Below are 144,179 nucleotides of genomic sequence, written 5' to 3'. Positions count from 1 at the left end.
TTTGTAACAAAAGATCTACAAATATATGTGTTGACTGGACTCACAACTCTCCCCTCTTAAAATGGAATTAATTATGTGAAAATGTGGCCTCACTTGAAAGTAATGCTAATGTCTTTTTAGCAAGGTAAGGGTACTTTTAATATCTGATTCAGAAAGTGAAGGACCATAATCTGTTTACAACATGTAGCTCCAAATCCAGAATAATTTTCCAGTTTTAATAAGAAAACTCTCTTTTGTACAAAGGAGGAGAGGCTGTACTAAGAGTTACCCCTAAAGGATCCTCTTTAGTGCTGCCTTGCAGCCCTAGAAAGAGAGCCTTGAGGAAAACTGACACTTGAGCCCCAGTGCTGACCCAGCTGACATTTGTTTTGATACTAGCCTTGCCAGTGCTAGAAATATTTCAGGTTTTAGTTTATGCTTTGACATATCTGAGACACATGCACCATGGCTCTTTGGGATCAGCAAGTTTGCAGGCCTCACATATTTTATGATACCTTCATAAAGTCTTCTTTATAAGAGCCATAGGCTATACATTTTTTTTCCCCAGGACTGCCCATCTTTAGATGACTTGTATGCATGTTCAACCTTGGCAGCTCCTACTACAACTTCACAAGAGCCTCCACAAGTTTCTGCTATGGAGTTTTCATACTTTTTCTGCTGAAGTACCAGGTAAGCTGTATAAATATTGAATTTGTAACTCATTATCTAAGGTGTTCCTACAAAGACTGTACCACAACCTTGGTTATAAAGTGCCTGAAATACTGTAAGCCAGTGCCCAAAAGAAAATGTGCTCTACTTTTATGTAGCTAAATGAGAATTTTGAGAATATTGGCTTTGAGAGTGCAGTTGCCCAAAACCTTCTGTGTTGGTTCTACTTAACAAACTAATGAAAAGGCTCAGAGAAGCATTACTATGTCCCTTTGCAGTACCTTTCCAGTGTTACACCTTCCTCTTCCTCAAACACAAAGGGCTTTTGTGTACTACATTTACAGGCAATTTTGATTTTAGACTAAATAGGATTCACTCACATTCTCATAGCCATGGATTCATAAGCAAGAACATGCATATGCTAGGTAGTCTGACCAGGATTCACTGTGGTGACATGGTGGACAAAGTGATGTTGTCACCACATCTGGGCTATAAGTCAGGTTAAAGGCAATGGGACACAAGCACAGCAGTGATGCATTTAGTCGCATAACCACTACTTACAACATCAAGAACACTTCTGTTTGAATTCATGGTTTATTGAAAACCTCTTGAGTGCCCCAGAATTATGCTTTGAATGTAGAATTTATGGTTAGGGAGACCTTCTAGTTAGCTTACTTAACAGGTGTTGGCATCTCAATTCCTCCAATCTGAATTCCACCTGTAGCCAGTGAAAGTCACAAGACAAAAAGTGCAAGTATTTGGTGTTCAGAAGGAAGATGTCAGGACTTAGAGGAAGAAGTTGGGAGCTTCAAGAGACAATTTCCAAGGTTACTTAAAGCTATGTCTGTAAACAACAGCTTATGGATATCAGATATCAAGTCAGACTGGAAATGTAAGAGAATGTGTATCCCATTGAACATTATTTTGAGAGTCGACTCCTCAGTAATTTTCTCATGACAGTACTAAAGATTTAAAGCATTTAAATATTCTAGTTCAGGTAACCTAAGAATTAATCTCCTCTTATTTCAATGACCTTTTTCAAAAGTCCCTAAATTTCATTCCTGTATATGAAGAATGTGTTTATAATACAACAGTATGCAGAAAACCACTTTCCTCACAATATAGGAAAGATACATTCAAGTTGAGATCATTATTGATACTAGAAATGTCCTTTGTAACTGAGAAATCAGATGCAACACCTGAAAGGTCACTAAATATGAATGGCGATGCTGTCCAGGTAGAAGTAGAACAGCAGAAAACAGGATAAGACAGAATCAGCTAGTCAGCTGACCCAGAAATAAGCATATTTGGCAGACAGACATACTTAGTATTTTAATAGGAATGTGACAGAAGTACTTAAGGTGCTCACTAGAATAGCTAAGTGTCTCAGCATCAGATTCCTGTCAATATAATGAAATTATAAGATTGTTCAAGGTGAAGTTTAAGGCTGAAGGTCCAGATCACTGACTTTTAAACCCACATTGAAAATCAGAACTGACTATAAATCAGGATTATAAACCTCATACTAAAGAGGGACTATCAGTAACATATCAAAGCAGGTTAACACCTTAGGTATAGAGTCAAAGTGGGTCAGATTCCAGCCTCAGAGTTAAACTACTCTTTTACAAAACCTATTACTTGCAGTACTTGGCTAGACTCAGAGTTAAATTATTCTTTTTCTGAAATCTAATTCCTGTAATGCATGGCACATCAAGTAAAAAAATCCCAAAACCCCCAAACTCCAGGAATCCTTGTGGGATACCATAGGCAACACAGGAAAGGGACTGCAGCTATTGTGGCTAGCAGATATAGCACCCAGAGCCCTGCAACTAATCTGACATCAGCAGTTTAAGTTGCCAAGAAGCCATGAAGGAAAACAGAATGAAGTGGAATAGCCAGCATTATACTCCATTTATACTGTGGATTAAGTTTTTTAATAAACACATTGAAAGTGCCTGTGCCTTTTGGAAAACTGACTTCAGAAAGGAAGAATGTAATTTTATGAGAAAAATAATGGAAAAATATGATGCTCAGATACCTTGATGGGTAGGATTTTTCTCTAGTCACTCAAGTTTTAGGAAATGCAACAGGAGACCGCAGCTGCACAGTGGAAAAGTCCAAGTATACAAAAGAAAGACAAGACTCAGCAATAAGAATGAGGCTTGTAGCTAGATTACTAGCTGTTGCTAGACAAGCTCTACCTTACTCTTGGTTTGCTCACAGACCCAAAGACAGCTAGTTTATTGCTAATCCCAGTAAACTGCAATGAAGGGAGCACAGGTTTTCTCACTCCTGAGGATGTTGCCATCATTGTTATTGGCTCAGTCTTCCTTCTAGGATTTGTCTTTCTCTCTGACACATGCCCAGGCAGAACCCTGCCTAGATATCCCCAAAACACCCATGTACTGTACTTACTAGCCAATATTTATGCTAGCTATTCTAGCATCTGCATCTCCCACCAGACACATTCGGCAATTGGTCACTCACTTTGTTTTCCTCTGTCTGTATTTTAAGTAGCATCAAATGTAATTCTGCACTTCTGTTAATTAAGCCCAGACAAGGAAATCACACCAGTAACTCCAGTCCCAGTGGCTGGGTTTCTCTCAGTGTGGGTACCCCTCCACCCATGCACAGAGATGGTGCATTCATTCTGTGCTCCGGTGCCCATCAGGCACTGCGGCTCCTTAATTGCCTCACACACACAGACAGTGTGCACTCACACTCCAAATGCTACCAGCCTCATTAGTTCCTTTCACACTTCATTTCTCCATGTGAGGCATTCAAAGGTTTCACAATCTGCATATCTTCCTTTTAAGATGTCACAGAGCTCTTCTGCAGACCTTTGAGGGATTAACGAGCAAGATGTCTCTATTTTATTAATTAGCTGCTTCTCAACCATACTCCACAGCTCTCTACTAGTTCAGCTGCTCAGCTACAGTAATTAGACAACCCACTTTTCAGTCTTCCATAACACTGCCTTAGAGAGAAAGTCTGACTGTTCCTAAGACTGTGGTATTTTCTGGCAATTATTAGACATCTCCTGAATGACTAATAGAGAAATCCTGCTTTCTGTATTATTCACTGCAGCATTACAGCTCCCATTCTAGGCTTTGTCTCATGCATTCTGCTGTCAATATGTACCATCACTGGCACTCGAGCGTCCAGATGTTATCTGAAAGATTCTTTATTTGCATCATTCAGACATAACAGTCATAAAGAATGACTCCCTTGGAATCAGAGTTGCAAGTAAAGTGAGTAGTGTTACTTCTTATGCTGCAACACTTCTCAAACAGGAACAAAATCAAGCCAACAAACATATGCTGTCTCTGCTTCATGCAATGGAAGGCTTGCTTGTATGTCTGAGCTCAAAATTTTTTTTAGCTACCAGTAGCTCATGTACTCACAGTACCTGGCATGTAGAAATCTAAAGAATACAAAATGGCCTTTTTTTAAACATGCCAGTCAATCATAATTAATATTGTGCAGTGAGTACAACTACAAGGGAAAAAACAAATCTCTTAAATCGCACTTAGTTACTTTACTTGCTAAAATATTTCCTTGAAATACCAAACAGTGTCCATGGTGAATAGCTCTCCAGATGCCACAGCAATCTTACTGCTTGCTAGACTCTTGTCTATTTATCTGCATTACCAAGATACTCATTTAGGCCAAGCTGTGCTCCTTTCATCTCACCAAGACCAAGCACACAGATTTAAGAGGACATGCTGTTTCTAAGTGGAACAAACACACCTTCAACTTAACACTTGAAAGCAGTAAAACAAAATGGTTTTCCCTTCCCAAGAGGCAATGAGAAGCAATGCTAGGGTCTGACAGACTGTTATGAGCTGTATGAGCTGTGTATACATTGTTAAGTCCACCACAGAGTGTGCTGGCAGCATAGATATCTACAGACACAGCTGGCCAGACCTGAAGCTCCTGTTGCCTGTCTCCAAATATGCTTCCAAAGGCTGTAGATCAAGAAGGGCCTGGGATGTGCACTTACCAGGGCCCTTGGTCTTGTCTGGATGAATGAGGTGCCCAGGACTAACGTCTACCACAGACAACACCTATTCCTGTAGCAGCCATGGTTTGTATCAGTCCCTGCCCTGTATCCTAGAAAAAAAGTGGGCTAACCCTTTAAGACAGGATGACTTCTTCCTTCCATGTGATCAGTAAGTCACTGCAGAATGACGATTATATTATGTCCTCCCTAGTAGAGAAGAAACAACAAATCTACTTATCTATCAGCGCAAAAGAACCTGAACTGTTTGTTCAAGAAGAGTCAGAACACTTCAACATTATCTTGGTTTTCTAACATGCAGCTTGCAGAATTGCTCCTCATGTTGCCTAACACGCGCAGACACACGCATGCAAACAGTGGGTTCTGTGCAGCTTATGCATTTAATTAGACAGCTGTGAACATGAAGTTTGGATTTTTTTCAGTGTGGATGTAAGATGGAAATGAACATGAAACATCAGTTATCCACAGAAGTTCCATAATTCAGAGAGGTAAGACATGTCAGTCAGAAAGTGCAAGTGTGCCAAATATCTGTTCAAAGTATTTTATATGAATTAAACTTCCTCAAGAAGCAGTGACTTCACTTGTCTTTACTTCTTAGTTTGGTAGAGTGATGGACTTTGAACTATCCTAAAACCCCACTTCAATCCCTCATGCACTCCTGTGTTTGCTTAGACAATGATGAATAAATTTTCTACTACCAGCTGTCCAAGCTGTTAGTTAGCACTTAGCTCACTAAGGTTAACACACCTCTGAAGACGTAGTGCAAGAAACAAACCTCAACAGATATAAAACATCTTGCAATTGCTTCAGTAATATCTGTCTCTTATTTTGTTTCAGCTGTAGAATTCTCCACCTGGGAATTCTCCCCAGCCCTTAGTCCCTGGGCCCAATTATTATCAGGGCAAATGGTACATGTTCATATCCTGAGCACTCAGGTCTATGAAAATATGTAACAGTCTTATCCCAAGTAATTGAATGGTTTAACATGAAAAACTAGGATTCTGCCAGCTACTGTCAGCAGATACTATGACAGCAAGAGACAGAGCTCCCTTGGAAAGCAGCTCCATAAAATGGAATGAACTGTGTTGAAAACTTAAGACCACTGTAAACCTCCCTGCATTTCCTCTTGAGATGCCAAGTGCATTGCTCTGACTGCCTGCAGTATAAACAGATAGCTATTTAGAAACTTGTATAAAATAAAATTCCAAAGCAAAACACTCCAGCAATTCTCTGTGAGTTGTTCGTCATCTGGTGGGAGGCTGCAAGACTACAGATGACAGGTGTCAGACGCGCTGAGTAACGCCTGGCTGAGGAGCGCTCGGGTGCTCCGGCAGTGAAAAGCCCCGTGAAGTGGTGCAGAAAGCAGGAAGGCTCAGATCCAGAAGGATCTCTTTGTGTATTTCAGTCTTTTCTCAGATATCCAAAAAGATAAAAGCATGAGGCAAGCATATAGAGAAACATAAACCTACAGTTGGCACTCTTCATTTAGGAATATACGTATATTGGCAGTTTTCCTTCTCCTCACTTAGGGTCCAGATTCAGCCAATCTGTTAAACACTTTACTAGCCTTGATGGACAGCAACCTTCAGGACAGATTGAAAGTTAAGCCTGTACTTTATTGCCCTTTGGAAATGTACCTAGTCATGAACCAAGGCCTGACAATGAACTTACAATGAAGCCCATAAACTTCATGCAATAAAAAAAGGTAGTGAAATGCTCTGAAATTGAATTAAAAATCCAGCCAGCTCAAGCTCACATCTCATCAAGCACAAAGCCAGTCATTTTTCAGGCTAAGTACTTCTGGTACTGGAGTTCAAATCTCAGGTGAATAAAGGTCCTGGTTATGGCAAGCATTTAAAAAAAAACCCCAAAAAATCCAAACTAAAGTTTTTTATTTATTATTATTCAGAATTACAATCTTGGTTGTCAAGCACTCAGTTCTGTCATGCTGGCTAATTCCACAGTAATGAAAGCATGTTGTGCCTTGATAACACAGCTCTTCCCCTGTCCATTTTATCAAGCAGTGAAGAGAAAATAATTGAAAAAGAGAAGGCCTCTGGCCTTCTGGGTGCGTTTCATATTGTGCGTGTCAATTCAAGGCTGAAGCCCCATGCCCCCAGGCATGCACAGGCACTCACCCTGCTGCCAGGGCTCTCAGGACATTGATAAACTCTTGATATTGTTTAAATCAGAAACCAAACATTCCTCTTCACAATACACATTAAAAAACCATGCACATTAAAAAACCATGCACTTTACACTGCTGATCAGAAACTCCTAAGACAATCAGGCACAGCATATACTTCAGATTCTTTCTAGATCCTCAAACATATAAATGCTACCATGAGCCCTTCATCACTGAGATTATCATTGTGGTATGCCATGAAAAAATCAAACCTCAGGAGACTGTACAGAGCTTCAGTCTAAGGTCAGGAGCCAGAATCAGGTGTAAGAAGGTGAGATTCAGGATTAAACATCCCAGCTGTTCTCCTGAAGGATGATAGGATGATCTCTGCAAATGTTAAATCAAACATAGTTCTTACCTGAGTACCTGAGCTTCAGAAAACGTTTGCTAGTGGTCCTGCAGCTCCTTTGCCTTTTATGCTTCATTATGCCCAACTCAGAATGCTTCATGCACCGCAGAACAGCTGACCTTTGTTCCCCCTCTGAATATACTGAAGTTACTAATATGCAGCAGTTCTTTCTTACTAAGATGTAAACGCATTCATGACTGACCAGAGCACACAGAAGGAGGAGTCAAGAGGACTTGGGGTTTTCCTAAACTCAGATTTCAACAAAAGAAAGGAATTTCAGAAATGAACTTTCCCGGTATCTTACGATGAGTTTAATATTGTGTTCTGGAAGGCCTATACTCCTGAATCTGATCAAAAGCAGCACTGGGAGGTGGCGGTGGTGATGGTACCCTTTTGAACACACAGCACAACAAAGGAATCCAGATGAGAACTTCTAATCTTTGTGGTGTTCCAGTGTCATTCTGTAATACTTACTAGAGTGTCAGAACTCTATTCCTGACAGATCTCATTTGCAGGCAAAACTCTTACTGTTGCTACAGAAAACACGCAAGCTGGTGAAAGGAGAAAAACCATTGGCAATTGTTCACCAAGTTAGCTGAAACATTTGCCTTCCAATTAGGATTCAAACATGCTGACAAATTCAGTAACATCCCGGAGACAGATAAGGGAGGGTTTCATGAAGTGACCCTTTCCAGCCTGAATGCAGCTTCCTATGTAGCAACTGTTACTGGGGAAGGGCTCGTTATCAGGGAACTAACTTTCCCTGATAATAGTTAAGCAGCATCACAGTAGGCTTTGGCCCTTTAATTGTTTAATTGCTTTTTGTTGCTGAATGCCCACAAGTCCCATTCACACCACAGTCTAAGGAGATCTTAGGAACAGTACAACAGATACAGTTTTGGATATTTTAATCATAGCATTTTGTTGCTGTTCTTGGTATAAGATGTGAAAGTCAGCACAGACAATAAGGAACTGGCAAAAAGAGCCTCTGCCCAGGAAATAATTTTGACTCATAGTTTTTGTCAAGCCAGTTATCATCCCTTATAGATAGTTATCTCTATACTGAAGACTGAAATTGAAAAACACAGAACAAAAGAAACTACACTGGTGCTGTGTGTTTGTCCTCCAGATGCATAAGGGGTGTCACGCTTTCAGAGCTGAGCAAACAAATTTTGGTATCAAAGCAGTTTTGTTTGGGTGTTTGGGTTTTTTTCCCTTTAATCCCTACACACACATTGTTCTTATGATAAAAATCAGGAACTTAAAACAGCAAATGCCTGTGTTGATACTGTAACATTCATTAACCTACCACATACCTCTCTGTATTTGCACTGCTTTATCTCTTTTTTATATATAAATTGTGTATCATTAAGAGTTATCTGTACAGCAGATGCCAAAGAAATAACAGGACAAATTTAAATATCCATTCTTCCTTCAACCTCACAGTTCTAAAGTAACCTGGTCAACAGGACTTAAGTCCAGCCATTCAAGAGGCCCTATCTCAGACAGCTTTTGTAAGAAGTGTCACATGTCATGTACATGCCTACACCCTGTCCAGGTCAGTCTATTATCTTTTATGCATCCAGTCCTGCTTTCTTTTTCCTAGTAACTACCAGATCCATATTCACTTTACAAAACATATCTGAAAATACTGAGAAAACAAATCTTGCATTATTCTCAAATATGTGAAAGTAAAAAAATGGGCTTTCAATTCATCTGCAGATATCTGCAGAGGATCAAAGCATGTATTCTTAAAGCCTATAGAAAAACAGCTAAAAATACTTACTTGTAGCATTGATTTGGAAATAATTTAGTTAAATTCATGCAAACATACAAGACCTGTGCATTTTAATGAACTGAAAAGAGCTAAAATCCTATGCGACCATTTTTAAAAGAACATTCATTCTGAAAATCCGACACAAACACCAGACAAAGTATTTTTTGCAGGATATGCACATGTGAGAGTTCTGAATATCTGATCATTTCACCCAGAAATTCCTTCATCAATCAAAAGGCAACTAGTTTCCTCACTTGCAAACTTAGATTTGCCCAGGAACCTTGCTGTTGTAGGGCAGCAGGCTCACAGAGGGGAATCTGCTTTTAAAGGCTGCAAAAACACCCCTTTTTTAAAAAGAAAAAAAGCTTTATTATAGGTAGAGCTCACTTCCCTTTTCAGGAAGGAGGTAGTTTAACCAAAGCCCTGCTGAATTTAAGATACAGTCAACTATAAAACAAGAACAAGAGTAAACTCACAGATTCAAAGTGGAGGAATTAGAGGGAGATACAAAGAAATCCCATGGTGCAACTGCTGTCCCTCAAGGCAGCCAGTCACCTTTTTTATCTTCAGTATAATAAATCTTTGGATAAAACCCAAAGCAACTCTCAGAATGGTAAAGCAGGAGTTCCTGCAGGTTCCTTCTCTGGCCTGACAGAAGCCACCTTGGTTGGAAGAGGGTTGACAAAGAGGTCTCTCAGCTCCCTGGGAGCCCTTGTTGGGTCAGTAAATACAAGAAACTGAATGGAAAATTGCAACATAACATCAGTTAGGGTCCATGGCAGAAACAGGTCGCAGCCTGGTAGGTGTCCTCCCACCACATGTTCTGGAGTTTGGTGAATGGGACACTGTCAGGCACCCAGAAGCAGCTGGGGAGCTCATGGGAGAAGGACTCGGTGCTGGAACAGGAAGACACCTGCCTGTACAGTTTGCTCAACAGCTCACAAGGGACCACTATGTGTGCTAGGGCAATGCCACAATGCCCACCCACCCTCCAGCCACACTCACAGAAGTACCTGGGGACTTTAGACTTTGCATTCCTTATTTTGAGTTCAGTAACCTGCAATAAATTAACATCATATAATGTACTTTGCAATATAGAGAAATTAAATTTTTGAATGCAGTTGAAATAAAACAGTCCTGCTGACTAGTCAAGAATATTACACAAACTCTGGCCAAGATGGAGCTAAAGCTATCAACTGGCAGGCTGAAGCCAGTATGCTCACTGATCTGTCATATGGTGCCAAACAGGAAAGATAATGGCCGAGTTCTTCTTACCTTTCTCATAACAGAAGCACCTGTTTCACTTTTTCTCTATTTGGCTACTGATTTACCTTTTTTTATTTGTATGGAAGAGTATATTAAGCATCCAAGGATAATTTTGGCCAGTATCTTAGTTTCCTTTATGAAATAAAGCCCTTCACCAGTTGCTTTATCAGACCTTCCTTGCCTTAAAATTAGTTTACTTGCACCACTGTCATCAACAAATCAAGATATCTACTTTTCTTTTCACAGACAATACATTATTCATTCTCTTTAAAAAAAAACCAAAAACACTAAAAAACCAACCAAAACCCTGACTTCATTTAATCAAAGAGAAAGCTGAACGATCATGTCAGTTTCTAAGGCATTTTATCAATACTGATTGAAGGTCCAAAGTGATTTCATGTCTTCTGACAAAGATCTCTGTGGAGATCATAGAGGCCAATTCTTAAAATCACTTTTATTTTCAGATGTATCTTAACTGCAGTTTATTTGTACAGGCACAGCATTTTATAAAGGAACTTGAATTGAATTAAATAGCAAGTGAGACATTTATCCATTATTTCAAGGGAAAGAGAAAAAAACAGTAGTTGCCTGGAAAAGTTCTGTGAGTGATTTACTGGTTTCCTTTCTTACATTCTCAGTCCCACTTGGAAGTTTTCCTCCTCATGTATCTGGACCCCTCACTGTCGACTGCTTCATAGAGGTCCTTTTTATTCTCTGTTGTTGCATGCAAATAACCAAGGTAGGCCACACAGAGGCTAATTGCTATCAGTCCAAATGCCATCACAGGTTTGTTCTGACAAGAAAAAAATGTGGTAAATATTTTTAGTCAAAACATTTTTCATTAAACTCAAACATTACATTCATCTATCTCAGCTTAGAAACTGAACAGTAAACTATTGTGACATCTGCAAAAAATCATCACTGCCTTCTTGCAGACCAAATTTTCTGACAGCAAAAGGAATTCCCTTTGAAAAAGAAGATTCTTTCTGGAGAGAGAACAGCACATTGCCCAGTATTCTCTGTCTTGCTGGTTGGAGATGCTTGAGTATGAATGAACCAGACAAAACCAATTACTGAAGATCTCCACTACAAACTTTTAACACTACTGGGACAATGCACTCTGGTCCTGCTTGATTACAATCCTCTAAACTACACTTTGTATTCTTATCACAAAATCTACTTAAATCCATACTTTTACATGCACAAAACTTCACCCATTTCTGGGTTCTGCAAATGCAAATAAAACCTGAGTATCATCAACTTAATTATAAAAGCAAGAAAAATGAAAATCCAAAATACTGAAAAGCTACCAAAAATCAATTCACTTCATACCAAGAAAGTTTGCATTCTACGATTTGTTCTCTTTTAAATATTAAAAACAATTCCTGTTGTTTTTATTACTTAATAATAATATTATTTAACCTGTCAAATTACATGGGTAATATACCTCTAAACAGGACTTTCTGAAAGCAACTTGGCTAGGTACAAAAGAATCAGACAATAAAGCAATGAAATAAAAGCCGCAATAAGCAATGTACAGTTCTGCGCTCTCCACAATCAAGAGTGGAAAAAAGTAAAAATATTTTTAGCTACATTTCTGAGTGGTTTGCATAACAAGAGATGGTTATACAATGCCCAAAGAATTGTAATGATCACTTTAAAGCAACTGTATCTCTTCAAGCATATTTAGTTTCTCTCAAAACAACTGTCTTACAGGTTTAATGAAAAGCTCTGGGTTCACAGCTCGGAAAAGCATAGTTGTCTGAACACTCCTCAGTCCTGGTTTTCTCTCTTTGGGGGTTTCATTTTCATTTGGAGGTTTGGTGGAAGACATGTTGCTTAGTGTTGAATACTTCCTAGAAGTAGAATGAAAAACAGGTGTAATTTCCGTAAAAAACCTGGAAGAGCTGCATTCACTGAATGCAAATTCACACTCAGTTTGTCTTACAGCATCAGTTTTAGCTGGTGTAAATATTACTGATCACCTCCATTGTCACCTAACATTCCCAGGTTTTGCACATTGATTTTCGATCTTGTTAATTTTGTGCATCCTAAAATTAACCTTAGGAGATTCACATCTTCATACAGCAAATCTAAATCTCCTGATAATGGGCTTAGGGTTTTTCACTTGCCTTTGGCTAATGCTTTAGCTGCCTGTGGACCAAATAGCCTCAGTCTTCAGACCACTGGCTAAAAAGACAATCCTAGGAAAAAATCTACATGACAGCCCAGCCCAAGCACCACTGTATTACAGTCTCTTTAGCCACCCATCCCAGCAGGCCCAGCACCCAGGTCTCACTTTTGCACTCACAGGGTAAATGCCTTGAGTTCAAAGTGAAAGAGGGGAAATTTAAGCTACTTAGCATATGCAAGAAATTCTTTATTCTGGTGGTGGTGAGGCACTGGAACAGGTTGCCCAGAGAGGCTGTGGATGTCCCATCCCTGCAAGTATTCAAGGTCAGGCTGGATGGGGCTCATGAGCACCCTGGTCTTGTGGAAGGTGTCCGTGGCCCTGACAGGGGCGTTGGAACAGATGATTTCTGAGGCCCTTTCCAACCCAAACCATTGTATGACCACCTGAGCAAAGGCGGAAAAACACGCCCTTGGCCACCCTTGATTACTGAGGGGCAGAGGAGACACGGTGCTGAGGATCCCCCGGGAAGGGAAGGGCAGCGCAAGGGCAACCGCACAACCCCACTCCGGGCGGCGAGGGGCTCCTGGCGCCGCCGACGGGACGAAGGGGGCAGTTTGGCCCCAGTTTGGAAGAGCCCAGTGGGAACTCCCGGGACACCGGGGACCCTCCCCGTGCCACCGCCTCACGGAACAGCGCAGCCGGGGGGAGAGGGGGGGGAGGAAACACAAACGCCGCGCGCGCCACCCCGCCCCTCCCGCTACTCACCGCTCGCAGCCAGCGGCGCCTCCCCGCGGGGCGGGGCTGCGCCTGCGCCCTGGCGCCCCCTCTCGGGCGGAGGCCAGCGGCGCGGGGCGCGGGTCCCGCCCCTCCGCTCCCCACATCCGTGTGGCGGAGGGGGGAAGCGGGTTCTCCTCGGTGGGAGCTGCGGAGCTGTTTGCGCAAGTCATACAGCCATCGAGGCTGGAAGAGACCTTTAAGGTCATGCAGTGCAAGCGTCCACCCGACACTGCAGCCCATAAGCACTAAATCACCCAGCTCTAGATCCAGAGGTTCTTGAACGCCTGCGGGATGGTGACTCCACCACTTACCGTGAAATACTTCAACGCCTGACCACCTTCACAGTGAAAAATATTTTTCTAATGTCTAATCTCAACGTCCCCTCTCTCAGTTCAAGGCCGTTCCTTCTAGTCCAGTCACTGCAGGCACGGTAAAAAAGAGACCGGCCCCAGAAACCTTCCAGGGAGTTGTGGAGAGGGATAAAGGCCCCCTCAGCCTCCTCTTCTTGAGAATAAACAACCCCAGCTCCCTCAGCTGTTCCTAATAAGACGTGTTTTCTAGACCTTTCAAAAGCCTTCTTGCCATTTGCTGGCCACACTCCAGCACCTCAATGTGCTTTTTAAAGTGAAGGGCAGAGAAGGCAACACAGGTTTCCAAAATAATAAGCGGGAGATGGGGGAAGGAGCTGGCTGGATCAGATGGACCCTTCACTGCTGAGCCCGCTCCTAGCACCTGGCCATGGTTGCAGCCTGTCCTGCCTTCATCCTCTCCTCAGCCTCCCTGCAGGTACTGACAGGTGCTGCTGAGACCCCCTTTTAGTTATTGTCTGGAGGCTGAACAGGCCCTGCTCCCTCAGCCTTTCCTTGTAAGAGAGATGCTCAAGTCCCTTAGTCACCTTTGTTTCTTTCCACTGGACTCGCTCCAGGAGCTTCATGTTTGTTGTAATTGAGGAGCTCAGAACAGGTTGATCCCAAGTGCTGGAATGAGGAAGATTCATGTGGAGACAGTCCCTGGGAGTACAGTTGGCTGAGCAGGAAATTATGCTACAATTCAAGTGTCTGACTTCTGTTGTGTAGATCCAAACCCAAGATTTTGGGTGTCTAGAAACTCCTGGTTACGTAAATGCTGCTGTGTTGTGATGTTTTGTTTCCTTTTATTTGTAAACAGTAAAATTAATAAAATTGTTTGAAGTCCAGAGGAAACAAAGCCCATGTGGTTGCCTCTGACTGCTTGTGTTCCCTTTCTACCTTCAATGCCACCAGCCACATTATAAAGTAAGGGAGAAAATTGAAATTTTGGAAAACACAATACCTGTAGGGTAGGGAGGGACACGGATCCGTGCTTCCTTAGGTAACTGGCCGGCAGAACTGAGATGTGATGGACAGTATTACAGTTTTAGCAGCAGTGAGCTGCTGGATTAGCACATGTAGCTCTGGACTCACCAGTCCTGGCTCATACTTCTCTGTGCCTGCAGGGTGAGTGGGAGGACTTTGGTGGAGTGTCTGCTTATTGCAGCCAGGGAGGCAGGAGGAAACAAACAGAAGTCTTGGCCAGCAGTGCCTGAACACAAGCTGGTAGTGTGCCCAAGTGGCCAAGAAAGCCAGTGGCATCATGGCTTGGATCAGCAATAGCGTGACCAGCAGGACCAGGGCAGTGATTGTTCCCCTGTGCTCAGCGCTGGTGAGGCTCCATCTTGAGTGCTGTGTCCTGTTATGGGCCCCTCATTACAAGAAGGACATTGAGGTGCTGGAGCATGTCCAGAGAAGGGCAGCAAAGCTGCTGAAGGGTTTGGAGCGCAAGTCCCATGAGGAGACACTGAGGGAGCTGGGGTTTTCAGCCTGGAGAAGAGGTGGCTCAGGGTGGAGCTTACCATCCTGTACAACGACCTGGAAGGAGGCTGTAGTCAGGTGAGGGTTGATCACTTCTCCTAAGTAACAACTGACAAGACAAGAGGAAATGGTCTCACATTGCACTGGGGAGGTTTGGATTGGGAAAAATTTCTCCACTGAAAGGGTAGTCTGGCATTGGAACAAGCTGCCCAGGAATGGCTCAAAAGGAGTGTGGATGTGGCAGTGTGTTGTGGATATGGTTTAGTGGTGAAAACAGTGACCCTAGGTCTACAGTGGGACTTCATAATCTTAGAAGTAATTTCCAACCTTAATGATTCTCCTGTTCCATGTTTTTATTCTGCACTAATCAAACTGCCTTTTTTTTTATTTTGGAAAGATGGCAGAGTAATGATAAATTGCAAGTTAACTTTTCATGTCTAAATCCAGATGGAGTATCTAATTTTTTTTTCTTGTTGTGAGAAAATACAATGAGGTGAGAAAAATAATAGGGAAATAAGTTTAGGTGTCAGGAGAGGATTGAGTGGTATGTCTGGGGTTTGTGTCAACAATTAATTCACAACATACCATCTGCTAATCTGGTAGCTATTGTTTTGGTGGCATATGCCACGCAGCTGATTTTGTTTGGAAACTATTGAGTAGAAAATCTGAGCGAAGCTGCTTTTGTTTGTTTTCATATTTGTCTAATTGAAAGAAGCCAAGGTGAGCTTTTTGCAAGAGCTTGGTTTTTAGGAAGGTAGCTTGGTTTTCTTGAGGGGAAGGGGGATGTTTTACTGTAATATAGGAGATGTTCTGCATGCAGTTCCCAAGCAATTTTTTCCCCCACATTTTGGAAGCCAAAAGAATGACATCAACAGAGAGAAAGCACACTCGTGGCCCTTCCCAGCAGTTACACCACCCATGCAGATAAAACTTCTGATCCAAAGTCAGCCAGGGTCATGTTTTTTTCCAGATTTTGGTAGGATGGGTTTGTGCCAGAACACATTTGCAATATATTGGTGGCAAGGATTGTTAGGTTGCTGCTGGTTCTCTAGCACTTTCCATCTTATAAAGGACAGGCAGGTCCCAGGCATCACTGACAGGGGAAGATCCTGCACTGTACAGAAAACACCACCGACTGAAGAGAGTTTATTCTCCATATGAAGAGCTGCAGGATAAGGCTTTGTGTGTAAAGGGAGAAGCAGAAACAGGCTTAGGCTTTGATGTGAATGCTGCTACTTGGCCTATGTTAAGCATGTGCCAGCTAACCAGATTAACTCTGCAGTGATGAAAAGCTTGGACTGCTTACTGTTTCTAGTTTTGCTTTATGACTGTGGGAAAGTGTTGTACGTTATCTTTAATGTGACTATTATGTTGCTATCATCTGACCCAAAAGGATGTTGAAACATTCAATCCATTAAGTCTTATGAAGTTGTTTGGTATGTTTTATAGGAGAGGCTTTATATAAGTGTAGAATAGTAAACATCTGTGGCATTTCTGAGTCACCCATCCTCTTAATATCAGAGTATCTCTCCTGAAAAGAAATCACACAAAAACCCCTTCCTTTTCTAAACCTGAGCCTGTTACCGAGATTTATTTTCCTTTCAACTAAATTCCTTTGGGATTTTGCATTCAGTATTGTGCTTTGTGCCACAGCCATTCACAACCTAACAGCAATTATTGCTTTTCTTGAGACTCGCATGCCCTTATCATTTGAGCTGCAGAAGAGCCTCTGCAGAGAACAGAGCAAAGCCAGTGCTGTGCCCCGCAGAAATGCTTAGCATGCGACAGCCAGCCTGGGGCGGTCCGGGGAGCAGCACCGCGCCTCCTGCCCTGGCTGATTGACCTCACAGCTCCTGCTTATTTCAAGTACTGCACAAGAACAGAGCTTCGCATTGTCTTCAGAATAAAGATAGGGTGCCTCAAGGTACTGATAAGCTTATCCTTGCTTTAGAGACACAGTTACAGAGTTATTGTGGGCAGAAAAAATTCTTTTTGCATCTACACTGGGACTTCAGCACTGGTATGACTTGTAGCGAGAGGGGCAACTACCATCACGTATTTGTTAGTTTTGATATGTGAATGTGAAATTCACCTTTTAAAATTATTTTTAAATGTTTTAGGCACCATGAGTTTCACAGTATTTTTATTGGAGTTGACAACTATGACTAGTTTTTTGTTTTGTGCTGAACAAATCTGGGGGAGAAGGGAAAGCAAAAATTAGTAATTAGAAGTACTTTTTTCTCTTTGCTCAAAGCTAATGATGAGAGTAAGCACTGTTGCATTGAGGCGTGTGAAACAGTATGTCTATATTAAGGACATAAATGCATAAGAAACAAACAGACCAGCTAGACAGGGGTGGCATTGAGGGTGTTGAGGGTTTTCTGTGTGGCTGTTGCTCTGCTCATGTCAGTCTCAAGAGTCCTTATGCTGATTTTCAGCAGCTTTTGCTCCTTTGTGTTGTTCCCATTGAAAGAAAGCTGTTTTCAGACAGCAGCATGCACTGTTTGGAACCCTACCACTGACAATCCAAAACAGTTTTAAGGCAATATGCATTTTAAAACCAAGACTCTTCTGTGTTTCATAACGTTATTTGTCTTCCATAATACTTGTTAGCCAGCCGTGTCTCTGTGAGACAAAACAAATCACTCAGCCGTGCTTTCCAGCAAAGATTAAAGCAATTGTTATTCTTCAAGCACCGATCAAGCTTATAAATCTTTTTCAGCTGAATTCAGTATGGAAGGAAAAAGGCACTTTGTTTGGTTCTACTTTCGTTTTTGAGTGGGTAAATTGGTTCTAACTGGGAACAGAATATCAAAACTCAAAGCATCCCCTCTAGAAAGAAAAAGGTGGTTTCTGCTACAAAAGAAGAGCAGAGAAACATGTGTAGCACTGAATTTTCTCACTACAACAATGTACAGCCAGATACATTACAGTGGGGTTTAAAGACAAATTTGAGTTAAGACTGCATCTCCAAAAAGGAAGGGCAAGGGGAGACCTCTTTTCACTTGTAATTGCTCTGGACTTCTTTGCATGCAATGTCATAATTGCTCAGCTTTGGAGTATGCCAATTTTATTCCCTGGTCCATTGCCAGAAAAGAAAAAATAATGAAGTTTATTTTTCAGTCTAATCTAAGCAGGGCAATGCAGTTGGGAAGGCAGTTGGAAGTGGAGGCACAGACCAGGACTAACCTCTGCCTCTGACACTAGGACTTCCAATTAGTTTAATCTGTGAGAATTTAAAATCCTTTCTAATGTATGCACCCTTTCTAATCTCAGGCAGGGAACACAGCTCCTAAGAAGACTACAGAGGGTAGAGATTTCACTGTTTCAACAGAACAAACTCTGTTTTAAGGGAATCTGACACACAGCATTCTGGAGCTCCTCAGATTTTCTGCACCTTACAGTTGTCTTTCAGTATATAAATAGCACCACACAGAATAATAGAATCATTAAGGTTAGAAAATACCTCCAGATCATTGACCCTGAGAGGAGCTCAGCTGGTTAGAGCGTGGTGCTAATAACACTGAAGTTGGGGCTTCATTCCCTGTATTGGCCATTTACTTAAGAGCTGGACTTGATGATCCTTGTGGTCCCTTCTGGTTTCTGTGATCTGTGAATCCAGTGTTTGACTGAACACTGCCATGCCAATTAAACCATAGCACTAAGTGCCATGTCCAGTCATTTCTTTAACACTTCCAGGGATGGAAGTGTTGATTGTTGAACCTTATAAAATTGGCTTCAGCCCATTGATCCAGTGTGTCCAGATCCCTCTGCAGATCCTTCCTGCCCTCAAGTAGAGGACCTCAACACTCCCACTCAATTTAGTGTAATCCACGGCCTTTCTGAGGGTGCGTTCTATCCCCCTGTTCAAATCATTAATGAAAGTGTTAAACAGGGCTGGCCCTGATACTGATTCCTGTGGGACACCATTAGTGACTGGATGCCAAATGGATGCAGCGCTGTTCACCACCATTCTCTGAACCTGGCCACTCAGCCAGTTTTAAACCAGGACAGGAGTGTGCTTGTCCAGGCCATGGGCTGCCCGCTTTTCCAGGAGAATGCCCTGGGATATGGTTTCAAAGGCTCTGCTGAAAGTCAGGTCACAGCCTTTCCCTCGTCCACTGGGTGGGTCAACTGGTCATAAAAGGAGATTGGTCAGATAGGACCTGTCTTCCCTACCCCCAGGCTGGCTGGTTCTGATCCCCTGGTTGTCCTGTATGTGCTGCATGATGGCACTCGAGATGTTCTGTTCCATAACCTTCTCCAGCACTGAGATCAAGCTGACTGGCCTGTAGTTTCCAAACCTTCTTGTAGATGAGTCCCTCTGGCCAACCTCCATCCCACTAAGACCTCCCTAATTAGCCAGGGCTCATGATAAATGATGGAGGGGCTTGGCAAGCTCTTCAGTTCCCTCGCTACCCTCAGATGAATTCCATTTGGTCCCACAGACTTGTGAGGGTCCAAATGGCTCAGCAGTCCACCAACTACTTCCTCTTGGAGTGCAGGGAGTCTACTCTGTGCCCTGTCCCTGCCTACTACCTCGGGGGACTGGTTGCCCTGAGGATCACTGGTCCTTCTGTTGAAGACTGAAGCGAAGAAGGTATCAGGTATTGGAGCCTTCTCCTCATCTTTGGTTACAATGTTCCTCTCCACAGCCAGTAAGAGATGGATATTTTCCTTGGCCCTTTTTATGCTGCTAATGTATTTATAAAACCACTTTTTATTATCTTTCACAGCAGTGGCCAAATCAAATTCTAGTTGAGCTTTTGCCTTTCTTATTTTCACTCTTCATAACCTAATGACATCCTTGTACACTACCTGAGTTTCATTCTCCTTCTTCCAAAGGTCACAAACTCTTTTTTCCCTGAGTTTCAGTAAAAGCTCCCTATTCAGTCAGGCTGGTTTTCTTCCACACCAGCTCATCTTCCAGCACATGGCAATGGCCTACTTCTGTACCTTTAAGATTTCCTTCTTAAAGTATGTCCAACCTTCCTGGATCCCTTTGTTTTTAAGGGCTGTTTCTCAAGGGACTCTGTGAACCAGTGTCCTGAGCAGACCGAAGTCCATGCTCTGGAAGTCAAGGTAGAGGCTTTGCTGATCCCCCTTCCTTACTTCAGCAAGGACCAGAAATTATTATTTTGTGGTTGCTGTGCCCTGGATGGCCACCAACCACCACATCTCCCACCAGCCCTTCTCTGTCAGCAAGCAGAGGGTCTAGCAGAGCACTGCCCTGACAAACTCTCTTACCAGCTGAGTCAGGGAGCTACCTTCCACTCACTCCAGGAACTTCCCAGACTGCCTGCTCTCCGCCGTGATGAGCTGTCAGCAGATATCTGGGAAGCTTTGCATTACCTGCAGTCCAGCTCCAAGCTCTGACAACTTTAGTCACCCTCTGAAGGGCATCAGCTTCTCTGGGGACAGTACCAAGGTGCAGGTTCAGGCACATGTGTAAGGTTGTGTAATAGTTTCCTCTCTGTAGAACTACCAAACGTTCACATGTAATTCCCACATAAAAGCCACAGTAAGTTATTCATAGTATATTTAAATTATACTATGAATAAATTAGAGTGTGAATAATTCAGTTAAGAGGTAAGGAGTTCATTTAAGAGGCAAAGAGTTCAGTCTTTCTGCATATTTTGTCATGTTACTCAGAAGAGCAGCCACATCCCAAGGTAAAATTGGGCACCAAAGCCCTGACATGAGATGCATGAGGCAAGGCATAAACAGTTATTCCATTGCTTAGTTATTGAGAGTAAAGTTCTAGGTTTCCTGGTGGGGAGTGGTTCAGCTGTGTAGGCCAGTGTGAGTACTGATTAGTACAGTAAACAAAACACATTTCAGTAAAAAAACCCAGGATTCATTTGTTTGGGAAAGCCACTGTATGTTAAAATTCTAAGAGAAAGACTTTTCTGAGCATTCGTGTAATGTATTGTTGGGAGTCACGTGTGCCTAAAAGAATATGTGTGTTTTGTGGACAGCTGACTTGCCCAGGAGAACACAAAATGCAAATCTGATGTAAAATGTCAAAGAGCAAACGGTGTGAGTTAAGGCTTACAGCATCCGTGTCTTCAGGCTGTGCTACTGTGAAAACACAGAGTGTAGTATCTGAGCTGATGCCAATGAGTGCTCAGAAGAGATGCAGATAAATCCTACAACTTCAAATAAATGCCAGTTTCCTCATATCTTTCTGATGATACAAGCTGCTTTATGGTTCTGGTTTGAGCTGTCTGCCAGCAGAGATATCAGGTTGCACTCGTTTAGTTTGTATTACCTAGGAGATAAGCAGTTCCTATTTTCCAGGCATAAAATAGTGACTCCCTTTCTCAGACATGAGCTGTTGATTGTTAATTCCACTAGAGAGCCGGGATCCAGCTGTAATCATTCACTGGACACAGGTAAGTTAGATTTTCTTGTTATAAAATTCAGTTTCACTGAATGAAAAGTTGATTTTCTAATATTAAATAGGATTGATAGTAGCCTCATGCAAGTGTCCCATCAGCCAACATAAACCATGGACATAATCCTCTTTTTGTTACACTATTGCAGTACTTCATAATATTACAGAGTTAAAATCTCTGTAATGTGGCCAGTGACAATTTATTGTCCAAGTGGAAATCTTTTGACTTTGTCAATTCTTTTTGTTATTTTACAAGTTGACCAAAGTGTGACAATAGCCTGAATGGAACAATAATATTTATTAATGTTGAAGATCATTTGCTGTGGAGAGAGATTTTTGTTTACATCAGGAGAGCATGGTAGAAATGGGTTGTCTATTTGGCACGAAGGTGATGAGAAATGAAGTTGTAGTCATGTAGGTGAGATGGGAATATCATGGCTTTAAAAAATTAATTAATTTTAGCTACTTCTGAGCTTAATTTTTTAAAAATACATCTTTTACCAAGTAACAAAGAAAACCATGAACTGTTTCTGCCCTCTCAAAACCCATTCATTGCTGCAGAGAAGAGACCACAGCAGTTAGCAACTGGCAAAGCATTACACTCAGCAGCTGCTGGTTTTTTAAGTGATGTTTGTGGTTTCCCTAAATACAAACCAAGATAGGATTTTGCCATAGTTTAGAAATTGTATTTTCAGGAAAGTGACTGTTTGGCAACTAAGATCTTGAAGCACAGGAAAAAAAAGGAATTTTGTCCCAAGCCACTGCAGAAACCAATGTGAAAGTCAGATGTAAAAGCCAAATCAACCAGCTCTAGTATTGTGCTAAATGACCAGCTGATCACTCTTCCATCTAGTGTTTCCTTTTCCTTCCTGTAGCTGGTTGGCAAATAAGTATCTAGGGTAATGTCTTTACATACCACATGTCTATTTTAAGCCCTATTTATTTCTGCTTTTAATATCACAGTAGTTAGAGGTTTATCTCCCAGTTGACCAAAGAGCTTATTTCTTCCTCCAAGGAGTTAAAAGTTAATAATAGGCATGGAACAGTGAGAGGTTAGAATCAGCAGGCTAAGGCAGGTGAAAGCAAGGGACTGGGCTATGAGAGACCATGTTTCTTTTCTTAGTTCTTCCTCTGATGTGCTGAGTGATGCTGGATAAACCACATCTGCCCCTTTGACAGCACATGTTTTCTCTGTCTAGATCAACAGTGTTTGTAGGAGAAGATGCCCTTTCTCATTACATGTTAATGAGGGGTTCTACAGGGTCTACTTTTTGTCTGTGCACAAGAGAAGAGCAAGCTATTGCCAGTATTTTTTCCTCTGCCATTTGGGTGCCTCCCCTTCCCCTGGAAGCACCTGAAGGATGAAATAGGTGGGAAAATTTTGGCTCACATCAGCTGTAGAACCATGGGCTTTGCTGCACTACAAATGACTAACAGTGGTCATGGCAGAAGTGAACAGCTTGGCCAGGACACAGACCCAGGAGGGCTGTGTTTGTTCAGGGGTTGTCAGGTTCTACCTGGTTTGTTTTTGAAGAGCCTTAAAAAACGAGTGTCAGTACTAAATTAATGTTATAGCTTTACTTATTTAATAAAAAGAGGTGAGTTGTCTGAAGAAGGCAAAGTTAATTTTTATGTCTTCTGTTTTCTCTTGCTGACTCTCTTATAAGGACCCGGAGATCACTGTGGCACTCTCACCATTGAACAAGAAGCAAAGTCATTGCAAGGTTAGTGACTTGTAGCAAGAGTTTTTCAGCTCCTATTGCAGATGTGCAATAGTTTGCATAGCTGGTGCATGTGCAGCTTGGTAATGTGACTTTGAATCAAGTGATACAGTTCCTTGGTGTTCCCAGGAGGATTCCTGATCCCTCCTCTTCTGTAGCAGAGCACTGAGCACTGAGTAATGAGTGATGACTAATGAGTAATAAGAGCAGCATGCTGAGGGGACTAGTGGAGCTTCCATCAACTTAAGAATAGACTGAACTGCCAGGAACAATTTCTGCACAACTAAGCCTTTTTAGGGCCAGAGAACAAAGTAAATCAGTGTTTCTCAGCCTGTGGACCTCACACCTCTGGTAGTCAGTAAGGAAGCAGTAGGCAGTCCATGAAACAGACTTAGCAATCATAAAATGGATGCATGCGTCCTTATATCAACAAACAGAAAAGATAAGAGCAAAATGCTGTTACTAAATGAACACCTGAAGATAAGCTTCATTATTTGTTTGGTTGTTTATGGAAAGCATTGTGCCAGTACTTGTTTTTTCTTTTCCTCATAACACTGGGAGGATCCTCGGTGTTTGGGGAAAAAAAGTGCTGTGATGATGTTTTGATTGAAGTGTGAAAAATAAAGGAGATAATGGACTCTAAAGATTGTTACCAGCTCTGCTTTTTTATGGTCCTATATCCTCTGTGGTTTCTACTTCTGCTTTCTTCTTTATCATGTTTTGTCACTATTTATGGTTCTCTTTCTTCTTCCTGTTATAAATAAATAAATAAATAAATAAATAAATAAATAAATGTTGTAGGTGCAGCAAATACTCCCCAGCAATGTTTATATCAGAAGAGAACTCTTCCATCTCTCAAACTGTGAGGATAATTTCGCTTGCTTGTACAGAATTGATAGATCCACTGTTCAGAGGCTTGTGTTCTCTCTCTTATTTCTCACTGTTCCATCTCTATTTCCCAAAATACTGTGCCTTCTTCCTGTAATTTTCCAGCTCTTTGAGCTCCAAGTTGCCTGCCCTTTGTGCCTCTAACACTTAGGATGCTTCCCCACTTCCTCTCCTGTTATTCAGTTTGTTCTTGCATTTTCTTATTTTCCTGTCACTGCCTTCTGCCTGCCATTTTCCTCCACACAAAAATACCTTTTCTGCTTTTAAAGTAATTAAATTAGCAGAGCTGATTGAAATCTAGGTGAAGTAATACTCTGAGCACTGTGCTTTTCAATGGATGCATTACTCAATGCACATTAGCCAACCTCCTGTAGGCATCAGTGAATGACAGAAATTAATATTTGATGAATATATTCAACAACAATAGCATTATTCAAACACTTTACTCAGTAAAGTACACTCAGCACACTCAGAAGTTAATGGTGCATTCAGGTTACTCTGTTTGCTCAGCAGAACACGTGCCCAACCCCAAGGGGGAAAATCAAGTCACTGATACGTGTGAGGGAAACGGGGTGGGAAGGTCATTTGTGCCTCTGGTCATTTGTGCCTCTCGTGAGCAGGATGTGTATGTGTTTGTTGGTGGGGGTGTTTAAATCCCATATAGGGAATAAAGGATGTATGTGATGAGGGATGCATGTGATGAGGAAGAGAGATTATTTGCTCTATTTCCTGACTGGCAGATTTTGTTTTCATGCTTATCACTCACACTTCAGCTAGAAATGAGAAAAAAAACCAACATATTTCTAATCTTCAGCTTTTCTTCAAACTAGGGTGTGCATGTGTGTATTGAGCAGAGGGTTGAAATAAGTCTAACTACAAACCCCTGCTTTTCACTTCTTGCTCCATTTAATGTTTTCTTGAGTACTTGATACAAATAACCTATCTTCTACTGTTTAACTCTCTCTAATGCCTCCTTGGTAGAGGATGTCTTCCAGTAGAGGCCAAGTCTCTTTTGTGGTGTTTATGTCCACAGTGCCAAGGAGATCCCCTTTTAATGCTTTTGTAACTTAAAACTTTGAGTAATTTCATTTTTAGCTTCAGCATTGGACATTACCCCAACACAAATTGATGTCATCTACATTTCCCACAATCTACTCAATTTCTTTAGCTAGCTTCCCTTCTTGAGTCCCTTTGTTTCTTTCTGCACAAAATAAACCTTCTCCAGATTCTAAGGCTAAAATCTCTCCTTGATTGCAAGGATTTGGATCACGCTTTTCCTTTCTTGTCCTTACATTAGCCAGAATATAATTTTGCTAAAGCATCATGCCCCAACACTACTCAGCATCTGCTGCCATGTGTACTGCCGCTTCTTGAAGTGTTACGAAATACTACTGCCATATTTTTCCTACTGCCCAGCTATGTGCTCACTAGATGATTTTTCTTTTTTAGTTGTCTGAATCCTCACCTTGCTGTGAATTTCATGCAGCCCACTTAATGTGTCTTCTCTAGCCTGAGCTAACTTGACCCTTCATCAGTCTTGTGCCTGTGCTGTTCCATAAATCAATTTTCTCTTGTTTACCTGTCGAGTAACTCCTTGTCTTTGAAGTCCATTTTCTTTTTTTTTCCATTCCATGTGTTCTTTGCAATGCTTCAGTGAATTGATTATATTTTCAAAGGATGCAAAAGCATCAGTTAACATCCACATCTATAGCAACAGTGGTCATAAAGCAAACATAACCTTTACAAAGCACATTTGCAGCTCCTTTGAACAGGGGAGCTGTGCTAGTTACAAACAATACTACAAAAGAGGCTCTGTGGCCCTTTAGGTTTGAAGTTGAAGGTTGTTCTCTACAGCCATTTCTCATTATCAAGTTAAGGCCACAGCTGGAAAAAATATAACCAAAGTTCTGCAGACCTCTGGCTGCAGAAGCACTGTGGGCCACAAGACCTGCCCTGCAGTCCTTCAATAAATTTTAGTTTCTCTTCAACAGAGCCCACTGACCAGGAGCCACTTTCAGTTCTGTGGAATCTCTGATGCCTCATTACTAAGCATCTAGGTAACAGCATCTGTTGCTCTCTTTAAAATTAGCTTTGCAGGAATTTCACCCATCCAGTCTTCTGTCTGGTTAGAATTTGTCCCTTGCTCAGGATCTGTTGACTTTAGTCAAATTCCTGATCCCTGTTTTTTTTTTGTTGGGACTTCTTATTCTCCTTTATGTTGTTCTTCTCAGTGTGGGATTGGCAAAGAAAGTGTAAAGTTGTTCTTTTCTAATCCCTCCTGCTGCTCAGTTAAGGAAGTAGCAGCTCAGCTTTGGGAGACCTCGAGGTAAATTTCTCAATTTATATTTAGGTATAATCATGGCCTGATTTCCACCAGTATTGGTTCCCGCTGATTTTTGTGCCTTGCTGGTGACCCAGCATATCTTTCATTTCTGTTCACCTGGAAGCTCAGAACTGGTGTAACTCCAACCATGGATGGACAGGTGAAATCAGTCTTTTTACATTAGAAGGGGATGGAGCACTAATAGTGGCCATCAGCAAAAGTCCCCTTGCAGCCACACTTGTTTTCCATGGAATTACAAAATCCAGAATTCCCTCCAACAGTGCTTGTGCACGTCTTAAAGCCTTAGAAGAGGCCTCTTGAGGTTTTCCTTCAAATCTCCAGAGGACTACTCATACACAGATGCACATGCACACATTGCTCAGTGAATGCTTTGTTTCCTTGCCTGTTATTTATTACATAGTGGTGTGTTCATGTTTGCTGTTCAGCTCCTTTGAGACTGTTGTGACTGTGTATTGCTTAGTTAGAAAGCATTAAAGCCTTAAAGCTCGTGTCTTCAAAAGTTTCATTTAAACTTCTGCTTGAACTCTGTTTGTGGAATACAGGAATAGCTCTTTAATGAAAAAGTAACCACAGTGCCAAACACATTTAAAAGCATAGGAGCATATGTCTGAAGGGATATAAGCTGGTATTTCCCTGTTATCTTTTTTATCTACAGAATAAAGGAATAGCTTGGTAGCCATTCGTGGCAGTATAAATCAGGAATGTATTAATTTCTGCAGCTGTCCCTTAGCTCCTCAAGCTAGTGCTGAGCTTTAATGGTAGCAATGCAGGAATATCCAAATAACCTTGCTTCCCTGCAGAAGCCTGATCATAGGCAGAGGTCATGAAGGGCTGCAGAACTGAGGGACAGCAAAAGAAGCACTGAGCCTAACAGAATCACAGAATCATTTAAGTCAAAAAAGACCTCCAAGACTGAGTCTAACCTTTGACCAATGCCCACCTCATCAACTAGACCATGGCACTAAATGCCTCGTCCAGTCGTTTCTAGAACACCTTGAAGGGATGGTGACCCCACCACCTCCCTGGGCAGCCCATTCCAATGCCTGAATACCTTTTCCATTAAGCTTTGTGATGCTGTGGCCTGATTACTACTCAAACTTGCCCACAGATGAACTTGTTCATTCCAACAGCAGTACCTGCAGCTACAGCAGGGTCAGTGGGATTTGTATGTGCCACTGCAGCCACAGAGGGGGACATTTTCTCCCCTGCTAGGCAGAGCTTGCAGAAGCAGAAGATGGGATGAGGATATTAAATACCACATGAAAACTTCTGATTTCCCTCCTCACCTCATGTCTCCCAGCTACTCTGTGTGCCGGGAATACATCCCCTTTTTGCTCTTACAAACAAAGGAGCTTGATACCCCCAAGGATCCAGTCAGACCTGGAGATGGGGCCAGGTGCAAAGGTGACTGTATATTCTTGGTGGATACCTCAGGTCTTCTTTTTACTCTGATGAGTCTCCCTGCCAGTGGCTCCTTAGGCAGTATTCTAGAATTAGGAAAGACTTGTGCAGATAAGAAACTGTAACACACACACACAAAATACGCAACATATTTTGGAGTAATGATAAGAGATACAACAAATAAAATCCAGTGAAACAGGAAAATATTTAAAATATTGCACAAATTTACCCAAAAGTTAGACCACAGACAAAAAGCAATCAATTTGCATTTTTGTAGTCAACTTAGTATGGGGCACTTGGTTTCTATGCATAAATTTGAAAGTGAAATCTGATTTGACTGTGTGTAGTATTTGCATAACTGACAGGGCTAAGTTGAGTGCAATTCAGTGGTAGAGTGAGCCTGAACTTGCCAGAGAAAGCCCTACCTGACAGTCAGGAGACCTTCAGGGAGAACAGGCACATTTCTTACAGAGAACAGCTTAACAGAATTATTAGACTTCAGCCTAATTGGAAAATGTATTTAAACAGCAAGTAAATTTTGTTCAATAGCCTCAGAATGTATCAGAATTATTAAATTATCAGAAATAGGGACAGCTTTTTGTTCTTATTTAAATGCTTAATGATATTAAATTACTTCTAAATGCTTAATAATTTTAAATTGTTTCAGCTACTGGTTATATTTCATGTTGAATGAATGTCTCATTTGTCTTCACCCAAGAGGATGCATCTCTCTGATCTTGTGTTTCTTTGATATAGCATTTCCATCTTTCCTTGATGAGAAAAATGAGCTGGGTGTTCCTACGTGATCTGCTGAGTGGAGTAAATAAATACTCAACAGGAATTGGAAGAATTTGGGTAGCTGTTGTGTTCCTGTTCCGCTTACTGGTTTATGTTGCTGCCGCAGAAAACATCTGGAAACATGAACATGATGAATTTGAGTGCAATATAAAGCAGCCTGGTTGTGAAAATGTCTGCTTTGACCATTTCTTCCCTGTCTCTCACATTAGATTTTGGGCTTTGCAATTAATCATGGTCTCCACTCCTTCACTCTTGGTTGTCTTTCATGTTGCTTACAGAGAGAACAGAGAGAAACACCACAACCAGAAACTATACAAAAATCCAGGAAAGATAGATGGTGGATTGCTGTGCACTTACCTAATCAGCCTCATTTTAAAAACAGGACTTGAAATATTTTTTCTTGTTCTGTTCTATAAATTGTACAACGGATTCAAAATACCACATCTTGTGAAATGTGACATAAAACCATGTCCCAATACTGTAGACTGTTATATTTCCAAACCCACAGAGAAGATGATTTTCCTCTATTTTCTGGTGGCAACTTCATGCCTGTGCATTGTATTAAATCTAAGTGAACTGAGTTATCTGATGTTCAAATACTCCATAAAATGTTATCTGAAGAGACACATGAAGAACCAGCAAGGCTCAAAAAGCAATTGCTGCAAATTCAGCAGCAATTCAATTGTGCGAACTCATCAGGCACAACAGAGCAGCAGCTGCAGGACGACTTCACAACAGCTCATCGTCTTTGCCTCTGAATATGCAAGATGAACATGAAAAACATTCCCCGCTGACTTGAAAGAAGGCTGGAGACCACCCTCCCATTACACAAGCTGTTTTTGACAAATTGCTTTTCCAATCAGTGCTTTGCAGAACTATCCTTTGAAAGGATAGTTACATAGGAAATGCTGTTTCTCTGTTAGTTCCCCATTACTTGAGCTGATAAATTCGCTTACATTATGTATGTTGAACATAGAATCATTGAGACCTTTTCATGTTGAAAAAGTAAATGTAGAAGTTCTGAGAATTCCATGAAACTTTAATATAAACACAGATGCTTATGATAAATCATGCTGAAACAATTGCCCAAACAGTTGTGTACTGAATATTACACAGAATTGCTTTGGTACAAGAAAAAATAGGCTTTTTATATGCAGAGATAAGAAGAACCTGGGATTGATTAAGATGAACAGCAAGGGGTGTACAGGATTTGTCAGGTGGGTGGATCAGACATGGTAGCTGCTGAAATAGCCATGGGAAAGTGCTGGCATAGAGTGATTGCTGTGCCTCGGAGTGAGCTGGATAGTCACGCGTCCATTCCATTGTACTATAAAACCTCTCAAAAAAAGGAAGAACCAAGAAGAGGTAGACACATCTAGTTTAGCCCATGTGATAAATATAGATTTGGTTATTTAGCTGTTTGTGGAGCACCTCCTTCTAGAATTCAGCCTTTACAGATATTAGGATGTCAATCATCAAAGAGTATCCTTTAAGAAAGGCACTTGCTCAAACTTGTGCAAGCAGCATGTACCAGGGTACAGAGTTAACTCCTGGTCACCTGCACCAAACAGCTCCCATGTCATTAGACTTGTCTTCTGCTCTGTGGTAGTAGCATTTAAGTGAACAGATCATTCCTACTTCCCTAGGATCTGAATAGAGAAATGCAGACCACACAATACAGCAGAACAGTAGCCAGCAGTCCCTAGTATTAAGTAGCCTAGAATCTGGTTCCTTTAGTAAGGCTGAAAATATGCTACTCCTTCAGTAGATTTCTCTGCTGCAGAAGAACACATAAAATCTAAAAATGTGAAAAGGCTCCAGTAGAAACAAAGGAAAAAAGAATCACCTGTTCCCTCCCCCAAATTTCAAAGTATCTCATAAACACCACATACCTCTGCTCTTTGTTATCTGTGTTTGGGCTAACAGAAAAGGGACAGAAATAATTTAAGACAAGTCTTCTGTTGAACCTAGGCTTCTAAGACAATGCAAAGTAGTGCCTTAAAAACTTCCTTCGGGGTAGTGTTCTCTTTCTGTTGCTGGAATGAAAGACCTTTGGACATACATCTGGTACTGAGCCTGATCAAAATGCACTGTTTAGAGAAAAACACAGACTGAAGTGGAGCTGCCTGAATGCTGAACTAATTTTATTGTTTGTGCCAGGATAAGGAGGAAGAAACAGTGACAAAAGCAGGTTAACTTTTTTTTTTCTCTGAGGCTCCCTCCGGCCCGTGGCTTTGGTTACAAAGCATGACATTTAATGAGTAGCAGTTACAGAGCAAAACTTAGCAACTAATGAACAAGCTATGCACTTTTGATGGTGATTTTCAAGGTAGGGATTGTTATTTGTTTGCTTCCCTAAAATAAACCTGCTTTTATAAAATATGGGAAGACATTTGCTGCTGCTGAAATTAGCAGCAACAGCAGTACCTCAGATACCAGCTTGCGGCCAGTCAGTTTTAAATCTTGATTGATGCTGAAATCAGTTCTTATACAGAGACAGGGCACTTTATACAATTCAGAACATTTTCTGTTAAACCTCTATATACACAGAAGGTGGCTCATGACAAAAATGCAGTTAGAAAGTCTTTTGCACCCACCAAAGACTGTCTGAAGCAAAACCACCCATGAACCCTGTGAAACTGCAACTGCCGCAGCTTAAGTAACTGAGAACAAACCCCAGAATTATCTTGGCCCATCTGGACCCTCATGCATCATTTTATTAAGACAAGGGCAACACTATAAAATAAAAAAAATGTTTCTGGGTTTTAATATATGGGTTTTAATAACTGCGGACAGATTTTTAAGAGCACATTAATGAAAAAATATTTATTCATTGTTTTTAAGGTTTATTTGATAGAAAACAAAGAGAAGCAAACACAGTCTAGCAACACAGGTTTCTGATAAAATTAGTGCATTAGCAGCTCTCTAATAAAAAAAGAATATTAAGTCAGGGCTTGAAGGGTTTTAGAGACCCCTAAAGCACTGTGGCTGGTCAGAGATTACCACTTGGACCAAAAATTTTCCCATCAAACAAGAACTCAATTCTTTGGAAAGGATATTCAAAGTTTTATTTTTAATTCTATCTTCCAACAGCCAAGAAATTATAAATAAATTCCAAAACCAACGTTTCAAGTCTTGGAGGATACTTCAGATTTGACAAAGCCAGTACCTTACATGAGAAATATTCTGAGAAATTATTATGGACCAACTCCACATAACCCGACTCACTCACAGCAAATTGCCAAGTAGCCTTCACATCATGTGCTGCAAAATTTGAGTGTTTGACATGGCTACTAATGAAAAGGAAATGAGCATCACTTGACCTGAGAGAACAGAAACCAATTCATCTGCTGTCTGAACCCCTGCTCTTGGCAACCATTTGGTCTTTTACTGGCTCCTTCCCTTTCCCTGCTTTTATATGCCTTTGTTCTCCAGTTTAAGTTTTGCTCATCCATGCACCCCTGAAGGCATTTGCTGCTACATTTTTGGTTCAAATGAGTTTACAGGTTTGGTCCCTAAAGTTCTGAATCACTCAGACTAACATTTTAAAAAATTGAACTCAAGTGCTATGTTCTGCAAGGATATAAGCAATTGATAGGAAGCTGATCTGAGCCCATTATGCAATGGAGAAATAACATAATCACTGCATGCACATTCATACAAAAATATTTACCTCATTAGTATTTCAAAACATCCCTGCAAACATCAAAAGATTCATGTCCTACACACTCTCATTTTCCTTAAAATCCAAGTAAGCTTCTTGCCTTGGGACAGAAGAGGTTTGGGAAAAAAAAAAAGACACAGACAAAATATTTCCCTATTTGCTGATAGTTTCTTTCCTCTACTCCCTTCTCCAATACCAGTGGCCCCATTTCCTATCACTTTAATTGTATAATCTCCATACCAAATCTCCAAGCAGGGCTGAGCAGTGCATGAGCAGAAGCTTCTATAACTTGGGGACCTAAACCCCAGTGTAGCCTGTCCCTGCTCCTGTCCCTCTCTCCCTGCACAGAGGTGGGAGCCCCAACCAATTCTTTGGCACAGAAACTAATTGCAACAATTAGCCAACTACTTGCCCCTCACTTGACCCAACAACTGATTCCAGTGTTGTTTGTACAAGCATTGCTCACTTACTATCCAGCATCCTAAACCAAATGTTCCAGCATAAAGCTTTAGAAGCCACAGTCCCCCCACCCTGCTGAGAAGGTACACCCTGAAGTATGTGGGGACAAACCCACTACTCTTATTTACACTGAATTAGGGCTCAGGTAATAGCAGATTTCTTTATAAACATAGCTGAGCACCAGAGAGGCTGACTGTCAGTTTAAAGGTATCTTTTGATCACAAAATAGTCCATGCTCTGCATTCAGACAGACCCCTCAATTTGGTTGCTTCCCAATCAGCAACACCTGCAGCTGTAGTCAGCACCTTCCTGATGGCAACATGGGGCTTCAAAGAAAGGGACCTTGCTTGAATACTCCACAGTTAACAGGTGACAATTCTGGAAGGCAGAGACACAGAGGAAGGAGAAAGAAAAGGCAGAAGACAGAGGACTGGTCAGTGGGGCCAACAGCACCTCTGGGGCACCCCAAAGCAGGCTGAAGTGCTGCTGATACATCTGGCTCGGCCACCTCAGAGCCCCATCCCACCCTGCAGCCCCAAGGGCAGGGTGTGGCTGCAGGCCCCAGAGAAGCCGCCCATCCAGGTGTGCTACAACTGCTAGGGTGGGAGGTTTTCTCTATCACCCAAGGTAAAACATCTGAATGCAAACACCAAATTTATTTCCTTGGGAGTTTCTGTAGGTGGCTTTACAAACCAGAGTGCCCTCTGCAGTCTGTGACATTTTAAATCAGACCCTTCCTTTGGTACATTTTAAGCTCAAAATGCTCCTGTTTGTTTTTAAAAAGGAAACAACAAACCCCATACTAGCTTACCTGTTGGACAGGCTGTCAGTAACCACCTAAAAGGGAGTGTGCCATGGAATGTACTAACTATATGGGTACAACATCTGCTTTAGCTGGATTGATTGGGATGAGACAATATTAAATATTTTATTCTTAAAAATTCAGATCCAAATCAGAAATTGCTTCCGAAATATTTACGGCATTGGATATTTTTTATCCTTTTTTTAAAAAATAGCATCCTAGTATAACACTGTGTAGCTAAATAGTTGTGTATGCTATTCTCAGTCCAAAAACTGCAAATGATACAGTATCAATCATTGGGAATGTTGAAATGATTCAACTTACACAACACAAACATTCTTCTAAAGACTAACAGTTGCGAGGCGTGTTGACAGTGACTGAAGTGGATAGGTACAGCTGAAAACAAGAGAATTCAGGTGAGCTTTGAGGATCCTCTCCCGAGGATCTCTGTCCTCTTCTCCCCTGCAGAAGTTCCCTGTACAATCACCATGGATGGTGTCCAACGGCAGCTCCATTCAGGGGGACCAGCGGCCTCTGGCAGGTAGAAAATGGCACTGTGTACTTGTAACGAATATAACGATTGCTCTTAGAGTCAAAATGCAAGGGTTTGTTTTGGTTTTATCATTCTCAGACTGCACCTCTGAATTACTAACGTGGCGTAATAAGAGTTTGGTCACTTGGGAGGGATGGAAAGTGAGAGGAGCTGATGGGCTCTGTTCAAATGGAAGCACGGGCTTTCTGCAAAGGTAAGCAATTTAGCACCATGTAGCAAACCAAGGGCTGTGCCCCAGGTGAAATGCCGTTGCTGTTCACACATAATCCTCACTCTCGCAATAAGTCACTTCATTTGGTTGTAGGAAGGTGCCCTCTGCACTGATATTCAGGAAAACTGTCAGAGATTCCAGGTGAATAGCTTACGAGCAGTCAAATCTAGCATTTAATGCAAAAGATTTACACAGCAAGACAAGTTTATAGGGGAAAAAAAAAAATCAAGCCAATCTCACCCCAGATAAAGACTGTTTTATATTACTGAAGGTAGGTCACATCCAGTAATGATAATAATCCAAGAAAAGTTTTTGGTACCACACAATCCAGCTGGCTGAGTCAAACATAACCACACATGAAAACCAACGCTGAAGATTCCTGGGTACTGACAGCTCCCACCAATGCATTCACACTTTTGGTTACTCAACAAACGGGATACCTGTCATTTCAGTTAGCAGCATACAGAGGAATTGCTCCAATCCCGGGCACTACAAGCAGCACCGCTTCTGAGGCTCGTTCCAGTGTGGAAAAGAGAGGTTGTGACTGGTGCCACATCCAGTCAGCGAGAGGCAGAGGAGCGCAAAGGGAGCCTATGCCACCAACAGAGCACAACCACCGAGTTTATCTGTAAGATCACCATCTCACTTCCCTTTCAGAAAGTGCCTTGTTTATTTAGTTTTTAATGGTATGGCATAAGGACTCGTGTATTTTATAGATAGATACCAAACTGGTATTATCAAAATAAACCCATCTGTTTTATAAACCCACTATTTACAAAAACGGTTTCTGAAGTTTTTTTGTTTTGTTTTGTTTTTTTAACAAAAATTAAACTATACACCAATCTAAGTTACAGAAACAAAAATAACCTTTATAAGATCACATGTATAAAACAAGAAATGAAATGTGTTTTTATTTAAGGCAATACTGGGCTACTTCACAAATCACCACCTCAAATATATACACTGCTCCACACTACTAATTTTCTATCACATTCACAACGGATTCTTTAATACCAAATATTGTTTTAAATCTTCAATGTAGCAAACTATTTTTATTCACATTTCCATTTTTATTATGGAATCATAAATGCTTTGTAACCAATTAAAAGCAATGAAAAATGTAGCTATAAGAAAACTATTATATTTATGTGTTAACTACGTATGAATATCATCCATAGATACTGGATGTTAAAATTTACAAAAATGAGAGTGTGTCAGTATGTTTAACCTATGAAATGTGATCTTATCCAGCTTTTCTTCTGTAAATAAATGCTTTATGCAAAATAAACTGGATATGGCAGACTTAGCTAGCTTTAGTTCAAAAGTTCTTAATTTAAAATGATTAAAGGACAGTTTTAAAAACTTGCTCACTTAGTTACAAATTAAAATTCCGAATATAAATGTGTCATTTAATAGTTTAGACTTACAGACTGCTGGTGGCAGCAAATGATTTACAATAATAAATATATACAAAAAAATGTATCTACAAATAAAGAAAACTGTTATACATGAGAAGTAACCTGGTGAAAGATACCAATCACAGACAACTCACAAAGATTTAGTTTATGGAAAGGACAATCTGATAGAAAGTTGAGGTCTTGATCAAGTATTTACAAAACTGAAGCAATTACTTTCTTTAAGTCCCATAGGGATGAAAACAAATAAGACATTTACATGACTCATGTCATGTTTTTTGCTAGATTAAATCACTTCAAAATAAAAGAGCTCCACAGTTACTAGCATGCTTGATGGCTTCCTATTCAAAATAAATTCTATCACAGGTCATGGTTCAATACATTAGGTTTTCAGTATTTTGATTCCCCTTCCTCAGTACCCAAAACAATTACTTTTGCAGCTATAACCTCTGGATTATCCTCCCAACGTCCTTCGAGCTTTCTCAAACTGACCACAGGTTTCATTTCCTGAAGCTGCTTCAACACACGCTCCGTGCAGTCTTTAAGAGTCTTGTCTAACACTATCTTTACATTATCACCACATGGAAGCCGTGATGGGTTGGCAAACGGTACAAGGGTTTCAGTTTCAGAACACGGCCAAGAGACGCTATCGCTTGCTACGGGGGCCTTCTCGCTGGCTTTCCGAGAGTTTGAATGGGATCCTTTTTTGGTTCCGCCGCTATGGTATTCTCTTTCAGAGTTTTTCTTTTGCTTCACAGCAGATTCTTCAAGGAACTTGAGGAATGACACTTCAAAACCCATTGGCTTGAACGAGCTCCAGTCAAAAGCTGCAGGTTGCTCCTCAGCCGTTTGAATGGCAACAGCAGTCTCTTCCTCCTTGTGCAGGCTACTCACACCACTGGGCAGTGCCTCCTCTGTTTTCTCAGCTCTCTTTCTCTTACTCTGAGATACATTTTTTTCTTTATTTGCTCTTTTTAGGTTGTTTGATTTTTGCTTCTCTGAGGGGCAAGAGCTGGTCTCCTGCAAGTCACTATTTACACTGGAAGAGATTTTTGCTTGATTTTCAGCAGTTGAAGAATCCTCATTAATAAGTTTAGTAATGAATAGTTCTGTCAGTTCATCCACTTCATCCTTCTCACCTTTTTCAGTTTCCTTTTGTGATAAGGTAGTTGTGCTTGAATCATTATTGCTCGTTGTCAAACTCGGTTCAGGGTCTTTCATGTCAGTTTTTTTATCAGTTTCCTCCTGCTCACAAGAGGCTTCTTTTAGTTGGGAGACAGAGTGCTTTTTAGATACAATAAGAAGATTCCTGTGTTGGGAAGTAAAAGCTTTGGACAGTTTGTGACATTTATAATGCCTTATTATGTTACTTTCGCTTGTGACTACGGACGAGCATCCCTTTATCATACACGGATACTGAGTTATGAACCTGCTTGTACATTCCGATAAGGCATCGTTTCTGGCCTTTATTAAATACACGTACTTGCCGCGCTTCAGTGAATAAGCCTTATTTTCCTGAACCTGTATTCCTTTTGAGTTTTTGTTTTCCAAGTTCATGTTTTTCTTTCGTTTTGTTTTCACTGAGAGCCTGTTACCCTCTTTTCCTGATCTGTTTTTGAGTCCTCTCTGTTTAGACTTCAACGGTTTCTCCTGATTTGCTTTGCTCGAAATGTTTTCCTGGCCTGGTGTCAGCCTCCTGGGTCTTATTAGATGATCTTTATGCCTGTCATTATGTTTGTTAAAAATATGCCTCAAGAGGTTAGACCTAGTAGCGTAAATACGGTCACAGCCTTCACAGTCACACTTGAACATGCCATCATCTTCTACTTTGTTTGGCTTTATCTCAACACTGTGCTCCGTCTCAAGATGCACAACATAATTAAGATACGCTGTAAACGAAGACTTACACTGAGACTGGTCACAAAAAAATCTTCCCACCTCTGGAGCTGATTTCATGTTTCCAATTTGCTCTGGGGTCATGTCATGAAGCTTCATATAATGCTGTATCAAGCTGGTAACTTCCTGGAAGATACGGGAGCAGTCATTCACCTCACACCTGAACTCTCTGACAGCAGGTTTGGTTTCCACCTCCTCATGTTCCTCTCTGCCTTGCTCATTCTCCTCCTCCACTTCAGCAGAGAAAGCAGGGAGGTCTGATTTGTGCACAGCCTGGTAATGAAGAATGAGGTTTTGTTGTATTGTGAAAGCTGCAAAGCAGCCCTGATGGACGCAGCGGTAGGGTCTGTAAGGGCTGTACCTAGTGGGAAACTCCAGAGACTTTGTTACGGGCTTCCTACCATTCCTCTCCTCCTTCTCCTTCCTGTGCTTCCTAGCCTTGCGTACTTTGGCTTGCTCCTGCGTACTATCAAAAGATGCTGCATTGTGCTGCTCCACTGGAACAGAAGCCACCTGGGGAGGTTTCTCCAGTCTTTCAGGAATATTATTTTCTGGTAGAAGTTTTTCCAATACTTTTACAGGCTCTATGGCTTCCTTTATCTGAGTTTCTTTGACCAATGGAGCTACAGTTTTGTTTTCTATTACTAGTGGCTGCACAGTTTTTATTTCAACAGGTTGTGGGGCTGTGTTTACACTTTCATTTTGAGATCTTCTGCCATAAGGCCTCTTAATTTTTAATTTTACCATCTCCTCTGTTGTAAAATGATGTACAAGCTGACAGTGTGCTCGGAGATTAGAGTTTCTTGTGAATGTTTTTGGACAGGTGGCTACAACACATTTGAATGGAGCATACTTCAGTTGATGTTTCTTTATTTCTAGTATCATTTCTGCAGTGTACTGATGGATCTTGCCATAGTGTTTAAATAATGCATCTTTTGTCATAGCACTGTAACTGCAGCCAGGATTCTGACATACAAAAGGTTTATTAACTCTATCACTAAATTGAATGTTAGTTGCCTCTGGAGATAGCTGGATGAGGGGTTTATTTTCAAGTGATACAACAGGAACTGCTGGTGCTAGCTTATCTGCTGGAGGACACTGAGAAACAGTCTCAGAGACTGGAATGGGAGAATCATCTTCTAGCTTCAGTTTTTGCAAGCCTTCCAAAATTTCTGACATTTGAGTATCATCCTTTTGAGGTATCTCAGCCTGAGCAGAGCTACCCTTTGCAGCAGTAACATTCCCTGTGTGCAGAGCAAACTGTGTAGAAGTGGGTAGTTTTACACTGTGTGCAGAATTATCTGAAGCAGCCTGGGTGTTATTTACTTGCAAGTTCTGTCCTGAAGCAGAAACAGTATCCTGAATTTCAGTTTTCACCTCAAGCATCTGTGAATTCATAGCAGTTTTAATTATTTCCAGGGTTTTCTCAAAGTTCTGCATAACACTGTCCTGTGAAATCTGTTCTTCTGAATTTGCCTGCACACAAGAATTTGCAGCCATCATTTGGGAATCCCCATTTTCAGTTTTAACTGTTAAAGGGGGCAGAACTGTATGAGCCTCAAGGTTTGTTTTGAAATTATCTTTGATACTGGCCATGAATAACTGATTGTCAGCATTACTGAGTTTCTGTGCAAGGTTTTCCACCACCGTTTGAGAGCCACAATTTGCCAGCAAGTTGGACTGAAAACTTTCTCCCTGTATTTGCATGTTTCCTTCAGTGCTTTTGGTTAGAAGTCCCATTACTGTTGCATTGTTTACTGCTAATTTCTGTGATGTATTGGGTACAAGCAGGGGTGTAGGTGTTTTTCTCTTCCTCTTTGAGGAGCTGGTTCCCTTCTTATTCAAGTTGCTTGATCCCGAATTCTTGGGACTACTTATAACTGAAACTCGTGAACTGTTCCCTGCAAAGTTTTGTGCTGCTGCAACAGTGTTAGAATATGAGCTAGGACACAAGCCATTTTCAATGGTCTTTAGCATTAAGTCCTCTGTTGCAAAAACAGGCAAAGCCTTGCATTCGTTCAGTGGAGGAATTTTGGCATTGAGGGTCCTGTTTTGGTCTGTCAGCAGGGTACTGGGGTTACCGACTGTCTGCAGCAGAGAGGGCGTGGCTGAGCTGGGGAGAACGGCTGCATTTATCTGAGTTGTACCAGAGACACAACTTGTCGTAACCACACGTGGAAGTACTTCTGTGTTATCAAAGCTACTCGGGATGCCTGCAGTTTCCAAGGCTTGCTTTATAATTCGATTACCTTCCTCATTCCCACTGGTATTAAAGTTAGTCACATTGGCCCGTGGAAACATACTCTGCAGTGCAGAACGATTTTCAGCTGCAAGTAACTGGAGGAATGATGGATCTTTAAAACACGTTTCTGGATTGAAGGCAGACTCCTGAGGTTGCTGCAAGCTTAATGAATTTGAAGAAAGAATCATACTGGCAAGCAAAGATTGTCCATTAGCCTGCAGAGCTTCTGGAGAAATTTCTGATCCTTCAAGAGGCTTACAATAAGACCTCTTAGATAAGTGACCACCAAGTGATCTAGGATTAGTAAAAACTCTGAAACACCTGCTACAGATAAATTTGCCATCTCTAATTATTGCTGGCCACTTTGCTCGCTTGTTATGCTTTGGCTTCTTTTCTTTCCCATTTGAGACCCTGCCACGATCTTTTTTCACCTTTTCTGAAGCTGGGTGCTGAGAACTGGTTTCACTGAAGTTATTTTCATTACTCAATTGTGAGGGAAATATTTGATCAACACTCTCCTCTTTTGGGAAGGTAGAACTAGTGTTTCCTTCTAGTTGCAAAGAAAAGCTATTTGTGTTATTTTCCAGTTGTGAGAAGACTGAATTTGGAGGATTCTCTGCTGATGAAGGAAATAGAGACATTGGACCATTTTCCGCAGGCAAAGGAAGAAAAGGATCTGAACCACCATCAATATTCAGAGGCATAACTGTTTTTGCCAGATCATCCAACTGGGAAGGTAAGGTTGCAGCAGACAAATTTTCCATTTGCGAACACAAAACACTCTCAGGTTCACTTTTAATACGAGCAGACAAATTTGGATTTATGACACTTTCCACTATAGGCAACATAGGGTTTGCCAGATTTTCTAGGTGGGCTGGGAAAAGAGTACTTGAGACATGCTGCACTTGACTGGAACAGGTGGGATTCAAATTTGATTTGTTCTGCGCAGTAAAAGCAGCACCACTGGGATTGCCCACCTGGGATGGCATAAGATATACAATCTTCCCATCATTCGGCACATTTTGCAGATTGCTGGATTTCCGTGGTTTCTTATTTCTACGCTGCATTTTAAAAGCAGCATATTCATCAGGGTGGGCTGCCTTCATGTGTTTGCCAATGCTCTGTGACGAATTGTACGTTCGAGTACACCCCTCAACCTGACAATTAAATTTCTGAATTGGGGCTGCTGGTGATACAGGTGGAACTAAAGAGTTATTAATGTTAGGCTGTGATGGAATAAATGTAATACTTTCTAAAGTTTTTAAAGGCAGGTTATATAGATTAGCTGCAGCTTTAATACTGTCTCCAATTTCAAGTTTGGAAATGGGTACACCGTTTCGATATCCTGTCTGATTCTGCATGCTGAATGGATTTACAATGCTCACTTGTCTTTCTAAGCTTTTTGATTCAAGGGCTTCTGGTTTTAATGTGTCTGAGGTCACAGAAACAGTTTGAATATTCTGAGTCTGACTGAGACAGCTTTCCTCCTTTCTCTCTTGGAAAACTGGAAGACAGGAGTCAACTGATGGGCACAACTGCTGGACTCCAGGTTTAGTAGTATCTACTTTACTGGCAGTAGCAGCCAATTTACCTCTTTTTACGAAGTTATCTCGGATCTTCTGGTTAACAACAGACAGCTTAATGCTGCCTGCTGGAACTGTTTCTTCTGTTTTTATTGAACCCATAGGAGACTGCTCTGAACCAGCATTAGGCAAGGAATTGCTTTGCTGGAGTACACTCACCGACACATTTACACTTTCATTCCCTATGGGTTCTGCTTTGATTTGGTTCCAGACATTTTCTCCTTCAATGAAACTGCTTCGGTTTTCAGCTGGAGGAGATGTCAATTCCTCTTTAACTTCAACTCCATCAGTACTTTCATTAGCTTTAGAAGGCTGACTAAGATCAGGCTGATCAGTTTGGCTTTCAGGCTGCTCTTCTTTTTCAGGCTGCTTGTTGTGATCCTCAATATGCTTCTCCAGTTCGTTCTGTGAGCGGTACACCTTCCCACAGCCTGTGACTCTGCAGGTATATGTATTATAGTGTTGTGCTTCGTGATCATAGAGTAAATAGGCTTCAGAAAACACTCTGCCACATTTGGGAAACATACACTTAGCTCTGAAGACCTGGTGCTCTCTCCTATGGGTCAGCAGCTCAGCATAACTGTTAAAGCCAGCCTTACATTTCATCTGTATGCAGATATAAGGCTTGCTGCCACAGTGCATTTGTAAATGATCATTCAGGTGAGTAACACTTACAAAATGTCGTCTACAGTACTGGCAAATCACTTTTTTGCTCTGCATTTCAAGAAAACGTTTAGCTTCTTCATTATCTTTATGGCCCTTTGCATGTGCTATTAGATTTTTAAAATATTTAAAGCCTTTTTTACAAAGTGTAACAGGGCAGGTGAATTCATTAACAGGGGGTGGCTTTTGAACTGGCACTATCTCTGGTATGTAAGGTTTATCTTTGTCATCATTTTCATCATCTGAGCCATCATTATCATTAAACACAATGAAGTCTGTTGAATAGAGGCTGTTCTTCTTAATGGGTCGCTGCTCCTGTTTGGATACAGAATTAGTTTTCTGATTCTCATTGGCAGTTGCTATTTTAGGAGGTCTTCCCAGTCGCCTCAGTGGTTTCATAGCAGCCAATCTCTCTTTGCTAGATTTTTTCACATGCAAAGTTACATGGGGAACAAAGTTTTCTTTAGAATTAAAATTTTGGGCACAAATAGGGCAACTGTAAATTCCATCTTTATAATGTTTCTGTGCATGTCTAACTATTCTATGACCTAGGAATTCCTTGTCACATAACACACAATACTGCATGTAAGCTTGCCAGTTCCTAAATCTAGCTGATATGAATCCTCTCTCTCTGAGTTTTTTGATTTCTCTCTTTTTCTGCTTTTCATCTCTGATACCCCTAAGAAGGCTGGTAGCCTCATCAATGCCAGCAAGCCCATTCAGAGAAGTTTCTTTACTGTCTTCTTGGTCATCCTCAACCTTCTCATAAACTTCACTGTCATTTAGTTCATCTATGGATGACACAATGGATGCCTCCTCTCCCATAAGTGCCAGACACTGACGCTTTAGAGTTTTCCAGTCCCAGAACTCTGGATCAAAAGGCCACTGAGTTTTCAGTACAAGTAAGAGCTCACAGCGCAAAGAATTTGGTATTGGAAGATTCTCTTCATCATATTTCTGGTCAGGCTGATTATACAGCATTTCAACAGCATAATACGCATCCACAGTGGGTTCCAGAAGAAATTCGCTCAGCTGACAAGCACGTTTCACCTCCAAATCATCTGGAAGTAAGCAGGAGATCGTCTTGCAAATAGATATTTTGACATCTGCATTTTCACTGGATTCCAAGCGCAATGCTTTCACACACAGTTCAATGCATGTTGCAAGTCCAGCACCATCAATCTGTAAAGCAAGATTAATTTTAATAAGTCATTTTATCTAACTCTTTCTATACTTTTAAGATGTCATTATTGAATCATATATGTCAGAAAAAAATGCACCTGGGGTTCACAGTAATACTTTTTACCTCATGAAACAGAATGGATTGTATTCAGATGCTATTCCTTAAGTTGCATTATCTGTCTTCATGCTACTAAAAAAATGTTGAAGTTTGCCTACAACTTAAAGACCAATTAATTGTATGTTTTGTATGTATGTATGTATATAGGATAGTATTATGCTTTCTAGTCCTAGTTTGAGGACTTTTGGACTGTATGTTTGAGGTGTTTGGTTTATATTAGAGCAATATTGAGCCTTTTCCTTGGAATAAAGCCTGGCAGTTGTGTCACAGGTATTTGAGATGAGATTCTATGAAACATCAACTTAACACTGGGCAGAAATCAAATGGTAAAAATTGCTACAGTTGAAGAAAAACATGTTATCTTCAGAAAGATCTATAATTTAGAGAATACTTAAAGTAAAAGCTTTACTTCTTTTATTTTTAAAAATTATGTCACTTCAAAGTCAACTGACCTCAACTGAACACACGGCTTCAGTCCAGCTGAAAGCAGTAAGTGTAGTTACATTTTGTTAAATGTTCCATCATTTCAATGTTCTAAAGATCATGTGGTCTTTACTCATTCATACCCTAAGGCAACACCATTTACATTTACATTGACTTTACAAGCTCTTTATGCTGCCAGAGATGCACAAGAGAGACTGTGGCATACATGAGAATAAAGTTCAGCAAATTTATGAATGTACAAGTCTACTACCTACGTGGCCTCCAATTTCTGCCAACAAATAAATGCTCAAATGCTCACTGGAGAAAAATCAATATGGCACAGATCAGGCAGAGATCTTAATATCACCAGACTCTTTGAAAGTTATTTTCCTCCCCCTCTCTAACTCCAATTTATTTCACATCTTACGGGGGGGGGGGGGGGGGATCTTTAAATTTAGAAGCCCACTATTAGCCATACCAGAACAATGGAAAACAAAACCAGGAATTTTTATGTTTAGAATTAATTTCCCAACTTACAGAAATCTTCATAAGAGCTCAATTTAGCTATCAATATTAAATATTGCAACTACTAAAGAAACTAAGAAAACTAGATGACAAGGTTAGCTGGGAAAGATGAGTAAGGTTTTAATACATTGGATGTAAGCCCACAAGTGACAAGTATTTAATTTATCAAAATAAACTGCATTCATAAGTGGCAATTCAAAAGGTTTTGAGTTGTAGTTTTGTGGGGTTTTTTTGGGTAGTTTCTTCTTTTCTAATTTCCTGTAATTTTCCTTTTCTTAATATATAAACATACACCCTTCATTTCCTTTCCTCATAAGCTGGTCTTCTCAATTTTCTGTAATTTTTGAAATATGGAAAATAATGGTGAGGAATGTTAGGGACTCCTTACAGAAAATACCTCATTTAGAGGACACAGGCAAACCTAGAGGCCATAACCTCACCTTTAGTTCTTTCTTCATCTCAGTTGTGGCATCCAGCTTTTCTGTTTAATCCCACTCTTTTTGCAAAGGAACCAAAGTTTTAATGATTCCAAATGAATCAATTTATAATTTACCTACAGAAGGAAATGGCTATGGCCATTCCTAAAACCAATCAGGACTGCCCTGAAATTGATACTATACAGAAAGACAGGATGTCAAAGAAGTTTAAAGAAGTTTTCATAAATTTTCCTGATTACAGTTCCATTGGAAGTGCCAAAAATATTCTTTCAGGAGTATCCTTACCTCTGAATTAATTACTTTAATCAGGAAGAAAATGTGATAAACAGTCTTAGTTAACACAGAAAGTTGACGACATCTCTCTAGATACACTTGAATAGAAGGCTCTACCCTTTGCTGCAGTTTACTCCAGAAAAGAGTCAGTTCCCTAGAACAAGAGAACAATATTTCAGGGCCATCAATGCAACCACTAGTCTTATAACAAGAAATACAAGGCTAAGAACAGTTTCCATTTTGTCTTTGGGAAAGGAAAAAGACTGAAATTTATTTATCTATTTACACCTTATCTTTTATGAAAATACCCACACTATTAAGTATCAAAATTTAAAAATTATGACAATGGCTCAATTCCAGAAGGACAGTTCAGAATAAAACCTGTATTACCACAATTTATGCTACATAATTTACTCATTATGTGGCCTAGGAAAAAAGAAGTCTTGCACAGTAGTTTACTATTCAAAGACTGGAACTGTATACTTCTGAACTCTTAATAATTACTAAGACCTACAAAAGATCGGCTTTTCTCTCTTTTTTCTCACTTCTTTCTAAAGCTACTCTGCTTTAAGAGCTGAATGCGACTGTGATTTAGCAAGAAATTAGCCCCCAAAGCAAAACAGTATTACAGTATCTACATTATCTTATTTGTTGATTCCTCCTCAGGTGAAAGAGCCAAGAGTATCTAGTACCTTGTGGAATGCTGTAACACCCAAAACTTTAGCAGAATCTCTTAAAGCAAAATCCTGCATTAGCAGTTTTCTCCTGCTGCTGCACATAAAACAGAGATGCACAGACAAAGCAAATTCTTCACAAATTATACAGGTTTGCTAGTGAGCAGAGGGAAATTAAAATCCTAACAGCTCAAATATCTGCCAACAAAGACCAGTTACTTGTTCCCACATTAATGAAAGCAAGCCCTAAACAATAAGTATCTTCATCTAGCTTATTATTGTGGTTATAGCAGTAGTAAAGAGCTTCTTCCTCTTTAGGTTTGTTAGAAAAAGAAACACTGTGTTATTACAGGACAGAAAGAACAGTACTTACTCATTAAATGCTGACATAATGCTGACCAGTTGCCTGCAGTTATTAAATTTCTTATTTCTATGGAAAAATTATTAACCAGCTATTGGTATTTGCCTCATCATACAGACACCCTTCAAATTCCTGTAATGAATGCTTATCTTGCACAATACATTTCTTTTCTTTTTTAGCTTTCCAAGAGTCTTATCTCCTTTCTGTTTAGCTCACAGATTTTATATCAAGCTAAAGAAAGTTAACTTACGGCTTATGTATCTTCCCCAGACTAAGTTTTTGTTCTTAGATACAAAACAAGATTCAAACTCACCAGGCACAGTACATCTCCCCTTGCTGCAGCTGGCGAGATAGAAATGCTGCACATAGAATTAGAGCACTTTTTTCATCTCCATCAGATTCCAGGTTACAGATCATTTCTAGTGCATCTTTGCAATCTACTTCTGCAATCTAGAAGAGAAGAAAGAGAAGAACAAGACTCAGAAAGTGGTTGCATTTTCAAACACACAGTCACATTAGCCTTTGCAAGACAATAATTCAGAACTTTAATTTAACAGTCAGGTAGAGATGAGCTTGAAAGCAAATCAGTGTATTTCTAGACAGTATCAAAACTCATTAAGCCACCAGAAAAACTGTCTTATTAGAGTGGACATAAACCTTTTTCTTAGACATGACTTATTTGTATCTAGTGTCCCAGTCACCTATGAATTTTAAAGTATATTAATTATTCATATATATCACATACATATGGTACTAGTGATATGAAGACATAACTTTAAATTGCAGCTTAACACAAAAAAAGAAATTACTTGTAATTCTAATCCAGTTTACTTGTCACTGATATCACTACTGCTTTAATACAATGAGCTGGATGGTTAATGAATCTGAGGTTTAACATGACTGTTCTAGTACTTTTTAAAAAATCAAAGATACAAAGAAAAGGAAAGCTGTACAGTAAGAAGCAGGTCATCTGAATGCTGCTCTAGAAGAACGCTACAGTCTGTACAATATGAATTATTTGTCGAGTACCAATGGAAGTACTTAGGTTTATGGCAAATCAAAGGAAAAATCACAGTTGCCGAGCACTACTAGACAGCTATATCAGTACTGAATCAGTGCACTTGCTGTAACAACTACTGTCTAATTTGATTCTCAGCAGACTGGTTTGATTACATCAATTAGTGCATCTGGCAGGACATGCTGGTATTTATTCTTTGACACCAGCAGCTGAAGAATAGCTTGACTATGACAACAGCACTGTTGGAAGTCTCTCTTGAGAAATCACAAGACCACCCAAAGCAAGAAACAGAAGTGCTCACCCAAACACCCAGCTGGTCCGGCACTCTGGGTAAGGCGGCAGCACAGCTGGATTGGGCACCACGGTATCCAGCAATCAAACTACAATTTTGAATAGTACAACTACTTATTTTCATACCTCTAAATTGACACTTCGTAAATATACTCATAGCCCGTCACTGAATGTCACTGGAGGTTTAATAACCTCAAAGTAATCTTCTAGAGAAAACTGCATTTCTTAACATGGAACAGTATTAATGTAATAGCAATTTAGAAGGTCTGCTTTGCTCAGTGCCCCATCTCAGACAGGGTCTGTCAATTAAAAGCTTAGAGAAGAATACAGCAAACTGAACTTATAATAAGGGAACTTTCATCGTTAAAAGCTTTTCCAGCCTGTCACACTTCCTAAGCGATCCTGTTTCTAACAAAGGTTTGTACATCAAGTTTGTCAGTCTAGCATTTCACATACTGCAGATCTGAATTCTTCACATTATTGAAGGAAACTATTAGGAAACCATGCTGAAAGCTTGCTTAAATGTTACTTTCCTACCTAGTCTGAATGGATATAAAAATTTCCACACTGATAATATACTTTTTTGCACTTTTGTTTTACTATTTTCTTGCTGTTCTCACACTACAAAAATGACAGTCCTTCTCAGTTTGTAAGTTCACCCTAACATGTTAAAGCTTACCTGCTTTCTCATGGTAAGACATGATTCTTCCAAAATGGTTAGCAATACTGCAAACAGTTAGCTGAAGCTGCTAATCTAAGCAATCCAAAACTCAGAAATACTCAATTAGGTTCTCTCTGATAACCCACTATGAACTTATCTGTACATCGTGGCATCCAAAGAACCAAGGCTAACCCATTCCTTTTGTCCAGGGGATTCACAGTTCATTCACTGAACCAGCTCTCTGTTGGGGCTGAGTAAAGAAGGAAGCCTGTTTACAGGGTCATAAATTCTAAGTTCCATTGCATGTCTCCAGCAAACGAAGGTAAGATTGCACAGCCCAGCTACAGCCCCTCCGAAGCCTGTTCTGACAGGGTCTGCAGCAGCCAGAGCTGGGAGAGAGCAAGACTGATCCAATTCTACTGAGTATCTGAAGAACATGCTCAGTGAGAAGCTGTCATCTTAGAATTTCATCTGTATGTAGGGCAGGAAAGTTTTCCAGCTCTAATCAGTGCACAACTCTTATCCCTTTAGGTTCAATTGCAATATGCTTAATATTTAACATAAAAAGATGACAGCAACAAAAAGACAACAGAGACATTTGGCAGACAAGAAAAGTGACATTTGCAGATTATTTTCCTTCAAAAAGGAAAAAGGCTCAGCTAAAACTTTGGAGTGGGATGAGAAATGAAGATGCCACCTGAAAGAAGGCAAAAGAGCAAAGCTGTCATCTCCTCTCTGATTTCTGTATTTAAATTAGAAGGATTTTATATTACAAACCAGATCAAAGATCTGATTTCACCTTCAATTGCATCCAGGAATTTGGGTGAAGTTACATTTATCCTCTGAACTGCAAGCAGCATCTAAAGGGCCCCATTCTATGTACTAGGTATACACAAAAAGCAATATAGTTCAAGTAATAAGAGTAGGAAAATTATTAACTTCACTTTAATAAGGAGGTCTGAGGCAGAGTTTTAACATCAAGCAAAATCAAGCACAGAGTTATGGCACAGCCAGAAAATGCCCATTAATGACCTAATAATACACTTCCATGAGTGTTTTGAGTCATTACTACTCAGCTTAAACGTGACCTGAATGAAAAGAGAAAAATACCAAAAATATTTTAGATCGTATTTTAAAAGAAAAACCTATTCTACAAAACACCAGCTTATGATTAGTGACTTTACTACCATTAAAGAAGTAAGTCTAGGAAAAAATTCTTCATTATTTACTTACTTCTTCCATCAGCCTTTCATTTGGTGATCCTGAACAAAGACAGACCAGGTAGGTTTGCTTGAAATTGCCTTTCGCACTGATTTCTGGATGGTCAGAGCAGAGTTTTGCCAGGGCAGTAGCTTGTGTTAATTGCTTTGTTTTCATTAGATGCTTAATACGCATATCCAGCAGGACAGGGCCTTCTGACACCAAAAATTCATTCACTTAAAAAAAAAAAACCAAAATATTATACGCATGTTACAGAGTTAACAGACTGCATTTACTCATCATGGTTGACCCCTAAAATTTACACCAATCAAAACAGATACAAAAGATACAAAGCAAAGATGAGGGAAAAGCTTCTCAGTGAACTGCACTTCTTTATCATAAAGATTCCCTGTCACAGACCATTTATATACTTGCAGGTTTTAATTCATTCTAATTTCTTGGCTAAAGAGCTGCACACAAAACAGACTGAGAGACCATATAAATATTAAAATATTTAGATACTACTTAATTATAGTTCTACAGAAAGACAACACTCTCATATCCTTTGTATGCTTCTGCTATGCCTTTGCTCATGTTGCCTTTTAAAGATCTTGCTATTGAAGAATATATGTTACAAGTACAAAAGTTTCTGAACCTGTTTTTATTGGTGTGAAATGATTTGTATTATACATCCACAGAATACAGTCAAACACTTTATGGTTCTTCAACCAAAGAAGTTTTCTTATTTGAAAAAAGAGGCATATCTTGTGTACATTTGACTATGCATTGTCTAAAACTCAAAAGACGCTGGTACTGAACTGGATTTTTCAAACATGCTCCCACCAGAACTAAACTCTGTAGTCTACACTAACAACCCAACTCTAGGTGCCTCAATGGAAGGCATAAGAATTCTACAAAAAGGGGGAACATAGGTTAATGTTCCAAATCTTAAATATTCATCTCAGGTCTCATCCAGATCTTCCTAGATGAAAATTGTTTCAGCTTTGAAGCATGAGGTTTAGTACTACCTCCAGAACACTTTAAGTCAATTCTTAAAACTAGACACATAGACAACCAATTCTCTCTAATCCTTTTGACATCATCCCCTCCCCTGTTTTCACAAGGTAGGTATATACTGCATAAAAAAATCCCTTGGTTTTCAATTGCCCTCACTTCAATTTCATAACCATTCTCACATTTTTAAAAGCAGCAGACTTTTTCTACTGATTTTTGTTTCTTTTGTGAAAACTACCACATTCATGATATGCTTTCAGTATTAGGAGTAAAATCTTGATAATTGCTGGATGAAATTTTTTCCAGCCTTTGAGTAGTCCCAAAACCTTCTGGTCATCTGCAGTGCTCACTTTCTGACACATTTTGATAGGAACTTTCATCGTATACCTTTTAATTTACTCATCCTAAATTTCACCTAAATCATGTTGCCATTCTCTTTTTTTGTATTTTTTGACTTTTCAAATATTTGATGAAATAAGTACTTTCAACATGTAAAAAATTAATTCTCTCTGTAATAATTGAACTAGTAGAATATGAAACACGGTTTACTTTAAAAAAAAAAAGCTCATCTAATTCTTTGCTTCTTCCCATACTGTTTAGTTTGATTCACTACTGTCATCATTTCATGATTTCTCCTTCTTCTAGCAGCTTATATGGAACATTACTAGAAGTCCATCTTGAAATCAGAATCAGGTCAACGGTTTTCTTTACCACTTTAATGCACAAGACTTTCAGGCAGAAAATGTTGCCTTTTGCAGAAATTTGGCCTGTTAAAACCCATCATTATCTTTCAAGCATTTTCAGATTTATGGTTGAATAATCACTTCAACCAACTTCTCAGTTATTTGTCCATACCCTCGTACCCTGAAACAAATGATCAGCAATAGCTAACTGATGTATAAGAATATTCAAATCATATTAACTCCTTCTTCCTTTCCCCATGGCAATGAAGCTATGACCAGATTTGTGTTTATGCAGGAACAAAGGAAAACCAGAGCACACTAACAGACAATGGCTAGACAGTAAACATTTTTTGTATTTATTAGGGGACATTCTAAGCAGCAGATAAATGTTCCTTTAATGTCATTACCTATGCATTATAAAAGACGTTCACACTACTGCCAACCCACAAATGACCCTGTGACTAACCACATTCAGTAGCCTAGCCTTGCTCTTCCTCTACCAGGTACCAATAATCCCTTCGCCCACAACGCTTAGTCCTGGATAGTCCGCCTGGAATAACATTGGAACATTTTACCTTATTTCTGTAACAAGATACAGGAAGACCTTAGACTTTAAGATATATTGGTAATCCAAGATGTTTCACTCTGATTTATTACTATAATTGCTGCATTTAATATTGTAAACACTACATTCTATCTGCTAGTTCTCAGTAATCCCCTTCCTTTAGCATATACTGCTTCAGCCAGCCTAGCCTGCATAAGCATCAGCACATTTTCTGTTATCTTCTCAAAAAGACACAGGAAGACCTCAGGGTTACCAGTTACATATTAGCTCTTAAGCCGTTATTCTAATCCCAGTGATTATAACCATGATGTTTAACATCTGAAAGCTCATTCAAAACATGAATTTTAATACATTTGTTTTGTAACTGAACTAAAGCTGACATTTTAAGACCAAAACCAGTGCTGGGGTTACAGGACTAAGTTTATGGTGGGGAACAGTCTTAAGGATAAGATTTTGAGGTTACTGAGGAAGGTTTTGTTTATATTTTAAATATTTGATAAATATATTTTATCATACAATGCCAATTTTAAAAGTTATTGTGGACAAATTGCTAGCCTACCATAACAATAGTAATTTATAAAAATGCTTTGAGACACAAGTGCTTTCCCTATGGAACTTTCTTTATCTCAGCTTACGAGATTTCTACCTTTGCCCTTCCTATTCCCTCCCCAATGCTGCTGGTGGGAGAATGAGAGAGTGGCTGAGTGGGGCTTGGCTGCTGGCTGGGGTTGAGTCACAACACCTCCTTAGTCGTCTTCAAGTGTTAGTCCACATGTGTATTCACACTATGGGTGACTCTGAACTGACTTGCTTTCCATATCTACCAGGAGCTGGGACTCAGAATCCTTCATGCAAACATCTCAGTACAATTCTGCTGAATGCAGCATCAATCCTGGATGATTCTGTAGTGGCACAATGTCTAGAGAAAGGGTAAAAGAAGTTCCAGATGGCTGCTTTGAATATACCCAGGATGAAAACACGTTTTTCTCCTCTCAAAACTAAGGCTGCTGGTATCATTCCACTTCTGGTGACAGGTGCTCTAATTACTGAGAATAGATCCACGTTGGCTGTTACATTCTGCCTGCTATCTACCTTGACAATCTCTGGATAGTGATGGTTGTATCCAGATCCTCTTTTCAGTGAGATATTCTTTAGATGCCTCCCTACTACATTTAAACTTATGAAAAATTCAAGAACCTAACTCTTGGCATCCAGGTTTAAATCTCTAAGGATAATTAGAATTAGATACCAAAAAAGCAGCAGCACCCTAGCTTTTCATAAGGTTATCAAAGATCCTTTTCCTCTAGACACTTCCTCCACTCACCCTCAGTATCAGCTGAGGAGATACCAATGACAGTTTTGAAGGACTACACCATCATTACAAGAAAATGATAACCTTGAGGATGGAAAAGCAGGTTCATGCTAAGGAGCACAAGCCACACTGACAGAAATTGAGGATGGAAGTGCAGTGGTTTAATATTGCATAGACTATGGCATAACCTTAAACACTCTGGCATACTTCAGCTTTCAGTCTTTGGCACAGTGAGCAATAAGGCTGCACAGACAGCCATATGACTTCAGAAAACCTAATTTTTAATTGCTATTAATTCAGACCAGTTTCAATTCTAGATTTATATCAGTCCTGATCTCACATTAAGCTATCTGGTAGTTCAGGAGGAGGCCAGTATGACAAACAACCCACTATGACGTGAGAAAATTAAGACAATGTTACTAAGGTTTCTTTCCGTGACCAATTAATGAAGTGGAGGAATGTAGAAAATTCCTCTCTCCAAATACAAATGCTTCTTGTCTATCATCTGCAACCCTGAGAAAAAAAGAAGTCATGCAGGTGAAACCTGAAGTAATACCAGGTCCAGTCACCATGCAAATGCAATGCAATGCAATGTCTGATAGCAGTGCAGGACCGGTTCCCATGGGACTCTTACAAGACATTCCTTAAAAATGTTAAAGCTAGCTCTCCTGAAATCCATGGTCACAATCTTACTTACTGCCCTGCATCCTCCTCGTCCAATATTGAACTCATGAGCAAGTTCTTAAAAAGACTCAAAAACAAGGCAATTAAATATGAATTAAACCTCTCTCTTACAAGTACCTTAAAAGTTACAATGGATGCAGTGTGGTTGAGGGGAAGCAAGTGAAGGAGTACTCTGTGGGACTCTGAGGACTACATAGAAATCCAAAGTCTATATACGGTGTAGAATAAGTAGTTAAAAGAAGTAACAAAATGCAAAACTTGTGGAAGAGTATGGCCAACTTCTGAAAAAACCTGAAAATCACATTATACATTTACTGGACTTATCCAAGGGAGCTGTGGTAATATGAATAAAAGGAGTTCCAACTTTTTTTCTAAAAGCACTTAAAGAAGCCCATCAAATCCCTAAAATACCAAGCTCTCTTGGCAGTAAAAAGAAGAGCCTTGTACAGATAAATTATCAGTTAATGGAAAAAGAAAAAAAAACCCAAACAAACTCTCAGTGGGTTTCTGTAGGATCTGTATCAGGGACAGCATATGTCCAGCACTTTTATAAACATTTGGAAAAGGGCAGAGAACCATGACAAAATATGCTGACAAAAGCAGGGTAGTAAAAACATGCCGACAGTCCATAACACAGCATAACAAATAAAATTAAAATGTTGATAAAATCCCCAAACTTATTTGCATGCAGAAAAAAAATACAAGTCTAACTGTACATAGAGGCATGATAGAGGAAAATCCTAACTCTGAAATAGGTACTAGTCCTCAAGAAAATGTCTTGTTTAGTTCTGATATAAGAAAACATTGGTTCAATGCTCAGTCAATAAGGAAGGCTAATGTTATGAAAGGAATATTATTATTATTATTATTATTATTATTATTATTATTATTATTATTATTATTATTATTATTATTATTATTAAATATTATAAACCTTTCATTCCCCATACAAGGAATGGGACAGTTATGTTGGAAGACATGTAAGACACTAAAGAAGACAGAAAATGAGATATGATAGTCTATCGAATCAGGTCTTGTGATGCATTCATTAAAAGATGTGAGAATAGTTAACTTGTTAATAGATAGAAAATATCATATGAAATAAGCAGGCACCAGGCTAAAAGGAGACAGACACTAAGAGGAACTACTTCACTTGATGTAAGAACTGTGCAACTTTGCCACAGATGCTTGCTTATGTGTGACGCTTTATACAGATTCTAAAACCATTTAGGCAAATCATCAAAAAAACAACTAAGAATCACACAAGGATACCACTTCTGAATTGCAATGACCAAAACAAAAATAACATATCAGGGCATTATCCTTGTAAGCCTCTGCTTATCATATACTCATCCCTATGCAACTACTGTTAGCCATTCTCAGCACTGAGGTCTAAATGAATCTTCAGTAAAGGTCCTCTTGGCATTTCATAACTGAGTAAATGACATTCGCATTTAAAAAAATATATGCAGTTTTTATTTTTTGGGTTTATGTCAAATAAATTTTGCATATTAGTATTGAACTTACCCCATCGTAAATTAGCCTGTACATAAACTCCCTTCACATGGCTTATAAAGAAAATGGCAAGAAAATTTGAGGTATGATTATGTTTTATGCAAAATACCAACATTAAATTATTTGTATGTTACCAATAACATACTATCTTAATAATTCAGAAAATGCTACATGCATATTTATTTATATAGCTTATAAATTACCACAATCTATACTGAACAAAAAACTTCCATCAATCATAATATTTCAATGTTCCATAAAATTGAAGTAAATAACTTTAAATTTTACCTTTATCTGGGTCCAACTGTTCCTGGGACAGAATACCACACAATACTGGGTTCTTCCACACTCCCTTCTCTTGTGTAAGTGTTGTTAAAATGTGCAGTTCCTGGCTGCCATTTTCCATCAAGTTTTTATGAGCCACCTGAATAATATATTTTACAAAACCAGGTATTGTTTTAAAAAGACATAAATAATGTGTCTTTCATACTCCTTTATACCTTATGTTATCATATTAACACCTTACCAGATAGAGAGTTAAATGTATAACAAAGCAGTCTTTAACATTCAACCTATATAGGTGTTATTTCTGCCTCTGTTGCCTAAGATATAAGCTGAGAAACCAAAACAACTGAGTGCTTCAAACTCACCTTGAGATTTATTAACAGGGCTACTTCTGAAATTTCTGAAACTAAATTTTGAAATAGGCCTCTCTTTTAAAAATGGATGAGCAATTTCTCTAGTCCACATATTGTTCTGGTACCAGGTGCCTAAACTTTATCTTCTCAAACTCTTCAGCAGCTCAATTTCTATGTACTGGAGACAGTGAAAAAAATATTTTTATAATGTCAAAGGATTTCAGCTGTTAAGATCCCACTGCATAGTTCTATGCAAATATGATGAAACAGGCTGGAGTCTTAAAATCAATAAAATATCTTCCACGGCACTTATATACTAGAATAAATTCTGTGAGCAGATGTACACTTGGGAGCAAAACAAATACCTGCAAAAATCTGTGGCTTAAGTAGCAACATACAATTTACACTGGTCCTTTAAAAGAAAGCCAGCCAAGAAATGATTTTTCTTTTACTTTTCCACCTGCTCTCAAGGCTGTGGAACCCCTCAGCACCAGAATTGATTTCAGAATTGATTTATATAAGGCAATTGCTAGGCAAAATTCACTCTAAAATAATCAGCCTTCCATCTTCCCATGTTATCTATGCTCAGAATCCTGAGGTAACTGTATCTGGTCTTTTCATTATTATTCTTTTCTCCCCCCCCCCCTTCTTTTTTTTTAAAAACTGTAAGCCGGACCTCCCACTACATATTTCTGATAAATACTGAGAAGCAGAACTTGTTCCAACACTCTCCTTTAATGCAGTGCTCAAACCTTAACCAGCCAGTGCCCTGTGAGAGATTTAAAACCCTTCAGTATCAGCTGGCCTTTCATTCATAAATTTCAAACATACAACCATATATAGCAAAGAATTACTTATATGACAATATTTCATTTCTAAGAGTGTTAATAGTCAACTATACTTTAAAACATGAATTTTATTTCAATAATCTGTAGCTATTTTTTCAACAGCTGCTGCATGCAGACAAATGATATTACCTTCAGCAATTACTGCAGAGTATGAAGGATTTCCAGCTGAAGGCCTTGCTCCTTACAGACAGGCTACATACTTAATATACCTAGGTTTCCAAACCATTCTGAAAAGCTATTCAGTCTTTATTTTATGAACTAAACTCACCTGTACAAAAGCCTGAAATTCTTCCCATTTATTTTCAGGTAAGTCCAGAGGCAGACACAGCAGAAGTTCAATACAGCTTCTGGAAGTCAAAAAGGAATATTATTTGAGGAAATTTTTGATGTTGAAATTGTATAATCAACAATTCTTTATTCTAATGTCAAAACAGTTGTTTGAAACACCAGCCCCAAAACAGTTTGCTTCCCTGAACACATAAAGAAGAAGAGGCCATGAACACTCTTGCAGGAACTGTAAAAGCAAGCTCTCTAAAAGACCATTAAAAAAATAAATCATTGAATCCAGCTCTGTAAAAGCCTGTGCAAATTGATGCACTTTCAGACTGTATGCAGATCAATAATAGCAAAGTCTTTCAAGCCAGGAATCTTGGTTTGTCCTAGGTCAGGAATCCTTCTTGCCTTAATTCCAGCAACCAGATATTCTCTCTTGCATACAGCATCCACCATGAGGAAGGTAGGTGCTGAGAACTGGATTGGGAAAACATTTAGGCAATGAAAAGTTAATACCACACAGACTGGTTTCAGTAACCAAAAAACCATACTCACAGTGCTAAACGTTCAAGCACAAAGGCTACGTTTTCACACTCAGAGGTAAGGTAAGGTCGTGCTTTAACATAACTTCGGATAGCCACCGTGTACACCTCCAACAGAGGCAGAGGATCTTCTGATGTCTTCCACTTTTCTGCATATTCCAACAAAGTCTATTTAGGAAAAGGAAACAAACCAAAAATCAGGAACAAATGTAAGTTTAAAATTTTACATTTCTCACTAGTAGATCTCCTTAATATGAATTACATATTCTCAAAACATGCTTTTTTGCCTTAAAATTTACTGTTTCATTAACAACTGACACTTAAGACTCCACACATAATCATTCTCTGATCATATAAAAACGTTATGACTGACACTTCCTCCCTGTGGTAACATCATATGATTCATTTTACATTCCTATTTTCCAAATGCAGAAGCCTGAAGAGCATATCATAGTTAAGGGACTGAAACTCATTTTTAGACATTCATCTCTACAGTTCAACTTCTAAAGCAAGTAAATTTCAAAGTGTGAGTTTTTACTTTAACTTTTCTACTTCCAGGAATAGTTTTGCTTTTCCCCTGCCTTGCCACCTTGAAGATACAGGTATCTTCAGGACATTGCTTTTTACACAGCTCTGAAAGGAATATGTTCTATGCATTTTAAAGATACCATTTGTACATCAAAAACTCACTAGTAAAAAAACTGTTTTCCTATTTGCCACATGAATACCTACAAACCATGATTTCAAACTACAACTCATGAAAGTGATGAAATAAACATCATCAACCAAAGCGCAGAAGACTTCTATTCATTTCAGTCAATGCTGGAGGACTCAGACACACATTTAGGCAAAGCATCCAGTCAACATCCCAACCACATCCCCCATGGATCTCATCTGCACAAAAGGCGAGATCATGCCTAGGGTAACTTGATGGATTGCAAACTAATCTCTATACCATAGCAGGTTGCATGGAGTCTGTCCTATTACAATGACCAGTTTTGCTGTTTGCTTCTTAACGTGTGTAAACACACAGAAAGCTAAGAGTAAGAGAGAGCAGTTTTATGATGTATGGTTTGAAGGAATATATTGATGGAGCTGTGTGTATCCTGAAAGATTCTATAGCCTTTATGGGCAACCTGAGTGTTTAAAATTCCATTTAGTAGGATTTTTCTCCACCAGTACTTAGAGAAGCAGTCCCACAGGTTCTCAACAGAGGGTTTAATCCCCCTCAAACTGGTGCTAGCAGAGCTGAGTGTGTAGCAGGTGCTCAGCCAGGGCACACTGGAGCTGCTCAGGAGAACAGCTGGGCTGCTGCCCCAGAGCTGGTCCCAAGCTTCTACTGGTGCATGGGGCTACACTCCTTCCCACCCCCCAGCTTTGCACTCACCTTAGCCAAACTATGTGTCAGTGCATTCCCCCCAGATGCTGAGCTTCCTCCCAACAGTCTCTCTGACCTCTCTCTTACCTTGCTTGCTCCCACCAAATCATGATTATACACAAAACTGCTGAAGATGTGCTCTGTCCCCTCAGTCAGTTAACTAATAAAGAAGGTAAGAGACTATTTGCTCCAGTATTGAGCTTTGATAGGAAGCCACAAATAGCTGGCTGCCCTCTGGACTTGGTACCACTAAGTGTTTGGGACCCACATTTCAGGCAGTGGACTATTTCACAGATTTGTTTCTAAGAATACTATGGGAGATGAAATACCAGGACCTGCTGATGTCTGGCAGAAAAACATCTGCCATTATCCCCTTGTCTGCAGAACCACCTACTTCACAGAAGGAAATCAGGTTGTCTATGTGAAAGCATATTACAGACCTCATTCTGTCAAGGACATTTAGCAAAAGTCACTGTTCTCCTTTTTCATAAGGTCAGCTGTAATTAAACAATTTTGACAACACTGTTTCAATTCTGACAAAGTTTGTTCTGGTAAGGCAAATCAGAGCCCTCTGAACAACTAACTTCTTCTGCTACAGAGTCCCACACACACCTGAATAAGAAACAGAACAAAGCGGTTCTCAACTCATTAACATCAAATGGTGAAAATTTGTTTAGTTTCTAACAGCTTAGTACAACTATCTAAAAGAACTTGCTATGTTTGGGATACAATGCAACTCAAATAATAAAATGGAACTTGGTGCAAGTTTATGTATCAGAAAGTAAGAAAACCAGTGTTAACTACTGTGGAAATGCAAGCCGTCATATTAAAAAACAAGGCAAAACAGGACTAGGTTTATTCCTGTCTTCAAATCTAGCTTAGCTAAAAAGCTAAAGTTAAGTTAATTCAGCATTGTCTGCCTATGTTAGCTGTCTGTACTGACCTAGCCAGTGGTAATATTAAGAACATACTTAAAATTCTTACATTTTAATATCCAAATAAATCCACTCAATAAAAAATGTCAACTATACTGAATTGAATCAGAAATCTGTTTCTTGTGGTCATTTGCAATTACAATACCATCACCACGTTATATATTGTTCATCCAAAAGTATCTCATTCAAGGACATAACAGGTAAGAAATATGCAAGTTTTGGCAAACTGCATTTTGGTTTGGTTTTAAATAAGATCTTACTACACAACCAATATGTAAAGAAGTCACATACTCTCTCTCCTGCAGGAGAAGATGCTTCTGAGCATCTAGTGCTTCCTACTGGAACCTTTAACCTGACTGGAATATTGTCTGTTTTACTGTAACACTCAATTTAATGCTCTCCTAAGAGCAGCAAAAAAGCACCACAGATCATGGCAGAGAAATCAAGAAAGAGCAAAACAGAGATGAAGCAGGTAAGAAAAAACAGAGGAGGACTGGATAAACAAGAGGACAATACTAGCAAACACTATTTCAATACCACTTGGCAATTTTGCTCAATGCACTAGAATAATCAGATCAAAACAAAGCAGCTGCCTTCAAAGAAACTCCAGCAAAAAGCCTTCCTTTGTCCTGGTACTCTCATAACCAGAAGTACTATGATTTCCATTACTGACTTGTCATATGCAACATGTTTAAGGATGCTAGTGGCAAAACAGCAAAGCTGAAAGAAAACCAGCCCAGGAAAGTATACTTTATATTCTTCACTTCTTGGGTCTTGGAGCAGTGTTTTGAATAGAAAAGGCAATAAGTTCTTCCCTTTGTCCAGCTGATATAAGTAGTCACATTAAAAGAGTGAATAGCCTAAGTTTCGATTTACATGAAAGCCACAGACCTGTAAAAGTAACCCTCTCTCCTCAAACTGATGATGTTTCTTGCTAAGAATTCACTAGAGCAATCAATACTGCTCCTTTCACGGTACAGTACTTGCAGAAAATTTAAAATAAAAAGCACAGTGATATAATCCTTTTTCCTTATGGAGTAAACTTTTTCTTCTTTTAAGTGCTTTGGAATGACTTGCATTTTTGTACTGGAGAAAACACCACCCAAGTGCTTTTTGTTAAGAGTATTACAGCTTAACCAATTTCACACTTTCTTAAAAGACAATTCTCCCTGTAAAGGGAAAATGTGAAAACAAGTTGCTGGTGAGACTGAATAAAAGAGGGAGAAACATGCTAATGTGAGAAACAACTAATCTGAAATTCAGCACAGCTTACTGTTCATATTGATTCATAGATTTGCTGGGAAAATTCTTTGCATTAGTTTGGAATGCTACTTAGCTCAGACAATTAGCTTTGTAACTGGTGATAAACAGTTAAAACTAACACTGCCACACAGAATTACTTCCCTTTCTGATTAATTTGAAAAAACATACTTCTCTTTTTAGGTTAAATATATATTAAAAGAACCCCAAACCAAACCACAACAATAACCAATCTCCCAAGTGATAGCTAACATATAAGACCAAGGTAGTACCAGCATAAAGTACCATTCAGTTTTACCCAGCTCTTATCCTGATTGTCCAAACTTGCTACAACTAGCCTGAAAGCCAAATAGCCAAATCTGGCCGAGTAACTCCTGTCAGTAAGGTGATATTTAGGAAGTTGATCTATGAAGTCATGAATCCTGTTTAATACTTGAAACACCATGTTATTAGTTGATGTAAATTTGAATGTGGCCCACCTACTTTTACTCATCTCCTCTTCAAAAGACCACAGCAAACAACAAGATTAATGTAAGCTTTGGTAAATGAAGGACATTTCCAACTTAGCTACCAAGCCAGGACAACATATCCTGCAAGTGTCTCAAAGTGTTGAGGACAAGGAAGAAGAAGGGGTAAGAAAAAAGAAGGAGGCGGGAAGATATAACTCAACAATTGGTCATCTAAGAAATGTGACTGAAGAGTATCGAGAATATTCTCTCCTGCCATTGCAAATATGAGAACCTAAGGAAGAAAACCAACAGGCTCAGTAGAGAGACACTGATTCATGGCAAGTGACCACTGAGATCTTAACAAGAAGATCAGGAGATCTCAAGTTTCATGGCAGGTGGTCAGCATGCTAAAGAACCACCAGCTAGGCAGTATCACCGTCCAATCTGCATATTTGGGGGATACCGAAGACTGCTGACCCATTATGACAAAACAAGCAGGAATTCTCCCAGACCAATTGGAACTTTGCAGAAATACCATATAGTCATTAATACCAGAAAATTGGATGAGAGAAGAATTATAAAAGCACTGGCAGAAACTAGGACAGTCCAATGAAGACCACTACAATCTACATTCAGATTATTAAGAATAAACTGAAGTAAATAAAATCTCATTTTTAAGATATGAAGTTCATTAGCAGTTAGTCAAAATAGATGTAATCAACAGATTGGCAAATTCTCAGAATACACCATTTAACAAAAAGTATTCGGAGTGTTGGTGACCTGTCACTACCATCTTTTTAAAGCGGCAAACACACTGTAAAAAGGAAGAAGTTTGCACTATAACACAGTGGCACTAATTTCAGCATTAAATAGTGCTATTTTTATCGCATATATATAGATCAGCCACTTCCAAGCCATTATGTGAACTATATTAAGCATTTACACCCACCACACCCTTTAAAAATATTCGTATGACAGATTTCCTTGTCTGACGTCTCTAGACTATACAGCACTGCCATTATACAGAGAAAATCAAATTCATTCTGCTTTGCTTAATGAATCAATGTTGTGCTCTGCTTACAACCATAAAAAGAAAGAATTTTACCCCCAGCCCTGGGCCTCATTAAGTTATTTATCTCCCTAGTCGGGACATGCTTGTTAATCAAGCCAAGTACTGTATTCTGAACACAGCAGCAAAAGTTTTGCTCCTCTTTGAGACTGAAACAGGCATTTTATTTTAGCAGCAGCTTACACAGTCAAGAATCCTCCAAAAGTGGAATAATCTTGACCTGTACAATAAAAATATGTACTATACCTGTGATTTAAACTGCAGAAAATGTACAACCACAGGTAAGATTCAGACAATTTTCAATCTTTATCAGAGCCCTTACAAGACTGTTGCTGTAGCAACCCACCCACCAGAGAATGCTTTACCGAACAATCTTCTTTGCTAAAACTAGCCCTACAACACCAAAGCAGTGATCAAATATGTTTCACATTAAAAGGCAGCATTATTAACTGTTAACAGGAGTTACACGTGTATGGTCCACACCTACATGTTTCTTCAGCTCTGAAGAACAGATTCTTACCTTGAACGGACCTGAATAATGGCAAGCTTACTTAAATTTATTTAAGGACATGCCTGAGACTGTAATTTTCATTCCCTGCTACACCCAAAGGACTAAGATGCTGGGAAAGTGACAGACAGTGGCCACACAGGTAAGCTGCACCTCTCACACAACTGCAGTAAGTAGCAAAACCTTTATTTCAGTGACTTTCTTCAAGCACATCCACACAGGAGAAAGTCCAAACAAGAAGCTTGACACAAACTGTATTACGTGGAGATGAGTCTTAGGGAGCTGCACACACAGAGTGGCTGAAGGAACTCCCTCCATGAAATAAACTCCACAGCGGCAGAGGCAGCAAAGCAATGACAGAGCTCCACGCACACAAGGAGGTGCAGGAGGTACAGCTCTTCTCAGTGAGATCACTCCGCCACTTGCTGCTCACATGGAGCATTCCCACAGAGGCAGGGCTCCCCTTGACACAAGGAAACCTCTCACTCCTCCAATACCTGCCAACAACCAACCCATACAAAAGAGCAGCTGCCTTCAGAGGAACCAGCAACGGCCTGATTCAAGAAAACACATCAAGCTTTATTCAAAGCTGGTGAAGAATAGCTACACTACCACGAACAGAAATTTAGAAGGAAAGCAAGGGTTCCAGTCAAGAAAGGGTAACTAAAGAAAACCAGTGAAGTAAGTCTCCCATATGAACCATGCACGTGATTTAAGAATATTTTTCTTGGCTTAAGATTCTCCCCTGTAAAGGTGACAGGTTTGTTCTAATAACCAGTCACAGCTTGTGTCACTAGATGATGGATCATGAAGAAATGAAAATGAATTGGAGATCCTGAGTTTGGCATCATCATACAGAGGAAGATGCAGAGAGATGCTATACACCGTAAGGAGCCTGACAACATAACCACTTGAGTCAAATCAAGTTCCACTGACTGCTCTGGACTGGTTTACAATTTGATGCTTAGGATTAAAAGGACTGAAAGGAAGAAGACATATAGCATAGTTTGATCCAGAGTAAGTGTCCCTGAGGACTTTATCTTGGGAGCAGTGCTTTTCAACATCTTCATCCATGACCCAGACACTGAGATCAAAAGTACCCTCAGCAAGTTTGCAGATGATACAAAGCTGAATGCTGTAGTTGACACAAGAGAAGAAAGGAATTCTATCCAGAGTGACTTGGACAAGCTTGAGAACTGTGTCTACAAGAACATCATGAAGTTCAACAAGTCCAAGTACAAGGTGCTGCCCATAGGTCAGGGTAACCAGATGTGAGTACAAACTGGGAGAACTCATTGAGATCAGCCCTGAGGAAAACGACCTGCTTGTTCTCATGGATAAAAAGCTGAACATAAGCCAATAAGGTGTGCTCACAGCCCAGAGAGCCAAGTGCATTCTGGGCTGCACCATAAGAGGGGTGGCCAGCTGGTCAAGGGACGGGATTCTCCCCCTTTACTCCATCCTTCTGAGACCTGACCTGGAGTGCTGCATCTCCAGCCCTCAGCACAAAACAGACATGAACCTGGATGGGCAGGTCCAGAGGAGGCCACATAGATGATCAGAGGAATGGAGCAGCACTCCTATGAATAAAGGCTGAGAGCTGAGGTTGATCAGCATACAGAAGAAAAGACTTTGGAGACACCTCACTGTGGCCTTCCAGTATCTTAAATGGGCTCATAAAAAGGAGGGGGCAAGAAATTTTGTATGAGCAGATAGCAACAGGACAAGGGAAATGGTTTTAACTGAAAGCAGGTCAGTTTAGATTAGATGTTAGAAAGAAATTCTTTACTCAGAAGGTGGTGAAGCTAGATGCATCCCAGGCACTGCTCAAGGTCAGGCTGGATGGGTTCTGTGCAACCTGATCTAGTGAGTAGCATCCCTGCCCATGGCCTGGAACTAGATGACCTTCAAGGTCCTTTCCAACCCAAACCATTGCATGATTTGCTGAATTTCGCACAATCAAGTTCCTCAGGTGGTGAGGATACTGACCTTCACTTAAGAGTGATTTTGACCTCCCAGTCCCTGACTTATGGTGAGACAATACATGAAAATGATTTGTGGTATCTTCTTCTTCCTTACAAGATTATACACTAGAGAAATTAAAAAGCAAGGGAAGAGATAAAACAATGATTTCTTTCAGTATTTGAACATCTGAAGTTTGTCTGTTTAAGCTAAAAGTTTACTAGACTAATAAGGAAAGATCTCACACAATTATTCTTGCCAAAGGTAGTTCAAAAACATCAATTACCAAAATCTGTCATTTTCCTTCTCCAAAAAGAACATAAAAGTACATGTTTCTTGTCAGAATCATACATCATTTTTCACATGCCCTGAAAAGCAGACAATTCTCTTAATTTAGTTTGTAACGACAGAGATACACACATCACAATGAATTAAGTCAATGGTCAGCTCATAACCTGAAAGACAAGGACTCTAGGTTTTTTGAAGGAATAATTCAGCTTACCATGGCAATACTATTATCTGACTATAAGACATGGGGAGTGAGATATAATTTAAATTTATGTTCTTTGTGAATGGTTGTCTTCTACATTAGATAGTGTTAGAAAATCACATCTAGTGCCAGACATTGCCTGTTAAATACACATAACGAAAGGGAAAGGAACTATTTTATAGTACCACATACTGTTTCTACCATGTACATACTCTTCAAGTACTACTCATCATCTAGAAGATGTTTTCTCTTCCCATGCAAAGTGAGGAAAAACAAGGCTGTATGTATTTCCCTCAGGTCATGAAATATATTGCCTGTGGTCAGCTACAGAACAGCACAAAAAGATAATGGCAATTCTAATACTGACCTTTAAAATCTCCAGACTACTGACTGCTTGCAATTATTTAAACTCTTGCTTCCTCAAATTTTTTTGTGTAGTACTACAGATGAGCATGAACAACCTTTCAAATATAGACAGCTGTATTTTAAGAATGTAATACACAGTAATAGTCTCACTCCTGCTTGTCAATGTGCAAGTTACTAAAACATGCAATGATGAGCCACAAGAAGCAGGCAAAGCAAGACACTGGAGCAGTAAAGGGTATGAAAATACTGATCATGTCTACTGAAAGTCTTCCTATGCTATCTGACTGCTGCTGAACGTGAAGAACATGGACAGTGCAGTCATGCTGACCTGTGAAGAAAACAGAACAGATAATGCCTCCTGGTTTTGTATTACCAGCACAATTCTTTCTTTGTATTACAAAACAAAGTGTAGCCCTTAAGGTAAGCTGTAAGACTCTTACCATTTAAACCTAAACAGAAATTAAAATGGAAATGTATCCCAATATTCTGTACCCTATGCAATTACTTGTTCCTGAACTGCCATCTTTCTGCTTTTGACACTTATAAAGTAATTTTACCGAAGCTTAGAAAAGCGAGACTTACTACATCCCTAGCAAAAAATGCCTTCCCCTTCATGATTCTGTACTTCATGTTTGTCACCTTTTGCACTGATCTCCACACCTTGAAGACAATCCCTAAATGAAGACATGGATTTAAAAGTCTGACTAGTAGAGGCCCAGATAATTTCTCTCTGCTGTATTTCTTCTACAGCAAAGAAGCTGTCTACTATTCAATTACCAAAATAACTCAATTAGTAGGATTAAAATCATCCCCCCCCCCCCAAATCCTAACTCCAAGGGTCTATAATCTTAAATTGCAGTTTTGGAAATGAAAACTGACTTATCTGCTTCTCTCTGAAAGAGTATTTTCCATGCATGTTCCTCACATTGTTGACCTTTCAGGTATGGTAGTAACAAGCAACAACTAACTGCTTACATTTAACTATTACTCAAAAGAAAAGCGAACCAGCTTTGAAACTGCTGGTTGAACTTTTCTTTCCCAGCTGAGTTAAGAGCACCATGAAACATTCAATAAAGTTCTTGCAGTATCCATGGTTCCACAAGGACTGTTCATCAGTACTGGAACGTGCACACAGACACAACTCTCTGCTCGAACTTGAGAATCTCCACCAGTCACATCTCACCAGTAGATAAGCTCACTGACAACAGGAAATACTGAGGAATCTCAGATGTGCAGCACTCCATTGCAGAAGCATGCAAGGCAACTGTGCACAAGCACAGCTCCCAGATGGTGTCACATTAAGGGTGTGCACACATCCTGATACTACGATAACCAAGTATTTTGAGATCTACAATTTGGGCAGCTAGACCAGCAGATACAGAAACTTCTAAAAACATTTCATAAATAGATAGGCTTATACAGTTGCTTTGAGATATCCAAGATGAAGACATTTCTTTTAAAAAATTAATATACTGGTGCTTTTTAATACCACTAAATTCACTACTGAAACGCCTACATTAAATATAGATAAACAAAATGTTTTAAAAAAAATCTATGAATTATATTATAACTGCAATGTAAACATAAAGCTGTTATAAATAAATTTATTGTACATGCAAAAATTCCTCAGACCAAGAACAGAATAATATAGTGAGAGATAAAATAACTTTAAAAAAAAAGAGTTAAGAAAACACTGAATGGCCACTAAAACACTGCTTTTGAGGAATAAAGACAAGAGAATTAAATGCTCTCCAGTCATTTTAGGATAGCCAGGAAAAAAATTATCAAATTGCATGCAGAGGTGACAAGCCCTTGAATGGCAACAGATCATGGATACTGGAGAAAGTGCTAGAAATTGCAAGACAGCTTAGTCCCTGTCAAAGGCCCTGAATCCTTAGACATGAAACACAAGGCACATGCCGACTTGATGCGGATTCTTGATCAAGCAGCTAGGTATAGTCATGATGTTGATGCTATCTTCTGACTTTACAACAGCAGAATAAAAAGTTTTGGTTTGTTTGGGTTGTTTTCTGGGAAACAAACCTATTACACTGAGTCTTGGGCTGAGGCTAAACATTCATCTCATTCAAGACAAGTTCATTTTTGAAAGCTGTATTTTTCAGAGTAAAACTGTGAACCTGGAGCATAATCTCACTGACTACTACAACCATTAAAGAACTGAACATGTGATGAAGACAGCATTGTTCAAATTCCTGGAAAGCTGATAACAGTCTGGTTTTAAGGTCAATTTACGATAGTTTACAAACTATGCCAGGCTGCTGGCCTTGAGTCTTTTGTGCAATTCCAGCCCTGTGCAAGTATCATTACCGAATCAAATGAATAGTCACAGAACTGAACTGGTAAAATAGAAGTTAACCTGTAAGGGAACGGATCTCTCCCTTCCATGTATGGTATCAGTCCTGGCTTGCAATAGTAAAATCATCCCCACCCCAAGAATTCAATGTCAAAGAACTCAATTAGAAGATGACTAAGATGATAGGAGGCATGACCAATGAACACAAGACAATTGCACTGGGCAATCGTCCTCACAGCTTCTACAAAGGAATTGCTTCAAGAAGCATTTCCAGACCATCAGAACTTAAGAGAACACAGCATCATTGCCTGTGATGGAAATTGAAGGAAAATGAACAGACTGGTTCAGAATAGCTTTATAACATGTGTTCTTTTTAACTAATTATTTGAGATGCTAAAAATAAATTAGAAATCTAAAGTTAGACATATCTGGAGTCAAGAAGATTCCCTACCAATACATTAGTACCAGATGAGGTCTTTGCGAAGTCCCACAGCAAAGTTACATCCTAAATGGACGCACACAAAAAAATCTTTACAATGTTACGCTACAATTATTCTCAGCCTTGATGATCTAAACCTTCTAGAGATGAAAACTATCTTTTACTTATGTGATTTCTCTCCTTGCCTGTCTCTTCTCCTTGTTGTTCAGTGTTTTACCAGAAGATGGAGAACAAGCCCTTCACCACATAAAATGCCAACTGCTGCAACTCTTTTTTTTTTTTTTTTTTTAACTGTGAGGTTAAGGTTCCCATGAAAGGTTCCCACTTTATTTGAGGAAAGTGGAGGCAGCTAAGGAATCACTGGGATGCAATCAGCATTTACATTCACTTCGTACAAGGACAAACTACCCAGCTAAGATGTTAAATGAACAAAGTAATCGAGCAAAAACTTGAACAGTTCTTGAACTAGTTCTGCATATCAAAAAAACCTTACTTCTATGTCTAATTTAAATCAGGTCTACCTCAGATTGCCCATGAGACTTTACCATTAGTCATTAGAAACAAATACTATAACAGATGATTTTTAAAGCATTTAAGAGTAAACAAAATGGTTACATAGTGTAAACCCTATCTCTTGCCCATATAAAAAAACACAGGGGAAAATGAGGGAAGAAAAAAATATGAGTATCTATTGCTTTTGCTGTGGTACGACAACCTTCTGACCAAGACATTCTCCACATCACCATGATCATAATCAATCATTACTTTCCTTTCACCTTTGTGTCCAACAGAAAAGCTCAAACATAAATGATTTGTTTCCATTTTGTTTTTCAGTTGAGATACCCTACAGGCTATTCTACAGATTTTTAGGTTAGAACAAAACTTACATATAAAAACACAGATATTTTAAACCTATCCTCAAACATCTGACAGAACAGCACCCATCTGAAATACTGCTGCTATCACAGATTTGCCATAATAAAATCAACAAAACCAGTTTTTATTTATTTAGAACTGTACACAAAGAGGTCATTTTACATCAAAACAACACATCACTCTACTACTAAATAACGTCCAAAGCAGTTCAATAATACAAATTAAAACTGGCACTACTTAACTGATTCAGTATTTGTTTACCAAGTATTAGCACTGTTACCTTGGTTTTGTAGCTACACAAGTGCTGCAAGAATATTAGCTCTTACGTGTTTTTTTATTATAATAAAAAACAATCCAGACTCAAACAGCAAAACTCCAGCCGGTACACAGTATCAGACTGCATTTACAAAACTGTGGATGACATAATCTAATGCAATTGCATTTTCTACAGGACAAGTACTATTTAAATTATGGTTCTGATCAAGGAACATCAATCTCAATTTGTACTCAATTTTCATTTCTAAAGCCGATCAAGATTTTAAGTTGTTGATATGTTATTCTTACTTGAATGTGTCTTCCAAATTGTTTCACAAAAAAGTTGTTAAGCAAAGCATAGCTCTAGAAAGCCAAGACTCCTTTGGCTGAAGAATCAGATGATGATGCTTTAATTCTAATGAAGATATTGAGTTGTGCCCAGAAGAGAGGACTGAAGCCAGACTCTTAATTCCATCACTTACTACAAGATTGTATTTAAGCAATTGTTTTCACTCAATTTCTGCAGGCATGGTACAGAGCTATCCAATTTTTTTCCCATTACAACTCCTCACCTCCAGGCTGCAGTCCCAATCTTTGCTAGTTTTATCCTTTCCCTTCAAACAGAAAACTCCAGCTGCTTTCACACTTTGCAAAGCCATCCTACCATCACTGGCTTCCCTACCCTGCAGCTGAAAGCAAGGGAAAGTCATGTCAAGATTAGCAAGTACTGAATCAGCGAGTCAACACTCATTCAGAGATGAATTTCAAAACCAGAACCTGAGTTTGCCAATTAGGTTCTGGTCCACAAAAAGCTCACAATGACTATACAATTCCAGTGCAATGCACAAGGAATAGACAATACAGCAGAAAAGAGGGTTCTGAGAACCCAAGTGTCCAGTGAACTCATCACAAGTGGTCATATTTCAGACTGGCATTCAGCTGGTTCCATTAACTGGATAGACTGTCTGCAATTGCTTCTCGAGCACAGCTTCTGGTTTAGTTTCATCCAAAAGACATTACAGTTTCCACACTACAAAGCTGTCCCACAATGTAGAAAGAAGTGTGCTAACAGCGATGATCAGATCACTTTGAAAGCAAACCCTGTGTCTGATCCAGAGTATTAACATATAGGAACTCACTCTTTTGGTTCACACATATCTTCTAAAACTGTTCTTTCAACCGCTGTCTCATTCATCTACTGAAGAGAGAATTTCAGAACACTAAAAGCAGGTTTTGTTAGACTGTATGAGCAGCTATGTTTTCATCTCTCATCTGTTTAACAGTGTTTCTCCTTCCACAGGCAACAAAAAAGTCCACCCATGAAAAAAAATATAAAAAGATTCCTACCTGACTTACCCATGTGTTTGAAGTACCACCTACAAGGTAGCACTGGTTTTTGTTACTGGTACCTTCAAAACCCAGATGCACAGGTGCACTCTGTGATATAGATACCCATCACTCAATAAGAACTGTTTTTTTTGGTGTTATCTAACCAAAGAAAACATGAGCTCAAACACCTTCAAGTACTATTTTCCTGAACAGTTTTAAAAGTAATCCATAAAAGTATTGCAAAACTCTACAAAAGCCTTTTTTTAATACACATTCTCCCCCCACCATCCTCTTAATTTTTTTTTAATCTCAGACTGATTAAGTAAATCTAAAACCTTGCCTATCAAACCAGGACACAAAGAAATAACTGATCTATAATTGAACTCTTTTTTTTTTGTTGTTGTGATGAAACTGGAAAAATTAACTGAAAAAATTGATACACATCTAGGTTTTATGCTCAAGCTCCACCAGAAAAGGAAAAGGATCTTCACAGAAACAGCAAAAAAATCAAGACATGCAGTAACTCATTCCTCTGCTCATACTTAAGGAAATCTATCCTCCCTGGAGACTTTTTAGAGACAACAGTTAAGTTCAGAACACAAAGAGAGAACAGGTAATTGCTGAAGAACTAATACTACTTGCTGACTAATTTTGATTTGTTAGAAAGAATTAGAATACTTTTGAAATCCAGTAAACGTAACCAACTACCCTGCAATGAATGATTCATTTTCTCAGTCTGTTCAACCACTACACATTCATACATATATTCAGTAGCTTATAATGTGACTACATATTATGTTGTTTATCATTCCACAAAAATTAGAAAATATGAAAGTTGAACAAACATAGAAAGTTAGTAAGAATTACCCCATTAGCTGCTTTTTAACTCTTGCCTAAAGAGATTCTCCTCAGATAAGCACTTCTCCTTAGGTCACTTCTGTGATTTTTTTTTTTTTAATAAAAATCATTGCAGCTCTAGTTACCATTAATATGCAATTACTAAACAGATTTCAACGACTTGGAAAATGCAAGAGTGCACTGAGTATTTGAACTCTCCTCTCCCTACACATATTTACACCACCTAAGGTGTAAATGACCTTGATGACTTCTTCCAACTCCTTGCCAGTAACTCTCAGGGTTGTGTGTCTCTAACCGAGTTAAGATGAATTGTGGAAAGAACCCATGCCATAATCTTAAGGGTAAGTTTCTTTATCAACTTCTTGAGGATTTTTTAAGCTATTGTTATAATTCAATTTTTAGGAACATTAGCACCCCAACTCTTTGGCACACAAGCATAAAAAGTTAACCATGACTCTAATCCAACTATTTCTACATCGTTAGGCAGATAACGTAACAACAAGAACAAAATCTCTAATTGTTCTCTAATGCATATAACCAAGTAGAGGGGAAGTACCCACTACCCTCAATTACAGATACAAAACCAAGAGACATAACTATGCCGTTGGAAAATATAAATATTTTTAAGGCAAAATCTATGTTGGAGGAAGGTTTGAAAAAAAAGCACCTCAGCAACTACAGAAGCAGAAACAGAAGAACAGCTTGTGGGGCTCTACTACAACTCTCGTAAGTAATTATGTCATATACCATCACCCAGAAAGTTAAAAAAAAACCCCACAGGAAAGGGAGACAACTGAAAGTTAATTACTAAACACAGAACCTTCTCTTAATTGACAGAGAGATATTTCTCTCCCCAAATATAAGTTAAAAGGCACAAGCAATTTGCATGTTTTTCATCTGGGCATGCTGAACACATACTGAAGGTGCTCAGCTTGCTAATTATTAAACTGAAAGAGGCAAAAGTGAAATTACTTGGGTACTATTTGTCCTACTATTTTTTAGGCACTATTTTGCTTAGAATTTAAGCCCCAGCTAGTTTTAGAAAAAGACCTAGAAAAACTTAGAAAATTAATGGAGAGCCTCTGGTTACATCCATAAACTATTTTAGAACAAATAAGTTATTTAAAACACCAATAAATAATTTCATAAAGCCTCATGCTTTGTCACATACAGTAACAGAAATTACCATTCTTCAGGCTTGCCTGTAATCTTTCAACATTTTGCATATAACAGGCTCTTTTTGATCTGGTCATTGGTATCTAATTTCTCTCTTGCATCCTAACATAAATGAACTTGCTATAGTTCTAGGGTACATTTCTCTCTATTCAGATATCCAATCATGTCTCAATTCAATGTTGTCATCCCAACACTCATATTTTAGTCTGTTTACTTAAAAAGAGCATTCAGCAGTTGGCTATTAAACAAGCATTTCATGAATGTGGCGGGATGTTCATTACAGTAAACTTTCATCCACTGCCAGGAAATCCAATTTACCTATTCTTTTAATTATCAGACTGGCATATGAGCAGATTAAAAATAGGAAGACAGCCAGAAATAATGGTATCTAATCTGGAAATATGTACATTTTCTGCAGCACAGGTGACAAACTTGCTCTCTCATCAAGTGAAATGAGACATTATGATACTTCTATAGTTCAACTACATCACATTTTTGTATTAGCTGTCTTTATCAGATGAATGCAACTTATCCCATTGCTACTTCAAACCCTTTTAATCTGATAACTTAACTGAGTCTTCATCCTCAGTAGAAAGATTACTCAGTTGCTATTTTAAACTTGTCTACTCAGCACTGTCAAATTGATATTCCAAAGGATGTCTTCCATCTGATTGATATTTCCAGTGAAAGAACAAGGCAACATCTACCACACTGTGTCTAATAACCACCAGTGTCCTTTCACCAGTGTCAAAGTACAGCCACTATGTCCACATGTGGGGAAAAGAAAGGACCAAGGCCATACTTTCTCTTGAATATGTTGACAAACCTGAGCAGAACTCCTGAGTTCCTGCTGTCACACTGACATGATGACCAACTCTGGCTGGGTATCCAAAAGCAGGGTTCAGTCACTGCACAGGTTTCAACAAAAACATTATGCAAGTTCCCAGTCTGTAGAATGGGGATTATGACATTTTATCATCCTTAACTATTATAGATTCATACACAAGTTACTTTTTATCCCTGCAATTCTCTTCATAAGACGAACCCTCCCATGATTTAAAAAAGGAAGTTCAAATTGTCTTTTGTGATTCTGAACATTTAATCTCTTCTTGTACCTATCCTTGCATTTCCTGTGTTATAAACCAGTATATCATCACAGGCTCCTGAAACAAGCACTCTACGACAGGACCAGCACTGGTGGATGGGGAAGAGCAACCTCGACTTAAGGAGTGTTTGATGCTCTGCTGCACTGACATGCTTGTTTCCAAACTGGAGAGGCATGGATTTGATGGATGGACCACGCTGTGGATAAAGAACTGGCTGGATGGCCACATGCAAAGAGTTGTGGTCAAAGGCTCATTGTCCACACGGAGACCAGTGGTGCCCCTCAGGGGTCAGTACTGCGGCTGATTCAACATCTTTGTTGGTGACATGGAGAGTGGGAGCAAGTGCTTCCTCAGCACATCTGCTGATGACACCAAGCTGTGTGGTGAAGTCAACATGCTGGAGGGAAGGGATGCCACCCAGAGGGACCCTAACAGGATGGAGATGAGGGCTGTTCAAACCTCATGGAGTTCAACAAAGAGGTGCTATTGGTGCAAGGTTCTACACGTGGGTCGGGGCAATCCCAGACACACTGACAGGCTGGGCAGAGCAGCACTGGGAGCAGCCCTGCAGAGAAAAACTTGTGTGTGATGGTTGAAGAAAGACAGCATGAGCCAGCAGTGTGAGCTCACAGCCCAGAAAGCCAGATGGAATCAGCCAGAGCTGCATCAAAAAGAGCATGGCCAGCAGGTCAAAGAAGGTGATTCTTCCCCTTTATTCTGCTCTTGTGGGACCCCATCCACAGTACTGCATCCAATTCTGGGTTCCCAACACAAGGAGGACATGGAATTGTTAGAGCAATTGTTAGAGTTCAGGGCCATTAAGTTGACAAGAGCACTGGAGCACCTTCCCTATGAACACAGGCTGAGAAAGTTGGGGCTGTTCAGCCTGGAGAAGAGAAGGTTGTGTGGAAACCTCATAGCAATCTTTCAGTATCTGAACAGGCCTACAAGGAAGCCAGAGAGACTCATCATCAGGAACTGCACGGACAGCACAAGGAATAATGGGTACACATTGAAATGAAGGAAGTTTAGGTTAAATATTAGGAAAAAATTCTTTATTGTGAGGGTAATGAGACACTGGAACAGGCTGCCCAGGAAGGCTGTGGATGCCACAAACCTGGCACTGCTCAAAGCCAGGCTGAATAAGGCCTTGAGCAACCTGTTCTAGTAGGAGGTGTCCCTGTCCATGGCAAGGGGGTGTTAGGACTAGATGATCTTAAAGCTTCATTCCAACCCCTTAACATTCTATGAATCACAAGACTGAGGAACTCCTTATTCATGATTTAATGCCTGATCACTGAATGTACTTTACCAATTCACCAAAACAATATTTGGTCTGTTATATATACAAATACCAAACAGGATTTGTCTACTTGACAGAACCCATTCTCTCCATCAATCTGAAAAACAGAAGAGGAATCCTTCTAGATTCTGGGTTTTTTTTAATATACAGGACGCTAAGAATGCTACACCAGCTCAAATGAAAACTGCTCTATTCATCCAAAAGACAACAGAGAGTTACAAACAAAGACTGGTCTTTATCCTAAAGAACATTACTTCAGGGAGTTAAGGTTCTCAAAGCAACAAATGCACCTGTCCAACAGTTAGGAGAGAATGAACACCAGGAATCAGTGTTTGAAGATGGATGGAGCTTTGGTAGTTGTCCATGTAACATGAGTTCCTATAAGAATAAAGAACTGTATGACTGGTTCAGAATGAGTATTAATCAAGTGAGAGCTACATTAGTTAGCACAGGATATTCCTATTTCTCTGATGAATGTTTAATTTACTTTGCCTACATACAGGAAATCATAAAGCTAGAAATACTGTATACCAGAAGACTATACAACAGCTACAGAAAAAAAGATTGAAGAGATATTTGATCAAACTATTTTTACCAAAAAAAGGCACACATTTTTGCAAGTTTCGTCCAGTTACCAAATAGATCAGGTCTACTTTCAGAGAATATTTTATAAAGTTCCACTGCCTTTTTGACATTACATATATCTTCTTTCTGAAAGTCTTTGTTCTGCCAAGTACTAGGTGTTATTCGATTAACTCTTCACAAATGAAAGCAGTGTACTTCATCCTTAGAGATGAAAGACCTGAGAAATAATACCATGGAGTTGTCTTTAATGCATATTTGGAAGAATAAACAGAAAAAAAATATTTCATACCTCAAAAAAAACCCTTGCATACTTCCTAAAACATGACACATTAAGTTGTTAGCCAATACAAAAGCACAGAGCTAATAAAATAGGAAATGCTATCTCAAAAGACAGTTTCAAGCCATACTGTTTACCTGTTATTTAAACTAAAATTTGCAAATTGTTGCACATCATCATTGTAAAGAAGCTCGTGGCCTAAGAACCTCATGCTAGCTTCCCTCTTGAAAATAAACACACTCTATTATAATTGCACAAGGATATGTATGGAAGCCTTTAAAAGACACCAATGAAAAATTTTTGAACTTTTGAGTATTAACTTCTCACTTCTCTAGAAGTGTTTCCTAGAGAAATGGTGGTTTGCTGATAGAAGGGGTTTTCTCTGTAACTTCTGTAAAAGCATCAAGTAACTTAACTCTGCAAAATATGTGCATCAGGGTAACTATGAAACTAAGTATCTATTTCTGAACTTACATGTAAAGATGAGCTTTTGTCAACATGCTGAATTTTTAATAATTTTTATCCCTCCATCTGCATTTTGTCATCTTGACTGCCTTAATTTGTTAGCTTCAGAGAACTATCACTTTTCTCTGGAATATTTGTACTTAGAAGGAGAAATGCTTTAAGTTAAACCATAAGTCTTAGATAGACTGTCACCTTCTTACCAAACTCTTATTAGATTGCTACCTTTCCTGCAATTAAGAACTCCAAAAATCCCATACATTCCAAGGATATAGCAACAAAGCAAAAAGGAAGGGGGGGAAATAGGAAAAAATTAACATCAAGAACTGCAAAAGCTGTTCTCAAAAGTCAGAGTAGAAAATAACAGAAAATAGCATTGCTGCTTCCAACAGAAAGAGAATATGCTCCTTTTCATTATCTACATGGGATACAATAAATCACAATAGTCTTAAGCTGCAACAAGATATTAAGTTATAATGCAAATGCAGGCAGAAGAAATTATTGAAGGCAAAGAAAACCGAACTGAAATGTATTTTGCAGAGAGCTTTTCTGAATCTTTTTCAATGGACAGTTTTGTGAACAGATTAAACAAGCATTTGTAGATATAGCCTATCAATAATCAATGCTGCTTTGGAATTGTGGTCTACCTGGCTTATTTCAATACAAGAAAACCTATTAATATAACCTTACAGTACAGATCTCAACAGTTCTAACAAAGACCAGCTCCAATCTAGTATGATGCTGGGGCTTGATGCCATTATTGAGGACAAGACTTAGAGCATTTATGCTCACTCATTAGATTTACCCTAAACGGCAAGGGTGCTTTCTTCTGAATATTTTTTACGCACATTTTAACCGGATAGGTACGCTTACTGCTTTATTTAAAAGCAAGACAATTTCTCTAACTCCATGTAGTTTAGCTAAAAAGAAAAAAAAAAAAAATCAGGGGGTTTTGCTTCTATCCACCTTCTATCCATCCAAAGAGATAATGTGACTGTTTGACATGGCAGGTCTCACGGTGATGAAGTAGCACAAAAATGCCTGAGGCAGCTGAAAGTCTGCACGACGACACAGTGATGGCAGGTGTTTCTCCTCATGCACTTGGGAATCTGTGTGGTGTACTATATTTTAGCAGATTCCTTGCTATTTCTGGCAGCTGTACATCTCTCCCTGAATACCAGAACATCTGGAGGTTACAGGTACGAAAGTAAAATCAAAAGTATTGGAAGTTACAACAAGAATCTTGCACTCGTGGTAATGTATGTAGAAAAAATAAGAACTGTGAGACCAGAAGCAACACAGAGTGGTAGAGGCAAATGCATAAAGACAGAAACATCGTAACAGAAACTTGCAAGTGTTACCTCAGTGTACAAATTCCTCCCTGGACTCAACAGAAAACACTCTCTACTCAAAGTGGAAGCTATGGAATCCACGCATATTCAAAAGAAGAGACTAAGACTTGATTAGACAGGGCATAATTTAACTGAAAGCTCAAAAAATATCAACTTACCAACAATTACATTCCACCAGTTTGTGCCTGTATTATGTAAACATCACTGTTAGCTGTTGAGCTAAACAAAATCTAAGATGGACATCTACCTATCCACTCAGTGAAGAGTTTGATTAAAGTCGTCGGGAGTAAGAAGTCAGGTGTGATATTAACAAAACAGGAAATGTCTTCTTACTTATATTAAAAAGGCACCTGATGTTTTGCTGGTGGTGTTTCTCACCATCAGTGAATGCTAATCTTACGGTCACATCACAACTGCAGGTGTTCAATGAAATAGCAAAAAACATCCTTCAAAGGCTGCTGAGGTCTTGAGACACAGAATTACTCCTGGCAAGGGATCATACTTTAACTCCTGCAGGAAAAAACAAAGCAGCCTACTGAAACACTTCCTTGTCATTAGATTAAGACAGACTCTGGGTTTGGATAAATCCAGAAAATCTAAGTAAAAGGTTTAAGAAATGCTTCATTTCAAATTTTATGGATAATACTGAAGATTATTTCTGTCATCTTGGGTCTGAAGTGGAAGTTGAGAATTCAGAGACTAAAAGTGAGGAAGACAATGACAGTTGAAGAGGGTGACAGCACCAGAAAGTTGTCAAGTCCGTGAGGTATAAAAACTGAATGCCAATTATAGTAAGATTAATAGGAGAATCTGTAAGAGAAAGCATAATACTAACCTCCAACGGAAACAATTAGTAGAAACTTGTACTATACAGTGATTACAAATATGTAATAATAATAATTTTAAAAAGTTTTTATGTAGAGACATGCAGGTCTGCTATTAGGAGGGACATCTTAGATTGTATATCCCCAAATATTACCAAGATCTACTCTAGCATGACAGCACACCCAAAAAATATAAGGTAAGACCTTAAGGTCCAATACTTCACTAGAACCTCAAAACACAGTAAAAACTAGCTTAAAACAGTAGGAACAAACTGTACAGCCAGAGCAGTTAAATACAATTTTTCTTTATAAGAAGTTTTGCGGTGTCTTTTTAAAATGACCAAAAATTTTCATTACCCCCCTTCTGATTTTTCTATCATCATTACACCTTTTCTGCTACTAGTGTTAAGAATATTCAAGGTTACTACTGGGTAAACTGCCAACACTAGAAGGATATGAATGTGTCTACTAACAGCTAAGCACACTTTTAACACATGATCTTTCTCATTATGGGCAGACATGACAAGGCAACCAAGAAATGAACCAAAACAGCATTCGAAGTTATTGAGGAAAGGCCACACAACGATCCAAATCGTATCTTATGCTTATAATAAAGGCCACTTTATGCTCACAACTTGCACATCAGTAGAACAAACCCAACTGCTTTACACTTTTGGAGAATTTGTACCACAAAGTACAGCAAGAGAGAAAAACCCCAACTTTTAAAAGCAGATTCAGGAAAGAAATGAAGTGTCAAAATAACAAAGGAGGGAAGACTCAACATGTCAACTACAAAAAAACAGTCAGAAGAGGGAGAAGCACCACAAAGATTTCACAACCACCTAGTGACAACAGGAAATTTGTTACCAGTCTTCAATCTGTTTTTATTTATACAAAATAAATTTTTTAAAAAAGGGGTACACTGAGTAGTGACAACTAGAAGGGAACACAGCCCATAATGAGGAGCTCTGATATACCCACCAGCAGCACATTCACCTAGCTCTCAAGCACAAAAACCTAAACATACATTTTGGTCTTTTCCAACTCAATATAAACAACTGGACACCTTTAAGAGCCAAGTCTGAAAATAACCTAATCAGCCACCACATGGTGACAAGAGCAATCTTCTTCAGATCATTCTGAATTCTTGCAAAATTTACACTTGCAATTTTTAGTCACTACAGCTGAAGATACTTGTTTTGTCTGCCACAGTCTGCACTCATAAAGTTTGTGAAAACATAACCGTTTGTCAAGGATTTGCTCATTATTGAATTGCAACAGAAGAGCACAAATCACAATTAAAAAATCATTTTACATACGGATGTGAATTCCACTTGATAACAATAAAATAATGCTCTCTATTGCAGGCTGACAAGGGAGAACAGAACTGCAATCACACAGATCTGGTACAGGATTAAGGTCCAGTCTATAATCCCCTTAAAATTTAAGAATAATTGCACCATTTCACAGAGCAATCAGCAGCAACACACAAACATATTTATAGCTAATGAAATGCTGCATATAAAATACATCAAAGTAAACTTTATTCTTACAAGAGAAGAAAACAGGTCCATAACATTTTCTGTCAAGGTACAAGGGTCTTATTTTTCTGTGTTTTTAATAGCTGTTCTACACTGTCGGGTTATAAACAATAAAGTATTTCAAACTGAGGTATTTCAAAACCAGATAAAGGACTTGGCTATACAGCTCCCACTTCATTTAATAAGAACAGAATACTTAAATCCTTTATTTGCCTTTGAACCTAAGGATCTTTCCACACTTTACTGCACATTCTTTAGCTTCCATCAGTTTGAAAATAAGCTTATTTCTTGAACAGTTACCCACTTCATTAAAAAAAATTAAAGTTTATTTACAGCAGCAAGCTAGGTGGTTGCTGGGCTCCAGAGTGACTACCTGGCAAAACAAAACAAGGACACCAGACCTTCCAAGATCTATTCAGTTATTACATGAGTAGAAACTAAGAAGGAAAAAAAAAAATCAGGTGAAATCATACTGAGAGAAATACTAAACTATTTCTTCATTACTGAACTTCTAGAACCAAGATATAAATAAGTGATATATATTCAATTTATATATATAATAAATAACAACTCTGAGTTTCATATATTTGACCAAATCCTTCTTTCATGCATGTAATTTCAAAGACTTCATTCTAGAAAGCATGGCAGATACCTTTAAACTGTTATTTGAAAGAGATTTCTGAGATGGCTTTTATATTACATGGTTTTTCTACAACCCATGTCATGCAGTGCACACTAAGTAGCTAAGACTACTCTCTGAATCACAGATACTATTTTGTGTTAGCCCAAATAAAGGATTAAAACTGCAGAAGAGGCTGGATAAGTGTTCTGGCACCACAAGCACAGGTAAACAGATTTTAAAAAATGCCTGGTGAACCATTACAAAACCACTTGCCTAACAACACTTTTTAATACATTAAGCATCTGTTTAGTCCTCTGTTCAAAATTTGAAAAGCAGGATCTTTCAACACTGAATGGCATGTCTCAGCCCTCAGTGTTACACATCAGCCTTCAGCCTGCAAAAACAGATACGGCCGTACTGTAAATCTTGGTATGGAAGGAACAGTAACTAATTTCAAAACAGAATGATTTCTATGTCAGTTTCTACACAACTGATTTGCTCAGTGAGACTTGGTTTGAAAAGGTGCATGGTCAAAAAACGCAGTAAACTTGGGCTTTACAATGGACTTTTGTAACAGTCATTAAAGTAATGAGAAGAATATTCTTACTCGTCAAAGTTTAAATCAATCAATCAACTCTTGAAGCCACTCGCTAAGAATATGAAACCACGATTTCAGTCATAAATCTGCTTTAGACATCAGCAATCTACTCTGTACATGTCAAGGATGGTGTCTTCATTCCCACCTACCCAACACTACTTCAGTTCAATGAACAGCTCATTCACAAGCCGAGCAGGAGCCAGGAAACGCACACTTCCACCTCTCAGTGTAAGAAGTTAAGAAAGTGAGCACAAAGATAAAATAGACTAAGAACACACTGATCTGAACCAACATAAACCAACCTCTCTGTGCTTAAACCAATGTTTCTGTGCGTTGATAAGGACATTCTAACCAGGCACAGTATGACAAGTTTTTACCAGAGAAAAACGAAGCTGACATATGAATTCCGTTTATACAAAATAAAATAAAACAATGCTCAAAATATTTAGTAGCAAATCTTCCTGGTTAGTAGGAAGTAGAGCCCAGTTTAATCCAGAAGCGACAGATGCGAAATTAGCATGCTACAATGGCCACCAAGAATCAACTTCTTAAGAAACCAGATACAAAATCATAAATAAAACACATTTCAAACTAACCATGTGAATTCACTCTTACCCATTCCACCTTTTAACAATTTGCCTGACCGTCCATGAATGGGTGACAGCAGTGTGTAAACAAACACCATCACTTGTATCAGCCAGACTATTAAACAAAGTAAAGGTACAGAAGTAGTGGTTTCTGTGGCCTAAAATATGCGAGAACTTATTTTATACATTGAGATGCACCTAATGATATCCAAGAAAAGATATCTAAGAGAAATCAAGGCCATGTATAGACATAGATATGACTAAAACGGTGTGCTTTTTTAGCAGTCCGTGCAGCTAGGAGCACAAAGTTTGTTTAGGAACAAATACTCAGCAGGTTCACCAGCTCAGAAGAAACACCTGCAAACAAACCGTGCCTCAGGACCAGCCCAAGCTCCGGGAAGCGGGCCTTTTCCCGACGGCTGAATAATTACACACAATAGTGCTTCAAACAGTGCCGGCTCGGGAGCCCTCTCCCGAGGTGGGATTGCGCTCCCTTGATAAGGCAAGAAAACGGCGAGCAGCAAGACCAGAGACCTGCCACCACCACCGACGACTCTGTATAGTCCACCACCACCCTCACCTTCCCAGCATGGCAGAAACTCCACTATCCCTCCAGCGAACGAGATACGGAAGGCAGCGGGAGGAGGAAGGGGTCGTAGGGCAGGAGCCCCGCGCCGAGGGACGCGGGACGGACTTCAAGCTCCTGCCCGGCCCCTCGGAGGAGCGGCGGAGCCCCCACCTCCCGGACCGCCGCCTCCCTCCCTTCGCCCCCAGGGGAGGAGGGGTGTCGGAGCGACGGGGACGGGGGGGCCCCCGGTCCGCCACCGCCAGGAACAAAGGGCCCTTCGATAAGCCGAGCCGCAGAGCACAACAAAGGGGCCTGGAGACCGCGAGAACCGGGGCGGGGGGAGGCGAAGCGGGGGATGGGGATTACGGGCCGGGCCGGAACGGCAGCGGGCGCGGGGGCCACTCCGCCTCAGCCCACAATGAGCGGCGGCGTCGATCGCCCGGCCGGGTCCCGAGCACCGAGTCCCCGCTCCCCCCTCCCGCGCCGGCCGCAGCACCGGGCCGCCGGCTGCGGGTTCCCCGCGGCGGGGGCGGCGCTGGTCCCGCCCGGCGCCCGCGCTCCGGCCTGGCCAAGCTCACACACACACACACACCCCGCCGGGGAGGGGAGGGAGCGGGCGGGGGCAGGGCACGGAGGAAGGGAAGCGAAAAGGGAAGAGGCGGCCTGACCTGGCAGAGCTGCTTGCAGTACTCGGTGGCCGCCTGCACGGCCGGCTCGCGGCTCTCCCGCAGCCCCGTCTCCAGCTCCAGCAGCCGCTCCCGCAGGCGCCGCAGCTCCAGGAGGTCGCCGCCCGGGCCGCCGCTCTCCCGCTCGGCCTCCTCGTCCGCCATCTTCGCACCCCGCTCCGTCGCGTACGCAGCCCCCCCGCCCCCCTTTCCTCCCTCCCTGCCTCCCCCGGCTCCCCCCGCTCCGCTCCCGGGTCACGTGATTACACAATGCCACGTTCCAGGGACGGGGGGTCACGTGCGGAAGAGATGGAGACGCGCGGGAGCGCGCGGCGCGCGCGCGCGCGCACCGCCCGCCGTCCCCCCGCGGCGCAAAGGACTGGGGCCGGGGAGGGGGCGGGGCCTCCGCGCCTCACGTGACGCGACGCCACGCGCGGCGGGGCGCGCCCCCGCGCGGCCACGTGATGGGGCCCTCCCCCGCCCGCGCGGCGACGCGTTTTGGCGGCAAAGCGGCCGCAAATGGCGGCGGCCTCGGGGGCGGTGGGGGTGGGTTGGATCGGTCCGGTTTTGCTGCTGACCCTCGAGTTCAGAATGGCGGAATCAATTAGGTTGGAAAAGACCTCTCAGATCATCGAATCTAACCTATGACTGAACACCGTTATGTCAACTAGACCATGGCAGTAAGGATCACATCCGATCCTTCCGCCTACCTGACGGCACCATGTGGCGCGAACCGCTGCTGGACGGGCCGTGGCCCACACCACCGAGGTTTTGTGGCTTCTTGATTACCTCATCTTTCTTCCTCTGCGGGAAGTGTGTTAGCCTCAAGGATGCCACTTAGTTGTCTTCACACCTAGATTATCCTGCTTTTGTAATTGGAAATGGGAAGTGCAGCTTGCCTGTTCAAATGAAACGGTTGAGATCTGGAGGTTCTGGAGGGCTTTGTTGCCCTTGCATGCTGGGCCAAGCACTCTCTCACGCACTGGTGACATACTCACAATAGTGCAAAGCTCCAGTGATAGACATTGTCATTCCCCTGCATCTACTGAATTAGCTGAGGAGACTTCTTCATCTGTCACAGGTGTTGAAAGTACTGGAGATGGACCTGAGACATTGATTGAGAAGAAAAACGGTGAGAAGGAAAAGATGGATCTGATGGACCCTGAATTGGCATGGATGCATGTTTTGCAGTCTTCTGGGTTGCACAAGTTGACATGTGTTGATGGCTTCACACTCTTCGCACTGCCAGCCCTCACTGAGGAATTGAGGAGGAAATGTGTTACAGCAGCGAGAGCCCTGCCTGAACTGAACTGAATCATTTCTCATAGCCAGCCAGCACCGTCTTAAGCTGGGCATTTCACATCATCTGAAAAATGAGGAACACTGGTACTTTACACAAACTTAAATTGGGCATAGCAGTATTTTGACTGGAAGAGGCTACTAGCCGAGCCCTAAACATGCCTTCCAGTCTTGCACTGACCCAGGTGTGACTCAATATCCCATACTCACTATCTTGTCTTGTATGACCATGGGATTGATTTGATGTTCTCTTTTTTTTTGGTCATAAAAGACAAATGGCACTACCTGCTTCTTGCATGCTGTTGAAAGCTGAGGCGTATGATGAAATGAACACTAAATCAGAGCTGGGAAGAAAAGAGGTTCTTCCAGAGCTGCAGCAATGTTAGTCTGCAAATGTAGACATTCACAGTGAGAGCACTGAATTTGCAGCATTTTGGAGACAGGCTTGGGAATCTGGTCCAAAAATGACCGCATTTTGGGTCATAGCAGTGAATCCAAAGTGCTATGACCCACTGCTATGTTTCTTGTTTTCCATACAAGCATCCAAGTAGATATATTATGTGCAACTTGTAAGCCTGAAACATTTTTGAGTTTCTTGACTTTTTTTGCCCAGGAAATCCATTCTGTTACAAGCAGAAGAAGAGAAAACTTTCAGCTTTTCGGTTTAAGGTTAATGTAGTACCAGGTAAATCTGGTTTGTATCTATCCCTCACTACCAAACTGCCTTTAACACCAGTATTAGTCATGCAAATGCTAGAAACAATGGCATGAAGATCTATTTATTCTTTCTCAATCACTTAATATATCTGCAGGATCTAAAATACCTCCTCCTTTGGATAACTCCATCCAATACTGTCCCATTTGCAATTATTTTCACTTAAGGGTGAACCATAATACCCCAAGTGATAGTCTATAGTCTGTCCTTGCCTTAGCTTGCTGTATTGTTTCTGCCTTGACCAGGGGGTGTTCTGAATTGAGCCCAAGCCAGGAAGGAAGGAGAAAGGGAGTGTGGGTTTCTCAATTGTGCCAAAGGTTAGTGCTTGGAGAGGGTTGAGTAAGTGTTGTTTGTTTTGTTCTCCTCAGGGTCAAGCCGAAAGTAGCCTGTGCTTCAGTCCTTCAGTGCTACCCTGAAGAGGACTTGCGCTTAAACCTCCAGGGGCTTTGTGCAAGGGAGGACTCCTGTCTTTAATCATGACTCACAGGCAGAGAATTGCTAATCTTGTATCTAAGAGACCCAGAAAATAATTATTGAGTAGAAGGAGTGACCACAAACAGTTATGAAAAACAAAGGAGTTATTTTTTTCTTGACAACAGTGAGAATGTGATGACAGCAACTGATTCAAGCATGGCAATGGCCTGAGGAAGAGGAAAAGAATAGAGAAACGACGAGGTCTTGTTGTTCATCCTGTATTTGTCTCCTGACAGAAGCTACACTCTGGTGGATAGATCTCATGGAAGAGAAGAGCTGTTGCTTAATGGTGACAGGAGAGATTGTGCAGAGAAGAGGTTCTTTTCAGACAACTGTTTTCTTCATGGACCTGTGGGGAAGGCTATGTGACAGTGGAAGAATGTGAATGTAAGAGAGAGGAGGCTTACATTGCAGAAGAAGAAACATTGACTGTAATTGTAAATATAGTAAAATAATCCACTTGCATGTATTAGGAAGGACAATTAAATGGAGGGATGAAAAAAATTAACTCAACCAAAACAGTCCAAGAACAAAGACTGTGAAGATGGTGAGAAAGAACAAAAAAAGGATAGAAGACTGGAAGGGAAAGTACCTGACTTTTACACCAGTTCAAAGACAGAATTTTTTGTCAAGAAGACCTGAAAGGCTTATTACTTGAGTGTGCTAAAAATAAAGATTTAAGATAAGGGCTTATAGCAGTAATTATTCCTCACCATCAGAAATTTTTTTGAGGTTCAATTACACTCTTCCCTGTTCTCTTATTCTTGCCTCTTCCTTGACTGAATCATTATTTTCACAGTGTGGTGTTTTCCTAGCTCCATACCTTGATTCTCATGTCTCAAAGCTGTCATTTAGAGGGGGCACATCAGATACTCTTTATGTTTTGGAATGCAAGGCCTGGTTAGAAATGGATAAGAGATACAGGAGTCTTCATGACCAGTTGTTTGAAATAGCTTTAAATATAGAAAAAAAATTAGTCTCCCACTATTTGATTTTAGGTAGTGGAAGAGGGAAATTGAGCAAGTAGCACATGATGTATCAGAGGTTAAAATGATGACAGCAAAGAGAGAGGGTTGGAATAGTGATGACAGTGTAGCTTAGACTGTATGTAGCCAGTAGCTGGAAGGAGGACTAACTCTTCCAGGGAGAATGTCTTGTTAGCAAGAAACAACTGTGATATTTGTGTATCACTGGAGCCCTGGCAACAAAACTTGATCTTTTAGGGATAACAGAAGATATGACAGAATAGAGATTAGAATGGGATCACACAAATATTAAAACACTCATGGTGTTTGGGAAGCTAAGGGGATTAATAGAGGATTAGAATTTGCAGCATGATATTTAAGAATTTGCAGATAAATATTTAAGAAACAAACAGCGACAGGACAAATAAAGTAGAACTTGTTTGAGTCCATATTGGGAAAATGTCTCAAAGAACTTCTGTTAGAGAGCATGAAGATGTGCTGGAGATGTTTGGCTTCAAGTCTCGAGAGAAATAGTTTTTAGAAGAATAATTAGGGAAAATACTACTTGGAACAAAAGTAGGTTGATAACTAAGGTTCTTAATTTCTTAGGTCAAACTTTGGGAAACTAAGGGAATGAGCTGGTGATGACAAATGCATCTAGGTGGTTGAGGACTTGCTTGTGGAAAAAGTTTGGCAGCTGCCAAATCTCTCTGAAAAATATATCTGTAATTCAGGTCTCAAACAAGAGCAACAGTCAGTCCCTCAGCTTGATAAATAGCCACTTCAAAAGGGTTATTGGGAACAATCAAAAGCTTGAAAGGAATAGAACAATATGATTACTTGAAAAATATTAAGAAGGGTAAGAGTAAAGTGAGAATTTTGAGAAGCTCAGCTTCTTTTACAAAGGAAATTAAATCAGGGGCTAATGAGAAAGAAGATATGAAATGTTTCCACATTTGAGATGAAAGAGGAAAACCTATCACATACCCATCTGAAACATCAGAAGATCTTTATTCATCCAGAAATTTCCATTAATGGTGTAGGGGGAAAAAAATGAGCTATAATAATGAAACGTGCTGATGATACAAAACAGTGAGACAATTTCAATATGAGAAGGATCAAGACTAGATGGCCTTCAGAACCTTAATAACAGAATGGATTAATTTTAATAACACAACATGCAAGGAGACTGATAGCAATACTTTCTGCTGGAGAAGAACCTCATTAGTTGGAAGTAACAGTGGGTAGGAAGTGCTCGTTGCGTTAGTTGAGGATGACCAAGTCATAGATATAATCCAGCTGCAAAAAAAGTTACTAAAATCACATGACATGCCAGGTCAGCTATTTCCATTAGATACTGCAGATAAAAATATTCGTTTCACCTCATCTGAAATGATTTATGCAATTCTGGTCACTATTATTCAGAAAAGATGAGATCGCACTGCAGGAGGTACAGAGAAGGACTCAAAGAAAGGTCAGTAAAATAGAGAACATGCTTATTGAGAAGAGAATAAAAATGGTTAATTTAGCCTAGAGAAACAAAAGGTGAAAAGAAGTGTAATTTCAGTCTGGAAACAGTAAAAGTAAGCATTATTTAGGACAAAAGCTTTTCAAACTGAAGGATGGTAGTGTGTGGAGAAAAACTGATTATTGAATATGTTGAAACAGACATAGCTATCATGTTAGGCAATAAATAGTGCTATTTCTGAGGCATGTAAGTGTTCCTTCGCAAGGTTACAAAAGAAACTTAATGAAAATGGTAGAAAGGTAGATTTGCACAAAGGGACCTGATAATGAAAATTAATTGCGAATAAAACATAAACTCCAAATGGGGCAAGAAAATGAATCTTGTGTAGTCACATCTTCCTTAATGATACTGCTGCTTTCTGTCAAGGCTGGGCACACATTCACCTGTATTCAATATCACTGATATAGGTCTATATATTACTCAGCAATCAACATTACCTGTATGCCTGACAGCAAGAACAAAACCAACTGAGTAGAGCCTGGTCTTAGGTTGTCTTTGCATAAGCTGGGGGAAGAAATGAAAAAAGTTTTTACAATATCCATTTTCAGGTTGCAGAAAGGAGGAAATTAATGAGGGAGGACAGCACATTTGAAAATACAGCCTGGGTTATGGCTTGAGCTGTTTTTTCACAAGGAAATATTACAAAATATTTTCAGAGCCGTCTTAAAAGCAAGAGAGTGGATATGTTCTCATTTACATAATTTAATACAAACCACAGTGCTAATACCTGTAATTAATGGTGCCTTTTTACCTTTCCAATTGTGTTTTCTGTTTATCATTTTCTTTTGTTCTTCCCAGTGCACACTGCCTAAATCCTCAGTAGTTTAGTTCTCATTAAGAGAATCTGGCAGAGTTCTAGCCATACCTTAAAAAATTATTAAAAGAAAGAAAGGGTGTCCTGAAGAGGTGTTTCCCATCATTACATTCTTTTCTTCATTCTCTTCCCCATTTGGCAAGATTTGGCTTTTCAGTTAGGAGGATTCCACAGAAACACTTTTTTTTTTTTTTGGTGTTTAATTTTGTGTCTTTTTGAATCTTTTTCATGAGTATGGAAGATTTAAGAAAGGGATTGGGCGCTAGGATAGGGCAGTTCTTGTGAACAAGTTAGGGAGAGAGAGGAGAGAGTATATTTAAAATAAAAACAGATTATCCTGCTAATAGGTAAAGGAAGAATTTACTTTAGGTGTAGGTGTAAGGTCAGTTAAAAGAACATTTTGTTTTTCATATTGATCTGCATTCTGCATGATTCCTGATTCTTCCTGATTTAGCTGGTTTATAACCAGTTAATTACTTAGTGGTGACGCTGAGCTCTTTGCTATGACAAAGTGTAAAGCTGCTTCTCAAGAGCATGTTTTACAGCAGCACATTTATTTTTAAAAAAATATTTCATTGAATTTTTCAGCAAATTAATATTGAAAGCCTTTGATAAAATATAGGTCCCTGTGTCAATAGAAGGAAAAAATGGTACAACCTGCAAATGACAGGAGGAGGAGATAGAGGGATGGACTTTAAGAAGTGAAAGTATAAATGTTCTGTAATCCCTTACCATTCTCTGACTGATTATGAGCTACATGTACTGCCTGTTACAGCAATATTGATTGCAATCAGATGATAAAATCATTGTACAGAAAAAGAAACCACTGCAGTGAAAATGAAAAGATGGAAATTTAATGAATTCTTGATTAAAAAATGATTTCTTGGAATTAAATCAAAACCTCATTCTTATAGCTGAGAGTTAGTCATGGAAATAACAAAATGCTGAAAGAATATAGCCAGTTAAGAATTTGTTTCAGACTATGTATTTATCTTCAACAGGCATCCCACACTTTTCTTCTATGTTCCTTATGCTACAAATTTTCCTCACTCAAAGCCTTAGATTTACTTACAATTAATCCACTGGTATAGTGATGGAGATTCTTGCTGGAATGCATTAACTTCCTCTGTTAAATCCTCCCTCAGGCAAACCTCTTGAAAAATATTTCCTTTGTCTAGTACACACAGTTTAGTAGCTCCTTTCTTATAGTGAGATAGCATTTCTTTTGCAGTGATTTATGCATACTATTCAAATACAAAACCTGCATTAAATTATGTTACATTAAAAGATCTGAGACGTGCATGCCATTACTTAGGCACCATTGTGCAAGGAAAAACGTGGGTCTGATCCTGTTGCTGTTCAAGCCCATGCTTACAGGAGCAGCAAATCAATGTGACATGGACTTGCAATGATGTAGCAATACTGGGTAACTTGGCTTACAGAGACCAAACAGCCTTTCAAACTCACTGCTGACCATGTACACCTTTAGCATTTTTATTAACACAACAAAGTTGTTGTGTGACATTTCAAAAGAAGCAGGCTCAGGACTTGAGGGAAGATTTCACAGTCTCTAATGTAGCTTGTTTAAGTGGTTCACAATCTGAACTGTTTGATTGGATTCTCAGTATTCTACTTAAATCCCTGCTGGAAATTCATCTGATCTTTGTTCTTTCTCTAGTTGTCACGGCGGAACAATAGCCACCAAATCTTTTATGGCAGCTTACTACATTTTGGAGTGCCACTATAATACCTCTCCTTGAGCTCTTTATTTCGCAATTTACTGCCTTATTTCTAAGCCGCATAAACCTCATTCCTTCAGCTTTCCTCACAGCTGGTATTTCCTACTTTCCTTGCTGACATATGTGTCCCTCATCCTCAGTGATGGACTGCAGTTTTTATTTCTTGGAGCACAGTGTCCAGTGCCCAACTCAGTTCTCATTTGCTGGTACTTTGCCAGAGCTAAGTGGAATGATTACTCTTTGTGTCATCTATTACATTGTTGGCTCTAGTTTGTGATCTCCCCCATTGTTTTCTGCCTACACAGTCATTTCCTATTCTGTATTTAAATTTCTGCCCTCATTAGATTTCTCTTTCCAAAGTGTTGTCTGGTTTGTATTTTGTCTGATTGATTTTAGGCTGATTCTTCAAGGCCCTTTTTTAGTGCTATTTCCATCCTTCACAGCACTTTGCCACTTTACCCAGGCTGCTATCGCTGCCTAACTGTGTCAGTGCACTCACATGCCATCGCCCAGGCTGTTAAATGGATGTGGGGTATAAAACTCTTCCCAGGATGACGTACTGTGGGACTCCTCCTGAGAAAGCTTCCCAGAATGACAACAAGCCATCAATTACTGCGCTTTGAGAACAATTTTACAAATGTTGTGCACCTACAGGGTTGCTACTTATCTCTGGAATGCATTGATGTGGCTTACTTACTAAAATGCTGTGTGGAACAATGTCAAAAGCTTGTCATTGTCATGATGCATCATATCTGCTATTTGCACTTATTTGTTAAAGCAATTATCCTGTCAGAGAATGAGATTAGCATCAATTGATACATTTTTTCTCATGACTAACCCATTTCAACTGGTTTTTAATAATTATCATAAGCTTCCAGGTATTTACCGATTTTTTATTTAATCATTTGTTCCATTTCAGGGGATAAAAGGTTGACAGTATAAAATGCTCTATGTTCTCTATTCTCTCTTCTAAAAATAAGTACTGCATTTATACTTTTCTACGTTTGGAACCTTCCTTGCTTGCTGTTACTTCTTGAAAATCGTCATTAATGGTTCAAACATTACTTCAGTTGGTTCTCTGAACATTCACAGTTAATTTTGTCACAGCCCACGAACTCAGCCACCTCTAACTCTCCCCCCGGTAAGTATCGTGAGATCAAAGGTTGGGCTCTCTAAGCTTGTACTTGACAATCCCAATACCATTCTGCAACATGCGTGCTTAGTGTCAAAAAATTGTTGTAATCAGCAAAGCGTGTGCGCTTGTGTACACCCCTTCGGCCAACGTGTAAGTACGAGATTAAATGCCTCTAAAATCTCTGGGACTTGCGACATTACCGAACTTAATGAGACTTCACACCAGTGCATTGCACGCAATGCAGGCTGCTCGCCTGAGGTCCTGGTGTGATGCCCTGCCCTGAGCCGTGTTTGAATGTCTGCTTGCTGTCGGATATTACCTCTGAGCACACCGGCGTGGCCGGGAAGGGCGTGTTGGCCGGGCGGCAGCGCGGAGGCGGGCGGAGGCACGGCTGGCTGTTGCGAGGTGTTGAAGCCGGGCTTGTGCCAGCCTCGCCCCAAGCGCCGAGTCTTGGCCGTGGCCGCGGGCACATCGATCGTGTCAGCTCCACCCCGAGCGGGCAAACCTGTGCGGAGGCGCCTGGAACCTGCTGATCCTGAGTACAGCAGCAATCCGGCGGCACCGGGCGTTGCTGGGACTCCCATGACAAGCCTTGCTTCTTAGCTGAGCACAGTGATTCAGATGTGGCAGCACTCTGCCGAGTCTCTGCTGCTTTTGGGGCTGAACCGGTGTGTTCATACGGGTCCACATCACAGCGGTGGATATCCTGGGGCCATTTGGTGTCTGCAAAATGCCTCTGGATCCTCTGCTGATACCTGCCTTGGCGTTTTTAAACCTGTTTTCAGAACCTTGGTGCTTGTAGTGGTGCTCTGACAAAAACTGTAGTGATTGAAATAGGGAGTAGATAGAGTAAATTTAGGTGGGCTGCTAAAAGGTGAGGTTTTGGTATTTTGGGGCTTGTTGTGAACCTTATCTGGCCAAATGTAAGAATCTGAAGTACAGCTGCACGTGTTTACATCTGAGAATAGATGTCTAGGTTCCCCTTATAACCAAGGAGAGCGGCCAGTTTGTCTTGGCCTGAGATTGTTGTCACAAATAGGTCTAAAAGCGCCTTTTCCCCCACTTTGATTCTGAGGGAGTCTAGAAAGTAATTTCAGGTGTCTGTCTGGAATTGCAGTTGCCTCTGTCTGATGAGGCAAATTTCAGGCTCATTCAAGTAAACTTTTCAGATTATGTGTAGCCACAGATCCATTCCAAATACAGTAAATAATGAAAGTATCAGTTAATATCCCTGCATGCCTTTTTCCCCCCCTAATTTCTTTCCCCACTCTTCCTCTGCATTCAATTTTATTTTGTTAGACTTTAATTTGCTAGACTGATGAATCACTTACTCCATGGTTGGCGCTTGCTCATTCCTCGTTTGTAACTGGCACTGATCACAACTTTGTATGTAGGATTTGGTTGAGTGGGAGGGAAAGCATGTGCATAGGATTCATATTTCTTCTTGGAAACATTTGCTAGACCACCACCCAGAAAATTGTGACCCAGTACTGTTTCACAGACAGCAAGATGAGTGACTCCAACATAAACTGATGGTACACCCCAGGAAACTGAACTCATCACTCACTGCATTCCCTGTCCTCCCTGTTTACACTGAGCAATTCTGCAAGTTGTGTTCTGACAAATACTAATCATATGTTTGTGAGCACTAATTCATGATTTGCTTAATATAGGCTTTTAAAGCATACTGCTATGGATGTCAGTCTAAAAAAGTTCCCAAGAATGTTTCTTCCTCTGTTTTCTCTGCACATTAAAGCAGCATTGGTAGAAGACTTAAAGCAAACAGCCAGGAAACTGTTAAAACACAAAGATATTGGCACTGAGCTTTACTTTTCCCTGTCAGAGTGAGATGATTTCACACACACACCCCTTTAAACCAATAAATCAATGGTAAACTCGTGACCTTATTTGCTGTAATGAATCACTTGAATTGCTGTGTTCTGCAGCATATCAAGCAGCAGCAAATCTGGTTTTGCTGGCCAGTGCACTCTGCCTGGTTCAGTGCTGCAGTGAAGCTCTGTTTAAATTAAAAATGTATGTTTAAGCTTGACGAGGCATATCAAATGTTAACATTTGTTCCCTAGTCATACTTCGCTTGGTAGTATTTGGTCCTAGCCAGTAGAAGTAACAAAGCTGTACTATGTCTGAATTTCTCACCTAATATCTAAATATGGCTTTTAAAATGTTTTTTTAAAAAATACAAAAAACCAAAAAACTGTAAAGGATATTAGCAGGGGAAAAAAGTACAGTCAATTAACAAGTGGTGACACTGAAATGTTTTTATTAGTTTGCTGGCCAATAGGTCTGACTGCCTTCTTAGAGTAGCATGTAGTGCACTCAGATATCAACATCATGAAGCTGGAGCTGAAGGTTCATTTAAAAAATTTTGTATGGCACTTACCAGCATGATTTTTTGCCAGTCTGTAAGTATCTGCCTCTACTATAGACTCTACAAGCTGACAATCCTCAATATCTATGTCTGTTATTTCAAACCTGATACTGTTAAATGCATTTTGTGTTAGTCTGTGGACTTCTCTACACCTATCAGACTCTAGGTCCTAGTGAAATTACTCCTACCTGTGAATAGCTCTGGGAAGGTGATTATGTTCCTAAAAGTCTGCTGCACTCGCAGCACCGTCCTTTCAAAGGATACAGAGCATTTCCTTCTCAGTATCAAGCAAGCAGAGTGTTGGTCTGTAGTTGTTACACTGTCTAGGACCATACATCATGGATAAAAATAATTTGGATAAAAGGATAGCCTTTGCTTCAGAGAATTTTCAAGCTAAGTACTCACTAAAACAAGAGGTTAGGAAGAACACAGACAAAGAGAAAGAATCTGGGGGGCAATTAGCCGATAAGAACAATCCTCACTTTCCTCCCCTTTCTAACCTCCTGGATATGTTGTGGGAAGTTACAGAGAACTACTTACAGTATGTCTTTTAAGTTATCTGACTGCAAAAGAAAAAGCATTATTATATTCATTCCAGCATATTAGACAAAATATTAGAAATGCTTTGCACTGGATCTAGTTCATTGTGAATATCTTTAAAAATGGGTATGACTATCCAAGCCAACTTTCTTGAGCTGTCTGTAACCAGTGGAGCAAGCAATTGTAGGGCATCACCCATTTTATTCTAAGGAGACAGCTAAGACAGCCCATGCCTGTGTCTTTCGGCTGACTGCCAGAGCAACCAGCATGGACATTGCCCATATGTACTGCAGATGTCGAAAGCTGAGGGGATTTGAATCCCACTGTGGTAGCTTTTTTCCCTTCAGTGCACTTGTGCAAGGGTAAAATATCAGTAATCTATACTTCTTGACAGCTTACTACAGAAGTGCATGCAGAATGTTGCACGAACAAAGTAATTCCTGAGTGTTGAAGCAGGGAGTGATCCTCTGAAGTGTTTCCTACTGTATTTCTCATGTCTGAAAAGAGGACACACACACCATCTAGACCATCTGAACCGGAGACTTTACTCCATCATTTCATTTCATGTTCTAACTTACTTTAAGAAATAGTGTGGATCACAAAATAATATAAAATAGCAGCTTTAAAATTTTTTCTGGTTTTCAGACTGCCTTCCTTGCCTTCTCCCTCCTCCAAAATTTACAGCTTAGACCTTTATAGTCTACTAAGATAGACATTTAGCCTAAACTTGATATGTAAATTTAATGGATTGCTGGCCCCTGAAGACAGCCATGTGATATTGTTGACAGCAAATGGTTACTGTTCTGCTTGCTGTGTGAGAATGGTTAAATTTCAACCATGTGGAAAATAAACTGTAACTATCCAGCATTCAAAGCACTGTAAGTTCTATTTTGAAGTGCTATTATGTAAATGTAAGCCCTTTTTATTTCTGATAGGCAACTGTATGGAGGTGGGCAACACTGGCCCACTTTGTTTCCAACATGGCATTAATTATAACTCTCTAGTCCATTTTCCATGTGCTGACTCACACCAATAGCCAAATACTATGTCTAATTTCCTTTATTAGTTGCTCTGATAGTCTCTGGCAAATGTGAAACAAATGCTGTGCACAGTTCCCCTAAAGGGCAGGTGGCTGTATGAAGGGATAGCTTAGACATGATGAGAAGAGACCACTGTGAGTGAGGGAAAAGACCTGCTGCATTATGTAAACCTCAGGCCACATCTGAAAATTTTGGTGAAGCCCAGAACATCAGTTTGACATCTGATGGCTTAAGAAAAATGCCCACGTGGGTTGAACAGAAGGAGTTTAAGGGAACAACTTTAGTCCCCCAAAGCCAGCATGAGACGGTGAGCTCTCCAGGGTAGGGGACCATTATCTGCTTGTTCCCTGTGTGGGTTTCTTAAGTGCTGCTGCAATATGGAACTGAAGTATGGTGAGTTTTTTATTCAGCCAGATTACCTGGCAGCCAGGTTTCTCTGCAGGGACAGTAAGAGAGGGTAACAGCAACCTCTTGGTGATGTGATAGAAAGAACCTGTTTTCTTCAGAAGCCTTTTCCCAGCTAAGTTTCTATGTCAGTGCATTTTTTTTATTATCAGCAATGTAGGCTACTTCTTGCTTTATGCAAGTTGATTGGAATTTGAGGAACTTGAGCATTTTTTCTGCTTCCATTTTTAAATCAAGAAATACAGTTCTATGAAATGTGAAAGCAATTAATAATATAAACCTCTACTAACAGAAGAGGTGATAAAGTGAGCAAATGTAAGCATTCAGATTTGCGACTAGAAAAGGATAATAGCTAATTGTCTGAGCAATTATTACTGTACAAGATAATGAGAGTTGCTGAAATAGCTAGTTGTATAAATGAGACTTCCTGCATTATTGATCAGGCTTCTTTGTTTTAGCTGCACTAGAGACATACAAGTCCTTTTTACATGGCTATTTATCAAGTCTCACATGCAATGATGTGCTCATATGGTTTGGGGTGTGTGCGTGTTTTGCGGGTTTTTTTCAATAAAAGGGATAAATGTTGAGATATGTTTAAAGTAAGACAACATTATCCATCTCTCATGGGATACCTTGTGGGGCTACCCTTGTGGTGCAGGAACATATTCATTGACATAATTGGTTTGATCAGTAGTCTGTGCAGTCCAGTGGTTTACCTCTGTCTGATAATAAATAAATTAATAATAATTACTGTTTCAGGAGTCTAACAAACCTGGTTACCTCAGCTCAGTAGTATTATACATCACAGGAAGAGACCTTCTGGACCTTGTAATCTCATTTAGTCATCATATGAGGTGTAGTTACTTTTATTAATTTAAAGTAAAGAATAAGAATATCAAAATGCAATCTCTAAAGCCCTTGAAGTTAAACCTACATGTTAATGACACTTTGTTTGCTGTCCCACAATGCTGTGAGAATTGTAATATTATCTATTCTAAATTTGCTCAAAGGAATTGGATTTCAAATAAACCCATTAATAAAAGGCGCATGAAATCAGAGCTAAACAGGAGTCATCATCCTATTAGTACTGTAAGTTGCCTAATAACAAGCAATGATTAAATATTTTGACCTTGAAAATTGCAGTAAGAAAGGGGAAAAATATATCTAGTCCTTATAATCTTTCTAATTTTCTTCAGCGGCATAGTTTTTACTTAGCTTGCATGAAGTAATATTTATTGCAGGTATTTCTGAAGTGCCATAGTCTGTAATACTAATTCCTTTAAGAAAAACAAAAAAATTATATATTTGTGAACCCACTTTACACTGTGGTTTTAGAATAGGAGAGGCTTTTCAGTCAATTATTTATGTGCAATAAGTACTGAAAGATGTATTATCTCAGAATAATCAATGTTTGGCTGAAGCTGAGAACACTAATAGCTGATCTTAAAAGTTTTGATCCAGTGTCATTTGAAATAATGACAGAACTCCTGTCAATTTTAAACAAAGGAGGCTGAGGCCAAAAAGTATTGCTTTGAGAGGTAATTTTAGATAATCAGTTGAAAGCATCTGTAAAAGAATAGAAAATTTGACTTTCACTCTTTACATAATACAGTAAGAAAGTAAGAAGTATTTCAGCAGAGGGGAGCTCCTAATGGTGTGTATCTGTATTTTCTGTTGCCTTGGGGGGCCTTTTTACAGATATAAATGTATGTATATATATATATATGTACAATATATGTACAATATATGTACACACACATATATATGCACTGAGCTGGTCTTACTGTCCCTAGGAAAAAACTGATGGTAGCTGAAAAAATTAGGATCAAACTGAGAAGGCGTAGGGAGACTAGGTGAAATACTGAAATACCCGTGAATCTCTTTATTTAGCACTCAAGTTACTTCTTTTGTTCCTTGAATCCCCAGCAATATTTTTCTCTCCAAGATATGTTCTCACTCATTCTGGTTGTTCTCTCTCATCAGGCATCCTGATAATTTGGTTAAGTCAGTGCAGAGCGACTTGGGATATGTGGGATTCTCCCAGGAACACCTGGAAGATAGCATAAGAAATGAAGGAAGTGACACCCAAAATGCAAAAGATAGTACCTGTGCTTCAGGATGCCTTCTGGTGCAGGGTCTGGTGCAGGCTCTCACTTGTGGGTGCTGTGTCAGCCTGTAGGGCAGGGCTGGACAAAGATATCAAGGAGGCATTTGAAGATTGCAAGGGAGAAGGAAAGAGGAGTTTCTGGCATTTGGTGAGCATTCCATTTGCTCAGATGGTGGACTTCTCTTTTCTGATTTTGCATAAATGATGAAGGGTGAATTTTGGCTGCATGTGGAGGAAGTTCTGAAATGTAATTTAATTATTATTGAAAAAAAAAATCCTCCAAAGCTCAACCTGCTTGTCCATCCAAGCAAAAAATGCCATCAGAACTTCATTTTAAAGGTTTTCCCTTCTCATTTACTTGTCAGCAGGGATTAGGAAGACCAGTAAAGAAGGCAGGGATGAACACAGCAATAATTAACACCCAAAAGTTAAGTGTGTGCTCTACAGTATTTTCTGCTGGGCTATGGTATAGTAAACCTTGTCAAACCCTTATCAAAATAGGCAGATTCTGTTTAACAGTGCTAATATGTAAACACACTTGGAGGGTGTGTTTCTGTTTATTAATAGAGTGGACTTATTTTTTAATAGAATCATTTGTTTTCTGAAGCAAGAGAGCCCTTTCCTAGTTTTTTACAGACAGTGCTGGGTGTCAGTGCTGAGTGGCAAAGTAGAAAAGCTTTCCTCTAGCCAGGAAGAGGCAGCATCAGGAAGCAGCCTGCAGATAAGCAGATCTCGCTAAGTAGGGAAGTAGGACAGATACCCTGAGACAGCATCTGGGAGGAGACGTGAGCTCTCCTTTCCAGAGACAGCCAGAGGAGCTGTAGGGACCCAGCTCCTAGAAAAAAGCCAAAAGTTCTGCAACTTCATAATATTTAGGTTATGAGCTCACGCTGACTTCAGCCTTAACAAGTGCTATATTTAGTGTCACGTATGTTCCTTAATGGAGGAACATACTGGCCTCAAAGAAACTTGAAAATTTTAGCAATTCGTTGCATTTTTCTAATGCAGAATGGCAAAATTCTGATCTTGGCAAAGCATATTCGATAGTCCAGTTTGGGGTACATATTTACCTATATGTTCATCCATATGTTTGTACAGACCATGATATCAGTGATGCAAAAATACTTGTGAGAGTATTGCTAAGTGATTTAATAAACTAGAGGGTGCCCTCTCCCCCTCTAAAACAGTGAGCCGTGTTCTCTCATTTCTCATTCAGTCACACATTAAGACAGATTTGACCAAGTATTTTTAGTTGGAGATTTGGAGTGGCTAAAGTAAGAAATCCTCTTACTAAATATAGGGGCTTTTTTTAAACTATCTTTTATACTAGTGTAATTCCATTGATTTCACAAGATTTTTTCCTAATACATTCTGCTAGGGAAAGAGTAGCAAGTCGTGGGCACTTTTTATTTTACGCTGTGGGGATAACATTGTCACTGTGCTGGAATCCTTCTGATGAAATAAACATTTTGCATAGCTTTTGCTTTTTACTAGTAGATGATTTGCTACAATACATGGGAAAGTATTAAATGTACAATACAAAGTTTACTTTTTTTCATTGTTAGGAAAACAGTTTGCTGGCTTTTGGGAAGGATTACAAGCCATCCTGGCTTTCCCAAAGGACTGCAAGTTGAGGTGAGTATGAAATGGGCAGGATAGAGGTACTCCATAAACTTCAGCAATTTTCATCAATTTGCTTTGAATGACAAGAAATAATAAGCTTCTGTCTTCCAGGGAAGCACTTCTCAATAAACTGCGTTTACCAATAGCTCTCAAATTTCAGCTGTATGCTTTTGTAATTAAATGAGGCAAAAATTGTGGGGAGAGAGACTTTTAAAAAATTTATTTATCTTTTATTAGACCAACACACATTTTTGGAAAAAAAAAACAGACAAATTTACAGGTGTAGAAATCGGTCTTCAGTTGTGAAACAGGAGCCAATTTCAAGCCAAGCGTAGGCTGGGGACAATTGTTTTGAGTTTAACTTTGTTACAGTGATGAGTTGAACAAATGGAAGAGAAAAAGGTGTCTGACACCTTGAAGCAGATGAGGTTGTTAGGGAAGGCAGAGGTGATAAAGGTTGCGATAAATGTGTCTGCAATAGCAAATAGAGTCTGGGGGTGTTGCTGTTATTAAGAAGAGAGTCGGGGCCAGGGAGAAGAAAACTGAAGAGCAAAAATCCACAGAGGTGCAGTTCACCAAATCCAGCTATACAATAAACTTGTTGTAAGAGACTGATTGTTTTGTGAATAAAAGCCTCATTTTCATAGGAACACGAGAAGCTGCAGGGAGTCTCTTTCAATATCCCATCTCCATCAGTGTGTGACACAAAGCAGGTCCTTAAAAGGTAATTTTAAGCCTTTGGGTGTTTAAGAATTTTTTTAAACTGTAAAACATTTGTAAATCTCTCCGGGTAGAACAGTGAGCAGTCCAAGGTAGCTTCTCTGGGCTCTCGATGGTGAAAAACAGGCACACGGTAAAAGTGGCCTAATCTTGTACTGAAATCGATGTTTAGGGCTATTTCTCTGCATTGTCTGTGAGGGCAATCCAGAGTGGGTAACTAGGGTTGAAGCACTTCACTTCTGCAGTGAGCTTTTACCTCTGAAGTGAACCTCCCTCAACTCCCCAGGGCTTGAAAAGACAGCAGGGTCTTGAGCGCCGACCCAAGGCTCTCTGCATTGCCAGGGGCTGTTCCCAAAACGTGTTTGAATGTTGGCCTCCCCTTTGAGAAGAGGAAAGGAAACATCCCATGGGTGCGAGCCCGGCTGTACCGCTTGGCCTCGGTGCCAGAAGGCAGAGGAAAACCCCTCCTATTTAGCCAGCTCTACACAGACTCTGTCACTTGAAATTGAGGACTTACAAGTCTCTAACCTGCACTCTGAAGCAGTTTTCAGAAGTGCCTCCATTGCTTTAGCTTTATTCTAAAAACAAGATAAGATCCTGCCAGAAATCTTACCTTTATAAATGTATTCCTTCTACATTTCTATGTTTACCCATGCATTCATCTTCTGTGCGTTAAATTCAAATGGAGAATTTACAAACTAACATTTCTTCTAAATGTTTGTATCAATCACTGTTGCTCTATTTTTTATTCTCTGCTAAAACAATGCCATTTCTATAGTAGTGTTTTATAATATATTTTTAATAACATTCCCCAGTTTAAAAAGAACTGTTAGAAAACAGTTAATTTGGTCTTAAAACAGTTAATTCGTTCTTAAAACATTAATTAATTATTTTTTGAAAATGAGCTTCTGTTAATAGAAAACTGTAGCAAAAAAAATGGAGGTTCAGTGTTTCAGTTCCCCAGGAAACTCATACAGCACTGACTTTGTGCTCTCAATCTGACCTTTTTTTTCATTATATAAGAAAAAAAATAATCCTTATGAAAGGCAGGTTAAAGATAAGATCAGCATGGTGGGCTGGTAATTACATAAAGTGATGTTCAGTCGTTAGAGAAAATGTACAGTTGATCCAATGGCTTAGATGTGGGCGAGGAATATGATCTAGCTGTTACTGGTATAAAAGAAAGGTGCAACTTTTTCATACATCAGTTTTGGGAACTTACCACCAAGCGTTGAGGACAGCTCATCTTCAAAGACCATCCTGCAGTTTCTCTGATTTATTCTTGTTGAACAAGGGAGGTAATATATTTTTATTTTTTCATTACTGTTAGAGAGGAACAATTGCATATGTTTTGACATTCTCTTTCCCTTCTTTTCCAAAAGTTTCCTCCTCCTTCCATTCTGTCAAAGTTTTTGCTTTGAACATTAACTTAAAAGTTACTTTGGGACTAAAACATCAATGCTTAGCGTTAAGCTTACTTTGTAAGTAAGAGAAAGCGAGGCTCTAGAATAAGATTGCAGCTAAACATTGAGAATTTTTGATTTCGGATGGGGTCCCAAACTTCTTCATTAGTAACTTTTTGTTTTTCTCCTGCTCAATGGTGGCAATTGATATCAAATATCAAACATTACAGAGCCTGTGGTATTAGCGCATCTTTTAGAGTCTTTAACAGAAAAAGACAAGATCTTGTAAATAATGAGGTGAGAATTAATCTGCTGGGAAAGATTTCAAATTACCATCTTTCTAAAGAGCTCCTGAAATTCAGGCATTATGTATTGTTCCAGTAGATCAAGAAAGATAATATTTAACAGAACAAAGTAGAATCTTCTTTGGATTTGACAGTGAGATGAAATGAGTGGTGAGAACATTAACTGGTTTAACAGCATGGGCACAGTCAGAAAATTCAAGAGCCATCAGACAAAACAGCTATTGCTCTGGAAAAGTAGAGAATATCATATATGTGGTTTATTGTCAGGTCTCTGGTGGTTTTGGTATGAGCCTGAAAATCTGACTCAATAGAGGAAGTGCAAAACTGCAATTTCAATTCCCCTTTTGGTTAATATAATGTAAAAAAACCTTCCCTCTGGGATTCCTTTGAGCCATTACAATGTACCAGATTATAACATTATATCTTCTTGGAAAAATTACGGTGACTGATGCCACAGTGCCTTCAGCAAAAACCATGAAAAACGGGATAATCTGTCTAGTGTTGTAGCGTTATTCCTGTGGCTGGCTTCTTTTATTGGAGCTGTTGAAGCATTTAGGCTATCAAAAGGCTCAGGATGATGTAGCAACAGATCATTTGGAAAAGTCTGTCTGTCTTCTGCTGGTGCATGAGACCCTCCAGCTGACTTCTTGCACTCTGGGGAATGTTCCCCTGGATGGAGCAGGGTTTAACATTAAACTGTGGAATTGTGATCCGGTGCAGGCAAGTCTGCCAGCAGTCACACCTCCTCTAAGGGACTGGATAGAGAATATACAGAAAACAACCTTAAAGAAAGGGTTTTATTTTCTGTAGGGAGGGATCCAGCCAATCCACTCTGCTGGCTCCATAGATGCTGTTGAGTACAATTCAGTTCCCAAAGTGTTTGGTAAGATGATAAGAGGTTGTGGATCTAAACGGTGTGAAGGACCACCTTTCTGCTGCAGACACAGCTTATTCTTGTTGAAGGAACAGGTCACAGATGGCTGGCAGCTGCTTCTCAGGAGCCTGACAGCCATGTTCAATGCTTCCAAACCTTTCAGGAAAAGTCTAAGCAGAGAAGGAAAATCGCAGGTTGCATAGAGCCCATATGCATACCTACATGCACGCACTGAACTTTTGGATGCCTCTTCTAAATGTTTCTTTCTAGTGCTTCGAAAATTGTTGCCAGTGTTTTTTCTTCCTGATCATTATTGGCTGCTCTTAATTCCTTTATCCTCTGTTTTCTGCCAGCGTGAACTGACTCACTGGGCAGGTGGGAGAAAGGAGGTGAAGTTACTTGTACCCAGCACCCAGCCTTGCCACCTGGTGACTACCACATCATCAGCCTGTTAGCCATTCTGCTTAGCTGGGCTTCAGATCATCCTCTTTCCTCTATTTTTTTTTTCCCTGTCTTAATTAGGAAGATGCTTTTTCCACTGCTCTCATTCATTGTCCTGGAAAGCACTTCATAAACTTTGTTTCTTTCCACTTTAGTAATCCCCGTCAGGCAGGAGCCATGTTCTTTTCATGCTGCTTTTGGTCTCAGCCTTCAAAAACGTGTGTATTTGTATTTCTAGACAGATCATGGATTGCTATGGGAAGTATGCAGCTGTCACATTGACCATTTTGTCTGTATTTCTACATCTTCTTCATACTTTCCCAGATGGAGAGTTTCTCATGCAGGGTAAGCTGCTTTCAGCATTCAGAAATGGAACAATTATAAAGAGTATTAATTAAATTTTCCCATTTTATAAATGTGGTCATAAATTTTGTCATTCAGTTGCATTTATTGACAATGAGGGTAAAATAAATCAAGATAATTTCACTATGAGCATGCCTCCTATTTCTTCCCTAAATTTAATTTCTCCAGGTCAACAATGTCCCAGATGACCTTGTCCTCAAGTGGATGTGGGTAACCTTAATCCTTGAAACACTATTGAATAGAAATGTTTGGTTTCTTGTACTCCAGTGAACTAAATTACAACGTAATTAAGGAACAGCAGAACCACAGTTTTTCCTCATAATATGCAGAATATTTTTCCTATGTAGATCCCAGAATAAGGGATGCTGGTGGTGTAGCATTCTATGAAAGACACGTGTTAGATTTTAAGGATGCTTTGGAGGTTTCAGGGTGTTTAGCCTTAAATAAAATATTAAAAAATGTGATGTACAAAAATCTTGGTACCACCACGCATTTTGAAAGTGCTCTATAACAAAATCTCGCCTAAAAACAGACAATGTTTAAGAAGCACTACAAATCCTGCTGGTGCTTTTAAATATCTAGAGCTAGTAGGAAGTTTTCTAGGGATAGCTAGTGCTGTATACAGAAACAAGTGTCAACAACATTGAAAAGAAAAGCACAAAAGATCCAGTAGTGCTTGTGGTTTACCTAGAAAGCCACAGCCTAGATTTACAGCTGGTGCGTGTTGCAGAGTTGAAAAAACCTAAAGAGGAGAGCTTTGTTGTTGTCCTTTTCTGTTCTGCAGACATCAAGAATGTGGCTTGTGCTTCCTCTTATGGCCTGCACTTTCCTTTTCTTTTTGAAAATGAAAATCCAGCCTGGAAACCAAGTAAAATTCTCTTCCTTGTATTTTTATGGCAGGTTGTCCAGAGTGCAAGCTAGGGGAGAACAGATTCTTTTCCAAGCCAGGAGCACCCATTTACCAGTGCACTGGGTGCTGTTTCTCCCGTGCCTATCCCACTCCAATGAGGTCCAAGAAGACCATGCTTGTTCCAAAGAATATTACATCAGAAGCAACGTGCTGCGTAGCAAAGGCTTTTACCAAGGTGAGGGTGAGAATGAGGTCTGCTTTACATCCTTTTAGAATGCAGTATTTAGCTGAAGCAGTAAATAGTGAAGAATATGGTTTTGCTGGAGGACACTGGAGAGCAGTTTGAGGGAACAATCCTTGGCATTTGTGTCCTTTATGCCTTGGTTCTTTCTTTTTCATAAAGAAGACATTAAATCATCAACCAATAATGAGTCTGATATTCAGCTGGAATGAGGAAATTGGTGCAGTGCCACTGAAGTCTATGAAACTGCTTTGTCTCATGACACCTGCAGCTCTGGTGGTGGACTTGTCCCAGTATTTTCAACTCTTCTGGATATGCACCCTCCCCTTAAATGCTATGCAGTGTGTATGTGATTTGAATAAGTCAATTGCCTTGTGTCTTTCCTGCATATTCAGGAGTTGTCTGGGAAGGAGTCTGGTCAATACTATCAATTACATATATGGGGATGAGGGACCAAAACCATCTGTGCTCATTAGATTAATTGAGATGGTGTTTTGCTTTTTCATAGTATAACCAAGAGGGAACTTTAAATGTGTCCAAGTACTGTGGGCACTTAACATTCATCTGGAAGGATCTTTTAAAGTTTCTTCTAAATCTGATTATTTTGGAAGTGTTTCTGCTCAAAGTGAAGAAACCTTACATTTTATACAATAAGTGGTGAGCTAGTTGAAACAAGCTAAGGTGTCTATCCTTTGGTGACCTGAATCAGGCTCATTAAATGTGTCAGCTAGAGGTTCAACTGAGTTGCCCAGTCACAGATTTGGTGCATTTGAAATACCTTAGGGTACTGAAGTCATATGGGTATGGCTGGCAGACACAGAACCCATGAAAGTGTTTCCAGAGTGACAGCTGGAGGCTTGGTGAGATCCCCTCAAATGACAATTGACAGCTCAGTGGGTGCAGCTGAGGAGAGTGCTGGGTCCCCAATGGCTGTGATGAGAGCCAGACACCTGACTTTAAACTCTGCTGAACAAATCCTGGCTCTTCACCTGAGGAGAACATAGATCTTATTCTACACTGACAATGCTATACTTGCCCTGAGGCACCAGCTAGAATTTGGTTGAGATTAAATATAAAGGTGACTCTTGTGTTTGTTGCCTTTATTTTTGTAATTCCCGTGTGGTGTATTTTAAGGACACCTTCTGATTTTCCATAGATTGGTTAGTTGGCACTTTTGGAAAATTAGACACTTTAAGGGATGTCCAAGTTAAAGAGCAGCATATTGTGTCACTGGGCATGTCACTACAGAAAACTTTCCCATTACAGCTCCAAAAACTGTGATGATGCTGCTTCATAGGTTGGTGTTAAGGTCATTCTAGTACATGTACCCCAAAGGGCCTGTGTACTTTGTAGTTAAGAAAAAGTTTTCAGACATATTTTCCTTGACAATGCTGTTTTTGCTGCACAGCTAATCCTAATTATTTGTTATATGTGTGTGTTTTCTTTTTTTAAGATTACCCTTAAGGACAACGTGAAGATAGAGAACCATACAGATTGTCACTGCAGTACCTGCTACTATCATAAATCCTAAAGCCTGTCCCTTTGTTAATGGTCAAGGACAACAGGACAACAGTGAATGGAACATTTGTTTTTCAGCTTTTACAGCACCACAATGTAAAATCTTATGTTTTCTGGTAAAGACTCTGGGTAGACCTCTGGATAAGATAGATGGCTATTTAATTTCCTCCTTGCTTCTTCATGCATTTAAGTAAGTGTAATTATTTCCATTAGGGATAAAATACAGCACTTGCATGACCAAATGCTTGATCTATTTTTAAAATAAACTGTCAGTTAAATCATCAATGTTTATTGAGGAAAATGGTGATTTATTAGCTTAACAGACAAAAATAGATTCTGATGCAATTTAAATTTCTAGTTTTTTTTTTTCATGGGAGAGAGAGGGGAAAAGGAAGAGACGGATGGGAAACTGAACAGAAGAATAATTATTTTCCCTTTATTCACTTAGTGATTACATTTTTTGAAGTTGCAATGTATTGTTCCTCCTGCTTTTCTTCCATTTTTATTTTACCTAATGGGCAGAAAGTATAATAGTATATAATCTATGCATAGTACTCTGTATTTCTGTGCCATCTTTTATATTTCTCTGAATGTAATCTCCTCCCATACAGATAGGCAAATGATGCAAAATCAAACAGTATAAAGAATTTTTGTACATTTTCATGTAGCAATGGTGGAATAGAGCAGTCATACAAGAGTATTAGCTGTTTAAGCTGCTTACCTTTTGCTTGCCTTCATCAAGGCATAGGGCTTTAGTAATTCCCAAATGCCTTGTGATAGACCCAGGTATGCAAATGGAAAAGGTAGGGAATGTGTTAGATGAGAAGGGGACCACAGAATATGTACTCATAACATCTGACATTAGTATAAAGGCTTTAGTTGTAGTGGGTTGCATCGGGGGTTTTGGAGAAGCTGCTCACAGGTCTGAAGCCTGCTCGTGGGAACTGAAGTGAATGAATTTCTTTGCTATTCATCCTAATTTCTGGGGTGAGACCATCATCCTTGCTTCAGTCACTGGCTGCAAGAGTTTAAATGTGGCGACCCAAAAAGCCTCAGATATATTTGGGTGGTATTTCCCTGCAGTGGAAGCTGTGAGGACAGCGGTAAGAGATTCCAGTGGGGATAGGGAGGATTTCCTGAGTGACGCAGCGAGGGTGGCTGGTCTGTCCCGGACCACGGCCGTGCCGATATCTGCGCCGATGCCGAATGTCTGAAGTGGTTTAGACGGACCCCCGGGGCTCAGCTGTGATGGGGAACTTGAGGAGCTGAAGATCGGCTTCTAATGATCGTTTACATCCACCAATCACCCCCTGCCTTCTGTCTACTGGAGTGCAAATTCAGTGCTATTTGCTAAGAATACAATCCCAGGGCTTTGTGGAGAAGAAAAGGCTTTTCGTATGCAGAGGAGATGAGGTCCTTAGAGAAGCGTTTTTCAGTATGTGTTCAATAAACCTTACTAACCTGATCTCCACGCCTTAACCCCTCAACCCCCTCTTATGTCCTAGCTTCACCGAGCCACTCCTGGGAGATGTTTTGCCTGACTTGCTCTTGGAAAAAAAAACGATTTTATGAAGGAGACTGATCTCGTTGCTTCACTGTCCTTACTGTTCTGGAAAATTTCAATATCCTAGAAAGCTTTTCCCTAAGACTCAGTTGCTTCCACATTACTTTTGGTCAGAGGATAGAAAGTTCAGTAGGATGGTCTTTAGGATTAGCTTAGTAACACCAGCAGCACAGGTTTGCAGGATGAGGAGTCTAATTTCTCATTCCGGATCCTCACTCGAACATTGTGGGTATACATGCCAGCAGCTGCTGTAGCTGACTCACAATTCCAAGCTGCTGTACAATTTTATTAAATCTGATTGATGTGGCTACTTTTGCAGGAAAGCCAGGTCCTACCTGGGATTCCTGGGCAACGAGAGAGGAGTGATTTGAAGCTGCAGCATGATTACCTTTGGGAATGATATTGTATTTGCTCGTAACTTTGACAGGACTGAAAAGGAGAGCAGGGAAACAGGTTCCCTGGAGTTTGCTTGCAGGAGTGATGTGCCTTTTTGCATTGCCAGCCTTCTTGGGTGACGTCTTGCTCAAATCATCTCCTCCGGCAGAATCGAACACTTGCTTGTCTACCTATGCTTGTGCTGCCCACAGTAGCTGCACAATAAACTTTTGTTTGCAACTTCTCAATCAACTTCCATATTTCGGGTTGTAAAACCATAGAAATACCAATTAGAGTGAAACCCATGCTCTATGAGAAAAAAGAAAAAGAAAAAAAAAAAAGATAGATGCTCTAGCCCTGTGTCCTGCTAGGATGCCTGGCGTTTTTTCAGGGGCTTTTCTTTTGCTTTTAGTAGTGACCTCCTCAACTCCGGATCCCTCTCCCCCTCAGGCGACCTCAGGCACCGAGAGCTTGCAGAGTGTGTATTGTGAGGCTGTGTGGAACGGGGGAGTGCCGGCCTCTTTAAGTGCTCTGGCTCTAACTTTTCGGTTCAGGAATAGCAACAGATAACAAGGAAAGGGATGGAATAAGCCCGCAGATACACAAACTTATCAGCAGGGGGTAGGGGACACAAGAAGAAAGACCAGACCCCTTCAGCCCCCGGCTGATGGGCCATTAGGGATGGCACTCGGGCACGTCGTCCTGGGCTTCCTAAGCAGTGGGGAGGGGAAATGAGCCTCCTGTCGGTGCTTGGGGACTGGGCAAAACTTTGTATCCCATGTGTGTGTGCTGCAAAGCCTAAATGAACTGGAGAAGGAACCCATTGGTCTTGGTGACAGCAACTAGCGAGACCAATATGCCAGCAGGATAGGTCAGGGCAGACCTTCCCAGCCTCTACAACTGCCTAAATAGATGTTGTTGCCAGGTGAGGCTCTGTCTCTTCCCCAAGTAACAGGTGACAGAACATGAGGTAGTGGCCTCAAGTTGCAGCAGGGGAGATTTAGACTGAATACTAGGAAACATTTCTTCACAGAGAAGCTTGTTAATCGTTGGAACAGGCTGTCCGGGGAGTGCTGGAGTCACCAAACCTGGAGGTATTTAAAAGATGTGTAAATGTGGCACTTAGGGACATGGTTAATTAGGGGACTTGGCAGGGCTGGGTTAATGGTTAGACTAGATGGTCTTAAAGGTCTATTCCATCTGAAATGATTCTATCATTCTAAAAGAGAACACTCATCATCTGGGATAAAATTATTTTCTTCTAGACATCAGGGTTGTCTCAATTGGAGGGACAGTGGGTAGGTCAAGTTGTCAGCAATTGAAGGGACCATGGTGTATATTTATGTGGGAGAAGTTTAAATATTAGCACATGTAAATAACAAAATATACTTCTTTTCCCCCTTGTTAATTTAATCCTGTATGGACATGTATGTGTAATTGTATGACAAATTTTAAGCTGGACTAATTGATAAGAAGGAGGAAGCCTGAACCTGGAAGGACTGAGTCTGTGGTCATGCTGAATAAGGGGACACAGGATCTGGCCGTGGGTGGACAGAGGAGCTGTGCTAAATTTAAGGAATCCATGACTGTGGAGAGGCTTGTGAAATGAATGTGTGGTCCACACATTTTCTTGCTAGCAAACTTCAAGCTGGACTGCCTGGAGAGTAGGAGGAGACTCACTTGGTCTAGGTAGGGGAGCCTAGGCATGGGCTTTAGAGGGCTTTACAAGCTGAGCTGCTGTTCAAGGATCTGTGAATGAAACTGCACTCATGAATCTGAAAAGTGAGGACACATGTTTTCATAGAGGATTTCAATCCTTATCAGCTGGAAGGGAGGAGGGTGAGGGTTGTTTGTGTTTATGTGAGTGTGACTGAAGACAGTGGTCTGCTGGGTAATCTCTGTGCAGTTTCCTTGGTGCTTCTCTGGGACAAATGTTCATCTTTGCTGCTGGACAAACCTGCACACAAGGACAGGAGCTGTGTCCAAGAGACTGGGATGGAGAGTCCCTGTGTGCCCACATTTGGGCTGTGCCAGTCAGCCTGGAGGGATCCCTGGGTCCTGGAGTCCACAGGATTCAGCAGCCAACCTTTACATCTTTAACATATATTATTTGAATACATTTTCTTTGGTCATTGTCAGAATGAGGTCAGAATGTGTTTCTCTACATTTGAAAGTAAGAGCAAAAATCCAAGCCAGGGTTGAAAGAGTGGCAATGGTAGATCACCATAATAAAGAATAAATGGAATATGAATAGGAGCGCTAGAAGACTATCTAGATTTATATTTGTAGGGATTAAATACCATATTTGCAGTAAAAAAAAAGAAAAACAGAAAAAAAAGCACAATACAATTTCATTGCATTATAAAATGGCTGAAATAGAGGCTCAGTTGGTCATATATATTCAAGAGGGCATGGACAAACAATGTCATAAAAACAGAAGAAAAACTAATCCCTTGTTTATGTAGATAGCCAATGTACATCTTCTATATTTTAGGAACAGGGTATTTGTGCATGGAGATAAATGAAGTCTTTGTCAGCGTGGTTTATAAGTAACAATGAATCAGTCAGACTGATACTGTGGATTAAAAATGCTGAAGATCAAGCAGACTGAAGATAAAAATGATATATTTTTGCCGTCACAGTGACCTATATAAACTTACATCACCACAGCCCTAATAATAAATTAATTCTGTGAGCAGAGGGGCTAGTGGAGCTTGATTTCCTGACTATCTGTGCCACATCTCATTGAAAATCCATTTTGCCCTGTCCTCAGCAAACCCCTCTTCCAGCTGGTGGTCCTGTTAGGTGCCCTCCTGAGCTGCTGCAGAGCCATTAGCCAGAGCCAGGGCTGCTGTTTGTCCAGCCAGCATGTTTTCTTAGGAGTCCTACCAACTTCTTTTTGGCCAGATCCCAATTTTTACATTTTACCACTTGTAGGTGTTTATTTTCACTGAGCTGCTAAGACCTTCCAAGAGCTGAGGTCATTACCCTTTATCCAAAAATACTCAAAACTGACCAGAGGGTTAGACATTTGCTGAGGAGCAGCTGTTGGACACCTGTGTGGACAGACAGACAATGTGAGTGCCACACTGCTTCCAGGTGCCAGGCTGAAAAACCTTTCAATTTCCAGTCCACAGCTGCTGACTACAGCAAGGGCATCTTCTTGGCAGAAATATAAAGTTCTCAAGCTGTAGGTATTTTAATGATGTTCCTGACCAGACCTCTTACTCCGAGCAAGACTGAGAAGCTCCAAGTGAGCAGTCCTTTTCCCTCCCTTTAACCCTGCCTAAACAATGTTTTTTAATAGTGGTGAGGGGGAAAGAGGTTATCCCAGGGCTTGTTCTGGAAAAGCACACGCTGTCTCCCTTTTACAGCTGGCAAAAAGCTCCTTACTAAATTGGAATTCACTTAAATATATGCATACATAGCAGGAGTCTCTTGCAGTGGAGGGAAGGGCATAAATGAAAATTGCCATGAAAAAGGATTGATTTGAAGGTGATGCCAGGAAACTTGTAAACTCACTTGGTGATGAAATAAAACTAACAGTTAATCAGGTGTCTGTTATAACAGGTGTCTGGAGGATTTCACTCTTTAAGGGGTTTCCCTGTTGCTCTGCAGTTTCCCATGTCTCTGACATCTGTTAACCCAGCACTTGGCCTGCTGTCAGGTTGGAGTAAGATGCCATCTCATTATCTGCACACATGTGTAAGCAGTAAATCTAACAGTTACTGCTCTGCCAAACCATCCTGGGTCTGGGGGTGTGAGAGAAACCACTATTCTTTTGGTAGAGGGAAACAAAAGGCCAGGAAATTTGCGAGGACTTTGGCTCAGTGTTAATTTCTTGAGAATTTGGGGTTTGTTGATTTTATAATTTGTTTTTAAAATAGTCTTTCTCCATAATCTTTCTTCATAATTTTGATGGTCTAAAAGCATAAGAAACATCTTTCAGGTCAAATCAATCATCCTTCTACCCAAGCACTCGGTTTCTGACTCTGGCAGTATCAGATGCTTTTTGTGAGATCACAAGACTCTGGCCATTTCTTGCAGTTGGTTTCCCTTGTGCCATTCCCACAGTATGGCAGAATCACTCCCACATGTGCCAGTATCCACACTGCTTTACTGGGGGCTGCTAGAGATTACATCTCTGCCTTATTCTTTCTGGATCTACCCATGCACTTCTTTTGTTTTAATTTATCCACTCTGGTTTGAACCTGCTGATATTGTGTGCTTTCATAGCTTCCTGTCACAATAAGTTAGAGAAGTATAAAAATTACTTACTCTATTTCAAACTAATTTCCTAGATACTCCCTTAATTATTTTGTAATGCTCAACTGTTCCTGTTCTCAGCATTGTTCTCTCTACCACAAATACCTCAGTATTTTTAGGGTTTTCCTTGTAAGGCAGCTGCTTGATCATTTTGGTTGGTTTTCCCCATACCTGCTTTAACTTTACTTCACCCTTCCTGAGTTGCAGAGAGCAGACCCTGACCTGTATTTCAGTGTGGTAATACCAAAGTTACATGTAGCAGCAAAATTATGCCCTCTGTCTTGTTCTGGTACCCTTTTTCATGGTACTGTTCTATCTTATATTGCTGCCCAGAGACTTGTGAGACCAGAGACTTGTCCATAATCACTCTTAATTTTTTTTTTTTCTGACATGCCACTTCCAGTTCTGCATTTGGCATCATCTGTGGTTTGGCCTACTTTTCCCTAGATGCATTAACTTATATTTATATGCTCTGAAGTTTATCCAACATCTGTTTGACCATTTTGGTTTGTCTGGTCCTTCTGGGTTTCTTCACCTTCAGCATAAGTGTTGGCTGCCTGAACAAGGCAATCCAATCTATGGATCTGGAAATGTCATAGAGGATTTCCTTCTCTAGTTTTCTGATTAATATGTTGAGTAAAACTGATTCTGGAGTAAAAGGTCCAAGTACACCCTACCCTTTGTTTCATATCCTTTAGCTAGCTAGCTTTTACTCTGTAAAATAAACTTTTTCTCCAGCCTTGTGGCAACTTAAGCTTCTCTAAAAACACTCTTTAGGCATTATTTTGGCATGTCTCCATCTTCTGCAGTATTATAATAGTAAAACACCCCAAGTCTTAGTATCCAGTTCAAGCTGTCTTGAGCTGCTGCTTGATAGAGATTGAACAATTCCCTGGTGATTGCTGAGACTGCCTTTACCCTGCTGCAGGGTTTGGAGTCAGGCTTCCTTACAGCAGAGTCAGTTTTCATTTCTTGAATATTTTGTTAGGGTATTTTCTTTTGGAGCAAGACTAGCCATAGTTTGGCTCAGAGACAGCAAGGTTTGAACCTCTGCATGGAGACAGCCTAGAGGACAGTCAGTCCAGAAAAAAAACCAGCACCCCGAACATAGCTCCTGTCCTGGTTCTTCCCACTTCCAGAAATGACTCTAGAAAGTCACTGCCAGCCTGTATGAACAGGGCAACATCTACCACACAGTCACAGCTAAGGGAATCAGTGTTCAAAGAGGAAAAGCCAACATGCTCTCTTTCTCTGTTTGTTGTTTTATTTTTAATTTACATTTAATTTCCCATCATTATTTTCTGCCCATAGTAATACTGTAGTGAGTGCAAAGGCCTATCAGGTGTCATCCTCAGCAGACAGGGATAGAGAATGTTATTCTTTGTTCTCACACCTTAACACAAGTGTACACTTAATAATTTAAGTAAGGTAAGGCCAGATGAAGGCATGAAGGGAGAATGAATTTTCTTTCCCCTGCAGGTTCTGGAGTTAACTTGATTTGGAATAACTATGTTTGTACATGTGTTTGTCATTTCACTTCTTTTAAATCTTTATACTAAGTGGTTCGTAATGTTCCTTTCATGTAAATATATTCCCAGAGGAGGATACAACAGCAAAGCAATTCTGAAAAGTCACAAAATAAATAAAAGGGCAGAACACTGAGTCTTGCATTACTGGAAGACATAAGGGTGCACAGTTGCCTGACAGCCCAGGGGAAATAGCTCCAGCTGATGGGGCCTCCAAGCACAGAGCTGAGCTGGAGGTAGGAGGCTGAAAGAGCTTTAAGTCAATGCTTAAAAGAGATGGGTAATTGCATAGCCATTAGTAACATTTACAGCCATAAATGCAAGGATAATGGGAAGCATAAACAAATAAAGATTTTGGCCCTGTAGGCAGTAGAAGGAATGGGGTCCTTTTATTGCTTTTTGGTCAGATCAAATACTTGTTTCTGATAGGTTTTATTAATATTTTTTTTCCTTTCCTTGGACATGACCATTGCTGGGGCATTAACCATTGCTGGGGCAATATGGTACAGGGTTTCATAGTGCAACAGTATTCCTAATAAGGATGTCTTCTAGTTTCTTAGCATTACTGAAAAATTTCTGTCTCCCAAGCAGAAGAAAAAATATATTTTTGCTCTAGACGTGCGGTCTAGCAGTGGGGAGACTGAAAACAGCAGAGTGTTCAGAATAATAAACATGGAGACAGCATGATGCTATGTACTATAACAACTTTCTTTTCTGTGCACTTCATTTTCTCCATCCTTGGGCAGCATCAGCCCAGGGGCTTTTTGCTGGTGCCATGGATGCAATAGATTTTTGTAAAGTGCTTGGGAAGAGAAAGCTGGTGACAATACAAATGAGTCCAGTGGTTATGCTCTGGATCCATCCAGCTTTGTGTTGTAGATCACCTCAAGGACAAATTGAGTTCCTGGCTGTTGGTCTGGGTAGAAGGGCTCTACAGGCAAAAGGTGATGAGCATACTGATCTCAGTGGCTGACTCTGGGTGTCCATGGGGCTGTGAGGGTACTGTAGGTAATGAGGAAGATTTGTTCCTTTTTAGCTGCTTGATTAGAGAATGGCCATGAGGCAAAGATATTGCTGGGTTTCTTACATGAGGAATGTGTCAGATAGAACACAATGCCTCTGTTGTGTGCATAATCTCTGTTGAGAAATCACTATGTATTTGAACTGTGCTTTGTAGTTTCTAAAACCCAATTCAGAGTCAGTCTTTTGATACTCCGAGTTAAAAACTCTGCCCTTGATGTTTCCTATTTCTTCTGTTTTACATTACACTGTACTACTAAGTGTCAAAAACATGGTTACTGTTTTCTTCCACAGGAAGAAGGAATTGTTCTGCTTCTGTAATTGTAAAAGCCCTTTTCAAGGGGCTGGGTAGACAATCTTGTGCATGGTCGATAGTAGTTTAAAACTGATAACCACTCCACCCCTTCTACCTCTTCAGGTAAGATAAAATAGGCCTTACAGGAGGAGGCTTTGGACAAGATCTGTATCTGATAAGAGTCTCCTGAGCAGACTGCTATGAAAGAAGACCAGAAGATTGCTCCCTGGGAGCCACTCCCTGCCCTCAAACCCTGGTTTGAACAAGAGCGCCCAAGCTGGGAGAACAAGGTTGTACAGGCAGGACTGTTGCAACTCCTCTATTTTCTTTTTAGGCCTCATAAGCTACATTAGAGAGATAATTACACGTTATCATATCAGATCTCCAGGCAACCACCCCTAAAAGCTGTCTGTAACTGGGTGCTAATATTCCACCAGGCTGTTGTAAGGACTTTAGCCCGCATGGCACTGGGGATCTTAGCTGAACAAAGGACACATCCCTAGGGACATGAATATTTAAATATATAACCTATAATATACAAATATATGACATAATAAATATTTATATATTTATTAAATACTATATAATGTATTTATTATAGAGTATATATATATATTTTTGTGAGATACTTGAATACTACAAACACATTCACCGCAATAGGAAGATTAAGCTGCATCAATTTCTTTTTGCTGTGAAGCACCCTGTATAACAGCTCGGGAAGATCACATTTTAACCTAGTTATTCTTAGACCTCACCCCTTTTTACCTGCAGGCACCTGTCCCCTGAATTAAATCCTCACCAGAAGGAAACACATCCTATTGTCATACTCCAAGTGGAACTAAACTGCAGCAAAGTGTCCTGGGCACATCACCACAATCACCGTGACCAGCGCCCCAGGCAGCACAGCGTCAGGAACACAAACAGCTTCAGGAACACAAACACCTTTGGGCGAGCGAGGCCAAAACCACCAACCACACTCTCAGCAAGAGGTAGCAATGCTGGTTTCCCAACGCAGACTTAAAAAATTTAAGAGGCAACAAAAATTCATAGCTAGACTTCATAGCAAAACCTACAGACTTGGCAGCAACACTGGCTGCCCGGAATATCACAGCTTTTCCTCGGGAGTGTTTTGTCGCTCCTACTCCGTCTTTACGCAGCAGAGGCCGCGGCTCTGTCGTCTCTCCTCTTCCCAACTTTGTACCAGAGGTGCAAACCGGCTGTTCCTTTAGAGGTGTTGGCTGGTGAAACTCAGCGAGCGCTGCCCGCCCGAAGCGAGCTGAGCTCTTTCAGCCCTGCGGGGACCGCGGGCAGCGCTCACCCCTCTCTCCGGGCACAGCCGCTGCTGCGGGAGAGCAGCTGCGTCCCTGCAAACCCGACCCTGCTCGCACTCCCAGACCCTTACGGCTACACCCCCCAAACGCTGCTGCCGCTCTGGGGGGCTCGTCTTATCCACGAGAAACGTCAGTCTGTCTTTATGGTTAATGAGGGGCTGGAAGCGCGGGGCGGCTCAGGTGGGAAGGGACCCCGGGGGGTCTCCAGCCCAGCCTCCTCTCAGCCGCGGGAAGGGCTGGATTTAATGATGCTGCCTGGCGGTAGGACGGAGCTGAGCTTTAAAGAAGGAATACAAAGGCAGAAATGCTTTTAAAGAGCTTTTTGTGTGTGCAGGTGTTGCGCGACCAGGGCATTGTGTCTGTGTAGACCCAAGGTCAATTTAATACTTTTCACTTTTTCTCTCCCTGTTGGGTACATATTGGGTAGGAAAAACACAAGGCACGTCGAATTGTTTCCTGCCAACCTGTATTAATGTTGATGTAGACTGAGATGCCGAGGTATGACTGTTGGATTCTCCTAATTGGAATGCTGCTTTCAGATCTCCTGTCCCACATCCTACATGCATATTCAGTTTCGTCTCAGAGGAAAGCTCCTTTCTCCTCCGAAACTGTTTTTTTTTTATCTTTCCAGATTTATTTCCTAGGAACCTTGAAAGCACGAATACATTACAGAAGCATTACCAAGAATCCAAAGGCTTTGGACGCTTTATGTTTTAATTTTCTTTTGCTGCAGTTCCCAGTGTGAGTATTTATGGCCCTTGAATGCCATCCAGTGGTGGAAAAGCAGGGCATCTCCCAGCCTGCTGAGAAACTGCCTCCAGACACGGCAAGTTCACACGGAAAATTATTTTTACATTAACAGCTTATCATTCTCATGCCCTATTTGTAGTGAGATCAGAAACCATAAGAATATATTTTATATGGCAGGGCACAGTGACAGAAAAGCCATCTGGCGTTTCACAGTTCTTTAAAATGTGAGGCAGAAATAGACTGTATTTATAATTTGAATTATAATTGGCTTTAAAGCTCAGGCTTCAAACAACTGAAAGGGCTGACTTTTTCATCTTCATCATGATTTTTTAAGGCAGAATTTTCTCTTGGGATTTGCTTGCTCAAGAGGGCTAAAATGTGAGCTGCCATGGAAAGAGACAGCTTTGTTAACTATTTCCATGCAGGGCTTTGGAATACCTGGGTGTTTGGAAACTTAACAGGCAGAGATTGCAAGGGATGCCTTGTTGAGAGTACATTGTTACCTAAGTGATAGCACCTTCTGCCTTTCCTGTGGTGTGGATTCAGTAAGTATTCGATTCTATGCAATTTCAAAAACACAGGCTGCAGATAACAAAAAAAGACAGTTCAGCCTGTCAATAAACACCAGGTTTGTTTGGAAGTCAGAAATGTATTTTGAAGGGTTTTTTTTTAAATTAAAAAGCCCGAAACAACAAATATATAGAATAGGTGCAGTTCTTCAAATAGTTATCGTGGCCCAGTTCTTAAACCACAATTTAAAGTCACATTTTCATTGTTTTCTCTCCTCACACAGTTTCTGCTTTGTCCTCTCACTGCCATTTAATGATGGCAATAGAGAATGAACAAAGAGGAAATGGCTGGAAAAACAGAAAAAAAGTTTCAAAAAGCCATTCTAAACCAACAAGAAACCCCACCAAATCCTCATTTTCTTGTTTCTTCTAACATGGAAGAGCATCTTCTTTCTTCTATCTCCACAAACCTGAATTTTCATTCCTTTAAAATTCATTACATTTGGGGATTTTTAAAATTTTATTTAAAACACTCTCTACCCAGTCACTTCTGATTTTCAGTGAGATTATTGCCCAGATTTCTTGCCCTCCAGTGGGATTCCCCACTTGCAACCTGAGTTGTGACCAGTTATGGTGCCTGGTGCTAAACCACAAGTACAACAGTGAGGGTCAGCCCTTGTTCTGAAGCCTCAGGCTTGTGAACCTTCCTCATGGATTGCCTTGCAAGGATTTGGGGTGCAGAGATGAATGGATATTCATGGTCTTCCACCTAACAATTCCCTTCTCCCTGGCTACTATCAGACACTCCCAGAGCAGATTCCATCTACTTGGACATTCATACTGGTGGCCTGCTGGCACACCAGTCACTGTGTCAGTTTTCACTCTATGCCATATAGCACAAATCCCAGATCTGATTCAACAGAAAACACCTGGGTCTTTTCCAGTATGGTTCCTGTTTTGGAGGGAAAGTTTGGAGAGGGACAGATGAGTATCTGTACTTCTTGTGTACAGGTCCTGAGCTTCTAGAACATAGTACTCAAACATCTGCTGAATCCCAGACACTGTTTATAGTTATGTTTGGCATTGGCCTTAATGGCTACTCAGTCCTTGTGCTTTGTAGTGAGGCACAAAATAAATTTTCATTTCATCCTGAGTGTTTAAAACAATTTGCATTTTTGTGAGGATTGCTATGGGTTGAGGACCATGGGATCAGGAGTGCCACTGAATTCCCTAGGTAAAAATTTCAGGGAAACTATTGCAACAACAGTGGCAAACATTTTGGGATTCACACTCCAAGTGTGCCTGTCACTGAACACTGATCTCAGGAAAGAGGTATCACTCAGCTCTGTTGGTGTTCCTTTACTCTTTGCTCTGACAGACATGTTTCCTACACCTTTTCCATTAGGATCTTGCATACACTTCTCTTGAGGAGGCAAATTGCATCTCTCTTTTATCTGCCACATCTCTCAAGGAACAAAGTGTTCCTAGAAACCAGGATTCATAGCACTTCTCCAAGTGCTGAAAAATAAGCACAGATCAAGTCTCAACATTTAAGAACGTAGTGTAGAAGTAATTTAATTATTCACAGCAATAGTTTGTAAGTTTATTTTCTTGCTGATTTTACAGCCCTTAGTGGTACCATACTTTTAAGCTTCCCTGCTTTCCTTGCACTCATGTGGTGAGAGATAAGCAGAGACTGGCAGGGCTGCCTGTGGTCCTTCCACCATCTCCCTTGGCTCCTCAGCCTGTCCAGGGGGTTCAGTATCTCACTCCGGTTTCAGTGTTAGCCACTAATTCCAAGCAGAAGGGTAAAGGAAGGGGATTCAGGAAGCAGGGAAGGAATGTGACTGCTGCACTGAGATAATCCTGAGACAGGTACCATGTTTGTGGTGTTTGTGCCTGCCTGGACAGTGCTCTGCAGCCATTGCCACATGTCCTGCCGGTGCTCAGGATGGTGGCAGTACCAGCAGGCAGCACAGATCTCTGGTCCTAGCAGTAGGTGCCAAACAGGGGTTTTCCTGTCAGTCCTGCACAATCAGAGGCTGTGGCTCTCATGTGTGAAGAAGCTGACAGAATACATTGTGCAGCCATATCGAGACCCATGCTGTTCTACTGCCACACAGGTGTGTTTTCTGCCATTCAGCTGGGCTTCAGCCTGGAGCCTCTCCTCAGATTTCTGACTCTGGGTAGTGTTGAGCTGCTTGAAGTGTTCCTCTCTATTTGCATGTAGTACAGTCAAAGTCTTGTTTCCACCAGCACAGAAACAAGATTGGGCGCTGGGTGGAGATAATTTCCTCACAAGACATCATGATTTTTACCAGGACCTATCCTTTCAGCTCTGCCTTACTTTGGTTTCTGTCATGTATTCCTGTTGACAGTCTGTGTCTGTCTGCTGGCTCCTCTCTGCTTTGCAGTGGCATATCCAGCGTCTGCCAGCAGGTGCCATCAAAACTAATCAAACATCAGAAGCTACAGAGAATCATAGAATATCCTGATTTGGAAGGGACCCACAAGAATCATCAAAGGCTGACTCCTGTCCTTGCACAGGACCCTTCTGAAGAGTCACACCATGTACCTGAGAACCTTCTCCAAACATTTCTTGAACTCTGTCAGGTTTGGTGCTGTGACCACTCTGCTGAGGAGGTTGTTGTAGTGCCCAACCACCCTCTGAGTGATGAACCTTTTCCTAATAACCAGCTTAAACCTCCCCTGACACAACTTCAGACCTTTCCCTCATGTCCTTGTCACTGGTCACCAGTGAGAGCAGATCAGTGCCTGCCCCTCCTCTTCCCCTCGTGAGGAAGTACATATTTGTGGGGGGAGGATAGTCCTGATTCTTTTGCAGTTTCCCTGCTTTTCTCCATATCAAGGTCAGAAAGGGGAAGAAGAGATCAAGGATAGACTAAAAATGATTGAGAGAATGGATAAAGAAGATGTAAGTTTGATGTCAGGCTGAACATGCCTGATTGAACAAGTATGGAAAGAACTAGTCAAAGTCACTTCTGTGTAATTAACAACTATCTCATATGAGAAGGGCTGTCACTGTTGTACCAGTTAGTCCTAGACCTGCTGGATGCCTGGATTGCCACCCATCTGCTAGCTGAGCAGGGAGTCTCTTGTGCTCTCCTCTCCTAATCAGCGCCTGCCTGGGATATTTGAGAATGCCACCTGAGGATAAATAGTTATTTTATGGGCAGGGCTTATGTACTTCACCAAAAAGCAACTTTTTCATGCATATATGGGAGACATATGAAAAACAATTGGCTGTAAAGCCTGCAGCTCAGATGTATGAATCAGAGACCTCTTGCTGCTAAAGGTGATTTTATTATTTTTTTTTTTCTGGTAAGCACATCCTTTCTTAAGTTGTGTCCTTCCCATAATACTTATCTTCAGGAATAAGAGTTGTTGAAGAGTGCTCTGATAGTTAAGTGTAGGCTGGATGGAGCATTTCAAACTTGTAAGCACTTCTTGTAGCAGGCACCCAGCTGCAGAGGAATAATAAGAAAGCATGTCATTCTGAACTGTTTACAGAATGTAGGCTGGTTTCTTGTCTTCTATTCCCCTTGACCTGTGGTGAAGTTGATGATCTTTTTCACTTGCAATTCGTGGGCCTCAGGCTCCCTGTGCACTGAGATCCTCAGAAAAGCAGACATCTGAAGAAAAAGTAATTGTCTATGCAGCAAGGCTTTGATACTGACCTTGACCCTTCCATTGTTAGGTGTGAGATAGTAGTATTTTCTTCAAACACTGCTTCTTGTTTGAATTTTGCTCAAAACTGTGTGAAGTCCAATGACTTTGGCACTGATGAAGGAAACTATTTCTCTTCAATAGGAATGGAATTTTTAAGATTGCCTCTATAACCAGTACAGAGAGACGTGTCCCTGCACAGGGGCTCATTTGTGCCCTTGTGTTGTGAACAAGATTACATGAGTAGCTCAGGTGCCTCTTTTCTGGGTGGCCAAAACTAGGTGAAATAAATCCCACCTGAGTGTTGGCTAACTGGTAAGATGAGCCTGGAAGTGCTGCCACCATTATGTATCATGATGGTAGAGCAGCATCTGCCCAGCTGAGCAGTGCTGAACTCGCTAGTTTGGCCTGTGCAGTGGCATTGCCTGGGGCCTGAGGCAGACAGAAGGACACTGAACACAATGAGGTTGTTGATGGTGCCTCAAGGAGAAGGCTGATGGGTCAGGAGATGGAGATTACTGAGAATCTCAGGAGGCCCACCCTGGATGAGGATGCAGGTAGAAAGTGACAGTGAAGACTGCTGTTAAATACCATCTTTTGCAGGGCATGGTTTCCTCCATTGAACAGCAAGTGTCTTTCTACAGCCAACTTTTCTGGCTTGCTTTCCATATATTTTTGTGCAGCCAGAGTTTACTCAGCAATTATTAATATTAAGCAAATTTGAAGTTTGCTGTGAGCAAACACTCTCAGCAGAGACTGGAGTATTAGTGCCTCCTTCCATGGCTGAGCTGAGAAGAACAAGTCTCAGGAGGTCTGTGAAGCAAATGCAGCACAGCAGCAGTTTGCACAGCGGAAGCTTTTAAAATGCATGACATTTTGAGGGAAATTTTTGGTATTGTAATGTCCAAATAGCTGCAATCTGTTTATGGGCACGGCATAACCAGAATATGAAGGAAGATTTGTCGGATGGTAAGGGTTCAGAGGCTGTTGCAAAGAATAGGGCATTTTTTTTTGCTCTTTGTTGGTGGTAGATGGTATAAAAAGCAACATGACCCAATTGTAGCAAATGAGGAGATTCAGGTTAGATAGTGAATAAAGCTTTTTGTTGCTAAAGGAAATGAAGCAGGGAAATTGGCTGTCTGAGGAAGATGAGGTATCTCCATCACTGGAGAACTCTGAGAACAGATTGAACAAATATTTGTCAGAAGTGACATAGCTATAGATGACCCAGCCTTGAGGCTAGGGAATGGATGAGGCCCTTCTAGCCTTATGATCTGCTCCTTCTGAGATGGATTATCTAATTCAGACAAGTCTGTTGGAGTAAACACCACAACAATGTGTTTGTCAGACTATTGGACCACTGTGAGTACAAATGCGAGCACTGTGAGCTTAACAGACATGAATTTAATGCTTCACATTTAATTGAAGTTTATTTCCTAAAATGAAGTATGGGACGGAGGAATCTATGTAGGAAGCCTATTCTAAAAAGTCTGAGTGTAGCACTTGCTGCTTCTAATATTGCAGACTGGTCACACAGCACTACAGTTTTTAAAGAACTGAGCAGGAGAGGGGAGGGTTGGTTATTTTTTGTGTGTGGGTTACTCTTGATTCAGGACCTGAGTGGTGTAGAGCAGGCCTGTGTGAATTACAGCATATTCCTGGTACTGCTGGAGCATGATGCCTCTTCCCCATATGCTCCCTGTGCTTCCCTTGCTGTCTTTCCTGCTCTCACTAGATTTTTGAACAGAGCCTAAGGTGACATCATGCATGTCTTCTACAGAAGCCACCTGGACCAAAGCTGTGTCCAGGGTGGTCAGCTGGCTGGCCAAATACCATTCCCAGTACCCAGTCAGCTTCCACCCACTCAGCATCTGCTCCCCCATTTTCCCATGGTGTGTGTACTGCAGTTTGGTCACAGTGATCTAGGCAGCCTCCTCAGTTCTCTGTGGTTTTGTAGTTAGTGCCAGATGGCCCTTGGCCACCAAAATCTGTGCTTGACAGCATCAGCTGGAAAATGACAACAAGGCTGGTCTCCCAGGGAACATGATGATTGCTGGCATGACAGAAGTGGTGGTGAAATCGGCAAGTTCATCATCTCTGCACCCTAGGTGTCACTGTAGGTACGCGTGTCGCAGGAGGAACGGGGTTCCAGAGAATGCCAGCTCTGTGTCCGTGAAAGGCTTTGTGAGTGAATTCGGCAGTGACTGCCGAGGCCTCGGTCTAAGAAGAAATTGTGATTGTGATAACCACTGCTTCACTTGGAGGGATGTCCAGTCCCAACAGCTCCAAACCAGTCAGACATACATGGGAGGGGGAGGTGAGGCCTGGGCTGGGACAGGGGGAGCGAGCTGCAGAGGCAGCAGATGACTTCTGTGGCTTCTGTGCTAAGGATGGTTAGCACCTACCTGGGGCAGTGGGGATGGGTTACTGATGTGAACTTTCGGAAGAAAGCAGTTACCTGTGTCTGTATTGAGAGACTGAGGCTGGCCATTGGTGAGCTGACACTACAAAGCTGCTGGCTGCTCTGCTCTGAGCCCAGGACCATGAAGATCCACTTCCTCAGGTGAGCAGCCTGGCATTCTTCTGAATCAGGAGTATAGGGTATTCCCAACAGGTGCTCGAGCTGTCCCTAGTGGTAAGACATAGTAGATTTACAATTGATGGCAACAGCTCTCATCGATGGGCCATACTTCTGGTTTGTGAAAAACTGGCTGGTGCTGGTGCTGGAGCTCCAGCTCCTAAAATAGCCCTGGGATGTCTGCAGTTACCTGCAGACATCTGCAGATGACAGAGAATTGTGGCATGCCCCCTGTGCCTGGGGAATGCAAGGACTACCTGCTGCTTTTCTCTCCCTTTTTGAGCAGGTGGGGAGGCCAGCACAGCAAGATCAGGAGTCTGTGGGTAGGCACAAGCCTCTGAATGGAGATGAGACAAAGATGGGAAATAACTGAAATGTTAAAAACATCTGTGGGGATGCTTCTGTGACTGATATTACCCTGTCTGTGGTAGTGCATGATCATATCACGCATTCATGACCACACTAGTATTGATGCAGTCCTGAAGACCTGACAGAGCCAGGTGAAGCCATGGACCTGGAGAAAAATCCCCAAACCATGGTTCTCCCCAAAGCACTGGTGCTTCTCTCTTGTGCAGCTGAGGAAACTGGCCTGGAGGTCAGCAGGCTGGAGCTCACACATGGATTCATGGCTGTTGTCAAGACAAGGAGCTTCCACCATGTTTTCATTTCCTACCTCTCACTATAGACCAAAAGATCATTAACAAATATTTCAACCACACATATACTATCAAATAAAAAAGTACACTCAATAAAAATTGTGTTAACACAGCCCCACATGTATCACATGAGCTTGTGAGCAGAGAAGCTGCGCTGTCTTACCTTTCAACAGTTATTTTTAAGCCTCTCTTTTTGTGTGTGTGCAGAAACTTATTCTTATCTTCAGGTTTTGGAATTAGGTGACCTGAATGACCAGCCTTGTTTGCATCCCTTTTTCCAGCATGTTCAAGTATTCATTACAAAAAGGTGGCCATTTCCTTCATCTGAACATATTTTTTCCCCTTGATTTCCTTGGATAGCCTTGCTGTTCCCAGCACCCTATTGATCTACCCATGACAAAGTTGAAAATGTGCAGGAGAAAATTCTTTCATGTGATTCAAAGACAGACCAAAGCAAGTGCTTAGCTGGAAGAAGAAGAAAACTATTTTTACCTAAGAAATGGGCTTTTCACAGAGAGTGTGGGGTATTTTTAAAAGACTTTGTTTTTAAAAGGTCAAAGTAGAAAACTTATTCTCGCATGACTGTGTTTCAGTGTTCAAGTGTAGTTGATGTGCAGTTGCCTGCAGGAGTCCAATGTCTCCTTTGGAAACCTTGATAATCTAGGGGTTAACTCCACTGCCCCAGGTAGGCATCCACTGACTCCTGAGGTGCCCTAGAGTATTCTGCTGTTGCTTTGCAGGTCTGTGTGTGAGGCCTGTGTTATGCCTGGGTGCAGTGTATCTTGCAGGATGAAGTGAATCACAGCCTCCGATTCCAAAGACTGTGTTGGAGAAATCCCTCTTGGATGTAAAGGGAGCAGACAAACCCAGCACACATATAGGTATTTCTGTGCACCTAAATGTTGTGTTTTCATAAGCAGCTACATCCTGTCCCATATGTGTCCATTCCAGACAGTCTCTGCTATCCCTCTTGTGCTCCCAGTCTCAGCCTCATTAAGCTGGGGGTATGATGCAGCTTTGACAATTTGGTATTTCTGTACGTTTTGTATCTCTGGCAAAGAGCAACTGAGCTTTCTTCATTTTAGGCAGAAGGGTAAGTGAAATGATCATAACTTTCCTTTTTTGCCTTTAGAAAATAGAGCATTCATAAATTGGACACCAAAAAGCTTTGAATCCCAAGAAAGCCAAGTGCTACATTTCCTGTGCTAGCAAGAAAATGAGCTTCTTGTAAGGCAAAATGTAGCAATTACTTTGGCAGGAATTTGAAAGATAAGTGGCAAAGCTACTTTAGAGCCAAAGAGAGGTCTTACATCTATGGAAGTATTTGATTTTAGTTTTAATTTATGTAGCTTATCAAGATGCTTACTTGTCAATCACCTTACTTATAATGGTAGATAGGTTAAAAGGATCATGAAATGGTGGATTACCAGGAAAAATGGAAAGACTTATGTGAAGAACTGTGTGACTAGCAGACCTGATGAGCTGTGGAAACAACTTGTGTTTTAAGCTGGTTAAAAGCCAGAAAACCACCACTGGAAAGCATGCAGTGTAAAGTACATAGAACAATAGAGCATGGAGGCAGTTCATCAACCTAAGTGAAAGCCTGTAGGAAAGATTCATCTCTGGAGCACCCCTGGCTGTTTCCTTCTACTTAGCTCAAAATTCCCTTTAAAAATAATGATTTTCAGGATCTGTCTGATTATTAGGCTTGTGCATGTTCATTTTGAATGTAACATACGCACAAAATATATGTAACATTTTGGCAAGTTCCATATCTAACAAATTATTTTTGAAGCCCTTTTGTGAAATACACCCTCCTAATAAACAGAACTTACTAGTTAAGTTAACAAACAGTAACTTTCCTTTTTCAGACACAGCTTTCCTCAGGGTACTGGAGCTCTGACACAGACACTTGTCCACACTACAAAGCAGGCTGGGTGTTTAGGAGCATTTCTGAAGATGGCTTATGGCCATCCTGAGAAATGGAATTTCAGGTGCATGGAGCTGCTGCCTTCCCACTGCCTGCCCCAGCTCAGAGAGGTGACATCCATGACACAGATGTGCACGGGGGCTGGCAGCTGTGCTTTTGAACCCAGGGATTGTGGCTGGTGGGGTTGCTCCTGGCTGCCTCTTCAGCTCAAACTCTTCAGTGATGCTGTTAAAAATATGTGATGTCTGTTGAAATGGGGAAAACAAAGTCAAATTCTATACAGGTAAAAGTGCTTTTTCTCTAGCTTATAGCCCATGAGCCACCAGGATGCATTGACTCTGTCCAACTTCCTTGGGATCCACAGCCCCATGGCAAAGTCCATTGCAGCTGGATGAATGTGGAACAGTGCTTGGCTGGGGGTTCACTTCCATACCTTTGTTTTCCCTGCAGTGCGTCACCTCCACCCTGCAATCACACTCCTGTGCAGAGGAGCACAATACTCAGCAACTGTGAATTAAACCCAGACTTGAGCTGTGTCATTGTTCAATCAGAGCATCCCTGGTGAGAGCTGGGAGTGGCAGTGCAGAGTCTGTTCCCTGACAGCCTAATGCCAGGGCTGGGCAGCCCTCCCTGCCTCCTGCACTGAGGGTCTCTGTGGGGGCACGACATTCCCTCTGCCTCCAGCTGCTGGCCTGCCAAGGAGGCAAGGCTTTTTATTAGGAAAGCACTCCTTTTAGCTTGGATGACAGCAGCCTGTGGGTTTCATGCTGGTGATGGCAGTTCTGTCCCTCATGGTGCACATATGCATGTGAAAGCATAATACATTTCACTTGTCACTTCTTCAGTTTGCTTGGCGTTCTCCCCTGTCATTATGATGACAGAAGGATTGATCTCAGAGTGCCACCAAGTGCAGAGTGCCTTGCAGAGATATAAAATTGTTGAGAAATTCAGTGTGGACATGTAAGGAGCATATTAGAGGGCACATCAGCCCTCATCCAAGGTATGCTCTACCTCTGCTGCTGTTTAACATCCTGCTTCTCATGTTTCTTGTGGCTTTTGGTTAAAGTTTGAGGAATGCACATCCCAATCTCTGTGCCACTGCCAAAGTCAAACTGACCCACTGGATTGAAGATAATGATTCACAGTAAAATATTAATCCAACAGTATAATGTGTGAAAGAGGGAGAAAATAGAGAGGACCAAGAAATAGCCACTCATCTAAGGTAATCAGCATCCAGACATTACTGGTTATTGTAACTCCAAAATGCAGATTATAAGGCAAGTTTTCAAACAGCCTTCAAAAATTGCTCCAAATTTTGCATACCAAGAGACTCATTCAAAAGTAGTTGAGGACAGTATTAGGTCTAACACCGATTTTTTAAACTTTGGATCCAGTTTCCAAAATTTTATGGGCATACAATATATGAAACATAAACATGACGAACAGATCACCACACTCCAGAACTTCTCAGTCCTTTGTCCTCTCAAAACATTCTCCTTTAGGAGACACCTCAGCTATTTCTTTAGTATGGAAATAACTGTGATCTCCAAAGGGAGTGCAGCTGGCCCAGAGGACCTCCGCACTTTGTGTGCTCTTAGTCATTACCATTGACTTGGGGTGTTGTCCCAATGTGGGCTCATTGCTTGATGCACAGCACCAATTCACACACCAAGGTGAGGTATTTCCATTTTTCATTCATTTCATTCATTTTTCATTCTAATTTGTGCAAAGTAGGGAGCCAGGTGAGCAAAAGGCTGGCTTACTGGGCATCAAAACTTTATTATGTTTTCATAACATAGGCGTCAGCATTCATTGATTAAAGATTACATATTTTTCTTAAAATTAGTACTCAAATCCCTATTTGCTAGTTAAATCTCTTGTTTCTCATGCTAATTAGTCTGCCTGTGCAGTTTTCCCCTCCTTCCCCTTGAGTCTGGGGTCTGTTTTGAGTAGATGGTCAATGAGTCAGTGATTGCAATCTCCCACTGCCAGAATTACCTTTCCCTCAGTTAATGCTCAGTTCTGCTGACTTGACTCCTAGTGGCTCCCAGACAGACAGCCCATTCATCTTGGAATTGTCTTCCCTTTTCCTTAAAACAAAAGATTAGCCAAGCATACGATGTTCACAACGCAGTTGCTTAATCACAACTGTCCCGCTATAGCTACTTTAAAAATATTGCAAAGTTTGATTCAAACCTTGAGGGGTTTGATATTAAGACTTATGTGTCAATGTCAGACTGTGCTGACTCTAGCAGGATCCATCAATAATGACTGCTTTTCAAAAGAGGGGGAGGAAAAGGTACAAACCTAGAGGTGGAAGGAGGCGAGAGGATGTCAATTAGCCAGGAGAGTCAGTGGGAGCTGCTCAGTGCTCTCTGTGCCCCACGAGCTTTCACACACCTGACTGTTGCTGAGTGCCAAGGCTGCCCTTGGTGATTGCCACATAACACATTTAAGGGCAAGCAAAACTATCAGTTTTAGGGACCAAAACTGCCTTATTCCATAGTTGTGCTCATCCTGAGGGCAGAGAGCAGCAAAGCCACAAGTTTGTGGTTGCTCTGGGGCTGCAGTGGCAGCAGCTTGTTGCTCCCCAGCCTGGGGCAAAATAAAGGGCATTTGGTGTCTTCCATGGCATTTCCTCAGCTGTTCAAGCTAGGAACTGAACTGAGAAGTTGCTGTCACCTCAACAGGCTCTTAAAGACTGGTAAGGCCTTGGCAGTGGTTGTTTTTGGGAACAGTGGTGGCTGCTGTGAGAGGTGTCAGGAATCCCAGCCGCGGAGCGTGGAGGTTAATGCTGTCACTGGATGGTGGGTTTTATCAGCCCTTTCCTTGGTTTTGCCCACACAGCCTTTCAGTTGTCTCAGTGTCCTTGTGTGCCTTGGCTGTCTTTGTGTGGGAGCCAGCTTTGGTCCCAGTAACACTGTCAGCACTGTCAGCCAGAGCAGTCACTGCAGTGTCTGTAGGGGACACATGCCTTGTTTCCAGCCAGAACCTCTGCATGTGGAGGACAGCAATGCTTCCTTTTACAGGGGGGTTGACTCTCCTGCTTGGGACTGATTTGATCTGTAGACTGTTAGGACTTGTTAGTCTGCCTTAGGGAATGGGAAGTTTAGAAACTGTCCCTTGTGTGACTGTTTTACCCCGTGGTGTTGCCCTAGGGGCGTGTGCCTGCCTGCCACACAAAGAAGGGTTTGGCAGTGGAAAGCAGCGCAGCTGAGCCAGGTGAAGGCATCCCTGCAACGTGTGCTGTGTCCTTCCAGCATTAACCAGGCTGCTGTTGGTCAGGATGCTGCAGCCCAAGCTTTTGCAAGGCTGACACACGAGCACAACCCCACTGAGGGACGATGCTGAGCCCTGGCTGCTGTGTGCCCTGCTGTAGTGTGCTGGAAGGGCTTGATGAACGTGGCAGCAGGATGAATGTGGCAGCTCCCAGGTCTGCTCTCCTGGGAGTCCCTGCTGCAGGTCTGAACGGAGCTGCTGATGTGGAGCACATTTGGTGTGCTGGCCCACGTTGCAGGGAGAAGGACGGTGACTGCTTTGGGGACTGCCTTGCTGAGAGTGCCCAGGGTGTGGGGATTGTGCAGGTGGCTTATGTGCAGTCTGTCACTGTCCAGATGCCTGTTCTGCTCTGGCACACTCCTGAGAGTTTGATGGTATTGGGGAACACAATTCCAGCCAAGCGCTTAGTGCACAGCCCAGGAGGAAGTGTGGGTCAGTCCTTCTCACTTCTCACTTTTATTTGGCCAGATCTGCCCTGACTCCTCTGGGTGAAGGTGCTTCCCCCCGACATGGTTAGTGTGGGGGAAGACTGGACTCTGAGGAAGGCAGGGAGCAGTGGAACACCACATCCCCAGAGCACAGCCTAGGCCAGCCATAAAGCCCCAGGTCTCAGTCCCCTTCCTGCTGTGGGCTCTGCATGCATGGTAGGAAAGGGTACAGCCTCCTACTGATCCTAATTAAAACCACAGATAAACTGCTCTTCAGCAAGTTGTGAAACTGCTGTACTGAAAAATTAAAAGATTTTGATCTGTGACTTGCGTGTATATGCAAGCAGCAGACCAAGACAACCACGCTTAATTTTGCAGTCCTAGATTAACTTCTGTGAATCTAATTGGATTAATTTTTCCTTTCTGCCAGCTTCAACATGACTGTCCAGTCATAATACAGAAATGTTTTGAAATCAGGAAAATACAAGTATTTTCTTGTTACTCCGAATTTAAAAAGTGATTATTTTAATTTCTCATATGCAGGCTTACCAATAAACAAATGAGGAATTGCACTGAAATATGTATGAACAAAAGGAAAACTCTAGTTGATAGATTTTGTTTTGGAGGTCAATTCAGTTTAAAACTCTCAAGCTGGAGGTGTTAGCCTCAATTTCTATTTATTGAAGAAATAAGCCTGTTGAGGCTTAACCCAGCAGTCTAGCAGCTTGGTGGGCTGCTCCTTCTATAAAGGACTGAGGTAATATTTCTTGTGGCATTACAAAGGTGAAAGTTTCTTGTGTGGAACTTTCTATCCCCTTGGAAATGTCATTGTAGAAAGCTTTGGAGAGAAACAGTATTTTATTGCAAAATCCACTGGAGGGTCACTCTGCATGTTGCAAGCTGTTCAGGCATGCATGTGTGATTTTATATTTCATTTCTTGCTGCTCTTTTTAAAAACTAATATCCAGAAGTCATTTCAAATTGTGAGCAAAACAATTTACAGATGAATAGGAATTCTGTCCCCCCTTTTCCCAAAAGTTATGTTTTATTTCTTAATTGACAAAACATGCATCTTTTATAAAGTGTAGTTGCAAGGAGACAGTCCTTTATGCCTCACCTTGTAGAAGTGTGTGCTGTTTGCAGGCATGGGGTGTACAAAATGAATATGGGAGATGCAATACATTAGAAGATTTGAGTACCCCAGTGACAAGGGATCCTGCACCAGATAGAAACGAGGCTCAGAACTTGTCATGCAGGAAATTAACCCACAGAAACTTCAGAAAGCTGTTCTATATGATAATGGGTTTAAAGTATGCAGCAGAAGCAACTGGAGGACTGAGAAATATGAGGGGCAGTGGGAGTGGGCATTTCCAGCACCACGGATTCCATCTGGAAACCATGCTAGCTGTGGCTTTAGTTTTTATTCATAGAAGCCCCATGGGTGAGTAGAAGAGAGAGAGAGAACTATTAAAAAGATATCTTCAAAAATTGTGACACATGGGAAGAAACCATGGTTTAATACAAGCATCTTTCACTTGGAAGAATCTCAGTGCACATTAGAAATATGATTTGTAGTAAAACTGCAGTAAAGCTGAAGTAGAGACTGTGCAGAGCAGTGCCACAGAACAAAGCCTGCAGCCTGATTTCCTAAAACCAGGAGCAGATGCTTAGGTGATGTGCATCAACATAGCACCACGTGACCTTGCTTCTTGCTACAGGTTACCAGATGCCCCTGTGGTGCTGAGGAAGGCTGCCAAGGAAAAGAAGGAGAGAAATATAAACACGGGAAAAAGTTAACAAACAGGATTCACAGGCCAGGAAACAGTGAAATGAGAAGGAAAGAAAAGTGATTAGGAAGGTAAAAAATTGAAATGAGTCTCTCTCCCTTAGGTCTTTGAGAAGATGTTCATATAATTTTCTAATCGTGATTTTTTTCCCACGGCTCATTCATAGTTACATCTTCTACTCACAGCAGCAACATCAAAAATTTATATTTAAGCACTGATTCATAGAAGCATAGAAATTAGCTGAGTAGGAAGGAGTAATTTAATCATATAACTTCATCTATAGGTGATTACCTGCATGGGATTAATGAAGAAGTAAAGATCCCCTGGCTATATGAGACAGGAAGGGAGCAATGTTTGCAAATGTACATAGAGTAAAATAGAGAATGCTGAAGAATAATTTTATAGCTGATTAACCTGGAATTTATCCAAAGTCAGATAATTAAAAAAAAAAAATTGGCTCCAAGTGAAAAACTGTAATTAGAAAGGGTGACTATATATTGCACAGGACTCTTATGAAATACTACTTGAACAATAAAAGATATCACAAGATTTACTGTGTCTACTTAAGCAATAAAGCAATTTGAGATAATTCTTCATAGAAATCATTTGGGTGTGTAAAGGATGAACACAACCCAGCTCATCTCTTATTGATATTTGCAATGGTTAAACAATACCCAGGCACAAGGACTATCTCTGCACTTAAGCTGGAAGCTTGTATTTCCCCTCAACATTCTAATGCTCTTTACTTTTTGATAACTGGAATACAAAACAGAGGAGTGGAAATTGGGTCCTTAGAAAAGATTCCTTTATTCTTTTAATGTCTTGCCTTTGATAAACCGAATTTTTAAGCTGTTTTTTTGTTTGTTTGGGATTTTTTTTTTTGGTTGGTTTTTTTTGGGGGGGGGGGCGGTTGTTGGTTTTTTTTTTTTTTGTTGTTCCTTCCTTGCACATGCAAAGGACAAAGAAATAAGAAAGCTGGACAGCTCAGGTGCATGGCAGTAAAGTCTGGATAGTGACAGTGTTTTATGTAAAGTTGGTGAGGCAGGGACTTTATTTTAAACTTTTTGGGAAGTTCAATCCCATCATCTTTCTCCACACAGGAAGATCAACAAAATAAACAACAACTTGGTACATCATTTTGGTGAGGAGCCCACAACTTTAAAGTACTGTGCATGAGCCAAATCCAAGTGGCTCAGGACATGTGCAACTCTTAATGTGTTTTTGCTGTGTCTGTGTATGCTGTGCACTAGAGAGAGATAGCTCACCTCAGAAGAGGGTGTGATCTGTATGGGAAAGGTGGAGAAAAAAAGACAGGCAATACACACACACAGACACACAAATTCCTCCGCTGCCCACGGTGACTGCTTTTCTTTCAGGAGTTTTACCATATCAGAAGTGGTTTTGAGAAGGGAAAAAACCCATCAGCTGCAAGGAACAGGAGAGATGTGGAAAGATCATGGAGGTGGTGAGGACAAAGCTTGTAAGGAAGAGAGTTATGCTTGGCGCAGGTACAAGATCAGGAGCTGAGTGAAATCTGAGTAACCTGTGCAGGGACAGGTCCCTGAAAGCAAAGATACAGGCCCATAAAAGAACAATATGAGGGTCAATTTTAATGTGGAAGAAAGGGAACAAAAGGAGAAGGTACAGAAGAAAGGCAACAAGATAAAAAAAAATAGGTAAAATAGCATTTGAAGAGTCCGTCTTTTGGGCGTGACAACTTGTTGATTGGTGCAATCTTCAGGGATGTATAAACTCACTCCAAAGCACTGGCTGCTTACAGAGAGTAAAAACCTGGATATGGTCTGGCTACATGTAAGAGAGTAAAATCTTGCAGGCTTGAACAGCCACAATCGTGGGAATTCTGAAAACCGCAGAGAGATTGGGGGAGAACAGGGGATTGCTCCAGTAGGACCGCAATAAATTTAGGGATTGGAGAGAGTCAGAAACCCAAAGGCAGGACAGGCAGGAAGTGAGGGTTATAAAGCAAGACACCTTTGCAAGGGCACCATTAGAGTGTGGGAACCCAGGACATCCCTCTGGTTGCCCTGGAGGGCTCGAGCCCCTGGTCAGGGGCTCAGAGACCTTGGCACGAAGCCAAAGACACCTGTGCCTTTGATTTTAACCCATGGAGAAAATTACCAACTTTATATGAAGATTTACAAGCCACGAGAGTTTAAGTAGAATGATAGTTTGTCACAAGGTAAAAAAGTAGAATTTTGGGGTTTTTAGAATGGGGGTTCAGAAGCCAAGATGGAGGGATGTGGGCGTGCCCTGTCCTTCTTCTTTCTTCTTCTTAGCCTTCATCTTCTGGGTGATGGTGGCACTTTTGTATTGGTTTAGAGTAGAAACCCACCGTCTAACATAGGTGATAGGTATTGGGAAATAATTGTAAATAATGTACATGTAGTTTTTAGTATTAAAAGATAACACTGCCTCTGGGGAGGTCAGTGCTGCCACAGACTGACTTGCTGGACAGACCTCAGCAAGCCAGAAAAAGAATGTTAGAGATAACAGAGAATAAACAACCTTGAAAACTACAGCCAAAGAATCCTGACTCCTTCTTCGATCTCGGGGCTGGGAAAAAGAGACTTTCTAACACCTTGGGGTCATCTCGACCGCAGAGACTCTGAGATTAGAGAAAATAAGGCTTTGGGGTTGCAGGATGGCTCAGAGAGGTTGAGCAAGATGGAGGTAGTCTTGAATGCATCTCTAACAGCTTGTTGGGAAGATCTTGTATTGCACAACATGGAGTGGGTGGGACTGATCCAGGATAGGTGTGATTGGGGAATTGCCATGGACAGGTCAAAAAATGTCTCCAAACCCATTGTAAAAGCAGCAAAAACTTAACAGGAAAAAAAAAAAAACGTTGTCAAACAGTGGTGTCAGACTAGCAAAAGTTTTCATTTTCATGAGGACTGGTAATTTCTTATCAAGTTGAGTTGTTTTAAGTAGCCAATCCTTTATATTGTTCCTGACTTTGATTCTGATCATGGGGAAAACATACATCTTCATCAAGCTTGTGGCATTTGTTGGAAAACATTCTCTGTGTTTAGCTAATGACTTAATTAGAAAATCAGTAGTCAGCTGGCAGTGAATGGTGAGTCTTTATTTAACAGGAAAGCACGGAAATTAGCCATCCATCTGTTTTTTCCTGTTAATTACCTCTAAATATTAAAATTGAATACAGCCTTCAACCTGATTGGTAGTTGGAGTGGTAATAGCAGTGTTCACATACAAAAAGGAAGCCTTTAGTAGAAATAAAGATGGTGCAGCTCCTGTATATTACAGCTTTCACCCCTGTTTCTGAAGCACTGCTACCTGCCTATGACAGCTGCTGTGGAGGTCCCACTCAGCATTTCCAGCTCCTCAGCCACACTTACAGCTTTAAATGAGTGTCAGTCTTGGCAACAGAGTTGACTGAGCTGTGGTTTTTCCAGGAGAAACATGACTGCCCAGAGCATGTCAGAGCAGTGCTGGGCTGTGAGGCTGGTCCCACTTTGAGGTTTGTAGGGTACTTGGATTGGCTGGCCTCCAGAGAACCTGTCTGACCTAAGTTACTCTGTGTGCCATGGAGCAGCAGTCAGAGCCGGAAGCATCTCTCATTTTGTTGGTTTTCCCCTCTGAAACACCTTTCATCAGCGCTGTCACTCCCACCCCTCCCCTTCTCCCAGCAATGACCCCTGTGCAGCCCACCCCACCGCTGAGCCAGAGCCCCCAAAGAACCTGGCAGGGGTGCAGCTTCTGCCTCAGCTGAGCTCCTTGGGGTGGCTCAGACACTCTGCTGGGGCAGTCTTGCACTTTTACTCTTCCTTTTCTCATCATCCCAGCAGCTGGGCACCCTTGTGCACCCAAGGGACACCAAAAGCTACTCTCTTCTAGCCATAACTGCTTGTGTGTCCTGTTTTCTCTGCCACAGTCAACTTGTTTCACAAATTGTGCCAAGTCCTTGTTCTTTAATAATAAATTCTGTTGCCCTTTCTGAACAACAAAAAAAAAAATTTCTGCAGCACTTCTTACAAATACCACATTTTTATTTTATTTCCAATTCTTTTTTTTTTTTTTTCTTAATAGCATATCAACTCTGGGGAGCCTCTTTGGAAGCTTTGTTGATAGGCAGAGTCAGCACACACTTCCCTGATTCCAATCAACAATTTCCACCTCCAACAAGCTGCAAAAAGGAAAAACTATTATGGATGTCTGTGCTTCCTCACTAAAAGAAAATTTCAGTGGCTGAGATAATTTTCCTCTCTTTTTAGGTATTAATGTTTGCTAGTAGGGAATCCAAAGGGAACTAGTGGAGACAGCTGCAACAGTAGCTTCAGAAGAACAGCCGGAGATGGACCTCCCAAATCCAGGCAGGGAGTCCTGGAAGAAGAATCCCACTGCACGTGGGTAAGCAGCAGGTCACACTTTTGTCACCTTCAGACTTGGTTTACACTCAGCTTGTGGCACTGCATCTTTCCAGCCAAATGCTTTCTCTCACCAATAAGGATGTCGTTTCCCAGTTCCATTTGCAGTTTATTACTCACATATTACTTACACTTCCTTGATTCTTGATAAGAAAAATGATTGTCATCTTGTAAATTTTCAAAACATTTTTAAGACATGGCTCCCAGTGCTGTTCCAACACTTTTGCTACCTCAAAAAGTGTTTTGATGGATTTGGAGCTGCCATACTATAGTTTTCACAGTTATTGGATGTCAGGTTGACATATGTGGTGTTACCTTTGTTGTGTATTGGTGTAATTCAAAAAGGATTTGTCCAGAAAAATGGACAGGGAAGAAAATTAGGGGGCAAGGCACCCTAATAAATAAATATTTAAATAAACAAATAAATAAATATTTAAATAAATAAATAAATATTTAAATGGTGCTTAGGAGTTTCTAATGGACAATACCAAATTCTCAGCTTTGATTTTGCCCTTCCCAGACTGATTTCCACAATATTTTAATCAGAAAATGTTAACTTCCATAAGCACAAAAGATAGGATACAAAGAACTTTTTGTCTCTCAGGACAGACTAAGTAGGTCTGTGAAGGATTCCCAGAGCAAGAAATCCTACCAGAGCACCTGACCATAGGTTAAGTGGGCAAGATTGCCATTGCAAATTATGAGATGAGAACAAGGCATATGTACAGACTGCTATTTAAAATAAATTATTTTACTGATTTTTTTTCCCTGATATTCAGAAATAATTAGGTTTAGCTGTTTTTGAATTTCTATATATGGCTGGCCTGCTGAGAAGATATCCAGTTGATCTTACCCACCAGGGGGTAAGATCCATAGATCCTTGGGGTTGTGCTGCACAACATTCAGGTGAAGTGTGGCACAAGAGAAAAATACCACCCCAGAACTGACTAAGACACAAGGCCTGAAGAAATAGGGTTAGTGGTATTGGAAGTGTGACTGCTCAGATGTGCAGTCAGTTTCTCAAGTATGACACTTGCTAGCTGCGTCCTCTCAATTGCCAAACAATCTGCACAGCTGTCTGCCCAACACCTTGAATGTAAATCTGGAATATTACACATAGAGAGCCACTTTTTAAAATTCCTTTGGGGTATGAAATGGGATCATTTCTACATGCAATGAACTGAACTTTGCTTTCTGTTTTGGGAGTGTGTTCCTGAAGAAAGGAATAGTTTATTCTGCCTCAACCCAAGGTAGAAATGGTGGTAATTTTCCTCCTAAATGGCTGTTACAGCTTTCTCATAATGCCACAGTAAAGAGGTGCTGTTTAGCTGTCATGACCATGAAGTGTTTATTAATTTTGAATATGTATTTATGGGGTTTAGTTTATACAGTACATCATTTAGATGTTTGATTCTCAAATGGAAAAAGTATAAAAGTGAATATTGTTGTTTGCTTCTTGAATCATTGATTACACAAAATGTCTTAGAGACACGAGTATCTAATACTAATAACGTTTTTTTTGTTGTTTCATTTCTAAAAAATCTTTTGCTTTGTAGAATAAATTTATTTCAAACCCTTTACTATGAATATCACTAGAGATTAAAAAATGACATAATGAATTACAGGCTGAAGAACAGTCAAGCAAATAGGCAAACACAAAAATCCCCTTTATCAAGGGAAATAGTGGTAGAGTCAAATAGTTTTGCTCATTTTTAAGGCCAGGAGTCATGCCAGCATCATCATCTCTCAATACTTTTAAGTATGTTCTCGACACCTGATGAGCTTTCTAAAGGCCAGCTTGAAATCCTCGTTAAAGCTCGTGTACAGCAAAGGGTTGATGAGCGAGTTGACATACCCAAGCCAGGTCAAGAAGTCTGCTACTTCTGGAGAGACAGTGCAAATGTGGAGGCCCACAAGCAGTTCCTTGATGAAAAAGGGCAACCAGGACAAAATGAAAGCACCTAAAATCAGCCCCAAAATGCGAGCAGCCTTTCGTTCTCGTGTCGTGGAGATCTGCTGCCGGTCGCCAGCCGGGTCCAAGTCATTCTCAAAAGGAGGGATCCTCACGGATGCGTTGATTTTATCAAACTCCGTGGTTGGGTCAGAGGTGGAGAAGTCCGAGACGCAGAACGTCTGTGTGAGCTTGCAGCTGGCAAAAGAGTTCTGGCTGTCGGTGCTCCTGTTGCTGAGGTGGCGGCTGGAACCCCGCTTCTGGTAAAGGCTCTTTGCAGCGTGGTAAATTCTGTAGTACAGGATCAGGATCAAAGTCAAGGGGATGTAAAATGCCCCAAACGTGGAATAAATGGTGTAGATGACATGGTCGTGCTGGATGCGACACTCGCTGGGAATACTGATGCTGTGGTGGTTCCTCCAGAACAAGGGGGGCATCGATATGAAAACGGAGATGGTCCACACGGTGGCTATCATCAGCCCAGCCCTTTTGGCCGTTCTCTTCCTGGCGTACTCGATGGCGTCGGTGATGGCCCAGTACCTGTCCAGCGCGATGACGCACAGGTGAAGGATTGAACACGTGCAACAGGTCATGTCGACGCTGAGCCAGATCTCACAGATGAAGTAGCCCAAAGTCCATTTATCTATCATGATGTAAGTGATGCTCAAGGGCATGACGAGAACAGCAACAAGGAGATCTGTCACAGCCAGTGAACATATGAGATAATTTGCCGGCTGGTGGAGCTTCTTGGTTGTGGAGATTGCTGCAATTACAGCAGAATTCAGCAGCATAGTCAAGGTTGTGATTGTGGCCAAGGTCAGGGTAATGAGCATCTTTTCAGTTACTGTCTTTGGCTTTGCAGCCTCGCTGGCTTCAGTGGTGCAATTTGTGAAATTCATTTTCCCCTCCAGGATGCAAGAAGTTGGTAATGAAGAGTTCCAGGTTCAGAAGTTATCCATTTGAAAGAGATGCTCTATGTGCAATTTAAAATTTTTTTTTTATAATCCCATGTTCAACAGAGCAGCAAAAAAGCTTGCAGGTTTCTTCCTGGAAAGAAGAAATTAATTGTTCATTGTTTTCCTAGAAGACAGAAACACATCTGTTAGTCAATCTAGGATAAGCCCACCTTTTGGTAAAAAAGTTTTGCATTTCTAATATTATAATCTCAAGTAAAATGTTGGTCTGTTTTCTCTTCTCTTCTCTTGCCTTTTCTCTCCCCTTTTCTCTGCATTCATAGTTCATTTTTTTCTTCTCTAAAGGGCAATTTGGGCCAGATTTCCTGCTGATGTGAAATGGTTATTCCTTCTTCATTTTGGAGATTTTACTTAAAGTAGGAGGCTGGACTAAGGGACCTCCACAGATCCCTTTTCACAAACATGTCTATGATCTTTGTGATACTGATACCAGGAGCTAGCCCTTTTCCTGCTTGTTAAAATACACTCCAGCAGATGAAGAGCTGAGGGAATTTGCCTCTTCATTTTAATTGCTATATGAGCAGCATCAATTACTTTTATATATCACCTTGGAAAAAAAAGCAGCAGAGCAGCCTACCTGAGTAAAGGCATGCCAGCATTTCATACCTTTCTATTCTGCTTTTCCATATCCATGTCTGTATTAATATATTAGAAACGGTACTTAAAATTATTCGGGTTACTTTTGTCATGCAGGTTTTCAACAATGTTTAAAGCTTTATGGCAAATGCTTGGTTTTACACTGCACATCAGTGTTGCTAGGAGCTCGTATAGTTTTGTCTAATTATTCCTGACATTTCACATATCCCACTGTGAGTGTCTTTAGAGGAGACAGACAAAAAGCTTCTGCCACTGCTTTGAGATTTCTATCTAATTGTGCTCCCTGTCAGGGAGTCCAGCGTGATGCAAGGAACAACAACTAACAAAAAGTTCAATTTTATTTCAGAAGTTCACATGTCTTTTCAATACATCCCAAATGCTAACTGAAGCCAGAGTTAACAGTCCATGAGATGCAGCTTGGGATGACCTCTGGGACCTTGCTTACTGATTTGTAATTTATCTTGGATAAAGGATGTGGAAAACTGAAAGTCAGAATCCTTATCCACTGAAATAAACAGAAAGATTCCTTCCCCAGCTTCATTTGTCAGAGTAAGGAGGCTTCTAGGTTAGTTGTACAGGCTCCCTTTACAAGCAGGGGAAAAAGACAGTGGCTGCTGGAAATACACTCGTCCCCTCTCAAGACAAGCCCTTAAGGAAGATGCTATGAATCATATCCTGGAAATGCTGATCTGTCTCTATTTGCACTACAAGTGGCTCCTCCACAGTTGCTTTTAAAATACATGCCTGGTTTTTAGATGGCTAAATCTGAGAGGTGAAACCCATTCTCACCAGTGGGACTTGGATTAGGCTCTGGGTTTGCACATGCAAGCTAATGAGGAATTAAAAAATTGAATGAGGAATTATGCATTTAAATCTAGTTGACTGCTTAGCTCTGTGTACATATGCTCTTCTTCAGAAACTGGAGTGCCATTTCAGAATGAGCTGAATGAAGAAAAATTAAAAATAGAAGCTTTAGATAAAAACTTCTATTTGTGGATAGGCTCTAGGAAAGCAGATCCGGACTGCTGTAGTCTCTGGGTTAGCAAAATGTGACTTTTAATTCTGCTCAAGGAACAGCAGAACTGCCTTCCCCCAGAGCATACTCCATTCTTAAGAAACTACTTTCAACAGCTTTAAACTACAAATAGCCTTGGAGGAAATATTAGGCCTGCTTATTGAAAATTGACTGGAGAATTCAGATGGAAATCCATCCATCAGTCTTCACGTGGTTACCACACGTGGAAACGTCAATTTGACTGTTTAGGCCTAAAGCCAAAATATCAGCTCAAATCTTCTTCCTAAATTGTTCATGGAAGTCTTTTCTGTCAAGCCAGATTCTCATTTCCTTAGTTTGCACCCTCATTACGTCTGATGCTTTGATCAGAGGATAAAACAGAGGCTTTCTCTCCCTCTCTGCACTCCTGGAGCACAGACCAAACCCAGTTGTAATCCATATCCTTTCCTCAGCACTATCATTTAGTGAGTGTACCCCAGCCCACAAGCACACAAAGATACTGGGAAGACACCATGGAATTCACATCTCCTGCACAACCACTTGTTGATCTGTTGCACAAACACAGGGGATCTCATGATGCTTCTTGATGCAAGCAGCACTTCTTTCTGCTTGTCCTTCACTCCTCTGGGGCCCTGAAGTCTCATGGCCCTGGGACATCCCCCCACCCTGTGTGGTCCCCACCATTTCCTCTGCCTACATACTTGTTTAATCCAGTAAAACCTGAATTGCTGTGGTTCTCCCCCCAGATGGCCTCCACTGATGAATAGAGCTCCAAGGAAAATCCTTTCTGAGCTCTGCCTGTTCCCTGTACCTCAAGGATACTCTGAAAAATCAATTCGTGCTTTCCTTAATTAACTTGCATTTAAACAAAATTAATCAGATCCAAATATCAGGTTTCCTTTAGGACAAAGGATACCACTGATAAGACAGGAGAGTTTGCCTTTTTGAGTCTGCTACTGCTCAGGAGAGCCAACATTTTTTTGCCTGGAAACCACTGCAATAATTGAAGACAGTGAAAAATAAAAACAAAGCATTGTCCCTACCTGCAGGTACCTCAGACCCCACAAGCCTATCGTAATCCAAACCCATCACCGGAGAATTACCTCAGTTTTAATTCCCATATTTCTCATGGGATGTAAGCCCTCAGCAATTCCGACAATATAAATACCACATAAGAGCACTAAACCAGTATTATTAAGGAAGTATATTTAAATGCTGAAAAGTAATTTCAGCTTTTGAGAGCTGAAGGCTTCTTCTATAGCTTAAGTTTGTGCCTCTTGTCCTCCCTTACCCACATGATGAGGATACACACTGGCATTATCACTAGTTGGTTATAATCAGTTGACTGTAGCCCTGGCTGTTCACCTCCCAGCTCACCTCCAGTGCCAGAGCAGCCTGAAGCTCTCCTGAGCTGCTGGTGCCATCTCAGCACAGCCAGGGCTCATGTCCACTCTCCCCCAGTGCCTCCTCCCCAGCCACTCTCCCATTGTCCTTGCTTGTCCAACTGTCTTCTCTCTACTTTTGAATTAGAAGATGCAGATAGAGAGTACTTTGGCCAAGGAAAGAAGTGATGTTTTAAACTGGGAAGTGATTTACAGAGAGATGCCAGTGATTGACCTTGCTAGGAGGGCAAGATTTAAATGCTACTTACCATCAATCTTTTAAGAATGCAGGTGTGTTTGTGGTCATAACATGAGTGTTAACCAGAAGAACTTTACTATCTCTAAGCAATAATAGCTGGTTTCCAGCATCTCCATCACTTGCATACAATTGCTATATATAGTATTGCTATCACTATAGTAATTGATTGTGGTTTTCTAAGTGACATTTTGGAAGGGACATTAATAACAGTTATCTAAAGTGCTCTCACTAAAAGCACTGCTGTGTTTGTGTTTTGCAGCTGTATCGCTTTAGGCTGTCAGTCATTTCCTACAGAGAGGATTTTACACACACAGACTAATTTCCCACACTTGATGCAAGAAACTCATCTGGCTTCCTCCAAATGGGAATCAATCATGTTTCATGTAGCTGATTATTGGTAATGGCTTTGAATGCTGTTTAGGAGGAAGAACGGGGAAAGAGTTTGATTAATTGTTCCTTAAAAGGAACTGGACAACTTGAGGCTGTAAGATGGCAATGTCCATGTCTCCTCTTGCCAAAAAAAATCTCCCTCTTCTCAGCAGAGGACCACAGTGTAGCAGAGTGCTCTGAATTTCTACTGGACTGACTCCCACTCCTTGGCCGCTGAACTTTCCACCATTTCATAACAAATGGAATAATATCTCTTGGAGCAAACAAGTGGAACTGGCATTGCGCACGTGCAGGTACAAGGAAGGTTAGCTCCTTTACA

General features: G+C 40.7%; 5 protein-coding genes across 8 annotated transcripts; 2 read left to right on the top strand and 3 right to left on the bottom strand.

Annotated features, from left to right (window-relative positions):
* Positions 1-10,022: 10,022 nt before the first annotated feature.
* Positions 10,023-13,175, bottom strand: SMIM8 (small integral membrane protein 8). 3 transcript variants are annotated; one of them, XM_084202475.1, is made up of 4 exons: positions 13,146-13,175; positions 11,961-12,102; positions 10,877-11,039; positions 10,023-10,037 (listed from the first exon to the last, which is right to left on the bottom strand). In XM_084202475.1, the coding sequence occupies exons 2-3, from the start codon at positions 12,078-12,080 to the stop codon at positions 10,881-10,883; spliced, it is 279 nt and encodes a 92-aa protein (XP_084058601.1). In that variant the 5' UTR covers positions 12,081-12,102; positions 13,146-13,175; the 3' UTR covers positions 10,023-10,037; positions 10,877-10,880. The 3 variants fall into 3 exon arrangements, with proteins under 3 accessions (XP_084058601.1, XP_084058599.1, XP_084058600.1); XM_084202473.1 differs by lacking the exon at positions 10,023-10,037 and having other exon boundaries at positions 10,687-11,039; XM_084202474.1 differs by lacking the exons at positions 10,023-10,037; positions 13,146-13,175 and adding an exon at positions 12,375-12,424 and having other exon boundaries at positions 10,687-11,039; positions 11,961-12,098.
* Positions 13,176-28,520: 15,345 nt separating this feature from the next.
* GJB7 (gap junction protein beta 7) lies at positions 28,521-29,334 on the top strand (the record flags this gene model as incomplete). Its single annotated transcript, XM_084202472.1, is given in 2 exon segments — positions 28,521-29,201; positions 29,203-29,334. Coding segments are annotated over 2 exon segments (813 nt in total).
* A 5,229-nt stretch (positions 29,335-34,563) lies between these two features.
* On the bottom strand, positions 34,564-83,579 carry ZNF292 (zinc finger protein 292; the record flags this gene model as incomplete). 2 transcript variants are annotated; one of them, XM_084203604.1, is made up of 8 exons in its annotated part: positions 34,564-43,205; positions 44,994-45,135; positions 46,330-46,466; positions 49,220-49,422; positions 55,248-55,383; positions 56,714-56,792; positions 57,274-57,428; positions 83,418-83,579. In XM_084203604.1, 8 exons carry the CDS (start codon positions 83,577-83,579, stop codon positions 36,030-36,032), a joined length of 8,190 nt encoding a protein of 2,729 aa, XP_084059730.1. In that variant the 3' UTR covers positions 34,564-36,029. The 2 variants fall into 2 exon arrangements, with proteins under 2 accessions (XP_084059730.1, XP_084059731.1); XM_084203605.1 differs by lacking the exons at positions 44,994-45,135; positions 55,248-55,383; positions 56,714-56,792; positions 57,274-57,428; positions 83,418-83,579 and having other exon boundaries at positions 49,220-49,354.
* Positions 83,580-104,175: 20,596 nt separating this feature from the next.
* Positions 104,176-106,915, top strand: CGA (glycoprotein hormones, alpha polypeptide; the record flags this gene model as incomplete). Its single annotated transcript, XM_084202042.1, has 3 exons — positions 104,176-104,275; positions 105,194-105,378; positions 106,838-106,915. The coding sequence occupies 3 exons, from the start codon at positions 104,176-104,178 to the stop codon at positions 106,913-106,915; spliced, it is 363 nt and encodes a 120-aa protein (XP_084058168.1).
* A 32,132-nt stretch (positions 106,916-139,047) lies between these two features.
* Positions 139,048-140,154, bottom strand: HTR1E (5-hydroxytryptamine receptor 1E; the record flags this gene model as incomplete). The annotated part of the gene is made up of 1 exon (XM_084202868.1): positions 139,048-140,154. Exon 1 carries the CDS (start codon positions 140,140-140,142, stop codon positions 139,048-139,050), a length of 1,095 nt encoding a protein of 364 aa, XP_084058994.1. The 5' UTR covers positions 140,143-140,154.
* Positions 140,155-144,179: the final 4,025 nt, after the last annotated feature.

Source organism: Fringilla coelebs, assembly GCF_963513975.1.
Source record: "Fringilla coelebs genome assembly, chromosome: 3".
In the NCBI taxonomy this organism is placed as follows: domain Eukaryota; kingdom Metazoa; phylum Chordata; class Aves; order Passeriformes; family Fringillidae; genus Fringilla; species Fringilla coelebs.
The sequence above is the reverse complement of the archived record's forward strand: the minus strand, read 5'-3'. Positions and strand labels throughout refer to the sequence as shown.

Excerpts from the sequence above, each read along its gene's own strand:
- SMIM8 (XM_084202475.1), bottom strand. The coding sequence starts at position 12,080 with ATGTCTTCCACCAAACCTCCAAATGAAAATGAAACCCCCAAAGAGAGA. Across the intron at positions 11,040-11,960 it reads CAGAGCTTTTCATTAAACCT|AACAAACCTGTGATGGCATT; the intron begins GTAAGACAGTTG and ends TTTTCTTGTCAG.